Here is a 144,179-nt window from a genome sequence, read left to right as displayed (position 1 = left end):
GGCTGCGTCCACTCCCACACACCTCTGAAAGGCCTGAACACGCCCCTGACAGTGGATTGGCTGTTCGCTGAGTCAGGAACCTGTGCCAAACAGCAACAGTTTGAGATTGGAGGGTACACCAGCCACAGACTTCGGAATTATATCAAGATAGCTGGAAAAACTGTGACAAAAGCAGTCAGTGATATTGCGGGAAAACTGAGGGGTGGAGCTGAGATCACCACAAGAGGAGCTGTGTGTCATGCGGCCTGGTAGGGATGACTTTGATATTATTCTGGTATAAACGGCTGGTGTAGACAAGGCCTGGGTGACCATGAACCTTTCTCTGAGCTCCATCACATCTCAGTCAAAACGCATGGCTCCCGTCGCTTCTCTGTCGTCGCTCTGACATCACTTCCTGAAAACAGGAATTAGGCCCATTCAGTCTGGTAAGAGACAGCTGCAACCAGACTTTTTCTGTTTTTTTTTTTTTTTTTGCGGTGCAGCAAAGGCCAGAAGGGGCGGAAGACACACGAGAGGCAGACGACGTCATGTGAGCTATCAGTGAGAGCCCAGTAACAAGCGTGCAGTAAAATGCTCATCGGATGGAGCTTTCCATCTCTCAGCCTAACCTTCTTCACAAGGTTGTTGTGAAAATAAACTGGGAGAGGGAGAGAGAATTGTGTATGCTGTTTGAGCTCCTTGGAGTAATGGCAAGGTATTAATTCCACAATTTGTATTTCTTTATTTACAGTCAACAGACCAATATAAAACAAGAAGATCCGCCATTATATAAAACAATACAAAGTAGGGATAAAGAAAGAAAAGAGAGTGTTACAAAACCACTAAAGATACTAGATTGTTATTTTTTTTGGTTTTTGAAAAGGAACAGAATTGGGTTATTGGGGCCTAGCATAGTGAAAAAAGGGAGGGATATATAGATAATAAAATTGCTAATCTGTGGATTTAAGCACAATCAGACATCCATAAGAGATCTGGTGCGGATGGCCAAATTCAGGAATTTGGTCACCTGCTCAGTGGTAGATTTACTGGAGCCCTGAAGTAGACTAATCAGAAGTGACTCAGGGGAGCATCCAGGGAAACGTTGCATAATAGGACATAATAGGTCTTTCCTTGCCTGTTGGTAAAAATTGCAATAGAAGAGCACATGCAGAATGGATTCCACCTCGATGTTATTACATGGGCAGTATCTGTTTTTGGATGGAATTTTCTTATATCTGCCCTCCAGCAACTTGGAGGGGAGGACCATTAAATCTTGCTAGTGTGAATGCCTTCCTGTATTTGGGAATGGTTAACCAACCATTCCATCTTTGCAAGAAGGGAACAAGGTATAAATAAAGTCAACAAAAATAATAGTTCTGTCTTTCAGAATCAGTCATTTGGGAGAATGTAGCTAGAAGTAATAAGGGGTCATCCTTGGACACTCAAGTAGATTTTGAAACAGTGAAAAGTGAAAGGACCCACTGGTAAAAGACTTGACAACCATTGCATTAGCTGACTAAAATCTTTTAATTCTAGTGGGGAATCCTGGGCTTGAGAATGAAAACAATCCCACTCTCTTTTTCTCTCCCTTTCAGCTTGTTCTGTTGAAGTTGCTCAAGGCCCCATTAATTTGGCCACATACTGCTTTGGGCTCTGTGCCAATTCTGTGGGTCAATTCATCCAAGGAAGGGATTTGAAAAGGATCTGGGGAAGAGATAGCTCAGAAGGCCTGCCAGAGGGAGAACGGAGGCTTCCCTTCTGCAGTTAGGGGCTGGTACCTGTGTGGGTGTTTGTGTGCGAGTGTTGAGAAAATGCAGATGATTGGCGTACATGGGCATGCATAGCTCTGCAAGAAAGCATGTGTATGTATGAGGGAGCGCAGCATTGTGGGTGGGGGAATAAGAAAGAAGGGACATTTATGTGCATGGTTTGGTGCTGCTGCCCACTGTCAGTACCATCCTGGATCAAAATGGTCCCCTATAGCAAGGATTCCCACCTTTTAACCTGGAAAGTTTTGGACAATTCAGTCATTCATGCTTCAGTGGGGGGAAATGAATAGGGTATCACTTGGCACCATAGAACAATCAAGGGTTCCAATTTGAACATTTGGAGTTGGAAAACCAGTCATTGTAATTAGGTCTTGTAATTAGCAATTATCCTACTTAGCAATTTAAGGTTTCTGAAGAATTTCAAACAAAATAATGTCACGATTTATCTCTGCAAACCAGTTTAGGGCACAATCCTATGCATGTTTAGACAGGGGGAAAAATCCTACAACTCTCACCCCACTTGCTAGCTGGGGGATGTAAGTCTTTTTCTGGCTGGGGATGCTGGGAGTTTTAGGACTTTTTTTCTGCCTAAACATGCATAAGATTGCACCTCTACCTTTATTAGGCTTTTAAAGCACATTTAGCATTGCACTTTGATTTCTCTAATGGCTCCTCCCCAATTTTCTATTATAGCTATTAGCTATGACTATTAAATCAAGCCCAATATATTCTGTGGGTTTGATCCAGATTTATTCACACCCTGGAATCAGTAGGACTTTTGTTGTGACTATTTTAAATCCCATTGGGTAGTTTCCAGCTGGGTTCCGAACAACGCGCAAGAGGAGAATCCAACTGAGTTACCTTTACAAGCGGTTGTGCATTACGCTTGCACAATCCCTTGTGCAACAGGAGGCGTAGCTACTTGCACAACCAGTTGTGTAAGCATAATGGGCAACTGCTTGCACAATGGAAAGATTCAGAGGAGCTCCGCTGGCACTATTTGAGTTAACAGCCCTAAACATATCTTTAAAAAAGAGCTGGCCTGTTGTAACCAGTTAGCCTTGTATAAGAACCCTAACGGGGGAGCAGTGTCTGCTGGGATGTTAATGCTGTGAGCTCCACTGATTCTCAACCTGTGCATATGGGTAAATTATTTATTTATTTATTTATTTATAATATTTATATCCCGCCCTATATCACTAAGATCTCAGGGCAGTGTACAGATAAAAACATACAGTATAAAACAATAAATATACACAGTTAAAAACAAATTAAACCATGATCCAAGTTAAAACAATATATAATTTAAAAGCAATAGATAGTGTTAAAACAGTTAAAACCATGTGCCAGTGAGTTTAACCATCAAAGGCTTTGTTAAAAAGCCATGTTTTTACTTGGCGTCGAAATGAAATCAATGTTGGCACCAATTGGGCCTCCAAGGGGAGGGCATTCCACAGTCGGGGTGCCACCACAGAGAAAGCCCTCTCCCTTGTCCCATCATAACGTATATGTTGCATTGGTGGGATGCGGAGAAGGGCTCCTCCAACAGATCTAAGGTCTCGGGCAGGCATGTATAAGGAGAGGCGCTCTCTCAAGTATCGAGGTCCCAAGCCGTTTATTATTATTATTATTATTATTATTTATTTATATAGCATTTATTTATTTATATATTTATTTATTTATATATTTATATTTATTTAGGGCTTTAAACGTCATTACCAGCACATAGCATAATAAACCATGTGCCACAAAAATGCCTTACAACTACAGGGAGCTGATTCCAAGGAAACCAAACTCTGGGTAAAACACTCATAATTCTGGACTTCTCACTGGTTGGAGAACTGGGGTGCAGATAATGTAACAATACTAATTACAGGGGACACATAACAGGAAAGGGGTGCTTCCTGGAGGCATCTGGTTGAGCACTGTTGGGAATTAGGATGCTAGACTAGATGGGTCTGATCCAGCAGACCTCTTTTCATATTTTTGAAACTGAAGGCTGCACAATTTTGCCTGCACAGAAAACATGGACAAACTCTACTCACAGTTTTCTACCAGTGAAGGACAGAGCTCCTGAAATTTGAACAGACAATCAAAATGGCGAATAGGTGGACATGGCTTATTTCATTTGCTTTAGGCTGCTATCCTATGTCCACATACCTGGGAGTAAGCTCTATTGAAGTGGGTAGATATGGAGAAGATCACAGTGTTAATCAGCTTACAAATGGACAAGCAAGTCTTGCTGATCATTACCAGAGCTTATGGTAATACTTATCAGGAGGGACCCAGAGTGTTCATCAGTGAGGATGGAAAGAGTAGTTCCTTCATTCCAAGTGTCTGTTCAATTATAGAGATGACCTTTGAATGCCCCAAGCAGCAGAGCTGAACGGAAGAGGATGTGAAAAGATTCAGGATTCTGTTTATACAAATGATCAAATTTCAGATCCCACTGGTGGCATGAACCAAGAGGAGAAGGGAAGTAGATGATGCAAGGTATCTTCTCTGATTTCATCTATCCTCAAATGAAAAATAAAAGCACAGCAGCAGTAATCCAGGCTACAAAGTTAACAGCCTTGCTGTAACCGAGTGCACTTGCTGCAAGCAACAACAGAAATAACGGAGCAAGAAACATAAATAGCTCCAAAACAAATCCAGGTATGTGGTAATAGGTATCTAGTATAGTTTGGGTTTGTGCTATGGTTAAATGCTGCGCATTTCTACATAAAAACAACGTTATTGAAACTGACAAAGGCCTATCTACATTGCAGGAAGGCACCTGAAATCCCACCCAGCATCTCACACAGGGTGGGCACTTACTCATCGTCAAACAAGAGGACATGCAAACCCTCCTCCCAAGAGTACGTTGATTTGCATACAATTTGCATTCACCAATTGATGTGTATAGGTGAGCAGGCTACCTCTTGTGTGCCTCTTCCATCTGCTGTCCAGGTGCTGTTGATAGGCAATTTCACATAGGGTGGTTCTTTATTTTTAAACCAGACTTGAACAACACAGCCCTTTCAATGTAATAAAAAATGAAAAATGTGGCTCTGAGTGCCAGCTGCTGTGGGTGGGATGGAGGTGCTCCTGCTTGAGGGATTCCTGCAGGCACCTGGTTGGCCATGGTGGGAACAGAATGCTGGGCTAGAGAGACCTTTGGTCTGATCCACCAGGGAACTTCTTATGTTCTTAAGTAGACAAAGGCCATAGCTAGACAGGAAGATATCCCAGGGAGCACTCCAGGATATCACCCTGTGCATTCACATGACGTACAGGGGATCCCGGGAGCAGGGAGGGATGATCTCTTCCTTTCCCCAGGATCTCGCCCTACCCTCTGAGTCCGCTTTTCCCACGTTCTTGGGCTAATCCCGAGACCGCGGAATGTGTGGCCGGGCATCATGGTTTGTCCCGGCTCCTCGTGGTTACCCTCAGGATCTCTGCGCCCATTGGGGTTGGGGTGGGGAGTGGGACAAATTATTTAAAATTAAAAAAAACTTACCTTTTGCACACAAGCGTTTGTGCGCTCTGCTCCTTTAACCAAAAACAAAAACAAAATGGTGGGCATGACATCCTCTCCCTCCGGGGTCGTCACACGCCACTTATAAACAGAGGGGGAGATCTCACGAAAATATATCGCAAGATCCTCACCCCTCCATCACACTAAACCTGGTAGGTCTAGCTGAGGCCAAAGAGACGGTTAACAACAGGAACTGGTGAAGGGAAGAGAAAACGGACAGAGAGGATAGAGTCATACACATGGGTCTGAAATAAGCAGCCACATTTCTGGCTGTAAGTTTGTAGTTTGAAATAAGTTTATTTTGGAAATATTTTATTCAAAGGAAAGGGGAGATCATGGTGGGAAATAGCCCCAAAGCCTAACACAGGTAATTCGTAGCCTTAGTAAGAATGTAACAACTAACATCTAATTGGGAAAATGCAACAGGTGCATCTTAATAGCAGCATTCAAAATCAAAATGTGTCTCTTCTGGGCCAACAAATGCAACCTTCCCTGCAGTAGCCTTCGCTTGTGATTCTTTATCATTTATCTTTGCCTGTCATCATAACATGGAGAATATTTTTCTTTCCAAATGCTGAAGAATAAGCCACCTTTTTTTTTCCTCGCCAAGCTGAAAAACATCTCTCTCTTAAAAAAAGAAGAAGAAGAATAACAGCATGGCAGTAGACCCAGGACCACAGAAAGATTTGGATTTTTAATGTGTTTAGATCTGTTTTAACAGCTGCTTTATGGTTAACCCAGCCAATGAGGAAATATGAAGGGTTATTTTACTGTTTCATTATTGATGGCTAGATTGCCTATGAATTCCTTTCTTGAAGCAGACTGGTAATGGCAGCGCCTGGGACCACAGTGCAATGCGGACCCTTTCGGCTGCTAAAAAAGAAAGAAAGAAGCACTGCTAAAAATGGTATTGTACTGGGGCTGTTTGTCTCTATGATGAAGTCTTGAGGAAATGGAAATGGCGGACCGCCTTTCCGTTTATGAAACTTCCATCAAATCATTAAAAGGCAACTGGAAATGTTCCCTTTGTCCATGCTGTTGCCTTTTCTGCCTATGAAATGCTCCTGAATCAGGGCTGAAATTCTGAAATCACCATATCCAGTGACATCATTTCCTATGGGGCAGCGTTTCCAGGCAGAGCTACTGGGTGTGCAAACCAGTTTGGGTGAAGATAGTAGGGGGTAAGTTGTCATCCAATCTAGTTGGATGGGACCAATAAATCATAGCAAAGCAGAGGGGGAAAGCCTAAATGGTACGTGTGGGCCAAACTTTATTAAACAATCCGAATTCAGATAAATTCCAGCAAAAAGAATAATTACTGACAACACACTAGTCCTATACTCTTCTAATAAGAAGAATAAACAGCCAGGTCTCATTCACAGCTGGTGCATTGATGGGGAAGACTACCTGTTGAATGTATTGTGGAGGCGTTGCCAGGCGGATGGCGACTCTGATAAGTCCCTGTCCACTTGGGCAGAGGACAGGGGGTGGGTCTGGCATTGGAAACCCTGTGCTTTTGCTGCAGCATCAGGGTTATTTATTTATTTATTTATTTATTTAAAACATTTGTATCCCACCCTATATCATTAAGATCTCAGGGTGGCGTACCGATAAAAGCATACAGTATAAAACAATAAATATACACAGCTAAAAACAAATTAAACCATGCATTACTTGCCGTCGCCCGGCAGCAGCAAAAGTAAGGGATTTGAGCTCATCATGGTGGCAACCCGCCACTGTATAGACAGCCCCCTAGGTGGTGTCTATGGTGAGATTTCTTGCATTTCTATTTCAGTAATCGTTATTATGTCTGAATTTGTACTGATACATACGTTTGCAAATTTTATGCAAATTGCCGTGCCCTTTGGTTTTCTTTTTTGATTCGAAGTGGCCTTCCTACTTCCTTCAGAGCTTTGGCGTGCCTACCAAGAAACCCCTCTTCCTGGTCACAGCTGGATGGACCTCAGGGATAGTTGATGCACTTAAAAGTGCCTCTAAAATGATCTCCGAGGATGATGAGTTTTGCACCGGTCAAGCTGAGCGAGCCAAGTGCTAGCTGATTTGTCTGAATCCCGTTCCACAAATTCTAGAGCAATATCCCTGCTGCTAAACTGTGGAAATGTAGCTTGTGAGAAATGTATTACTTGGATCTAGTTTCTCTGCCTCCCCGCAACCCCGCCACCCCAGTGGGAAATAGAGGTGGTCTTGGGCGTATCTGTGGAATAAACCAACTTGTGATTGTTATTCTTCTCTATGGACAGGGAGTGGGGCCAAAAGCAAAGACAAATGAAATTGCTGCTGACCTTAAAAATCCAGTCCAATGCTTGAATTGAAATCAGAACTGCTCTTCAGGGTCTTATAAGGAACTGGGGTGTGTGTTTTTTCTAATTGCAGTTCTTTTAAAAAAAATTGTGAAAGCACTTTGAGCAAAAGCACTTTAAATGAGTGTTCAAATGGGAACAGGAAAAGGCAAAAAAATAAATTAAAAAAACAAAAACCTTTCATCATTGGCCAAAAAACCATGGGCAGCATCACCCAGACATTTTCCCATTAAGCTGGGATGGGAAATCCTCCCAATATGCCTATTTAGGCTGCATCCAGATGGCAGCTTAAATTAAAAATTGGGGATAGAGGAAGGTATCTCATTAAAGCCATTTTTGGTAGCTTAATGGTTTTAAGGGCAACGGTTTAACCACAATACAGAATTAAACTGTTTTTTTATGGTCATGTCCTGTACCTAGGGGACCTGGGAAACTTTACTTCTCTGATGGAACTTTCAAGGAGGGGGTGGAATCCGGGTGAGAGGGCTCGGGAAGTCAAGGCTTCAGTCTGGTCCCAAAGGTATGTTTGTTAATTAATTAATTAATTATGCATTAAGAACATAAAAAGAGCCCTGCTGGATCAGACCAAGGGTCCATCTAGTCCAGCACTCTGTGCACACAGTGGCCAACCAGCCTTCAGCCAGGGACCAACAAAGCAGGACATGGTGGAAGAGCACCCTCCTACCCATGTTCCTCAGCAACTGGTGCATATAGGCTTACTGACTTGGATACTGGAGGTAGCAATGGCTAGTAGCCATTGATAGCCTTCGCCTCCGGAAATTTATCCAACCCCCTTTTAAAGCCATCGAAATTGGTGGCCATCGCTACATCTTGTGGTAGTGAGTTCCATAGTTGAAGAAGTAATTGTCCAGAATCTGCCACCAATCAGCTTCATGGGATGACCCCGGTTTCTAGTATGATGGGAGAAGGAGAAAAATGTCTCCCTATCCACATTCTCCATACCGTGCATAATATTGTACACCTCTATCATGTCTCCCCTTAGCCTCCTTTTTTCCAAGCTAAACAATCCCAGCTGTTGTAACCTTCCCTCATAGGGGAGATGCTCCAGTGGCTTGTGGGAAAGTGGGACATCATGCAACGCTTGTCATGCGCCCACAGGGCATCCGGTGGTTTCCCCCGCATGCCAGTAGAATCTGGCAAGCGACAGGGGTCTGGCAAGCGGCATGTGAAGCTGGCGGAGGGGAGTTCACCCATCCCTAGCATAACTAGCCTTAAGATCTCTATAGCCTACAGTGTGGTTCCTCCATCCTTCTTCTCTCCTTCCTTCCCTTCTCTATGCTTTCCTCCATTGCTGGAAGAATATGGCTCTCTCCCTCTTGCCTGTGTAAAGGAACAGAAAATGGACTGAACAAACTCCTTTTGAACCCCTACACTGTACCTACATCTTATGTGCAAGAATGTTTGTGAGTAAAGCTGTTTTTCTTGCTTCACTAAAGAAAGGTATGGTCTCTTTTTGGTGTTTTGTATGCCTGCGGGACTGGTAAACGCTCATTCTGTTCGGCCTTTTGTTTTTCTCTGCTAGCTGCCTTTCTAACAGGAGGAAGCAATATGAAATAATCCCATTCAGTCTGAAGTCTGCCCACCCCTGGTCTAGGGAGGCAAGGGGTTGCTAAGTATAGAATCTAGGTTGGGGTGGGCCTTGGCTAATTTTATTTATTTATTTATTTATTTATTTATTTATTTATTTATTTATTACATTTCTATACTGCCCAATAGCCAGGGCTCTCTGGGCAGTTCACAACCATTAAAACCATAAAATACAACATAATAAAACATATTGACCCTGTTCAGATGATATACTAAGCCATGGTGATTAAGCATTTTCAGCTAAGCATTACAGCTTAGCGTGTATTGTGAACCATGACTTAGTATGCCAAGTGAACCATTCCGAACCATGGCGTCTACACAACCACAGTTTAAACATGCTCACTAACCATTTGCTGCAAAAGGATTAGTGACCTAACCATGGTTTAGAGTGTTGTCTGAACAGGCCCAATATAAAACTTTAAAAATGCCATGTAAAATCAAAGTAAAACCCAGCAGCACTTACAGCACAGGGAAAGCCAGGGTGAGAAGGTGTGTTTTCAGGAAGCGTTTGAAAGAGGTCACACTTTCTGCCTCTTGGGGACTATCTTTATGGTGGTGGGTTGCTGCTGCAATGATCCCAAACCCTGTGCTTGCGCTATTGCAGGGTGGTGGAGAAACTCATCTTGACACCACAGGGAAAGCGGGGATTTCCAGCACTGGTCACGTACTCTGTCCTCTGCCTGGGTGATAGCAACCAATCAGGGTTTGCCATCCACCTGGCCATTCGTCCGCTGCGATTCTAGAGTGAGGCTAAGGGGCTGTCTTGACGTCACCCTGCGTGTCCTAGCCTTGCTCTGGAGAAAAACGTTGGGGTAAGTCCCAGATGTTTTTCCTCCACAGCTTTGGTGGAAAGCCCCGGGGTGGGTGGGCGATTGCTGCTGTGTTGTATAATCGACACCACACCACCATGCACTCACCGTGGAGCTTTCTAAGCATTTAGACAACCCCCTGAACTGCACGAGGGAAGGTTTTCCAGAGGGTGGGTGCCGCTACTGAGAAGACCCTTAGCCTAACTTCAAAAGACCTCTGGAAGCACTTCGTTCAGACGTCTGGCAAGATGTGGGTGGGTGAAGAGGAGTGACCCCCACCCACTTTTGCCTCTGGCCCCATCAGCTGTCGGCATTCCCCCACCTCCAATGTGGTCCTCAACATAAAAAGAAGGTTCCCAACTGCTAAAGTCCTGGCAGGATTGCTTTGATGTACAGCACAGAGGAGGATTTCTGCCAGTTCTCTCTTTGACTGTCACCACAGGACTGAGGCTTGGCATCCCTAAATTGGGGCAAAACAAGAGCCAGGAAGGAGGGAAGCAGAGCGCTAAATTTCAGATAAGGGGTTGAACTAAACATCTCGTTATATGGCTATTGGCTTCTAGTAAGTTTGTAGTGCAGCAGATATGTTTGTCCTGGTTGCAAGAACAATAGTCTTCAGCATGCCAAACCAAAAGTCTTGGTACATTAGTAGCATGGAACCTGCCCTTTATGTTTGAGTCTCTGGATCCAAGGCTTGTAATTCCTGGCTTTTTACCATTGGTTTCCCTCCTCCATATTAATATTGGGGGAAATGTATCCAGAGTTCACTGTTTCAAAACTATACTATACACGGCTTTGGAAAGTATTGTTGTGTCAAGTGAAGAGACTGGGTTTTTGCTTAAGCTAAAATAGCTAAAGATGCTCTCTCAATGGGCACCAGTATCTTAAAAAAAAAAAAAAAAGCAGCTTGCTCAAGTGTTGCAGCTTACTAGCTGCAACTCATCCCATCTGCTTGGGTGAGGTGTGGAGAGATACAGTTTGGAGTTGGAGCATTGACAGAGCATCTGCTAATGTATGCTTTTGGAGGGAACTAGCAGTGTTTGAATGCTTGCCTGCTCCTCATGTTTATCTTTTAAAATAGACATATATTACAAAAAGTTTTCAATTTTCCATTTATTTATTTATTTATTTTTTGGAAAAAGGATCAGGCAGCAACTGATCCTAGAGCATCTTGGGGAGCAGCCAAACAATATTCATTGTCTGCAGTTTTAAAAGAGCACCCACAACGCTGCACTTTTAAGACGTCTTTTCATTAAAGGGAAATTGAATTGCTTACCTGGGGTGTTTGTGCTTTTGGCACAATTTTTATGGGCTGCATTACATGGGTAGAGAGGGTGTCGACCACATGGTTTGAATTGAATACTTCCCCTCCATTCAGTTCCATTGAGACAGTGCCATCTAGTGCTTTTTCCAGGATGTTATTACTTTAAAAGTGGTTCTTTGGTCCCATCTGTCCCAACTTTCTCAGTGGCTCTTGAGAAGCTAGGTATTGCAGAAGGAAAATTATATTCCCTTTCTTAATTGCTGAACTGATGGTACGTTATAATTTTAGCCTTTTCATCAGATACTGGAAATTCAGCCATTCTGAATTAAAAGAGCTGCTAATGAGGTATATGGAAAAGCATTACATTTGCTTTCATTTTACTACATCATTTACAAAAATGCCTGATGTAACTAATAACGTAAGAATGAATATTGTAAGCAGAATGCTGCCTATTACTGGAAAAGGGATATTAAAATCTTGATGTGAATAAAAAAAAGTGGTTCTTTGAAGAGTGGAATTTCCAACGGATACCATGGGAGATGTCCTGGTTATTGACAATGTCGGGTAAAATACCAACAAACTTTCACAAGTAGCCAATCACGAGCATGCAGTAAATTGTTTGTTTAGAGGAGCCCTCAGTCCATGCCTAGATGTCAATGGTCCTGGATGGCAAGTTTGCACAAATTAGCAGTTGAGAGTCTGCATCTGTGGTGCATACACAGCTACTTCTCTGAATGCTCTCTTTACAATTGAGTTCCAGAGAGATGCCTGGCACAGATTTTAAACAAGCTCTCTCAAAGAAGTAAGGAGCAAAAGGTTTTTAACCTTGGAGAAAAAGAGACCTGTATGCAACTCACAGACTGACTTTTGTTTGGTTCCTGTGCTCCCTAAACACAGAAGTATTTTTTTCTGATGCAATATTAATTGTTCATTTATTTATTATGTTAATTTAGCATAGACTTGACTGCATTTCCAGTTCTGAACAAAATATTAAAGAAGATTAAACTACTCCAGAAAGACTTCAAGCTGAATATGGTCAGATATTGGCAGCAAAATTAACATTTATTCTGAGCACATTTATTCATGTGCAGTATTCTGAGCACGTTTATTCATGTGCCGTATTGCACATGAGGAGTGGGTCTGTTCTCCCGGGCTGATGATGCAAGACCAGCGCCGGATCCCAGAGATGTTGAGCACCTTGCTGGATATTTTGTCCAGTGAGAACATGGCGCTTAGCCCAAATCTGAACAGACACCCCCCCCTGCCCCCTCCACCTCTGTGCTCTCTAGCCCCAGACCACAAATATCTTTCCCACTCTCAGCTGTAAAGAAGGACGCTTCGGTTTTCGAGCTTAGAGAGATGTGGTCAGCTAAGGCCAGGAAGGATCTGTCATTCAGAAGAAAAGCGAGGCTAGAGTTTCCAGATCTATTTTAATTTCAAATTACTCTTCTTAATATTGATGATTGGGGGGGACAGAAGAAAGCCTTGTATGTTGCTTGCCACGGGAGGGGAACCCCCTCCCCCGTCCCTCTGCTTGATGCTTCCAAACCAGGAACGTGCAGTTTACATTTTTGCCTAGCACAAAGTGTACAACGTTTTGCGAGGCGTATTTCCCTTCGCTTCCCAACAAGATTTTTTGGAATTAATGCACACTCCAGATGAAAGCAGGCGTTTCTCACAAAAAACGGGGCAGCTTTCGTTCTGTTCCGCAAAGCTAGCCTGTAGCACCTTTTTAACACTAGAAACATGTTAAGAGAAGTCGGGGTGGGGAATCACTCCCTTTACGTGCAATCAACTCATCAAATTACCCCTGGAGATGCGCATGGGTGATGCGCTGCATGGATTATGAGGCCTTTTTCTTGCAATTGTAAAATGTGCCAGCGTGGGGGTGGGGAGGGGAGGGGGAGAGCGCCGTTAACCTTTTCTTTGTGTGGTTTCGTTCACCCTCATTGCATTTACATTGGCCTCGAAGAGCTGGGACATTTTGCAGATGGCTTAGGGTCTATAAATTCTTATTGAAACCACAAGGAGCCAAGTACAACAGGTAGTCGTCCAGACTTGTCTTAGATGGATAAACTCCAGCTTGGTGTGTAAATAATATTTCAGGTCCTTTTGAGCACATCAACATCGACTCTGAGCCAGGTATCCTCAAAGTCCCATTCACACTCCTCCACTGTTCTATAATGTACATTGAGTATGCGTGCTCAGAACTTGGGTGGGTTTTGGAGGGTTGCAAAAGTAGCTGCTTTCAGTGAAGAAACCAGGGGAACAACACAGCAGGATGCCCTGAGTCCTGTTTGAATGCTCTGCTTTTGCATAGCTCCCATGGGGCTTAGGCATGAGAGGTTACTGGCTGGGTTGGCAGGATAAGAAGTCAAGACAGGGTTCACTGGTTTCATGCACCTTCTAAGACATATGCTCAAGGCAAGAAATAATCAATCGAAAAAGCATGAAATCAATCCCATTAAGATGTGGTGTAGCAGTTTCTCCCAGTGCTCCCCAACTTGTTGCTCTCCAGATGTACTGCAACTCCCATCATTCCCAGCCTGGAGGGCCCCAGGATGAGGGGAGCTGGGTTAAAGTACAGGTCCAAATCCTCACTTAGCCAAGAAACTCACCCAAGTATTACATGTGTAAACTTCCACTCATGCCACGGAGTTTCTTTTCCCCTCCTGAATGCCCACCATACACATGTATCCCCCACATTTGATCCAGAGGGCAACCCAATCCTCCAGAGGGTCTGTGGGGAGGGGGGGAAGGAGCAGAAATTAATTCATCTCTTCTGTGAGTGGAACAACCCTGGCTGACTTTGGGCCAGTCACTAATAGTGCTCTCAGCCTAACCTATCTCCCACAGTTGTTGTGAGGATAAAATGCAGAAGAGCCCCTGTGTGATGGTTTGAGCTCCTTGGAAGACAGATGGGATATAAATTTAATTTTTAAATGTGTCCAAAATAAGCCATCTTTGGCTCTAATCTCATTGACTCTTAACATCTTATAATAGCAAGGGGAAGCATCTCTAAGATGGCACCAGGCATATTGTTGTACATGTGGTTCCGTGAGGAGGCATCAGTAGTAACTACTTAGCAGCCCTGTCCTATTATCCAATCACAGTGAAGCCAACTATACAGACTTCCCAGATATCTATGGTCCAATGGACCAGCAGTGCAAAATCCCATGCATCTGGAGTATGTGAGAAGGGAAGCACAAACACACACAACACAGCCAAATTAAGGGACTCCCACACACCCACACCAGGAAGTCAACCATGGGGATTTCGCTTGTGGACCAAATTGAGGAGGCATCGTTGATGAAATCCTCCATGCATCTGGTCTATGTTGGATTGGAAGCACAGGAAAAAATACACACACACCCACACAATTCCCTAAATTAGATCCATCTGGATGTAGCCTAAAAAGCACACAATCTGCAGCAATTGTAGATTCAGTGGCAATCTCGAAGGAGGGGATGCCATATCCTTGTGTCCTGGCCGATTTCCAACTTGGGAAAACTATATTCTCTCCTCTTAAATCCCTTCTCCAGTTTTAATTGGACATGGTCTTCTTCTCACCCTGCTGTTGTGATGTGGTATGGGACAGCTGGCATTCTTCAGCCAGACGTATCAGCATTAGGGATATATTTGTCTCCATAAAATTTGTGTGGAGCTTTTTGTTATGTTTGCAAAGTCCTCAGGGGAAAGCCCATGAGATGAAAAGGAGCCATACAAATTAATTCTTTGAGGGTGGGGTTGTCGCTATGCATAATAAAGGCACAGAGATAGTTTTGCATGATATAGTAATATTGTAAACACCAGAGTGAAAAGCATGGAGTTGTGTTTTTTGTTGTTGCTTTCAAATAATGAAAAGTGTGGGGGAGCATGGGAGTGGGGAAGTGTGGCTGCAAAAAATAAAATAAAAAAATACCCAAATAAATTCGACTGCTGCAAGGAGGCCCTATTAATGTTAGCTCACAGATCACATTGAAAGCATTGTATGAGAAGGATCAGATGCAGAACTTAAAAGTTAAGATTGTTGTCATTATAAAATCATTTACGTTGTAATTTTTCAAAGTTGCTGTGCTTATTTTCTGTTGCATGGATCTCATTAAGGCCTGGGAGAGCTCCAAGAGGAGTATGTTGTGTTTCCTTCTGAAAGTGACTCCATTTTCAAGTGTATTTTAAACAGGCATTTTTTCCGGGATGGGGAACAAGTAGCTAAAATTTAGTTGTTTAGGTAAATGACTGCAGTGGATTACGTGACTTCTGGATGTTCTGTGATTTTTATTCAGAGTATTTACTGCTCGCAAAGGAAGCCGTACTATCAATCTGATCTTTGGAGCTGGTGAAGTGGCTTCGGGAGTCTGGTGAGATTCTAACACCAGCACAGGCCCAAGGTGTTTTGCTGCCTGAAGCAAAGGACAAATGCTCACCACCCCACCCCAGAATCTTTGTGTTTAGGTGGCTGTTGAAAGTATCTCTCTATACCAGTCTCCATACTGTTTATCAGCTGAGTTTAATACCTAGCTTAGGGCACAATCCTATGATGTTTAGACAGAAAAAGTGGCTGGGGAATGCTGTTCTATCAAAACATACACAGGTTTGCACTTGAAGTCTATTTGCTTTGTTGTGGTTTTTGCCTTTGTATTTTATGTTAATTGTTATTTTAGGGCACAGTCCTATGGGTTGCCCTCCTGATAGACAGAGGGGTCTGAGTTCGGAGCCTTCCGCCTATCCTATGCCCTACCGAAAAGAGCCAGGCAGAGCCAGGCAAGAGGAGATGGGTGGCAATCACCTCCATTCCTCCCTTTGGAATGCAAAAGACAGCTAGACAGACCTCTGACTTAACTTTTGGTAGGTGAGGAGGGGACTGGGGAGCCTATAGGATACAGGGATCTCTTCCTCTGCGTCTGTAGATCTGTCTGCAAGGATGGAGGAGGTGATCCACAGCTTCCTATGGTACCTCAGATGCTGCCTACGGGCCATAGGATTGCGTTCCCCATTTTGTCCACCATCCTGAAATTTGATAATGAAGGGTGGATAAAAATATGATAAATAATGGCAGGGCTGACTCTGACTAACGCTGGCAGGTGCTAAGTTCTGACTCTTGACTCCACTGCTGTGGCAATTACAGCAGCCAAAGGGGTGTTTGCCCCTTTGTTACAGGGGCATACAGCACACTCGACACTCACAGTCCACTCTGAAGGTTGAGGCTGGTTTTCAAACCATGGTTGCACAGAAGCTTGGGGTTCCTCAGATGCATATCAGGGTCCTTAATGACAAGATCAGTAATGGTGGACTAGCTTCACTGAAATACAGCTTGTCCAAGACTAGCCATCACCCTCTAAAAGATGAAGCTGCAGGTAAGTGGAAGGTATGCTCTAGGGTGGACCCCATTCACACAGAGCAATGCTGAGATTCAACAGTCTTGGCTGAATGGGTGCCATGTAGAGAACTACCCAGAACCTTTGTGACATAAGGACATAAGAAGAGCCATGCTGGATCAGACCATCTAGTCCAGCCTTCTCTTCACACAGTGGCCAATCAGCTGTTGACCAGGAACCCACAAGCAGGACACGAGTTCAACAGCATCCTTCCACCCACGTTCCCCAGGAACTGGTGTACATAGGCTTACCACCTCTGTTCCTGGAGGTAGCACATAGCTATCTGGACCAGTAGCCATTAATAGCCTTCTCCTCCAGGAATTTATCTACCTGCCTTTTAAAGCCACCCAAATTGGTGGCCGTCATTACATTTTGTGATAGCGAATTCCATAGCTTCACTGTGTGAAAGAATACTTCCATTCCTGGCCAATGATCAGGGTTTTTTGGCAGTCATGCTGTAGTGTTCACATTTTTCTGGCTCTCTCACCCATTATTCTCCCCTACTCCCTAACTTTGTTAGAGGGGATAATTCTGTAGCTGGGTGGTAAACTATTCTTTCTTGCCTTTAGCAGAAAAAAGAGCTTTGCTGTTTTCCCAACAGCCTGTGGCATAACTAAATAATGGGTTGGGAGATGTGGGTGAGTCCATAGAAGCCATGCTCCTTGATGTGATCAACCACATTCCCTTCAAGCAATAGTTCTACATTCAAAAAGCAAGGCACCTCCCCCACAAAACTTCCTAAGGACTGAAGACTTCCTTAGAGAGAGAGAGAGAGAGAGAGAGAGAGAGAGAGAGAGAGAGAGAGAGATTCTTCTTTCAGCCTCAGTAATCTATTGGAAAAAGTAGATGTGTGTGTACAAAATGGTTTAACAATAATTTCCTTGCTGTCATGGATACTGTGTCCAATTCTGGGCACCACACTTTAAGAAGGATCAGATAAACGGGAACAATTTTAGAAAATGTCAACAAAGACGATCAGGGGAGTCCTATGAGGAAAGCCTGAAGGAACTGGCTATGTTTAGCCTTAAGATGTGAAGACTGAAGTGAAATATGTTAGCACTTTTCAAGAACTGAAAGGATTTTCATACAGAAGAGGACTGAAACCTGTTCTCTGTCATCCAAGACTTTAGGACAAGTTACAGGAGGGCAGATTGTGGTTGAACATCAGGAAAAGCTTCCTGTCAGACAAAGGTGGCATGCTTTCTGTTGCTGGAGATATTCAAGCAGAGATTGGACAGGCATCTGTCAGGGATGCTTTTAACTCAGCGTGGGATGGAACCCAATGACCAAAATGGCCCCTTCCAATTTTATGATGCTGGGAGCTATCATTCTTTATGAGGGGTGCCAGGGATCTCAAACAGGTCATTCTCAGTACACTCACCAAACTACAATTCCCATAATTCTCTGTGGGAAGCAAGTTGGGCACTGTATGAATGCTAGATTAGATAGGCTTTTGGTTTTATTGAGTGGAACTCTTCTTGAGTTCTTAAAGATAGGCCTCCTGAAATAGTTATGGATCTGTCACACAAAGTTCTTCTGAGAGCAAAAGACCAAGAATATATTCCCCCCCCCACACACAACTGCTTTTCCCAGAAACGCAAAACTTCTTTCTTGTTTACACAAAAGTAAACACTACTACATCCCACAGGAGTTATTTTCTAGTCATTTCCCTTAGGATGTATTCCCTAGTCATTTTCCTTTTTTTCAGCATGCTAAATTAAAACTTTGATAAGTAAATCCAGGATGCCCAGTCAAGATGGACTCATTGGGCCATTGCTGGTGACCTGAGCCCTCAGGAGGGCCCAGTGCCTACCCTGCCACCAAATCAAAATGCCATTTAGGCCCAGCACTCCTCTTCACCCAGGAGACTGGCTCGCTGTGGCTGACTTGCACCATTTTGAATCCCTGACAATTTTCCTAGGCCCGCAAATAGCATCGCTCCAGAGTGATGCTGTGTGGGGCCCCAGAAGCATTGTGGGGAATTAAAATGGCAGGTTCCAGTAGGAGGGCTTGCCAGCTAGACTGATTTTGGTTTTTTGCTGCATCTGCCACCTACAAGGGGAGGGAGGAGAAGGCACTGCAGCCGAGGGGCCTACCCAGGTGCAGGGTACCAAAGCCCTCCCACCCAAACCTGGCGCCAACCCTGAAGAGGGGGATAATTTTCAGCAAAATGCTTCCTTTTATAACATGTCTGAATCTATTTTCCACATACAGAAGTCTTGTCTATTTTACAGCTTCAAAAGAACTCTTAACCTCAGGCCGTCGCTGAGACAGTGGAATGAGTATTAAACTATCAGAGTCATTATATCTTGGCTTCCACCCCTCATCTCTCCAGCAGAAAATTCAGGGCATGAATTATGATGTTCAGTGTTTTTCTTTATTTGAACAGTGGAAAATTGCTCCACATTCACCCTTAGTCAACATTTTGTCATTGCCAATATGCAATATAAACGAGGGCATACATTTATTCCTCTTTGTCCCATTTTTTTGGTGTGTGTTTTTTTTTAAAAAAAACACCCCACACAGACCCATTTAGTGTCATGACTACAGCTGGTGACAACTGATCTGTCAATCATTTCTCTTTTCAATAAGGCTGATTTAGGGGCGAGGAAGGAAAGGCGAAGGCAGGCTCAGAATTTCTGTTCAGTTCATTTTGCTCATCAAGTATGGTGGTGTCAGGCAGGGAAAAACGTAATGGAGGACCCTGGAAGAGGCCAGTGGGAGACTTTCCACATGTCTCTTATTCAAGTGTCAACCTCAATTCAGCTCAGTGGTAATTTATTGGCAGATTAGGTCATACAAGAGTTGCCAACCCATTACCAAGGTCAGAACAAACCAACTGGAAGACTCTTCATGAAACATATGAAAAAGAATTACACTGAATGCCATTGGAATGCATTGGTTTCTTCCAAATGCTGTTCATATTTCCAACCAACTATCTTTGTGTGGTTTACCAGCTATATTCTGTATGTTCACTATTTAAGATTCACAAGAAGCCAAGATTCATTAGAGGAAAGGAGCTTAAACTGGAGTTGAACACTCTTGGTCCAGAGTAGAAAAGCTGTAATATTTTATTGGAAGGTTTTGAATATATATATATATATATATATATATATATATATATATATATTGATGTTGAGTATTGTGTTCATGCCAAAGCTGCAGGGAAAAATACAGCTTACTGGACTATAAAACAAAACTTATTAGTCCAAGGCAGTGATCCTGATCCTGAAGATCCATTCCACCTTGAGTGCTATTTTTGTCGGTAGATAGGTGGGGTACAAATCAATCCAATGAATGAATTAACGAATCAATCAATGCAATACTCCACAGAGAGGGCAGAAGATTGAGAACATGGCCAAAATGAAGTAATTTTCAGAATTGATAATGGCAACTCCCAATCCTGTGAGAGTTGATCCATAATCAAGTCTACCTGCTTGTGTTTTAAATCACAGAACACTTCTCCCTATGTACGCTTACCTAAGACTAAGCTTCACTGAACTCGGTGGTACTTACTTCTGAAGAGAAATGTATAGGATTGCACTGTCTGAGAAGTTTGCATAGTCAAAATAAGAATTCATGGGTGCATATTGCCACAAGGAGGTAGGTGTGTGTGTGCGTATTCATAAAAACACTAAAACATTAAAATGGGGGTGGGAATCAAGTATGGAAAAAGAAAGCAAACCCACAAAATATATTTCAGAAGAAGGAAAACAAAGATCTCACATGAATCAGCAAAATAAAAATCAACAGCAGAGCAGAAATTGGCTTCAAAACCCAGTATGTGTTTAGTTGAACTGAGCTATATTTTTTCCTTGGGGCCTGAAAGCAGACAATGTTGTCTAGCCAAGGCAGGTAGCCCTGGAAAGGGCATTCTATAAAGTTGGCACCACCACTGAAAAGGCCTTGCTCCTTGGGGGACACATTTTATTAATCTGTCTTATTAAGAATGTCGGGATGTATACTAAAACACACACAAAACTATGGCTCAGCCACTTAATGTGCGTACTGAAAATGCTGGTTGTGAAATGACCATTAAACTATTCCAGATGTTTTGAAGTTCAAATCTCATCAGTTCTAGCCAGCATGGGCAATGATCAGGAATGCCGGGAGTTGTAGTCCAAAACATCAAGGGTGGGACCAGGTTGGGGAAGACTGACGTATAACGTAGGAAATAGCTACAGCATCCCTAACATAATTGGCCTCTGACCTCTGCTTAAATATCTCTGGCGAAGAAAGAGCCTACTATCTCCTGAGCCCATTTGTTCCATTGCTGAACAGCTCTCTTACCCTTAAGAAGTTTCTCCTAACGTTTAGCTGAACTCTTCATCTGCTGTATCCAATGACATCTTCACATTTGCATTACTCGCGCTGGAAGTGCAGAAATCAATTTCAGTCGCACAAATGAAAATGCCCATATTCTTCACACAGTTCATTCCTGAACCAGGGGCAGTAGCATCACTATCAATTGTCTATGGGGACTTTCAGACAGGTAAAGAGTAAGTTGCATTTCCTTATTGTATCGCTGCTTCCTGTTTCTTTTCCTCATTTGAAACGAGCTGAATTACATAGGAAGAGAGCAGCGACCATGTGGCCCATACAGTTCAATGGGATGGTGCCCTCTAGTGGGAGATTTATAGTGCAACTTCACCTGCACATGGCAGGAAATCCTGACATATTTCAGAAGAGTCAGGTTTTCTGAGGCTTATTTTTTAATGCTAAAATTAGGAAATGGAGCGGGAGACGCACAGGAGGCTCATGGCGTTGTTAAAATGACCCGCAAACATCCGTGAGTGGCCAGTCACGAGCGAGCTATAAATTGCTTGTTTAAAGAAGCCCTATAAAGAAGCTAAGATGCACTTGGCAACTCTGAAGCATAGGGAGCAGCATCAGTTCTCCTTAGAGGAGATTGATTTACTCCAATTCCCTCCTCGCTGTCTGTTTCTTGATTGCTCCAGCAGCTAGGCTTTGAATCCTGGAATCTATTTATGAATGAAAAACAATGGAATTGTTTCCAGGATACAGCGTAGGAGGCTCTATCTCTTATTTGTTATATTTTGTGACAGTCAAGGTATCTTCCACAGGATAACTTGGGCCACAGCTAGACCTAAGGTTTATCCTGGGATCATCCAGGGTTCGCCCCTGCCTGAGCACTGGATCCCCTGTGTGTCACCTAGATGAACAGGTTTGACCCCTGGACGATCCAGGGATAAACCTTAGGTCTAGCTGTGGCCTGTGTCAGTATTAGGGTTTTGATCTGCTTCTGGCAATGGAGGAATACTAGTCCTAGTACCATTTGAGCCTTTGTCCAGTGATGTGAAAGCAACGTTGCATTAAAAGCATTTTCATGTAGGCTTATAAAATATGCTGTGCATAATTACAGTCTATAATTTGAATGTAAAACCAACACTGGCTAAAAATATATACAGAATTTCTCTTTGGGGCAATTTATTTCACATTACACATATTAACAGGGAATACAGCAGAGGAGAGATACAAAAGGCATATCTAGGGTGGGACATGGAACACCCACAGCTGCATTCTCATGAATCAAATATATATATTTAGGGCTGTCTGCCCTGTGTTATCCCTTGAATTCTCCTCACTTTTAACCCATTTGTGACATATTCAAAATCACAAACTAGTTTTGCTGTGTTAGCTAATCTGGAATAATTGCCACCACATATCCCATGATCTTTCAGTCGCTAGTGGTTATTAAAATCCACACTTCACCTATAGTAGGCACTGAAGGGGAAAATCAACAATTTTACCAATTTGTAATGGCCCTCTTTTGAGAGTACGACAGGAGGGATAAAAGGTGTTAAGAAAAAAAATCACATCAACTGATATGGACTATGGTCACTCAGTTTGCTAACTGTAACTATCAACATTGCCAAAATGAAAGAAGTTTGAGTGTCAAACTTGGATTGGGGAGATCTGGGTTCAAATCTCAACTCTTGAACCTGCTTGCACAGCCTTGGGTCAACCATTATCTTTCAGCCTAACCTAGCTCACATAGTTATTGCAAGAATAAAATGAGATATTAATTTAATTAATTCCCACCCTTCCTTAATATTGACTTGACATTTTATTAGTAAGTTATTGTAGCATTTTTATTGTTAGATTTAAAAGCATGTTGGCTTATTGTTTGTGATACTATTGTGTTTGTTTTTGTATGTTATGATTTGTTGCTTTGAGCTTCCTTTTAGAAGGAAAAGTAAGGTATAAACATTAAATTATTATTATTATTATTATTTATTTATATAGCACCATCAATGTACATGGTGCTGTACAGAGTAAAACAGTAAATAGCAAGACCCTGCCGCATAGGCTTAAAATGAATATGTGAATGCTAACCTCCTAACTCTTTGGATGATGGGTGGGACAATGACTGAAAGACAGAAAGAAGTGGGACTTCAGGCAAAGAGATACAGTGTGGTGTGCCTTTGTTCATTGTTTCAGCCAGCCAGCCACGCTATAGGATACTCCATTCCATTCTACCCCCTACAACGTTTAGTCAACATTCCATGCCCACTGGGCATGCTCAGTCCTCACTGGGCTCTATATAAGTATGTATTTATAATATTTCTTGGCCACCTTTCAGGGCAGAAGCTCTCCCAAGGAAGCATACAACAATAAAACACATAAAACCAATACAATACTAAGAGTGATAACAACTACTACATTAAAAACAGCAATAAGAATGAACCAGCAATAAAGACAGCAACAGCAGCAATCATATCAGGAGTTGACCAGAGTAAAATAATGTTTTCAATGCCTTCTTAAAAGCCCACAATGATGGAGGATGGTGGACTCCTGATGGCAACTCATTTCAAATGTGTGGGGCCACTGCAGAGAAAGCCCTTCCCCATGTAGGCATCCATCTAAATCCCCTCACAGATGGGCAAGTGAGAAGGGTCTCTCTTGCTGATCTTAAAGTGCAGGCAGGATGATATGGGTGAAGGTCCTTCAAGTAATTTGGTCCCAAACCATTAAAGGCTTTAAAGGTCAAAAACAGCACTTCAACTTGGGCTCAGAAACACCCCAGCAACCAGTGCAGGTGAAGTATAGGTGTTATATAATTGGATCACCTTGATTCCACCAACACTCAGGCGGTGGCATTTTGCAACAGCTGAAGTTTCTGAACTGTCTTCAGAACTGTTTTTCGGAACCAGACCCTGTTTAGGATCTCCCCCCCCCCAAAGACTGTTGTTATTGTTGCAGATCTTGGGGTTCCTATTGATCTGTGTGAATGGTGCTGTTGGGCTGCAAAAGGATCCATACTAGGAGAATGCATTCGCTTTTAATACAAAGGATTACTATACAAATGGCCACAGGGGTAGAACCCAAAATTATTTGATTGGAAATTAAGGGATGAGCACCCTCCATCAGCCCTGTTTTCTGCTAAATAGCATTATTATCATTGTCTCTTTCTCACTCATGGCATTTTTTCTAGACGGAGAAGATGGGCATTGCCTGTTTGGTAGGCCCAGTTTCTGAAGGTTTTCTGTATAGTTTTTTGATGTGATGCCGGTGACAGATGTGACTAATGGAATAATAGTAACCTTTTCCTGTTGCCATAGTTGTTTGACTTCCAGTGGTGAATTATACACATTATACCAGTGGTGTATGTGTATATTATTATTATTATTATTATTATTATTATTATTATTATTATTATTATTATTATTATTCCGCCTTTTGCCCAATGCTGGGCTTCAAGGCGGCTTTACGAAATTAACACATATACAGTTAAAACCTATAAATAGAAATATACAAAAGTTAAAAATATAATTAGTTTCAATATTAAAACATTTAAAATACATAATAATTTTAAGAGTCCTAGGCATTGACGGAGGCATAGCTCAATTACTCCTTGAACACATTTCTGAGCCATGGGAGGGGTAGAAATCAGACTTCTTGCTCCGCCTGGCCTTGGTTTGATGTGACAAGATATCACCTCTTATTGATGCCAGATTTCCTCATCCTGGAACTCTCTAGATGAGCTGGACAACAGAATGAAATTTAATAGGGATAAATGCCAAGTTCTACATTTAGGGAAGAGAAACCAAATGCACAGTTACAAGATGGGGGACACTTGGCTCAGCAATACTACAAACGAGAAGGATCTTGGAATTGTTGTAGATCACAAGCTGAATATGAGCCAACAGTGCGATATGGCTGCAAGAAAGGCAAATGCTATTTTGGGCTGCATTAATAGAAGTATAGCTTCCAAATCACGTGAGGTAATGGTTCCTCTCTATTCGGCCCTGGTTAGGCCTCATCTAGAGTATTGTGTCCAGTTCTGGGCTCCACAATTCAAGAAGGACGCAGACAAGCTGGAGCGTGTTCAGAGGAGGGCAACCAGGATGATCAGAGGTCTAGAAACAAAGCCCTATGAAGAGAGACTGAAAGAACTGGGCATGTTTAGCCTGGGGAAGAGAAGATTGAGGGGAGACATGATAGCACTTTTCAAATACTTAAAAGGTTGTCACACAGAGGAGGGCCAGGATCTCTTCTCGATCCTCCCAGAGTGCAGGACACGGAATAACGGGCTCAAGTTAAAGGAAGCCAGATTCCGGCTGGACATCAGGAAAAACTTCCTAACTGTTAGAGCAGTGCGACGGTGGAATCAGTTACCTAGGGAGGTTGTGGGCTCTCCCACACTAGAGGCCTTCAAGAGGCAGCTGGACAACCATCTGTCAGGGATGCTTTAGGGTGGATTCCTGCATTGAGCAGGGGGTTGGACTCGATGGCCTTGTAGGCCAACTCTGCTATTCTATGATTCTATGACTGCAACTCCCATAATTCCCAATGTCCATGGTGGCTGGGAACAATGAGAGTTGGGAAAAGCTGGCTGATGTAATCATCACTTTACTTGGGTAAAGCAGAGCCCATTTGCTGAGATGCCTGCCAGCCTCTTTCACTTGCGGGAAGCTAGCTGTAGCTTATTATTATTATTATTTAAAGAAAGAAAAGAAGTTGGCAGCTGCCAAAGTCTGCCATACACTTGCTCCATTTCCCTGGAAATACATAAAAGCCACAAACAGTCCCTCTTAAACACCAATGAATATATTAAAAAGAGAAAAGTCAGCCGTGCATATCCCTGGAAGAAACACTCTGCTCCTTGTTTGTTGCCTGTACTTTCTCAGATACTGTACTTTCTCAAGGGTCTCTCAAAACAACAATGGGTGCAAAAGGCATGGAAGGGAAGTGGGAAGGAGGAGGGTTGCTTGGAAATCAACATGGACCGTCTCCAAGCCAGAGAACATGCTGCTTGGACGGGATAATGCTCGGCTACGAAGGCCTCCCCACAGACAAGGCCACAATGGTCACTTGCATCAATGCCTATGAGGACCGACTGACATGACCCTGAGGCCACAAACGGCTTGTTTTCAGTTTGGCCCCCAAAGGGCATGCTAGTTGTATGAGTAGCTCCTTGGCAAATGCTGGCAATGTTCAGCCCAGTTTTTAAGTCTTGAAGAGGCATGATTAGGGTGACCAACTGTCAGGATTTCCCCGGATTTGTCCTGGTTTTTGTTCTTTCCATGGTGTCAGGGGGGATTTTCTATAATTTTCAATAATGTCCTGGAATGACACACCTTCCCCTTTAAGGCTGCCATTAGTATGGCAGGGGGGAATGACATGCTTTCTTGAGGCACATCATTCCCCCACCCCAAGCTCCAATTGAGGTCTTAAAGGGGAAAGTGGGTCATTCGTGGACATTATAGAAAAGGCCCCAATTGGAGTGGATGGTGGTGGTACAGAATGAAATCCTTTCCCCTCCTCCACTCCAATCGGGTTCTTTAAGGTGGCGGGGGAATAAAGTACTTTCTGCAGGACTCAGAAAGCTGCTTCCCGCCCCCCCCCCCCCCACACTAGGTGTCCTCTTTTTTGGTTTCCCAAATATGGTCACCCTAGGCATGATCATCTGGGCAGATCATAGCCACAGGGAAAGTGTATGTATCCATGGTGCCCCTCTGGCCAAATTTTATCACTGGGTGCAGAATTAAACTTTTAGTGCACATTGGGGATGCACCAGGCTTCCCAAATGGATGCTGAAATCCTATGCTTGCCTGGTGTGTGTATGTGTGTGTGTGTGTGTGTGTGTATACACTCAGTATATCCCATGGTGTCTGCGCAGTGACGCTGCGTTGGTTACACGACGCAGCCGCTGACTCACAGCCATCGCGGGGCTTTCCCACGAAGCTGCGTATTGGAGAAGTCGAGGTCTTACCACAACCTTTTGCTCTGCTGCAATGTCATCACTGTCTTTTCTCTGACTGTTGGTGGTGACCTCGCTTTGGGATGAGGCTGGGGGAGTTCCAGTGATGGCTTGCAGCCACAGATAGGTCAGGCAGAAGGCAGAGGCAGGCTCACTTCACTGAACAGCTCCTCTAGATAATTATACTTTTATTTTCCTTTGCTCCATTTCCCTCCTTTTTCTTTCCAAATGATCGACCCTTGTTTAAAAGGCTTCTTTAAAGCTCCTGTCAACCGGCAACCGTGACCTTGCTCCCTCCCTATCGCGCTGCTCCAAATCCCCGCTGAAACACCGGGCTCCCTCCTGGCCATGGGGATTTAATGTTCCCACCCTGCAGCTGTGGGGTTTTGAGGGAACGAACATGGCCTGGGACTTACTGCCACAGGCAGCGGAGGCTAGTGGCTCTGATTTTGGTGAGGCGGTGATTCCATTCGGGCTTTTAGTCAGAACCAGCCAGAACTCTAAAGGAGCTATCCAAAGTGCTGGCCCTAACCTCGGACTGTGTTCAGCACCTTGGATAGCTCCTTTAGAATTCTGGGTGGTTGCGACTGAACGGAATCAAAGCCCCACCGTAATCGGGGCCACCAGCCTCCACTGGCCACAGACAGTATATTTTGGGCACCTCTAAAATGTTATAAAGGCTATAAACATTTGCATTATTATATTTTTACTTCGGTGTAAAATCTGGCTCAAGGAGGTTCCCAGTCTGGCCTGTGGAGGGTTGGGCACCCTTCTCTTGGCCTGCAGGCTACCGAGGGTTTGAGGAGGTCGGAAGAGGTATCCCCATGTTATCCCTGATCTGTGAATGGAGATAACAAGGGGATTCACCTGTGTGTTACTCCTCCTCCCAAAGGCGATACCCCCGGGGGAGGAGCAGCGCCCAACTCCACAGCCGCTTGCAGGAATTGTTGCTGCAAGCGCCAGCTGTAACAGGAAGGAGGGAGGTTCAGTCTGCCAGATTGTTCCGGGGTGGCAATCGGCCCCTGGACCAAAAGAGGTTCTCCATTCCTGACCTTCAGCAATTCCCTTCATTCCCCCTAATATTAACTGCCTTGCTCTCTACCCCATTATTCACAAATGGCACCAGCCACCACAGTTGCCATGCAGTTGACTGTACCCACTTCAGTTTGCAAAGGGCTATTACCAGCTACTAACCCTGTTCACATCAAACTTGTTAAAGGAAAAGTTGGAATACTCTTTTCGAATATACTCTCTAGAGGGTAGTTCGAGAGGCACAAATGTTGGCTAGTTTTAAATGCCTCTTGAAAACACACTTGTTCACACAGGCTTTCTCTGACTTGTGATGGTGCTGTAAAGTTTTAAAAGCTTAAATATATTTAGACATTATTTTTATCTTGTTTTTATCTCATTACATTATATTTTATTGTGAATTGTTTAGGGATTTCAGTACATGAAAGTATTATAATAAATAGATTTTTTACAGTAGTTGGAAGTGTTTTTAATGCTGTATTTTAATATTGTGAACTGCTGAGAGATTTTACTATACTCAGTGGTATATAAATGCCACAAATAATCAATCAATTAATAATAAATCAATACATGGGTTGGTTGAAAAGTTGGCAACATTAAGACCATAAAAAGTGCCTTGCTGGATCAGACCAAGGGTCCATCTAGTCCAGCACTCTGTTCACACAGTGGCCAACCAGCCATCTGCCAGGGATGAACAAGCAGGTTATGGTGCAACAGCACTCTCCCACCCATGTTCCCCAGCATTAAACTAGATTTACCTGACGTAGTGGGAGAATTATACAGGCCATCTGCAATGTTTAAATGAATGATTTCTAGGTGGTAGGTAAATGCAAGTTTTAAAATTAAGGGCGATCTATTATGCCATCTCCCTGCCTCATATACAAAATGTTATGAGATGTCCATATGATGTCATCTTCCATTAGGAATCTTCCAGGGGTTTTCCACCACTTCTTCCTTATCATGGAAAATCTCTCAAGAAACAAATAAATCCCGGGGCTCAGAATTCTTTCATTAACTCTAATTAATTTTGCACAAGCAGTCTCCGGAGTTTTACTTTTAAAAACCCCCCGAAGCGGATCTCTCAGATCTGAAATCTGCACCTACCTAACCTACCTCGCTGGGTTGTTGTGGAGGCCAACTGTGCATGTGAGAGAAAGCGAGCGGGAGTTGCTTTAAACTTCCTGGGAGGAAAAGGCAGCATATGCCTGCAATACGTATAAACATGTTTGCCGCCTTTTTACTAAAGCACCCCCTATCGCGGTTTACAATTTGCAAAGGTTGCAAAAGCCTACACGAGGGGAAAAAGCAGAGTTGCCTCAGGGTGGTCCGCCGCGCGCAAGACTCCCTCCCGCACAGACAGATATATCTGGTGAAAAGGTTATTGGCGGTGGTGCATGGGCTCGGTGGTTGAGCGGTGTCACCCCCGTCGGTCCTTTCGCATGTGGGTTTTTGTGTGTGTGGGTGTGTGTAAAAACTTTATTCCAGAAAGGGTAATATCCGTACGCGTGGGGTGGGGGAAATTTGATGCGGGCGTCGATCCGCGAGCGCGGGAGGTGTGGGAAAGCCGCGCGGAGGAGTCTCCACCTCTTCTGGCAAGTGAACCTGCGAGCTGCCAAGCTCCATTAAAGCTACCGACAGACAGTCGCCTGCTCCTAAGGAACACGCCGTGCATTTGCAGCAGCAGCAGCAAGCAAAGCAACGGCTCGGAGCAAGCGCTGCAAAACAACCCACCCAGCCCGCGCCGTCGGGGCCTTCTTCGCCAGCCAGGGGATTCCCTCCCCAGTCCTGACCTTTCCTTGGGAGCAGCAGCAGCACGTGGATCCCGGGTCGGTTCCCTGCAGAGGCAAAGCGCCCTGAGTGTAACCGGTTCCTGATTCTCCCCCTCCTTTTTTTTTTTTTTTTTTGGCAAGTTGTGCTGTTTTCTGGGGATCGTTTGCAAAGCTGTCCGCGCAAGGCTTGGATTTTTTTTTTTTTTGCAATGCTTCGATTCTGGTGGCTCGTTGGGCTCTTCGTAGGTAAGAGTCACGCAAGGGTTTTAGTTTCTTGGGGGGTGGGGGAGGGCGTAGGGACCTGTTTTGTAACACAGCAAAATCTGCATTTCGGATTCCTGACTGCTCTACGCTGTGTATTCTGGAAGGCGCCCGAGATGTATAATTTATTAGGGCCACGGGCTTCTTTCTGTAAAGTGATCTGGGAGGATCTTGTTCGAGTAGATCGGGCTGCTTGTCTGTTAGCCCGGCAGAAACGTTGCGGGTTTGTTCAATAGGAGTTGGTCGGATTCACACGTGTGAGGTTAAAGTTGGGTTGCAGTTGAGAACTTCTACCACCACCACCCTTTCCCGCACCACACGCTAGGGTCCCAGTCCGGATCGGCTTCCTGTGTCTACTCGAGAGGAAAAATGGAAAAAGAAAAAAGGCGTAGTTGCCCTTAATAGGTAGAGATCGGGATAGGCGGTCACGATAATTAGACGGCTCCGAGGAGTCCACTTAACATGGCAGAGTTAGACCTTAACTACCCTGATGGACCCGCTGCCAAAATTATTAATAGCGCAATCCTGTCCATACTCCGTGCATTTTTACTCCGGTTTAAGTATGTATAGGATTGCAGCCAAAGGACACTAACCTGGGAGGAAGTTCCACTGAAATCATTTGGATTTAAGTCTGAGCAGACATGTGTAGGAATACTTTGCAATCCCTCTACCCTGCTTTCAATGCGTGCTTACAACAGAAAGGCAGAGAATCCAGCCTCATGTTATCGATTGTGAATGCCCTGCAATTAGAAATGCGCAGTTACTCCAGTCCAGATTAATTTGGAATACATTATTGTGATCCGGTGGCTGGGAAGATGATGGTATATGCTGCTTTTTATACGGTCAGAATTTGGGGAAGCTGGATTCTTCTGTCCACAAATACTAATTTTGAAATAGTGATAAATCTCTGGGCTCGCCATATATACACACTTGCTTGGTGGCATTAAATAATCCAGTTTCAGTAATCCTTGCAGTTTAAGTAATCTTGAACCTCTACCAGTAGTAACTGCAGGAAAAGAAGTGAGAAATGCAGTCTTTCACTACCCAGATTCTGAAGAGGGCAAGGTGGTAAAAAGGTATTAATGGATAACTCATTTGCATTAAGTGGTCTTTCTAGTACAGTGGGAAACCAAAGGTCCTTCCAGCCCAGGCTTTGATTGTGCAATCGCCCTGCCTCCTCCACTGAATTCCCTGGGGTAGCCCGGTGGGTCCAGACAGTGCTGTCTTCCACTTATAATCCTCCTATGTTTTTCCACTGCTTGTCTTTTACCACAAAAAATCCATTAAGGAAGGAGAGGTAGATTGGCTGCACAATGCCTTTTGATTCGTAAGTAGCCCTAGAAACCGTCAGTCCAGCTGGAGGCACCCCAGGAAACCACCAAGATGGAAGTGTAATCAATCCCGAATAAAAAGGGTTAATTTTGTGTATGTGTTTTTAGGAATGGATCTTCTTTTGGGGAATACCTAAAACTTCCCCATCTCCTATCTGCTTTGTCATCGAGAGAACATTGTTCCATCCCCTTAATGCTCGATGCACCTTTGCAGCATTACACCATTAGGAAGGTGGGACGCCATCTCCTAAATGGCATGTTGTGCAGAATTTAATAAATCGTGTCTCTTGTGTAGGATGAACCATCTGGGCTCCTATCTCTAATGCAGGATGGATGGGGAGGATCCCTAGGGGTTGTGCACAGTCATTCAAGCCCCCTCCTCCTCCGCCCATCTTCCACTTCCCCAAAGCCCCATGCAGATGTGCTGTCTAGGTCTCTCATGCCTTGCTTGTTGGTGGAGGCTAAATGCAGTTACTTGAGGAAAAGGTCCTGCCACACACTATTGGTATTTCTTTCCCATGTTTTCGGGACCGGCAGGAGGTTCTGTGGTGAAGCTTTGATGAGTCGTGGCTCAGTATTAAACCCGGATGGTTTCCCTGTGCCTACCCAGTGCATCTGGGACAAATTCCAGAAGAGTGGCCACATTAGCCTATTGTAGTTAACACAACAAAGGGTCCTGTGGCAACATAAATGCTAACCAATATATTATGACATGGTGTTTGCAAGAAAGATCCTCATCACCAGACATGAGTCTCAGCAGATCTTTTTCCTAGCCCCCCCAAAATCAACTTTTTCTTTTGCTCTTCGGATTCCCCCCACCCACCCCTCTTTGGAGTCCCGAGCTGGGGATCACTCAGTTTGCAGGTATTTTGCTGTAACAAAAGGGTCATATTCACACAGCTCACATGTGCATGTGTGAGGGATCTGCTTCTATTTGCTGTGGCAGGAAACTTGCTCTGAGGAGCCAAGCACCAATCTCCAACAGCTAATAAAAGATCACAGTTAATAATGAGGAAGAGTCGGCTTTAGTCAAGCACCTGAACTTAGTGCTGATGTCTAATGAGGAGAAGGCTTTTTCTTGGCTTTGCTGGATTTCCCCCCATCACTTTCCGATATTGGCTATGTTTAACCAGCAGGACAGTCATCTTAATAAATGGGACATTTTCCTGTCCTTTGGAAGGATTCTTTACTTTTCTCATTTGCAACATTTTCTAGAGCAATTTGCAGCTACGACCCTGTTCAGATAACACACTAAACCATGCTGCTTAACCACAAAATGGTTAATGGAATGCATTGACCTTAATGCATTCCATCAATCATTTTGTGGTTAAGCAGCATAGTTTAGCATGTTGTCTGAACCAGGCCATTGTCGTGTTTGATTATAAGAGCGATTAGAGTGTTGGATTGGGATTCAGGAGATCTGAATTCCAGTCTTCACTTGATCATGAAGCAGACTGGGTGAATCTCAGCCTAATCATAGGGTTGTTGTGAGGATAAAATGGGGACGAGGAGGATTATATCGGTGGCCTTGGGTTCCCTGGAGGAAAAAAAGGTGGGATATAAACGTTAAAATAAATAAATATTTCAATAGCATTGTTATAGCATTTATAAAACACTTGTAGACATGTAAAGTGAAGTAATCCTTATATGCAAATAGTGGGCACTTACTCTCTTTTGTATATATTAAAGGGAATGTTCAACTATTGATGGCTGGTGACATTCACATGTGAATACAATCCCAGGCAAGCTATGTGAACATCTGAAAAGTCATCTAAAGGTGACTGGCATCCACTTACACAATCTGGGAAAATGAGGAAATATATTTCTGGGTACTTACAGAATTTGTTGGGGTTGTTGGCATTCATATCTTGAAAGCTGGCATTCACCCATGTTGTACATTTTAACAGTGACATGTTATGTAAGTGCAATTTGTAACTAAAAAGGAATGGCAGGCGAAAGATAAAATTAAGTCCAAAATGGAATGGGGGAGAGAATGTGAGGAAGAGTTTTGCTAAGGGCTTAGTTCTCACAAATAGCAGATGAGGTGGTAAGCTTGTATTTTATTTATTTAACATGATTTCTAGACTGCTTATCATAAAACAAGGCCTAAGTGATGTACAATAATAAAAGGACAATAAAACCGTAAGAACAGCATACTATATCTAAAAATATAATAAAATCCAAACTCAAGAACTGGGAGAAGACAGAGTAAACAAGTGCATCTTCAGAAGCTGTCTAAAACACACAACAGAAGATGCCTCCTGTATCACTGCAGTGAAGGCATTCCAAAGTACAGGCTGCTACAATAAATAAAAAAAAGCTCACTTCTGGGTCACTGCTGCCATAAATCGTTAACTAGCCATGGAACCATGAGCCAAGGTCTCCCCAGGTGACCTTAATGCCCTTATGGGTCTTTCAGGTAACCTGGTCCAGAGTTATTCAGTTCCCGCAACATCAGCGAAATATGCTCTCGATAAAGTGTGCCACTTACCAACTTTGGCAGTGTTCTGCACCAGCAGCAGCTTTGGGGAAGGACATTCAGTGTGATAGAGCACGTGCTTTGCATGCAAAGGGTCCCAGTTTCGATCCCCGGCTTCTCCAGGTAGGGCTAGGAAAGAATCCTGCCTGAGAACCTGGAGAGCTGCTACCAGTCAGTGTCAACAATCTGCGGTGTTGGAGTTGGGAAAGTAATGCCTGCCCAGCCACTGCGGGTATCCAAATGCTGCAGCTGTCAAATTGTGATTTATCTCTCTCTCTTGGTGGGATGTTACAAGATAAAAGTTGTCTTTGCCAACTTTGTTGTTCTAAAAAAGGGAGCAAGATCAATGGGCTTATTAATTTCATCCATTCATTTATTGCATTTATATCTCACCTTTTTCCATCCAAGGAATCCAAGGTGGCAGACATATCTCTTCTTCTCTCCATTTTAGCCTCACAACAACAACCCTGTGAGGGTGGTTGGGCTGAGAGTCTGCGATGGGCCCAAAGTCATCCAGCGAGCTTCCATGGCTGAGTGGGGACTAAAACCTGGGTCTTCCCAGTGCAACATTTTAGCCACTAAGCCACACTGGCTTATGATGTTATAATGGGCTAGATCTATTAAATAATAATATAATATAATAATAATAATGAGATGGAAGTGCAAGTATTCTAAAAAAATATGTAAACACTGTGTGGGATTCTGTAATAAGATTCCTGTTAATAAGAATTTTGCAAATGTATATTCTGGTAGCTGCTCTTCAAAATTTGACTGGAAACCTCAGATGCTGCTCCTAAAATACTTCTTTTCCAGGAAATACAATGTTGAAATGTGTCAAAGGACCCAAACAGACATTATTTTAAACCTATATCTAGCAGCTGTGGATGGTGTCCAATTTTAGTCCTATGTACAGGAGACCCATTGAAACGAATAAGACTTATGTGATTCATGATTAACAAGTATCATTCATACTACCCTATGTCTTTTTTTTTCTGGAGTTGGCACAGGGACCCCAATCAAGACTGGGACATAAGCATGTGTATGTGTCTAGGGGTGTTTAAGATATGGATCGAACCCCCTGCACCTACTCTAGAGTATTTTTTTAAAAAAAGACATAGCTGTTAGATACAGTAATGTCTATTTTGGCCCTCTGTTGTCAGATGAAGAATTCTGTATAGTTTGAAAGCTTGCATATTCCTGCCTGAATAGAAATTAGTGCTATAAAAGGTTTTCTCATACTTTTTAAATAAATAAAAAAACTCTGATCAATAAAGGTACAGCTGTTATAATCAAGCAGCTTGTGGGGGGAAAGGAAATAAAATGCAATTGTTTATTGGCGCCGGTAAGTTAGTAGCTGCTCTGCTTAATGGGGACTGAAAAATGGGGTGCCTTCTGAACTACCCAGGGTAGGTGTCCCAGTGGATGGGGGCTACTGAGAAGTCCCATTTTTGAGATATGTGGAAGCTTCTCTTGGTTGTGGAATGGTCAACAAGGCCTCCTCTGAAGATCTTAACGATCAGCTGGCTAAAATTTTCAGGGAAAGGCGGTTTGCTAGCTATACATTTGGGGGCCTTGAACTCCAACACTGATAGCGAAACTGTTCATGGGCAAGGATATAAGGTTGGGGAGAGAACCTGAATCCTTTTCAGGGGTTCATTCCCCCTATTGAAAGAATGCATGTGGGAGGTGCAGGCTGTTGTTGTTGCTGTTGTTGTTGTTATTATTATTATTAACTGTTATTTATTACATTTCTATATTACCCCATAGCCAACGCTCTATGGGCAGTTTATAATTAAAATTCATTATAAAATACATTCTACTAAGTGTAAAACCACTTACATTTAAAAATATAAACAGAGAGTACGTACAGAGACAACACATACCTAAGAATAATCAACCATTAGACAGTATATCTAAAAACAATCAACCATTAGACAAATTCACCAGGACCTGATTAAAACTCATTGGATGCTGCTGAATGCCTGAGAGAAAAGGGCAGTTATAACCTGGCACTGAAAAGACAACAGTGTTAGTGGTAGGTGGGCCTCATCGAGGATAATTAGGGGGGCCACTACTGGGTAGGCCCTCTCCCTTGTTGACGTCTTCTGAGTTTCCCTCGGATGAGGTACCTGGAGGAAGGCCTTAGGTGCTGAATGTAGCTATGGAGGGTTTTGAAAGTAAGGCTGTGTTTGTGCTGAATCCTTCAGCGGATAATAAGAGCTGGGAACCAACCAAATGATTTTTTTTTTAATTTTATTTATTTATTACTGCATTTATATCCTACCTTTTTTCCTCCAAGGAACCCAAGGTGTACATAATCCTTCTCCTCTCCATTTTATCCTCACAACAACCCTGTGAGGTAGGCTGGGCTGAGAGTCTGTAACTGGCCCAAAGTCACCCAGCGGGTTTCCATGGCTGAATGGGGACTAGAACTCAGGATCTCCTGACTCCCACTACCAAAATTTTAGTCAAAGGTAAGGGGGTGTTACCATCTGAGAAACCTGGAGGGCCATCCAGTTCAGTACTTCTGTTCTAGACTTACTAATGGTGCTCCATGAAAAGTGATGGTTTTGTATACCTAAGGTTGGAGCTACACATGATGAGGAAAAGCTGGAGTGCTTTGCTGCCCTGTGGTTCCATTGTAAGGCTACTGCAATGGAAAACTGGTGAATGTAGGATCCTTAACTCTTCCCTTGCCATATTTAGTTCTTTGTACCTCTTCTTTGGTCTGAAACTGGAAATAAGCCCAGCTGGGAGGATGGGTGTGGTGGCGGTTGTGGGGAACATAAATTGGTGGGAATTGGCTCTTGTCTTCCACCCATCTGTTCTCTGGGTTCGGGATCATGTATTTGCCAAACTCACATGCACTTCTGCCTTTGTTCTCTGGGATTGATGCCACAACAGCTGTCAACACTGAACATGTTTAAGAGATGTGGTGTTCGCATCACTTGCAATTCTTGGGTTGATGAAATATTTGCATTTTTACTTAAAACACTTTAAAAACAACAACCCATTAAATGTAACTGGGAAGGTAGCACCCGGGAACTAATAAGGTTTGGGAGTGCAGGCAGAAGGCTTCCTTTACGTGCCCACTTCTCAAGGTGATGTTTAAAAGGTCACTGACTGTATTCAATGAGAAATGTGTGTGGACACAAGATCAAAGGCAGAGTGACACTAACCCAAAATGCATTCACCCAACGGGATGGCTGGTGGCTGAACTTCATTGCCTCACACCTCATTTTGAGCTTTAGATTCTTATTGGAAAGTTTCAACAAAAACATTATGCGAGAGTGGCAATGCATGGATAAGCGAAGTTGCCATTCTTCCCTGCCTGTGCATATGCTAACACCACAAAGAACAAGGCTCCATTCCCAGGGCCCCCATGCTCCCAGAAAGCCTAATCGGAGGGCTTCTTCAATGTGTAAAATTTACATTTTCCATCTTGGTTGATTTTTTTTATCCTCTTTATGTATGGCTGTGATGAAGCAGTCGTCAGAATGCCATTCCACACTTTTTCCTTCTAGTTTTCCATAACTCTAGACTCAAGGTTTTTTTTTCCTGGCTGTGCCCTCTTGGTAGGCTACTTAATTTTTTCCTCTTCCCTCCCAATTTCTTTTTCCTTATGTGTTGTGACCTTTTAGATTATAAATCTGTTCGCAAGAACTGTCTCTCTCTCCCCCCCCCCCCCCCGCTGATTGAGTGTAAGCTGCTCCGGGAGCCTTCCCCCCTTTTTGTGTGTGTGCTGATAGCAGGATAAGGGAAAGGAAAGGAACCTCTCGTTCAAGCACTGAGTCATTACTGACTCTTGGAGGGACGCCAGCTTTCGTTGACGTTTTCTTGGCAGGCCTTATAGCGGGGTGGTTTGCCGTTGCCTTCCCCGGCCGTTATTACCTTTCCCCCAGCTAACTGGGTACTCATTTCACCGACTTCGGGAGGATGGAAGGCTGAGTGGACCCGGGCCGGCTGCCTGAAACCAGCTTCTGCTGGGATCGAACTCAGGCCATGGGGAGAGTTTCAGCTGCAGAAACTGCTGCTTTACCACTCTGCGCCACACGAGGCTCAGCAGGATAAACATCCTTTAAATAAATAATAAGTAATTATAGAAGTAGAAAACAGGTTTAAACCAGATTCCAGGAAGATGAAGAAAAGGCTGCAGCCTTGTCCAACCTGGTACCCTCTGGATGTTTTGTACTATACTGTAGCCATCACAGCCAATGGTCAGGGGTGATGGGGGTCACCCCTGGCCATTGGGGTGGTCATGTGGAGGGCACCATCTTGGCCAAAGCTACATCATCTAAGGAGTGGGAGGAGAACCTGCCTCCACTGGGGTGGCACAGTGACTGCCTTTGATGGTGCTTTTTATGACCTAGGCAAAGTACTGGTCAGGTGCTATGTGCACCAGTTGCTGGGGAATGTGGGTGGGAGGGTGCTAATGCACTCGTGTCCTGTTTGTGGGCTCCTAGTCAACAGCTGGTTGTCCACTGTGTAAACAGAATGCTGGACTAGATGGATCCTTGGTCTGATCCAGCATGACTGCTCTTATGTTCTTAGATCATGGGGCTGACATGAGTAGACAAACTCTTTGTTTGCCACTGGTAGGACTGGTGTTAGATTTTGTCAGTTGTATCTCAAGTGCAGTAACTTATAGTATGAAACGGCCTGGCTCTAATTGAATTGTACTTATAGGAACAAAGTTGCATTTTCAGCAAAACTTGAGCCTGATCACCTTTAATAATAAAAAAGTGTGGTAGAGTCCTCTCAGGAATATACCACATCAGACTGCACTTGGGCAAATTGCATTTCCAAATGTTACTCCCCCCCCCTTAAAAAAATTCTCTGCATGTAGAAAACTGACTCGTTCTAGTCTAAACCTTTCTTCTGATGACCTAGTTTCCTGCAAGCAGGGAACAGTATCATGGTTGAGCAGAGTATCCAAAATTGTTATTTCCCACTTGCAGTCTGAACTGGTACAGTCCCAGTTAGACTTCTATCTGTGTGTGTTCACTGAACATGATAAAAAACCCAAAGTAATAAAAGATGACACAGGTACAGTTTATTTGTGCCAGCTTACCCTGTTGCTGGCTGAATATGATCAGCCAGCTCTCAGTGATTATAGAGTACTGCTGTTCAGTGTGCCAGCCAGCTAGCTATGCCCTTTTTCAGGATACACCATTCCGTTCCTCTTCTGTCCCGTCCTCCCAAAAGTCACCATGCTCAGTTCTCATTGGGCTGGTTTTTTTAAGGGGTGGTGGGGTTGCTTCCCTAAGGTTTTTTAAAATTTTCTCTCCCCCCCCCCCCCCCAGTTTGCTGATACATTTTTCTTGGGCATGGATGGTGCCATTCTGGTTACATAAGGATCGACACTTGGAGAATGAGTTCACTATTAGTACATATAATAGGGGCTATATTATGAATGGAATTCATCAACTCCATGTAATCCAAACCTGCTTCCAAACTTTGTTCTGCCAGATGTAGCCTCCCTTAGAATAGGGTTTCAGCATTGATTTTCTTCCTAGCAATTTTTGGTTTTTGAAAATCTCCTTACTCATCAATTTGTGCTTCTGGAGAAAATACAAAAACCACAATATATTTGCATCCCCACCAATCTATTTTATCTGAATCCTGTTTTTAACTGCATCCCTATACTTTGTACTATCCATAAGCTATCATTACAGTAAAGAACAAACAGCTTCAGAGCACAGGATCAAAAAGGAGTACATTAATCATTGATATTTTTCTCCATATGAAATATTTTGCTTAAAATACAGAATATATGAATTAAAAAAGAGAGGCGTCCACATTAAACATGACCAGCAGCTGGAAAGTATGTATATTGCTTATTCAATATGATTTGTTTGTTCAGCATTGTTTCATTAAACTCTTCCCTTCACGAAATAATTATGCACAACGGTTAATCTTAGCCCAAGTTTGACCAAATTGTTTTCAGACTAAAAACTATAAGCGTCAAGCAGCCAGTATGGATTTCTTCATGTTAAGACAGTCTGGATTGCATCAAAAAAATACATTGGAATTTCAATACTTTAATGAAAGGGTAGGTAGAATTTTGACCATGTTGCTGATGACATTTCCAAGAAATAGTGGTTACTTGCTGAGCGAGGGACGAAAAAAACTGGCGGTAGTTGGTGTTCAGAGAAATGAGACTTGTTATTACTATTATGTAGGGTGTGTGTGTGTGTGTGTGTGTGTATAGCTTTTCCATCCATCATAATGGAAATACAGTACAACTCCGTCATTCTTTACCAGACTCCCTTAAGAGACTTGAAATTTGTCAATGATAGATGGGTATTTGGATTTCAAGGAGACATAGTACTGATTTATGTATTCAGCTGAAACAGAAGTTAATGACTTGAGATTAGCAGTGCCGGATTTCAAAATCAGAGGTCCCCTTCGGTGGATCTCGTGCCTACCTTCAGGATCAGGACACCCAAAGGGGCTGTGAGTTAGGATGACCATATAAAAAGGAGGACAGGGCTCCTGTATCTTTGACAGTTGCATAGAAAGGGGAATTTCAGTATATATGGAGAATCTGGTGAAATTTCCTCTTCATCACAGCAGTTAAAGCTGCAGGAGCTATACTAGAGTGACCAGATTTAAAAGAGAGCAGGGCATCTGCAGCTTTAACCGTTGTGACGAAGAGGAAATTTCACCAGGTTCCCCATATATACAAATGACACCGAAATTTCCTTTTCAATACAACTGTTAAAGATACAGGAGCCCTGTCCTCCTTTTCATATGGTCACCCTATGTGAGTAAGAAAAAAACAGGAGTACCTGTGCAGGTTTCACAAGGCAAGGTGGTGAAGTTAAAGCAGCATTTCTCACCATGGTGCCCTCCTGGTGTTTTGGACTTCCAACTCCTATCAACCCCAGACAGCATGGACAACGGTCAGGAGGGAACCAAGTTGGGGAAGGCGCATAAGAGCCTGTGGTGGCACAGAGCCTCTGACATCATCAGCCTGCGCCAACTACACTGAAAGCCAAACTACTTGTTATGATAATCATGTAGCTGAGGACTAGCTGCTTATTTAGGGTGACCATATGAAAAGGACGACAGGGCTCCTGTATCTTTAACAGTTGCATAGAAAAGGGAATTTCAACGGGTGTCTTTTGTATATATGGAGAACCTGGTGAAATTCCCTCTTCATCACAACAGTTAAAGTGACCAGATTTAAAAGAGGGCAGGGCACCTGCAGCTTTAACTGTTGTGATGAAGAGGGAATTTCACCAGGTTCCCCATATATACAAATGACACCTGCTGAAATTCCCTTTTCAATGCAACTGTTAAAGATACAGGAGCCCTGTCCTCCTTTTCATATGGTCACCCTAGCTTATTTAATCTACCTTAATTTGAATCGGTACCACTGCACAACGGATGGGGAGATTAAATCACCTTCCCTCACCATTTCCACACACCCCTGAAATTCTCCCGCACCCCGGGTTGTTTTAAAAGTATCTACTGGTGACTTACACTAAAGGCAAAGCCAGCCCTCAGACACATGCTGCACAATTAGCGTAACGTAGTTTGGCTCATAGTCTCTCCATGGACATAGCATGACAACACTTGCACTGTGCAATCTGCTCAGATGCCCTGTCAGCAGTGCCTGCATATTGCCCGTGCATGGCTGCCACGGGGATTTGTAGTAGCAGTATTTCTGAGCAAACTATGTCCCTTTAAAACTGGACATGTTTATTTCAGCTGGTTATAAAGACAGTCCACTAGCATGAAGTCCTCACTTGGTGTACTGATTCTGACATCTATATTTTGCCATTAAAACCCCACCCGAAATGCTCATCTGAAGTCATACATAACAGGGGCTGGTTGAGATCATGTTCAGCTGCCAAGGCGTGCCCAAAACAGCTTCTTGGGATTTACCCACAGTTATAAAATTTTAAGCTGGAAGCAGCAGGAGTTGAAATCTTTTGCCACGACAAAAGGCTTTTCTGCACTTCTCGGGGGTGGTGGGGAAGAGAGGAGAAACCAGTGGTGTTTAATAAGGATGTGTGTGTTGCATTCATGGAAAGGGCCGTGGATCCCTGGGAAAATCAAGAGAGTGACCAAGTTTGCATGGTCACAGAGGGGGAAATGGTGGCTCATTTCACCTGCTGCGTGTGCTGGGGGGATTTGCAAAATCTCTCTTGCCAACATAGCTTGCTGTGAACTCGGCAAGGGTGGCTTGTTATCGTGGTTAACAAGTCACCCAGAAACTATGGCTAGTTTAGAGTTTTGTGGTAGCTTGTTAATCATGGCAACAAGCAAGCTGCACCAAAGAGGGTAATTATGGGGCAGTATATAAATGCAATAAATAAATAAGGCAGACCCCCCTGTCATCCAGTAGCACACATGACACGGGAATTAAGCAACCATGGCTTATTTTTCTCTCTGTGATTGTGCGAAAAGCTATCTGTTTCTAAAAGGTGAAGGGCCTGGTAAGGTTCAAGCCTGCTTGGGAAACTTGCTCTCTGTTCTTTTCCATTTTATGGTTACTTGCGGACATGGCACGTCTTCAGAGGGACCCTGATCATACCAAGCTTAGGAACCTGGATGCCTGACAGTTCAACATTGGACTGCAACTCAAAATATAATTCCCAGCCAGCATGGCCATTGGTTATGTATAAGGCAGCCTCTTACGCCCCTAATACTATGATATTGACCCACATACATGTGTTTATGTGTTTGAGAACTGAAGCCATGTGAGCAGGGAACTCAAACAGGGTGATACTTGTGGGTTTCGCACAGATGGCTGATTGACCACAGTATGAACAGAATGCTGGACTAGATAGATCCTTTGTCTGATCCAACATGGCTCTTCCTACTTTCTTAGGACTAATGGCCAGAGTCCTTCCCGCCTGATTGTTCTACTTCCTCCCTCCAGGGTAAAAATGGCATTGGAAGGATTCACGTGACCATGTCTGCCCATATAACTGTGGCAGTCACGCACACATACATACACTACAACCATATGAGATCTACTATGGGAAAGTAGCTCCCACAGCATAGTGAATGAAAAGGGACCTAGTGCCTCTCTCTTGAGGAACTGAGCACCAGGTTTAAGCCTGGTGAACCTTCATAAACCCTGGGCAAAGTGGTTAATAAACCACTTCTTGGAGAGCCAGAAACCATGCTTAAACATTCTTCTTCCCCCCACACCTTTCCATTTTTAGAACTAAGCCTAAGAACATACAGCTGAAACAATTGCCTCACTGTTTATTCCTGCCTTCCCTTTCCTCCCCCTGTGCTGAATTTTAGATTGCAAGCTCCATGGGGCAGAGAACTCCCCTCTTGTACTCCGTAATGCACCATGTACATTGATGGTGCCGTATAAATATATCCATTTATCCTTTGTCTTCTGCTAAAACTTTTAGGGTTAGAAACAATTGATACAGCATATTTATGGGGAATGGGAAGAGGTGGAATCCATGCAGGGCTTTTTTTATGTGGCACCAGAGCTTACTGGGGGAATGAGGTGGGTTTCTGGCTCTTCTTTTGTGGACAGTTTCACAAATCAGACTTTACAGCAGCTCTTGCTTCTGTTGGGTTGCAATGTAAATGTAAACCCTATGCTAGCCACAATGTTCATTTGCATTACAAATGTGTCTCTTCCACGTTAACAATGAGCTGGTATTCCCATAAATAGCTTAGGCTGCATGAAAATGTTCGAGGCCCAAGGGCCTAAGAAAACCCTTTTGTTTGATGTCTGTTATTTATTTTTTTTAATTTAAATTTGTGAATGTAGCTGAAGGGGCAGTAATGAGGAAACAGACATTTTAAAATCGAAGTGATAGACTCTAGCAAGCAATGTGGTGGATGCCCTTCAAACTATTGCTGTGAACAGATGCAGTTTTTAAAGATGTTCTGCCAATTACCATGGAGAAACGAGCCTCATGCATTCCTTGGATGGTCACCTCTGTCCTCCTGAGATGTCCTAGAATTGGAACGTACCTTTAGAGATCATCTAGTCCACCCCCTGTCCAATGCAGGACGCAGTTGGAGCATCCCTGCACAGCGGTTGTCCAATTCTGTTTAACTACTTGCAGCAGAGAAGAATCCTGCTCCTCTCGAGCACTCTGTTCTTCTTGCTGTGAGGACACTTCTAATGTTTAGCTGAAATCTGCAATTTCCATCCATTGGTTGTAGCCCTGACCTCTGGAACAACAGAAAACAATCATGCCCATCTTCTGCATGAGAGACCTTCAGATATTTGAAGACTATCATATCTCCCTTTAATCTTCTCTTCTCCAAGCTAAACATACCTAGCTCTTTCCATTTTTCCTTGTGGGATTTGGTTTCCAGACCACTCACCATCCTGGTTGCTATTTTCTAGACATGTTCCACTTTGTCATGCTGATACGTGGTGCTGAGAACTGGATGCAGGACTGCAAATGTGTCGTGACTCACCCAGAATAGAGCGAAACGGATACTTCCTGTGACCTGGACACTATGCTGCAAGTCTGTCCTTAAGTGGGGCCACAGCTAGACCTAAGGTTTATCCTGGGATCATCCAGGGTTCACCCCTGCCTGAGCACTGGATCCCCTGTGTGTCACCTAGATGAACAGGTTTGACCCCTGGACGATCCAGGGATAAACCTTAGGTCTAGCTATGGCCTGATTTTCTGAACTTGTCCCAGGTTGAACACAAATCCCATCATGGGAGGAGACTGAAGCAAAATAAGAGTTTAGTTCTGCCTTCTCTCCATCATCAGTTCACAGTTCGCCAACATACTTCTTTCTTGATCATCTTCTTGCTAATAATATAGCAATAGAATCCTTTTCGTTGTTTTAACATTGCTTACAAGTCTCAGCTCATTCTCAGCCTGAGCCTTCCTGTCTCCATCCTTACATGTTTGACTGACAATGTTGTATTCCTCCTTTGTTATATGTCCCTCCTTCTGTCTCCTATCCCTATCCCTTCTGAGAGAGCTCCTTGTGCAGCCACATTGGCTTCTTTAAACACCCCATTTTCCTTTCTCATGGGAATAATTTGTGGTCATGCCTTTTGTATTTCCATCTTCAGGACTTCCCATCCCCCTGGGACTCTTTTCTTTCAGTATTTCAAGCCATGGATAAAGATGTGAAGGCCTGGAAAAAAAACTGGAAAAATTCGGGGGGGGGGGGAACCCTCCCCCCCTGTTTTCCCCCAAAGCCTTTTTTGTTTTTTTCCTGAAAAATTGGAAAAAATGAAGAAAAATGGATTATGGGATGTTTTATTTTAGCATGATGAATAAAATGTTTAAGACAAAGTGTTCAGATATTTACTTCTCCAAATGATTTCTAAAAACTATGTAGAGTATCAGATTATTACAATTTCTGTACATGGAGGACAAGCAAGTCCTAGGTTGCAAACTGAGACTACAACTCTCAAATGCAAGAGCAAGATGCATTTCTGCCTCTAGGGGGCACTGCCACTGAAGCAGAGACTGAAACTAATAGTGATAACTATAGGTCAGAAAATGAGTCTGATTAAATTCCATGCATATCCATTGAATCTTGGTCCCCACTTTTTCTCATTTCTTTTTATGGGAATGGGTGCTTTATGTCCACTTGACACTGTGGAGGACTAACGGAGACATACATAATTTTCTTTGTTACTAATGTTGGTGGTTTCCTCTGTTGATGTTGTTGTTTAATTATTTTTTGCCTGCTCCTCATAAACTGGCAAAACCAAAGAAGTTCCTTACAGTTCAGGTGTTCCTAGCTTGTAGCTCTTTTGTTACCAAAAAGTTTTTTTTTTTAAAGTAAATTCAGATTGTAATAATTGTTTGAATACACTGTACTTTTAATATACCAAATGTAATAATTTTATGCCAAACCAACTTGGACATAATTACATTTTATTATTATTATTATTATTATTATTATTATTATTATTATTATTTATTTATATAGCACCATCAAATTTTATGTTCCTAAAGTAACAAAGTGACTTTCAATCTGTAAAAAGTGCTAATATTGATTTATTTCAATTTTTCACACAAAAAAACCCCGTTTCCCCCCAAAAAAACCCTGGAATTCCCGCCCCCCATGGCTTCAAAATTTCCAGAAATTTTACATCTCTGGCCATAGCATGCTATCCATTTTTTTCCTGAGCTTTTTGAAATCAATCCAAGATGTGTGTTCAACAACACCCAGTTTTGGCAATCGTTGCTATTACGAATTACGAGATGACATGGCCGCTTTTCCCAGAAGTGCCTATCACTTTCACTTCACCAACCAGTTCTAGGGTCAAGATTACATCCTGGATGGCAGATCCCCTTTTCCTGCCAACTTCCATCCCTTGCAGCAGGGAGTCTCCAACCACTACGTGCCTGCTCCTCCTTGGGTTGGGGGTTAAATTCCTCCTATCTATGCAGGCCTGAGTATCTTTGTGTTTTGTGGAGCTCAGTGTGATGCCTCATCTGCAGGTGGCCCACTATTGTGTATTTTCAGTAGCATATCCTGATTGTTCTGGTCCTGTACATCTCATTCTTCCAGTCCCCACCTCTTGCTCTTTGTTTTCTTCCTCGGGTTCTTGTTTTGTTAGAAGGGCTTCTTGCCTCTTATCTAAAAACCTTTTCCCCTTACAGAAGCCATTTCCCCTTCTTTTCCAGCACAGCTACTAGCTTTCACTTGGTGTAAGTGTAGTTTGGGCTTCCCTCAGCCAGCAAGGCAAACATGCTTCATACCTTGTATGAAGCATGGTGGCTTCAATGTCAATGGGGCGGTCAATCCTCTTCGGGCTTCAGTCAGAACACTAAAGGAGCTATCCAAGGTTCTAACTGAAACCTGGAGCAGATTCACCGCCCCACTGACATCAGAGCCATCAGCCTCCAGTCGGTGCAATCCTATGCTTAATTAGACAGAAAAAAATCCTACAACTCCCTGTCTCTCTCCAGCTAGCCATGCTGGCTGGGGCATGCTGGGAATTGGACTTTTTTTTCTTTTATAAACAAACATAGGATTGCATCCTTAAAAATATAATTTCAAATAAATAAATAAATCCACCTGTCCAGCAGAAAGCAACGAGTGGTAATTCATTTTAAGCATGCATAATTCACCAACTTTCTTAGAGGAGAACTCTTGAAGTTTATAAGACCTGCACTGACAGAGAAGGCCTTCTCTATCTCAGAGAGGCACACAGGGTCAACTCTTGTTCCCACTGCCAGGCCTTCACTAAGAAGGCCAGAAGGGACAGAGATCTGAAACCATACAATTCAATGGTCGACGAAAGTTCTTAAGAACATAAGGGCCATGATGGATCAGATCAAGGGTCCATCTAGTTGGTCCCATTATTATTATTATTATTATTATTTATTTATATAGCACCATCAATGTACATGGTGCTGTACAGATAACACAGTACATAGCAAGACCCTAGTGGTCAACCAGTTGTCGACCAGGGACCCACAAGCAGGACACAAGTGCAACAGTACCTTCCCACCTATATTCCCCAACAACTGGTGTATATAGCTTACTGCCTTTGATACAAGAGGTAGCACATAGCCATCACGACTAGTAGCCATTGATAGCCTTCTCCTTCAGGAATTTATCCATAAGGAATTTATCTCTTTCTTCAGTATCCATGAAATGTTGATGTGGAACTCTGGCAAGCTTGCTGTAGGCATTTATTTATTCTCAGTGCCATTTTTCCTTAATATGCAGTGGACATATTTTTATGTTTCTAAATCCAGCTTGGCCTTCCCCGCCACCCCTTCAATTAGGCCACCTGGATAAGACAAATGAAAAATCCAAACGACAGCCTGCATTTGTGGTGAGGAAGTCCTAAACTTTGTTATAATTTGAAGGAGCACAAGCTCTGTTATTAGATTATGCAGAGGGCAGGTTGAACGTCAGCTTTAATTTGAGCGTCTGTCGGCGGCATTCAAGGGAACTGGAATGCATCAAATGTTGGCCCGTGCTGGCAGGCAAAACAGTAGGCTGAAATTTCAAACTATCTAGAAACCACACCCTAACAAACACTCCCCCCATACCCCATACATTGAAACAATGCCAATTCTATACTTTGACTGAACAAGAACCCCCCCCCCGCCCCCCCAGCCAGTTTTGAGTCAAAGTTAAACATGTCGCCCTTTCTCCTTTATTTTGGTTCATGTCATTGGTGCTGTGGCATGCATCACTTTAATTGCCTGCCAAGCGTATGTTTTTCCTTTTGAGGTGCCTTCTGCCATGACAGCATCTAATGCACTTTGACTTTGCAAAATGCACTTTCCGTACAGAAAAAGTCACTCTTTTCATATTCCCTCGCTACTCTCTGGACACTCTTGAGATACATTAAGGCAATTTGAAAGCTGTTGGTAGAATCATTCTCTCTGACAACATAAAAGCAAGTTTCTAGTCCTTGTTCTTGGAAACATGATCATGGCAGTATAATGATGGAAAGACTGGAATAAGTAAGACATTCACCGCTTACACGTTTTTTACTTACTTAATCATCTGCCATATATCCAATATTAATCAATTAAATCAAATTTGGTTATTACCAAAGCAAGTCGCTTATTGCCAAATTTTGCCTCTTTTGAAGTACTGAAGACAGTATGAGCACTTACAATTTAATAAACAAAGATTATCATTTTCACTGCACATTAAAAACACAGAATCAAAAGGACCTCAAAAGATAAGAATATCCTTAATTTCTTCTTTGTAGTCTCTGCGACTCACACATATGGCTTATGAGCCTAGGCAGAACAGTCATTCGGAACATTCTAGAGCTAAACAGAGCTTTTAGGCAGGAGCCCCAACCATAGGGTGACCATATGAAAAGGAGGACAGGGCTCCTGTATTTTTAACAGTTGTATTGAAAAGGGAATTTCTGCAGGTGTCATTTGTATATATGGAGAACCTGGTGAAATTTCCTCTTCATCACAACAGTTAAAGCTGCAGGTGCCCTGCTCTCTTTTAAAATGGTCACTCTAGTATAGCTCCTGCAGCTTTAACTGTTGTGATGAAGAGGAAATTTCACCAGGTCCTCCATATATGCAAATGACACCTGCTGAAATTCCCTTTTCAATACAACTGTTAAAGATACAGGAGCCCTGTCCTCCTTTTCATATGGTCACCCTACCCAACCACCTCCTCTGTGCATGCTCTGGATGTGGCTCCCCACACCAACTAGCAGCATTTGGAACGTACTCTTGCCTTGTAGCTAATAAGCATAAAAAAATCATTCTGTCTCCTCCTGGGACGTTGAACAGAGCCTACCTGCCGCCCGCCTGCCTGCCTGCCTTCCTTTCTATTTTCTTTGAGTTTTTCTCTTTTCCTGCTCCTTAGAGGCGCATGGCCCCCAAAGCTTTCTCCAAAAAGTATATCTGCTGTGGCAGGAAGATACCATTGCCTGATAGGCATTCTAGCTGCCTTCTCTTCTCAGAGAGGCACACAGGGTCAACTCCTGTGCCCATGCCAGACCTTCACTAAGCAGGCCAGAAGCAACAGATTGACACACCTTCACACTATATTGTGGAACAAGAACTCAAAGCTGCAGACAAGCCTCGGTCTCCATCTCCGGCTCTTTCTCACCTTCTTCCAATGCGCAATATCATAGAAAGGACATCAGGGCGACCGTACCTTTCAGTATCGACAGCTTCAGGCCTTCCCTTGGACCCACAGTTTGGACCGACCCTATAGTGTCTCTGAATGCCATTTTCTGGGGAACATGAGTGATGATATTGTGCTATAAGTGCGGTGCAGCTCCCAGTGGAGGAGCTTATAATTCAATGGTAGAGTGTATGCAGAAAGGGCCAGGTTCACTTCCTGGCACCTTCAGTTAAAAGGACCAGATGATGGGAGGCTGCCTATCAGTCAGGGTAGACCAGTGGTGGGCTGAAAGATCTTATCAACCTGCCTAGTCACTGAAGTCATTAATGGGCATGCTCTGGTGGTTCCACATGGACCTATGGTCTGGCTGGAGTCCACTAGGAAAAGAGCCTTCAATGTGGCGTCCCCTTTTCTTTGGAATTCCCTGCCAGGCAAGTGCTATCACTGTGCTGCTTCTGGCACCTGCTGAAAACAGCTTTTTTAACAGGAAGAATTCCTCAACTGACCAGCCACCATTTTTATTGGTATTCTGTTTAAACTGAAGAATTTTAATACGCTCTTTTAATATTTTTATCTTTTCATTGTTTTGTTCCTATGTTTACCGCTCCAGAATCTATTTTAGATATGGAGTGGTATATAAATATTGTAAATAAATAAATCTCCAGTGGATTGGGAGTTCAACTCTCACCATGCCTTACTATTTGGCCATGCTGGCAGAAGCTTCTGGGAGTTGTAAGACCAAAACATCTGGCCATCTACTTTCTGTTACCCTAGGAGTAGATAATACTGGGCTCGATACACAAATAATCTGACCTGGTATAAGACCATTTCATAACTTCCACTTATTGCAGTTTGACCTCTGTTAGAATCGTGAAGGTGATACACATGGATATGCCTCAGCAAGACATTTGAGGCACCATAGTCTGAGAAAGCAACCTCTCTGGAAATCACTTTAAAGTCCCAGTGATCTCAGTGGAAAAGAGTTAAACAAAATGATCCGTGGGAATTAGTCACAACAAAATATGTAAATAAAAAGCTGTGTCCCATCATGATGGCCTGTAGCACTCGGTTCGTACCTGCTGAGGCAGGTTTATTCCCTGTTGTACATTTTATATGTTTGCACATTCCTCTCTGAATTTTACCAGCGGGATATAATTCTCTCAAGACCTTTCTCTGTTGTCGGACGGAACTGATATGCAGGATAGCCCTCCTGCTCTTCAGACAACGTACTGCTTTTCGTAATTCCGTTTTGCTGAAACAGCCGCTGTTTCTCTCCCCTATAAAAATTCTCACTCATGCATGATCGTACCCTTTGAATATTTATCGGTTTCTATCATTTCTTTACCACATGCTTGTCAGACAGACAGCCTGGAGCTGCTTTTATCTTACCTCATAACAAAAACCTCTCCCCACCCCTCAAATAACTCCTCTTGCTGTGCCTTTAACTTCTGCCAGTACCTTTGTTTTTTGTCGCTCAGGGTAAAGCTCCTATTTATTTTAGTATTATGTGGTTGGTGGTCTTTATTTGCTTCTGGGATCGGTATTGCTTTATTCAGACATTGGAAATACTTCGGACAATCTGATTAATATCTGCACTCCTCAGAAAGCTCCGGAGAAGGAGAGGGGAAAAGTGCTTATGTCTTGCTGTTGTAAGAGACCACAATGGCCACTAATAAAGCGCTTCCATTGCCAGAATGACATATGTCTTCTATAGGCCTGGAAGGATACATATAATTTAACTTCAAAACAGGCTGTTTTGCTTCCTTTTGAAGCTCCATTTCTTTTCAATGAGGCTGTGATCTTGGGGGCGTCATTTGGTAGAGGGGGGCAGTTAACCATCTGGCTCCAGCTATCAATTTTTAGATCCCATGGAGTTCTTCCTCATGAGAACACCAGTCTCTCTGACCAACTCACTGTTTCTTTGCGTTGAGAGTTTGCTGTTCCAAATAACAAAATGGGCCAAAGCCCTCACTATGTATGCCAAAAGCATAACTCTCTTTGCTTGAAAAGGTGACCGCGTGGATAATTAGACTGGACGTTTTTATGTGGCTGGGGGGGGGGAGGGGGTAGTGTAGCCACAACCAATGTTCATACGATATATTTGTTTTTGCAATTTAATCTTGAATATATCCAAGAGTGGACCTTTTAACCATGTTGTGAAACCACTGGTACGGTTAGATAATTTCAGATTGGATTTAATGGTCATCTGCCCCACCCCCTCCTCTGTAGAACGTTATGGTCTGGTTCACACGATCAGGGTGGCGGGCGAGCAGGAATAAGCCACAGTGTGTGTTCTCCTTTCCACCCATTAAAATGTGAAGTGCTTTCACAATCTTATTTATTACAGGGTACTTACACTGAACTTAACAGAACTTCTTTCGAGAAAGGACTGATTCACACATTAAAGTACTTTTTATTCTCTACCACAGTACCACCACTTTTATTGAGCAGGACAGGGGGAGCCAGGCAGTTGCAGTAACATCTGGACAAGTTTAACTCCTGCATTAGGGCCACTTTCATCTTCTATATATGTTGTGTATTTCTATATGATGCTGTTTTTATCATATTTTACCTTCGTATCTTGTGAACTTCCTTGAAGTCTTTTGGGAAAGGCAAGGTAAACGTGTTTTAAATAATCAAATATCAACATATACTCTAGCGAGTTTTCTACCTGCACTGTAGTTCTTCCTGAGTACAGAAGATTGGCAGTGCAATCCTATATGTATCTACTCAGGAGTAAGCTCCAATGAGTTGAATAGGATTTATTCCTAGGTGGATGTGTAGCAAGTCTCATTAAACTCCATGGAGCTTACTTCTGAGTAGACATGTATAGGATTGCTCTGTAACAGGGACCACGAGATTGCAGCCTACATAACCTGCTGCATTTGTTAAACCTGCATAACGCTCTGTGTGTGAACATGCAACCCTTTTGTAATGAGTTGCCATTGTTCTGTTGTTTCTTACTCCACTGCCAGACATGTTGCCCAAGTCAGAGCTTAACATTGAAAGCAATGCCCACTTCCCTCATACAATTTGGGGTTGTTTTTCTCTCCACAGAGATTGCAGTCAATTTTTTTAAATAGGGTGACCATATGAAAAGGAGGACAGGGCTCCTGTATCTTTAACAGTTGCATAGAAAAGGGAATTTCAGCAGGTGGAATTTGTATGCATGCAGCACCTGGTGAAATCCCGTCTTCATCACAACAGTTAAAGCTGCAGGAGCTATACTAGAGTTACCAGATTTAAAAGAGGGCAGGGCACCTGCAGCTTTTACTATTGTGATGAAGAGGAAATTTCACCAGGTGTCCCATATATACAAACAACACCTGCTGAAATTCCCTTTTCTATGCAACTGTTAAAGATACAGGAGCCCTGTCCTCCTTTTCATATGGTCACCCTATTTTTAAATCCATCTTTAGAACACACAATAAATGCTCTACTTGACATACATATTGTTACTGGTTCCCCTACTACCACAATATGACTGCTTAAGAATATTCTCTGTATATTTTCATCACACCAGAAGTCAAACACTTCACCACGCTTGTCTGCTGCGGGCCAACCGCCCCGGCCATCCTGCGGAATGTGGACTGATAAAAGCACAATATTGTTAGCTGAATAAATAAGCATTGCCTCTGCCAGCAACCAGAGTAGTTGTACTTAACTACAGACCATCTTTCTTGGTGGTTTGTGGGTTATTTTAGGATCAAACTACATGGGGTGTGTGTGTGTGTGTGTGTGTGTGTGTGTGTGTGTAACAAAAGCCTGATAGCTGCATTTCCACAAGGAAAAGTAGCTTTCAAAGGGGGCAATTTAGAACAGGGAGGCTATGGTTTAACCCTTTCTCTGCTTGCTGCATCTCCACTCCAAATAGAATCTGTCTTTCTCTCCACAATTTTGCAAACTCATGTTTTATTGGGGTGCTTTATTTACTGCTTTTAAATTATATATTGTTTTAACTTGGATCATGGTTTAATTTGTTTTTTACTGTACATATTTATTGTTTTATACTGTATGTTTTGATCTGTACGCTGCTCTGAGATCTTAATGATATAGGGCGGGATATAAATGTTTTAAATAAATAAATATGTATGTATGTATTCATAAAATCATTTATATACTGCCTTTCAGTCCCCATAAGGACTCCCAGTGTGGTTCCAAACAATAAAACAAAACGTTGATACAATAAAAATAAGAATAGTTAAAACTACTATAAAAACAAACTAAATTAAAAAAGCTAGTCAAGTTAAAACCTGTATAAAATCATGCAAAGTTAAAAAAAAAATTGATTGCCTGTTTAAAAGCATCAGAGAAGGAGCCAGTTGAACCTCTTTTGGGAAGCAGTTCCACAATCAGGGTGCTGTCACCGAGAAGGCCCTATCTGTCTAGCTCCTTCCTATCTCTCCTCTCTGATCTCACACTATTGCCCCGCTCGTGCTCTTCGCTCCTCTGATGCCATGTTTCTCGCCTGCCCAAGGGTCTCTACTTCCCTTGCTCGGCTTCGTCCATTTTCTTCTGCTGCCCCTTATGCCTGGAACGCTCTTCCAGAACATTTGAGAACTACAAGTTCAACCGCAGCTTTTAAAGCTCAGCTAAAAACTTTTCTTTTTCTTAAAGCTTTTAAAACTTGATTTTGTTCTGACTTTATACTGTTAGTTTTACCCTACCCTGTGCCTGTTTACCCTACCCTGTGCCTGTTTGCTCTCTCTTCCCCTCTTTATTGTTTTATTATGGTTTTATTAGAATGTAAGCCTATGCGGCAAGGTCTCGCTATTTACTGTTTTACTCTGTACAGCACCATGTACATTGATGGTGCTATATAAATAAATAAATAAATAATAATAATAATAATGTTACTACTATCTGCATCTCCTTTGGCAGTGGAACACAGAGCAGGTCCTCCAGAGATGACCATAATTGATGGGGAGGAGGCAATCTTTCAAATAACCTGGTCCCAAAACATTTAGGGCCTGAAAGGTAATAACCAGCACACACCCCTTGAATCGAGCCCAGAAACACTAGGGACAAACTATTGCCTGAACACCTTGCTTGTGACCAACAGCATGTGACAGAATGGTGGCCTTTGTTCTGATCCAGAAGAAGCCAATTCTTGTGCTATACACAAGTGCACAGTCAGTTCTCTATATTTGCCCCTCCAGTCCCCTGAAAATGCTACAGAAAGAGTCAAGAGCCCCTGCTGAGCTGTGGTGTGTGTGTGTGTAAAAGAGAGACCCCCCCCCAAAAAAATCAGGATGAAGAATTCCTTCCTCTTGTGGAAGGCAGATCCTAGATCCAACCTTGTTTCTGAAAGTGATTATTTCTTGATTTAAAATCCCATTTTATAGACTTGTGTTTTGCTTCATTGCTTTAGGAATAACTCACAAGAGATGGTGCATTTTATTGAAACCTTTAGTTAATATTTGAAAAGGTACGGTAGAGAAAAACACCATACTTTGTAACCTGTTCATGGGTATGTTTGGGGTGTTTGGTTGCAGTTTATGTTTTGTGTGCTTACGAAGCTATCTGGAACTCTATGGTTATAGATAGGAATCTCAGGAAAGGCAAGAGTTGGCTCCAGCAAGAACAGAAAGGAAGAATTCTACAGAAGCTCACAGTTTAAAGAGCTTTTAACGTAGGAGACACAATTAGGACCTTATTCATTCACCTCTCGCATTTCCCATTCGCCATATTCATTTTTTTTCCTTTTGGCTTCTTAACAGAGCAGTGCTCTACATTGCCTGGTTCTATTGAATTCAATGAGGTTACTTCCAGAAGTATAGGATTGATCCTAAATCACATTGATGTAGTCCTTACCTGACATTTTTGCCCTTTATTTCATCGGAATGTGCCCTCATGTGGTGAAATCTGGAAGTCTACCTGGATTTCTAGTATAGCAATTCTGAAGTTCTTAACACCAAACTACTATCTTTTCCGAACAGGGACTTCTGGGGAGAATTCTTGGACAAAGCACTGGATTTTCCCGAGGATTCTTCATAGCCTGGGAAGAAACAGTCTAGGGGAATTCCTCTAATGTGACATTTCCCTTGTCTGTCAGTTATCCCTCCTCCCCGATCCTTTGAAAGGAGGGTGGAAACTAAACCTAACTAAAGCTCTCCCTAAGTTGCCAGTTTGCTGAAATGAAAGTTTTTGAGCATGCTTGGAGCCTCCAAATCTGAGAACTCTTAGGCCGTAGCTAGACCTAAGGTTTATCCCAGGATCATCCTGGGTTCGTTCCTGCCTGAGCGCTGGATGCCCTGTGTGGCACTTAGATGAACAGGTTTGACCCCAGGACAATCCTGGGATAAACCTTAGGTCTAGCTACGGCCTTAGATTTAAAAAAAAAAAAAAAAAAAAAAAAGAATATAAGAAGAGCCATACTGAAGAAGTCTAAAGGCCTATCTAGTTCAGCATTCTGTTTACACAGTGGCCAACCAGTAAGCTGGTCCCTTTCACATTGCCAAAAAGAAATTTGCATATTTTTTTCGTATGCTAATGTCTGCAAATTCAGAAGGGATTGATATAATTTAAATAGAAATATGATACGTTTCACCCTTGTGGGGAAGCCGGTGACCAGGTGACTTCAACCTTCAGTCCATGTGCTAATAGTCGATGGGCAACTTCCAAGCCTATGGGTTCTCAAATCTTTAATTCAACCGGATTTGGACTGGACAGGCCTTCAAATAGGGGACCACCCTCTGTCAACAACCTCTTTTACGCTGCCACTGCTCTCTTTTTAAAGAGGGAGCTATAAACTTTTTTGTGTGAGAGTGTGTGTGTATATCACAAACCTATAGCAACAAGTAAGACCGAGCATGGCATGGTTTAAAATGACAAAGCCAAATTTAAAACTTTACTTATAAGGAAAAAGATATATTAATACAACAACAGGTTAAAATTAATATACCTCCCTCCACCTCCCAGCGAAATCTAACCACCACCCTAAATCTGTACTCCAAATTCACTAATCCTACCCCTCTAAAAGCCAGTCCTATCACTAAGAAAAACCCAGTCAATCAGATGACGCCATTCAAACATTCTAACTCCCCCCTTCCTCCCACTTACCATTGCGTGGAATAAGGATTAGAGGACTGTCCTCTGTGAAGTAGGACACTTGGCCACCCTAGCTGCCCCTGGGAAGCTATTCTTTCTGGTAAATGTGACAGGAGGAATACAAAGGTAACCTTTCCCAGAAGTCTCAAGGCAGGCCCCAAGCAGGCCCAGAAGCCTCCATTCCCGAGTGAAGAAAAGTGTAAAAGATCCCATAGCTTACAGCTGAGAACTGTCATTTCATTAATTCCTCCTAGCCAATGAGTCAGCAGGAGTTAAAAAAAATAAAATTAAAAAGTCTTGGAGTTCATGTTGGTGAAGAAGGAATAGCTTAGAAGAAACCCTTGGCTATAGCCTCGTCACCTCTTTGGCTTGTTAAGTTTGGGAAAAGATGGGAGGAGAGAAATTGGAAGATGATATTGTATGAGTTGGACCGTGGTATTGTACCATTGCAGGCCAAGGTGAAATTTGGAGAACAGTTGGGTTGAGCTCTTAATGGCACAGCAATTTTCTGAGCTTGGAGGAGTTTCTTTCCAACGTTCCATTTCCGTTTTTCTCCATCCCTAGTTGCAGTCACTGTGAAATGTATCGCTTAACCTCCCCCTCAGCTGCTTCTTGGCCCTTTTTGCCTCCAGTTAGGATTGCCAGGTTACGAAAATCCAGTTTGGGGGGGGGGGGGAACTAATGAACATAATTCTCCTTCTATGTGATAATTATTGACCCCAAAACACTTTGCTCCCTGGCCTTCCAGTCAGAAGCCCTTTCCTGACCCTTCCTTCAACACTCATTAGCTCCTCTTTCATCAATACTTGGTCTCCTCCACAATTTTCTCAAGCCTTTGTCTCTTCCACCTATCCTTTCCTTATCTTTCTCCTTCGCAGTCCATTCCTGCAACCACTTTGCCTCTGGGCTCCCTGCCCCTTTTTCCTACTGCTTCAGTCTCAGTCCTTGGCCTGCCCCACAAATCTACCTCTGACCCTGTGGCCCGTCTTGAAGTTTTAATCCCAGCCAAACTGACACCCCTTCCCTCCCAAAGAAGCTGGCTTGCAGACATTCTGGGAGCTTTGTTCTCTGACTAGTTGGAATGTTCATTGAACATTCTCAACCACCTCAGCCAATCAGTCTTGGAAGCTTCACTGCCATAAATGCAGTGCAATGGAAGTAAAAGCATATTAGTGGTTATGCTCTTTTTTATTCTTTGCCAAGTCTTATCTCTGATTCAAAAAGAAGAAAAAAAGCCTCTTTCCTATTTTTAATATGTCAAAACGCAGTGAGTTATCTTACCAAAGTGTCTGTGATGTAAAACAATGCAGACTTGGTGCATCTGCCAAGAAGACATAATAAGGATTCAATCAAAGCGCATTGCCACACGTTGGCTCAAATATGTTAGCATGCACACACACTTGGGCGCTAAGCCATCATCAGTAGACATCTGGAATAACTGCATTGATTCGAGTATGTTTATACTGATGTAAACAGTAAGTGATTCTGGTCCATTAACGCTGCACATTCAGCGCTATTTTACTCATAAGTAAAAGGATGCATTTGTTTAGGTTTGTAGCCTCTTTTGGGCCAGTAACAGCACCCAACATGCCCAGGCAGCTGCTGGGCCCCCAGTGCTCCAGCAGGGCTCACAACTAATACCTTTGGGGCCCTTGCATGGGAGTCCAGCAGCCAAGAGCCACACAAGAATATTAATTCCCACAATGCCCCTGGGAAATTAAAATGGTGTCCTCTAGTGGAGTCTGCCTTCTAAATTCCCCACAATGCCCTGGAGTGGTACATCGGGGCCATAGTGGATATTTTGAATGGTGGGTGGCTTGCAGTTGCTCACTGGAGATCCCAGTGCTGCTGCCCACTACCAGCAGCATGTAAGCCCACCCAGGGTGGGGGGGACATCAGTGCCAGAGGAGGCTCGCCAGAGGGCATTTGCCAAGAGCCCCTTGCCAGTCACTCCTGTGGGGAAAAATAAATGTCTGCATGGGAACACAGTTGTGGTAAGGCGAAACTTTCTCTGACCTATCAGATGGGGAGGAATACAATCAGATATTCTACAGAGTGGTGCAGTCTCTTTCGTCCAAGGCTCCTTACAATATTTAGGCCTCCCTCCCCACACTTTTTTTTAGAAGTCAGAAGGGTAGAATGACCATGGTTATCTGGAAGGAGGAAATTTTACTTTTGAGACTTGAACCATCAGAGGTCAAGAGAGCCTGCCCACTTATAGCATGATGGCAAGATTACAGAGGTAAGAAAAAGCTACAGTGACATAAGAGTGCCAGAAGAGCCCTGTGGGATTAGGCCAAAGGACCCTCTGGGGTAGCACCCCATTGCTACAGTGGCTACCCAGAGACCTCTGGGAAGCCACAAGCAGGACAAGAGGGCAATAACTTTCCCCTGCTTCTGCTCCCCAGTGATATGCAGAGACTGCTTCTGCTCTAGGTGGCCACTTACAAATCGCCAAAGAAGAAGTCAACAGAGGATATAGATCTGCACAAGATTTGCATATGCTAATTTATATGTATATATGCAAAGACAAAAAAAAATACAATTTAAATAGAAATATAGTACTTCTCATCATAGTGACCTCCGTGTCTGCCTGTTTAGTCGTCTGTCCAGTTGCTAATTCCAGATAGGCAACTGTTGATGGGTTCTTTAAACTAGAATTGGACAGGACAGCCTTTCAAATAGCGGACTGTTCTCTATAAAAGAGGACATGTGGCCACTCTGCATCTTATCCTGGAGGTAATACATAGCCGTCATGGACTAGTAGCCCTTAATAGCCTCATCTTCCATTAATAAGTCGTAAGTAGCCATTACTAATCTTATCCTGGGAGTTGTATGCCTTTTTTCTGTGTAAACATGCATAGGATTGTGCCCCAACCTCCTTTAAAGCCGTGTAGATTGGTGGCCATTGCCACATCCTGGAAGTGATTGCACGCGTTCAGTTGGAAACAGGAAATGACAATCAAAATTCCATTTAGCACGATTCCCGAGAAGCAGGTGGTATTTGGCAGAGGGAATTCCCTGGAAGCGCGGGGGGACTTCAAGGATACAGTCATCGATATTTCCATTTTATACATGGGAGAATTGAAGCTTGGAGAGAATGCCTTGTACACTGTGGCTGGGAATGTCTGTTGCTGGGAAATCCGTCCCTCATTTGGCTCGATGGAGTTCTGTGATGTGTCCAATTTGCTTTGCATTTGTGGACCTTGAGCGTTTCCCTTGAATTCCATGAACTACTTGCATTTTGTGTGTGTGGTGAGCCGTAATTTGCGCAAATAGAAATTCGTGCAAATTGTGACTGAAATGTGCCTAATTTATTTATTTATTTATTTATTACATTTTTATACCGCCCAATATTGTGGCCGAAATTCACGCAGAGTACACACATTTGTACAAAATTCAGCTGTAATTTGCGCAAGTTAAAAAAACACCATGGAAAATCTCAGAAATGACCTGACTCGCTGCAGACCAAGTCGGGGTGGGGGTAGGGCAAACCAATGGAAACTTGTCAAGCTCCATCCCCAAACAGATTCCTACGACACCCCCCCCCCTCGCTGTGGCCCAGACCACCCTGAAAAATTCATGATTGAAGGGAAATGTGAATATCAGTCTCCTGGCCCAAGCCTATTATTGTCCATTTCGCTGCATTGCTTCTGAGAATTTTAGAAAATAAAACAGAGCAAGGGGGTTTAGTTCCGATGACTAAAGACATGAGTCAGAGGTCTGCAGAAATGTTCAGGAAAAAAGGTAGTTGGAGAAAGGTGTTGGAGATCAGAGTTGTGTTTCTTCCACTGGTAAGCTCTCGTTGACTTCAGATCACGTTTTTAAAGGAGTGATATTAAAAACCCAGTTAAAGGCTTGATTTGGCTACATATTCTCCCATTGCCTAAGCCAATAACATCCGCTGCTACGGGAAATGAGGTAAGTGACAAGATTACTGTCCTTGTAAAAGGGCAACAGGAAAGCTTTAATGTTCCCATGTTGCAATTTCCCCGCATTGGCTGTTACTCCTCAGCAGTAAATTGTGGAGGCAGAGAAGAATTATTTTGAGGCAGAGCTAGTGGGGGCTAGAGATGGGGTACGCTAGAGTTTTTTAAAACCAAAATTGATTGCTTATTGGATGTGTTTTTAATTGGTGCTTGTGTGTGCATGGAGCTTTGAATAGTTCTGTTCTGTCTGATGAAGAGACCTGTGTAACTCATAAAGCTTTATCCATTAAAATGCTTGTTGTATCCATAGGGCTAAGGGGTCAGAAACCTAAAAAGGACTGAGCATGCTCTGTGAGCCCCAGGAGAGGAAAACTGGCCTGTTTGTGCTCCTTACAGCTTACAGTGGCCTCCCCAAACCTGGTGCCCTCCAGATATTTTAGATTACAATTCCCATCAACCCTGGGGAAGGCTGGGTTATAGTATCCCAGAGGAGAGCACTTTGAACAGGAGCATTCCTGTTAGGACCTAACAGCGGGCGAGCAAACACTGCAACATTTTGTTGCAGCTTCTACTTGTATACATGTAAATAGATGCACATCTCAAAAATAGAATAGTACTTTTCTGAAAGAGATCCAGTTCGTGTGCCAACAGAGCAGTGTAAAAGAAGCATTTTAGGGCTAGTTGGGGGTATTTAAATTTGGAGTTTGGGGTCTTTTGAATCTTCATATGCTTCCGTTTCCTCTGTTGCCCATTTGGGTTCTTCCTGCACAGCCCCGCCTTGGGATCTTCACATGCCTCCCTTGTCCTCTTGCGTGATCTACCCAGGATTATTCAAATAGAAATGTTTAGCCAATGGGTAGTGAAGCAGCGACAGATCTGTGATCTTAAATTGGAGCCAAAGTCAATTTTGTTTTCTTAAGGCTCTTCTGGATTTACCTTTGCTGATCATTACAAAACTGTGACCTGTAAATCATAGAATAGCAGAGTTGGAAGGGGCCTACAAGGCCATCGAGTCCAACCCCCTGCTCAATGCAGGAATCCACCCTAAAGCTAGGTTGTTGAAAGTGAAGGCTCGCAGATTTAATTTAGAGCCTCTTCGCTAGACATTCAAAAAGAAAAGAAAAACGGAGCGGCTGAGTGTAGTGCAGCATATAAGAGTGTTTGGTTTTGTCTAAAAGACTTATTTCCCGCCTTTCCACTTGCTAAGTCTTCAATTCAGCTTACATACGAAGAGGTCTCCCTGAAGTGCAAATCAGACCTGAAACACACATCACGCAGCTGCTGCCCAACTAAAGTAATCTCAGTCAATTAATTTATGTAATTACGTTTGTGTATGAGTGCAAACACAGGGCCAGAAGTAACAAAAGCATGCATCCTTTGTTTTTAGATGATCTGCGCATGTGTTATAGTAAGTGCCATTTTAGAAGAGGCATTCCCTCGCCTGTGCCACTTGCAGTTTTGTAAATATGATTAAATTGGGAACGGTTTTTTTAGCATTTCCTTGAAAACATTAAAACATTGCTAGTCCTAGAATCTGTTGCAGGCAGGTTATTTTTGTTTACCTTCCTGGTTCCTTTTGTAAAATGAGCATAACAGTGAAATGCATAACAAGTTTTCCTTTACTTCTGCCAAGACAAAGACCATAAACTTGTAAAGTACTTCAAGCCATATGACCAGCTAGACGATGGATACCTCTTTGCAAATGCTAGAATGAATCCGCTGCTTTTTATTATCTCAACCGCTGTGCTGTAGAGCCTCTACAGCTGTGCTCTAAAAACACCTGATTTCTCTCTAAAGCTTACACATCTGGACAGAAGCTATGGGATGTCCCCATATCTCCAGGAGATCAGCTTGGCTCAGGAAAACTTCGATGGGAGCCACAGTGCCAATACCAATTGCGCCACCTTCAGGACGGCGCTAGAATTTCAGCTCTTCTACCACCCAGGTTGGAAGGACATTGGATTTCAACCGGGTAAGGAGGTTGTAGCTGTACGAAAGGGGTCATGACATTTCCATTATGAACTGTTATTTAATTGTCGTTTTGATTAATAGTTGGGGAATGTTTCTTTCTTGGGTTGCTCGTTCCAGTCCGAAAGCCCAGTGAATGCAATTTCCAGTGGTTGAAAAATATACAAGCTCCACATTGCTTCTCTGATTTTGGCAATTGTACTTTGCCCAAAATTTCTAAAGGTATCATCCCAGACACTTAGGTATAGTTCTGGGTTAGAAGATGGTCATTTGCAAACTTTTCTTCTATTCACATTGCATGAGATTCATGGTGACCCGTCCTGTTGTCACCTCTTCTTGTTTCTCTTTGCAGAATCCCTAAAGCTTTACTTACAGAAGCAAGTCTATAGGAGCCCTCACTTTGAATCCGAAAATGTTGATCAGATTATGATTATTCAGGATTAGCGCTTACAACTGGGTCTGAGCTGTGTCACATTAGACATCCACATCATTGGATGCTCCTCCCTACTGAAAAATAACAATAAATTCCTTCACATAGAAAATCAGCCTTACAGGGTGAAAGTTAGGTTAGGGAAAGTTGCTCTATGTGCATACAGTCACATTTTATTGTCTAGGTAGCTCATCAAGCACCAGAACTTAATAATTCTAGCCCAGGCCTGCATAGCTTACTTATTTATTACAGTCCACCATTTATTAAATACATTGTCTGGTTGTTGTATAGTTGAGTGTAAGCTGCGTTGGCCAATAATAGCTAAATGCAAGAGAAAAATGGGACATGTCCCACCTCTTCCCCAAATGGTATTAAATTTCAGCAAGGCACGTGAACAACAAAAGTTAAAATGATAACTCTAAAGATCTAATGCTACACTAAACCCAATTAATTTATTTCGATCAAATTTATTTTATTTATTGCATTTATATCCCGCCTTTTTTCCTCCAAGGAACCCAAGGTGGTGTACATAATCCACCTCATCTCCATTTTATCCTCACAACAACAACCCTGTGAGGTGGGTTGGACTGAGAGTGTGTGACTGGCCCAAAGCCACCCAGTGGGTTTCCAAGGCTGAGTGGGGACTAGAACCCAGATCTCCTGACTCCCAGTCCAACACTTTAGCCACTACACCACACTGGCTTTGGTTCAGCACTTTGGTTCCAACGCTGTGCGCCAGCAATGTGGCACAGTGGTTAGAGTGTCTGAATAGGACTGAGGAGATCAAGGTTCAAATCCCGACTCAGCCATGTAGCTTACTGGATGACCTTGATGCAGACACTTTTTCTCTCTCACCTAACATGCCTCTCAGGATTGTTGTGCGGATAAAATGAGGCGGACTGGGGTTGGGAAGAATTATGCATGGCTAGTGAGAGCCAGTGTAGTGTAGTGGTTTGAGTGTTGGATTGGGAGTAGGGAGATCCGGTTTCTAGTCCCCACTCGGCCATGGAAGCTCACTGGGTGACTTTGGGCCAGTCACAGACTCTCAGCCCAACCTACCTCACAGGGTTGTTGTTGTGAGGATAAAATGAGAAGGATCAAGTATGCCGCCTTGGCTTCCTTGGAGGAAAAAATGTGAGATATAAATGTAATAAATAAATAAAGGCATCCTAAACTCCTTAGAGGAAGAGGGTCAGAGAAATGTATATTAAACCAATCAATATTGCATCCTTACTCCAAAAAGTTTAGGTTAGCTTAGCTCACATGAGGTTAGTTCATTTTTCAAGCTTCCAACAAACCTATGTGACCTAAAGGCCACAAAAATGGCGTACACAAGTAAGCAGGGATTGGATCTTAAGGCTACAACCCTACAACTGCTTACTTGGGAGTAAGTACTCCTTGAACTCAGTAGGACTTACTTCTGAGGAGACACATAGAGCAGGTGTGGGCAGGAGGTGGATCTGAGTCTTTTTTGACTGATTTGCTAGGGTGACCATATAGAAAGGAGGACAGGGCTCCTGTATCTTTAACAGTTGTATAGAAGAGGGAATTTCAGCAGGTGTCATTTGTATATAAGGAGAACCTGGTGAAATTCCCTCTTCATCACAACAGTTAAAGTGCAGGAGCTATACTAGAGTGACCAGATACAAAAGAGGGCAGGGGTCCTGCAGCTTTAACTATTGTGATGCAGAGGGAATTTCACCAGGTGCTGCATGTGTACAAATGGCACCTGCTGAAATTCCCTTTTCAATACAACTGTTAAAGGTACAGGAACCCTGTTCTCCTTTTCATATGGTCACCCTAGATTTTCAGTAGATTGGCAAGGATTTCTGACTCCTATTTATTTAATTACAGCAGCCCCCATCCTCTAAATTAGACTGCCGAAGCAAAGAAAGCTTGATAATGAGAGGATTTTTATCTGGAAGGCCTGAATTCCATTCAGTTCTGTTACTGAAAACAAATTGCTGGGCTCAGAATGCTTTAATTCGAAGTGTCAGCCTTTTATACCAGGTTCTGGTTGGTGGATCTTAAGAGTTCCAATAAAAGCCAAAATTTATCCCGCAGGCCTGTTGGATGCCCACCGTTGATGTACACGGTTCCACCCTGCCTTTCCGTTAACATTGAGAATTAAAGGAATTCAAATGTTTAGATGAAACTAATTAGATCAAATTAGGTACAGCTCTGCCTCATTTATTTAATCACAGAATTGGAAAGCTTTACTCAGTAGACGGATGCTTTTTTGCTCTAGCTGCAAACAGACATTCTACTTGCCAGTAAGAAAAAATGCATAGAATGTAGTAGAGATTCAGCAGTCGCCACAGCTCTCCTTCCCCGACGCTATTTTTTAATTTCTTTTGCAAAATAGAAAATATTTGTAACATGACCATCTTTCCTTCCAGTCTGCCACGTATTTCAACCATTTTTTGGCATGATCCAATTCCCCAGTCATAGCAGGCCATTCCTATTTTGAGTCAAAGCTGTCTGTTTTGACCATATGCCAAAGTTTTCCCCCCCAACCATTTGATTTTGAGTCTCAAACTTTCTCCTAATAACCAAGAAATATTTGATAGAAGTTCCTGTCCTCTTTAAGTTGCTCTTCTCATGCACTCAGCGACATAGTAGTGTTGGCACAAATAAAATTGATATTGGGTAAGATCCAGGATCAGACTTCCTCAAGTAGATGGGCTCGGCTCCTGGAAGGTCCTTACACCCAGTTTTGGGTTACCTCTCCCCCACCTCGCCCCATTTAACAACGTAACCTGACTACTGGGACTATTTGCATGACACAACAGCCCACCATGGGTTATTTAACCCATGGTGAGGCTGCAAGGCATGTGCGGCCACCATTTTGAATATGCTTGGGAGTTGTCATGTTCTGTGAACCGGGCAAAGGTGGGTTATATGAGGTTAAACAACCCTTGCATAACCTATGGTCTGTTTTACAGTTGTTTAACCCATGCTCGCTGAGCTTGTGTGACATGACAAGACCTAAGCATGGGGCTGCATATTCACTGTGGTGTGCATGGATGCCGTGACTCATATCCTATAATGAGCCGCAGTGTGTCATCCAAATCCAGGCTCTGTAGCATTTTCTACAGTGGAGTGTAGGAGCTGCTGTGGGTAGCAGGGGGAGGGGAAGTTGACTTCTGTCAGTGCAATTCATCCAGGGTAAATCTGGATCCAGCCCATTGCTAAGTGCCATGGTTGTAAGAAAAACTTCCCTCATCTTCAGGTGTGAGGTTCGACCAGGACCCGAATTCCTTACCCGGTCATATATGTTCTATGCCAACCGCCTCTTCAAAGCCTATCAGTTCTACTACCGCGACCCTTCCTGCCAGGACCCCACCTACTCCCTGGTCATCAAAGGCAAAATCAGGCTCCGCCAAGCATCCTGGATCACCCGGGGTGCGACGGAAGCAGATTACCACCTTCACAAAGTTGGCATCGTCTTCCACAGCCAGAGGGCCATGCGGGAAACGGTTGTCCGCATCAACCAGACTTCAGGAGGCCACTGCCGCGAGTTCTTGCCAGCTGGGCGGACTTGGGCTCCTGGTGCTCTGTACGAGCTTCTGAGTGCCAAAGCTGAACAGGATTGTACCCCAGGCCTTGGCTTTGCCATGCACGAACTTAGCCTTGTACGAGTGGAAAAGTTCCACCAGCCGATGCTCCTCCAGCAAAACCAGGGGAGCAGGGAGGTGGAGGAGCTGTATCTCGGGGACATCCACACTGAGTGGTCAGAAAGACTCCATTATCGGCCGACGGGATATCAACGCCCCCTACAGAATGCAATGGTAAGAGTACCGCTTTATATGGGCTTGTGGTTCATTTACAGCAGCTTGATGAAAACTGCTGCCAGTTAAGAGAGCATTTGGACCAGAAAGCACCAGGTTAGAATCCTTGCTCTGTCACAAATTACAAGAAGGCGGGGGTCAGACATCATGGGTTAATAAGGTACACACAGTAGCTTATTTTTGGAAAAGTCCTTGATCCCCTGCCACACAAACAGGCTAATAAGCTACTGTCAGTTGCTTTTTAAGTTACTGTGTCTAAAGCACTGGATGTTTGTAGTTGGGAGACACCTGAACAAACACCAGAACCCTATGTGACTACTCACCAAAGAGCAAAAATCCCAAGTGAACTAAAAAGGGGGTGCTGGCTATAAAACCTTGAAGCTTTGCAGAATTGGGACCAAATTTCATACATAGCCTCCCTTACTGGGAAGGCACTTGAACCTTGGGGGGAAAAGCAATAATAAGCAAAATCAGCCAAAAACGTGCATTTCCCCCATAGCTTAAAGTGCACAATTGTGCTGGTCCAAATTTGCAGAAATTTGAAATTGCACAGTTGCAAATTTGTGCAAATTCTCATTTGCCTGAACTCGCACCTGCACAATTGTGCACTTTAGGCTATAGAGGAAATGCATTATTATTGTTTGCTGTTTCTGCTTATTTTCCAAAGGTTTATTTGTGCCACCCCCTATTTGGTGCACCTGGGATTTTCTCTCCTTTGGGTGAAATTGCACAGGATTTTGAAGGTGGATCAGCTGCCTCCCAACTAGGGGAGGTTTCCTATTAAGTGTGGTACTGATCCTGCAAACCTTTAAAGGTTTATAGAGCGGCAGCAGCTATATGATACTGTTTTGCTGTGCGATTCTCTGGGTGAGCAAATTAACCCACGATGCCCAACAGATGACAGTAATTTAACCCACAGTAATTTAAATAACCCCTATTACAGACAGGGAGTTATCAGAATGGGTTATTTCGGGCAAATAATCCATTTTGGGTTAAAAAATTCCCAACCTATGCAGAACCCACAATGAGATAAATAATTCACTATAGGTTATTTAACCCATTGTGGGTTATCGTGTCGTCTGAATCCAGTCACACTGATCTACCCACTCAGAATAACAATATCTTTCCGCCCTTGGGGCTCTGTTACTTTGGAATGCAGTAAGCAGTTTCATTTCTGATTGAGCCTAGTTTTCTAGATAGAGAGAAGTGAAACAGGCACTCTGCTATCTGCAGTCTGAAGTGGTACAGTCCTGACAAGGCAGCATCACATGATTATTATGAATTGGTAAAAAAGAAAGGGAAATTAATTCTAGCTGAAGGATGATTGCATTTTGAAGCCAGAAACCTATTTGGATTCCAGGGGGGAAGAGGTGTGTACGATGCAAGCGCTTTCTGCCAAGGCGCTGTACAGATGCATCCTAACACAGTTAACTTGTAGAGTCAGATGAAAGACAGAAAAGTAGGCCAGGAGCAGTTTTATAGATGGGCCTTTCTTCCATTGGATGGGGGCAGAATTTCCCCCCAACCTAAAACGTTGCTGTTAGACAGAATGGGCTGGAAGCAAAACCCATTTGGTAAGTCTCTCTTTCCAAAAGAAAATATTATTGGTGTATAAGTCATAGAATCATAGAATAGCAGAGTTGGAAGGGGCCTACAAGGCCATCGAGTCCAACCCCCTGCTCAATGCAGGAATCCACCCTAAAGCATCCCTGACAGATGGTTGTCCAGCTGCCTCTTGAAGGCCTCTACTGTGGGAGAGCCCACAACCTCCCTAGGTAACTGATTCCATTTTCGTACTGCTCTAACAATCAGGAAGTTTTTCCTGATGTCCAGCCGGAATCTGGCTTCCTTTAACTTGAGCCCGTTATTCCATGTCTGCCCACTCCAGCAAGCTGCGTACAAGTGTGCCGGCAGAGTGATGTTCCATCGGAGTATAGCAGAAAAGTTTGGTGTAACTAAACCGTAACAACAAAAATACATCTGAAGTGGGAAACGGCCACGGTTATTACCTTATAGCCTCTATTCTTGTGGGTCCTTCTGAAGTTCATAGATACATAAAAAGAGGAGCAGGGAGGAAAATCCAATAAACCATTATCCCTCAGCAGAATGCTATTACCAGAGGAAATAGCCCTGAATGTAATTATCGGCAGCAGGCCTGGGATATACAGAAACCCAACTTCCAGTGCAGCCGAAATGTGATTATGCAGCTGGCCTCGGTTTCTTTTTCGCTTTTTGTCAGGAGCTTGGTTTCTTTCACAGAGTGTGTTTTTATCAAAATCATAACTAATCAATTTAGAACTGTGATTGAACTGCTAGATAGGACTACTAACCGTCGTAGAAAAATGCTCATGACCGTTACCAGATGGGGAGCAGAATGGAATGGGGTGTGGGGAGGGGGGAGAAAAACTAGGTTCCCCTCCCCATCAATACAATAATGCAATAACTGGGATTCTAGAAAGGAAACGAAAGAATACCAAAAAAAAACACCTTCTGAGGAATATGCTCGGATTGGCATTAAAGCCTGAGTTATCTTAGGCCAAAACTGTATATGTATGAGCTAAACCAGATGGTAAACATGAATGCTTTCTAAAATTAATTTAAAACCAAGCTGAGGTGTGCTGAAATACAGTGACTTCACTACAACACTGCAATTAATCAGCTAACAGTTCTACGTGGCTTGTTACCAGTGGATGATGTCACCGCCTGGGGAGAATTAGGCGCTGTCATTTGGATCCTTTGAAAGAGCTTCATTTAGGTGAGAGAAATGTTTGGCGATGAGGAGTTGCCACCATCCTAGGGTGACCATATGGAAAGGAGGACAGGGCTCCTGTATCTTTAACAGAAAGAGGAATTTCAGCAGGTGTCATTTGAATGCATGCAGCACCTGGCAAAATTCCCTCTTCATCACCACAGTTAAAGCTGCAGGAGCTATACTAGAGTGACCAGATACAAAAGAGGGTGGGGGTCCTGTAGCTTTAACTGTTGTGATGAAGAGGGAATTTCACCAGGTGCTGCATGCATACAAATGACACCTGCTGAGATTCCCTTTTCAATACAGCTGTTAAAGATACAGGAGCCCTGTCCTCCTTTCCATATGGTTACCCTACACCAACCTCTGGGGAAGGGCCATAGCTCAGAGGTAGAGCACATCCTTTTGCCTGCAAAAGGCTGCAGGTTCAAATCCTGGCAGCTCCAGGTAAGGCTGGTTTGGAGTTGCGTTCTGGTTCTGCCAAGTTATCAATCAGGTTCTTTTGGTTATCAAGATGAAACAAGCCACTTGTGCAAAAAGATGGCAGTTTATTGATGGAAAATGGATTCAGAATATATACATGCAAAGGAAGTTAGCACCTCCTTCCAGCTAATCAAGCTTTCATAGCTGTGTGTCTGTCAGGGCCCCCATGATAGATGGAAGCCGTCCCTTTGCGCCAAAGCAGTTCTTCCTGAAATGAGGCCAAAGCATGACGTTTGCGTGTTGGATCTTCGAGGCTTCTCTGCTCAGGAGCTGACAGGCTGCATCCCTCCCCCCTCTCAGAAGAAGCAGGGGGGCTCCCGCTTGCAGGATCTCAAAGCATCTCAGCTCTTAGGGCATGGGTATTGAGAGGAATGCTTATCTGAGTATGAACCTGTTCAGTTATTAGGAGCAGCAGGAGAGGCCCTTTTGAAGACACCCTTAGGGTGACCCCTATGGAAAGGAGGACAGGGCTCCTCTGTCTTTAACAGTTGCGTTGAAAGGGGAATTTCAGCAGGTGTCATTTGTATGCCTGCAGCTCCAGGTGAAATTCCCTCTTCATCACTATAGTTTAAGATACAGGAGTCCTGCCCTCTTTTGTATTTGGTCACACTAGTATAGCTCCTGCAGCTTTAACTGTTGTGATGAAGAGGGAATTTCACCAGGTGCTGCAGGCATACAAATGACACCTGTTGAAATTCCCCTTTCAGTGCAACTGTTAAAGATACAGGAGCCCTGTCCACCTTTTCATATAGTCACCCTAATTCAGTACATAGCCTATAGTACCCCATTTCATACATTTCTAATGCTCCCCAGTGGCATCGTTAGGGCTGGACCCCGGGGTGCAGGCTCGGGCCCTGCCATTTGGGATGGGTCCTCAAACCATCCCAAATGGTCCCAGTGCCTCCTCCTGCCACTTCACTGCTAACGAAAAGTCCTTCCGTGCAATGTTGCCCTCCTTGGCTGCCCCCCCCCAGGGCATCCCACCCACCCCCAAAGCACCTTGCCTGAGCCCCCCTCAAACCTGGCCACATCTCTGGCAGCCAACAGAAATGCAGCAAAACTATAGCCTGGAGGTGAGTCATTAAAGTCAGTTCGGCTACTCCACAGCCAGCGATTAGCAGTAGAGGTTTTTTTCTCCACTGCTATTCCATCCCCCACACAAATAAAACCTCTTCTGTACAAAATAACCGCTTTGATTTCCCCCAAATCTGTATCTGTTTTAAGGAGAAACCGCTCCTGGGAAATTATCTCTTATTATTAAAGTATTTCCTGCTTTAAAAGAATGTACATATTTCAGCAACTGCTGGGGATATCTAGCTAGAATGCGCTGTATACCATCAGCACTCCTTGGAGTGACAGTTGCGGTAAGGAGAGTCGAAAATGGATGAATTACTGCAGACTTCAGCGTACATGTAAATTGCTTGCCGTACTGCTAACTACAGAGTTATTTAAATCTTATTCCCATGCAAACACTGCTGGAGTCACTCAAAATCAACCATATGTAACAGCTCTGGCTTATGAAAACAGATACAGTTCACTGTAAATTGTATGTGGCCCATTTGTATAATTAGTGCAGGAATAACTTTTTTTTAACGCTGACCAGAAACCTTTTAGGCGACTTATTTAAATACGTGATCAGTTACATTCCCCCTGTGTGTGTCAGATGAAAACATGTGCATTTCTTTCACATCAAGTGAAACTAGCTCCTCACAGTGGGGTAGAGAGGAAATTACTTTTATAGGGTGGCTTCCACATATCATGAAGCAGACTTCAAAAGTTCCATCTCCCTGCCCACTGGAAGACATACGTTTAACAAAGCCCTATGAGGAGAGGCTGAAAGAACTGGGCATGTTTAGTCTGGAGAAGAGAAGATTGAGGGGAGACATGATAGCACTCTTCAAATACTTGAAAAGTTGTCACACAGAGGAGGGCCAGGATCTCTTCTCGATCCCCCCAGAGTGACAGACCTGGAATAATGGGCTCGAGTTACAGGAAGCCCGATTCCGGCTGGAAATCAGGAAAAACTTCCCAACTGTTAGAGCAGTACGGCAATGGAACCAATTACCTAGGGAGGTCATGGGCTCCCCCACCCTAGAGGCCTTGAAGAGGCAGCTGGGCAGCCATCTGTCAGGGATACTTTAAGGTAGATTCCTACAATGAGTAGGGGGTTGGATTCGATAGCCTTGTAGGGCCCTTCCACTATTCTATGATTCTATGTTTTAGATACCACAAATCTCTCCCCCCCCCCCCAATCGACTCACACCCATTTAACTTCCAACTACTGAAACTTTCAGAATTTCACGTAAAAGTGGCAGGAACATATCTTCGGGCAGAAGATTGGAACAGTGCGGCATTTTGGTCAAAGGAAGCACAAGGCCTGTAGCATGTAGTCCATTGCATCATCTTGAATCCCAAGAGCCTCAGCTAGCTTTCTTTTTAGCAAGTTTCTACACATCATGGTTTGCTTCTGGGGTGTGAGAAATCAAATCTTAAAAGTGTTATGTGTACTATAGAAAGCAGGCTGATAGATAGAACTGGGCATGTTTATCTCTTTGTGGATGTTTTCCCCCGTATTTCCCCCCTACTATTATGGAAGATAGCTCCTTTCTTCAGCAACATGCTCCTCATTGCAGAACGTGGCTTCTCTTGATGAAAAATACGGTGCTTAGTAAATGTGTAATGAAAGCGTTGCTGAGCATGTGCCTTCTTCCTTCCAACAGCATCACATCCACCCTTGCCCTGCCTGTGGGATTATTTACAGAGCTGATGAACATCACCCACCCATATTGCCAGTCAGGCCTGAGCTCCCCATGCGGCTAAGCGGCCGCTGGGTCAGCTCTCGGTGCGAGGTCCGCCCGGCGGTGCTTTTCCTCACGAGGTACTTCACCTTCCACGGCAACAACCGCAGCTGGGAAGGCTACTACCACCACTACTCCGACCCTCTCTGCGAACAGCCCACCTTCACCGTGTACGCCTCGGGTCACTACACGCAGGGGGCCCCGTCCCTCATCGTGAGGGGAGGCACTGAGCTGGTCTTCAAGGTGACTCACGCTCGTGTGACCGCCATGGATCAGGCGACGGTGGCGATGCTAAACTCCTCTGACTTTGGAAGCTGCGGGGAGGCCGCCTCTTGGAGGGTCGGGCAGGAACTGGACGTGACCCACACAAACGGCTGCGCGGCTCTGGGGATCAGGCTCCCCCATACGGAGTACGAACTCTTCAGAATCGAAGGGGACGCCAAAGACCGCAGCCTGCTCTTCATCGGCGAAAGACCGACGGACGGGTCAAGCCCCAGCACTCCCAGCAAGAGGCCCACTTCATACCAGTCTGCTCTCATCCAGTGTGGGATGCCCTCAGGAGCCTCGGCCAGACACCTCCAGCCCAGTTACCTGGGAAGATTAGGAGATGACATTAACAGCGGAGCACTGAAAACGCTGCCTCGGGTGTCTGTGCTAGCGTGTCTCATTGTACAGCTTCTCAGATGGGACTAAAACGGAGAATCCAGACAGCCTTAGCGTGAAGACAGTCGTGTATCCACACCAAAATGAGCCCATTTTGGAAACAGTCTTGTTTTATACCATACAAATACGTACACTATCTTTTCTTGATGGGCAAAGCCCTCACATACGTGCCTAAGTGTGGACAGGTACACTCGAATTGCTGTTTTTTTTTGTTTCTGAGGTAAAAGTCATCAGGTGGCTTAAATTGTACTTAACACACACAACAGTCACTCTGGAATGAGTCTTACAGAAATAGATTGTTGTTTACAATATGTAACTAACAACTGTTTTTTTTAAAAAAAAGAAATGTTGGAATTAGAGAGCTTGGGAATCTACCTTCCATAGAATATGCCCCATGGGTGGAAATATACACGTATATTAAAATCCTTATCCTATGGCCGGGGTGGGGGGCTGAGGCAGGCAGCAGGGAAACAGAGTGTTAGAGCAGATGGTTTACTCCAGTAAGCTGGAGATCAGTGTGGCTTTGTAGACTGAACACACAATGCCCCCTACCACTCAAAACCTTGTTGAGTTGTTCATTTGACCAGCCCTTGGTGATTTTAAGGATTTTAAGAACACGGATGTTTAAAATAAAAGTAGTCCTCAGCACGAGGCCTAGAAAGGCGACAGCCGAGAAAGAAAAAGCGAGCGAACTGAAGATAACCATTTTAAAAATTCGTCATGGTTTAAGCCAGGCAGTGGAAGCTCCGTGGGCTGTGTTGACAGGCCACTGAGACTCATACCACATTTGTTGTTTACCCAGAACAAACAAAACTGCGGGATTGTCAAGCAGGCCACAGTTCATGGATGAAGGCCACAAATTGCACAGGCTTCAATGTTAGCCTTGTATGCATATGAAATCTAAGGACTAACAGCACATTGGTGTATATGTATTGCTTGCAGGGATCTTTGGCTTTTTAATTTATTTTAAAATGAGAACTGCAGTTCGTTTGGAGGGGAGGTTTAAGCTTTCTGTCCATATTATGATCTCACAACCATCCCCCTCATGCTCTAAATAAGTAGGGAAAAGTTCCCATTGGCATCAATGGGACCTTTTTTCTCTCTCTTTCAATTGCTAGCCATACATGGGATTTGGGGAATTCTAGGGCAGGATAAAAGACTTAAACTTCCCTTTCCCTTGTGCTGCTGGTCTGATAAAAAGTTGGGAGGACAAGCATGCTTAGAACGGATAGTGCTGCAAGTTAAAATATGTGCTTTGGTCCTGATTCATCCCACACTTGATCACTCTAGTACCTGTGAGGGAAAGAAGGCCTCTATTGGTAAACAAATAAAATGATCAGAAGGGCACTTGTTTAAAGCATCCTCCAGCCATCTCCCACTGCACCATCAACCCCCCCCCCCCACACACACCATTATGAGTTTTCTGGCATCATTCGTCTTTCTTAACCAGTCAACAAAGCGACATTCAATTGAGTTAACTCTGAAATACACAGCTTCTGGCAACAGGCAGAAAGCTCCAGTGATTTCACAGTGTCTGATCAAAATGTCAATTTAGCAGCTATTCTTTGGAGCTGTAGAATTCCAGTATAAGTAGCAGCACTCGCGCCTTGTATGATGTGCAACTCCTTATTGCAGAAAAGGATAAAAATCACATCAGGAAATTTAAGTCTGTACCCTGATCATCTAAAATAACTCAGGATAACGTATGTGGGATAGTATGCTATAAAAGCCACAGTCTCCTTTTTCGCCATAAAGGAAGGCAGTTTCCTACATTATTGAGATCGCCTTGGAAAGTCTAGTCCTCTCTAAACTGCTCAAAAGTGTTATTTTTTTTAATAAGCAGCTATGCAATTCCCACAATTTACATGGTATATTTACAAGATTGCGGCTAATATGTAGATAAATTGATGGGCTTTTTTTAATAGACATACCAGGGGGCAACAGGTTCAGATGTAATGCTTATGTTAATGTACAATTTTTAAATGCAGATTGTATTTCAGCATGCTATTTTTTACACAGGAAAGTTTTTTTTAAAGTCATGTACATAAAACAGCTGCTCATCTTCTAAAAATGGCTACTTTTTTTATAGACACTGGCATAATTACAAAAACTACCTCCATTCTTTCCTTTTGCTGGTCAGTGATGGGGCAGGATTTTAAATTTCTGCATCATCCAACACTCATTTGTCTGGCATTTGGGACCAGTGGTGTACTGGGGCCAGGGAAGCTGCACCGGCTTGGTTTTATTAGCAGGGATGCCAACATCTGTGATGCTCTTAGATTTCCCTGTTCCTCTGATCTTAGCTGTAGTCCTCAGAGTAGCTGGCACGAATTTTCCTAGTGGCAATGTATTGTTCTTTGTTGCAATGCAAAGAATTCTGTGGGTGTCTTGGGGCTCAGCTACACCAAGCAGGATATTCCACTATGAAAGTGGTATATAAAGGCAGGAGCCACACTACTACTTTATAGCGGTATTTAAGTGCCCTGACAACTGTTGGGGCCCATTGACCGTTTTCATACCACTTTCATAGTGTTATATCCTGCTTGGTGTAGATGTGTCATGGGCCCCAACAGTTGTCAGTGCACTTCAGTACAACTATAAAGCAGTTGGCTCCTGCCTTTTATATTCCACTTTCATAGTGGAATATATCCTGCTTGGTGTAGATGGGCCCTATGTCTTGAATGGGCAGTTAGGAGTTCAGCCTGCTCACGGTGAGAACTGCTAGAACTGGTTTCTGGGTATGAAACGATACAACTGCCTGAACGGCATCGTGGCTGCGGAGACTGTCATGATGAGCGCCTGCACTTCACATTTTTCTATGACACCAGTGCATGTTTTAGTATGGCTAGAAAAGCTCCTGTTCAAGTAATTGAAGTCAAATACAGAAGATTCCAGCTTTGATCCTTACCATCTTCTACTGAAAATATCTCAAGTAGCAGGGCTGGTAAAGAAGAGTAAAAGTTTTAGACAAGAGTTCAAGAATTGCCCTGGAAAATAAACTTGTGCAGGTTTGATTGGAGTTTTAGACTGAGGGTGGAGAGAGCTGAACATGGTGAAGCATTTTTCCAGACTGTACCTATCTCCCAGCATGGGAAGGTTCAGGACAGGTTCACATGGCATAGCCACATGGCATTTATTTTGGAGATGAAACACAAACAATCTAGACTTCTCTGCCATGTAGTCAACAAGCATGGTTGCAGAACCAGCATGGCTTTCTGCTATTGCTGCTGGAGTGTTTGGGGAGTTCCGTTTTTCTTGGCTCTATTTCCTGAGCTTCAGGTTCTGATCCAACCGTTCAGACTACTTCCACGTGGTCATGTACTTGCTCCTTTAAAATTTAGACCCTAGAGGATCTCATCCCAATGTCTATAAGGATTAAAACAATTTGGTACCATGTGTGTTCAGTCTGTAAACAGACTCCAGGTGCATGTAATGAGTTCTTGCTATTTATTCTCCCTAAAATAAATGCACACGTTCTTTTTAGCTTCTTCAATTTTCGTTTCTGAAATAAATAAATGGCACAGCAGCTTGAAGCATAAACCAGTCCTTGGGGTAGGCAATCCTACTTAGGAAAATAAAATCCAAAGAACAGAATACTCATTAAATAGAAAATGCTATAAACACCCTCTTATAAGTCTTGGTGTTATGAAACAGAGCAACCTATTCCAGAGAGAACTATAAAAATCTTGGTGGTTTTTTTAAAAAAATGTAGAAGTAGGATTTAACTAAAAAATAAAGGTGGCAAGGGTGAAGGGAACCAAATATAGTTTTCATTTAATTTTGGAAATCATTTTCATTAAGAAACCTGGCCATATTAAAATGGGGCGGGGGAGAGTAGAAATCAAATGATTTAACTCTCATGTTAGTTCAATAGGAAAAAAGAACACTGACCCCAAATCATGAATAAAAATTCAAAATTAAAGGGAAAGAGATTGGAGGCCTATAGGACGTCTTCCAATTCCTAGGGTCTGGAGACCGCAAATATGTAGTTACATATACGTAATTTCTATATTTGCAGTAAGATTGTGTGACCGCTTCAGGATTGCAGCCTATACGATTTATTAAGGCAGGGGGTAAGGAGAACGTAGATCAGGATCTACCTGTGGAGCCCTGGGTGACTTTTGGTAGATCAGCAAGGGGTTCTGACTCCCAGTTCGCAACAATAATGTTACCTCCTCCCCACCCCCACCCTCCAAAACAAAACAAATTAGGCTGCTGAAATGAAACCCAACAGTGGATTTTAGTGTGAGAGAACTAAATACAGGCCTGGCAGTAGGAGCAAAAAGGCATCCTATTCCTTAAAGTCCATGATCTGCTACCCCACAATTTTGCACTTGATTATGATTGCTGGATCTGGGGGCTTCAAGTGAAAAACAGATAATCCTGCAAGCTTGAAGTCTGTCTACCCAATTTAGGGTAATAGTCCTTGCTTCTAAAGGAAATTCACCAGTGGAATTTCGATATTAGCCTGTGTAGATATCTACCTCCAAATACAGAAGGGGGAGGGGGAGAAACACAGCAGAAAAGTTCCAAAATCTGTATTGGTGTAATACGTTTATTAGTTTGGTTTCCACCATTCTGCACCTGCAGCCACACAGCTGCCGTTTAAAGGTTAGAAGTGTGCTATGGGCAGCACCTTTCTGTGGGGTTCATCCCAGACCCTTGTTCATGCCCCAAGGCCTCATGCAGTGGGATGGGCTTATTAATGTTTAAATGGCAAAATGGATTGCATAGTGAACCCCCAAGAGAGGAGATGGGGACCGAAGGGTGCAGGTGGCAGCTAAACCTGTCTGATCTGTGCAGCAGAGGGAAGCTTAGGTGGCAGTATCCCAGTTACTCAAGAGTTCCATTTTTAAGGATGAGCAGGCCGCTTATCTGAACATGTATCTTCTTCAAAAAGGCAACACTCTCAAGTAACTACATCTCATGGGTTAGAGCACGGGTGGGCAACACACAGCCCACGGCTATTTCTGTGGTTCTGCACTCCACCGTGTTTCTCCAGCAGCTGCTATATAGGGAAGGCGGCACGTAAGGAACGCACGAATTGCCTTGAACCAGAATCACACACCCAGATGTTCAAATTCTCCTTGGAAATGAGATACACACTCCTGTGTGTCTTGTTTCCCTGGTAAATAGCAGCAGCAAATTCAGGGTGGGTGCAGTCCTCCCCGACGTCCAGAAATTGCCCACTTGGGACTTGAGAATAAAATAAAGCTAGGATTATTAATCAACTAGGTAACTTAATGTCTTATTAATCACAATTCCCTTTTACAGAGCTGCAGCACAAACCAGAGGTAATCAAAACACAGAGAAAACTCATTAATTTGGGGGTAGATTTATTTGATTTTTTTTTAAAGATGCTACATAGTCAAACAGGATTGGTCTTTTTTTTTTTACAGCATAGAACTATTTCCTACTAATTTTTTCCCCTACATAGACTTATTTTATATACAAAAACAGTTTCCTGACCGCTGTTTCCCCCAATGTTTAGATGATCGAAACTGAGAATTATGTGGTGCCCAAAGCATTAGGAGGCAGAAGAATCCATCACCACTACAGCAATAAAAAGAAAAATTTAGTTCTATCCACCAGCTTTGAACAGGTGCCTTTTCCTTTTCTTTTTAAATCATTGATAGCAATAGTCAAATTTCCATGACAATAAAAGAAAACATGAGATGAAATACATTAAATAAGTTAAATATGCATTAAGAGTTTAACTCAGCTACATGAACCAACAGCAATGGTCCCCTTTTAGAACAAGGCACACCCCCTCCTTCCATGCAACCGGACGCACGTGACGACTGTCCAGCGATACCTTTCAATCTTGCAGTGGGGGCTGCATTCAGTTCCTTTAAGCTTTTTGCTGCTTAATTATCCTGACATCAATTAAGCTAAAGCCAATGTGAGGCACCCTGATGCTGTGTGCCTGAATCTACCCCTCCCACACACAGGATAACTAGGTTGCCTAGAACAGGGGGCTCCACCCATAAGTTCTTTCATGCAGGTGTCCCTGGAATCTTGCCTCTTTTTCAGCGTGGGTTGCAGTCCAAGTGACACCGCCTCTCTCGATGCAATTATTATTCAAAAGTCACCACTAAGCAGCTAATGGGCGAAGAGGGAGCTTCTCCCTCTCTAGCTGTTGAGAGGAGAGACAGAGAACACACCACAGGCTGAACTAAGCTGTGCTACACTAATGCGCACACAAAACAAACCTCCCATTTCCCCCCCCTCAAGTCCAGAAGACTGAATCCCTGATTGCCTTTTATCTGGTTCAGGACAGAAACCTGATCTGCAAAAGCTTCATAAGAAGGTAATGGCTAAAGAGGGAAAATGAGGTTATGCAAGAGACAACATGCGCGTGCACACACACACACTCACACACACTCAATGCCGCGTACGCCTAAGCCTGTGAGAGTTTGCTGTGGGTGCAACTGCTGAGAGTTTGCTGTGGGTGCAAGTGTCACTGGAGGACATGACCAATTGGGGGTGGGAAAAAAGATGTGTTGGGTAAGAAGGCAGAAACGCATGGTCCCCATTAACACATTGCCATCCAGACTGGAACACATAGGGACAGAAGGAAGCTATCTGACTGGACTGAGAGCAAAAGGGGAGGGTTAGGGTGTTCTACACAACGGCCCGATGCAATGCTCCTCTCCTACAAAGCTTGGCGAAATGAGAATCACCCCCCAGTTCAACTTGGAGCACTTTGGTGCAACGTACTGACTGACACGAGCTAGGAAGTGGGCTCCCTGTGTTTCCAAACCACCACGGGCAACTAGATTCCCCTCACCACATACTAGGTGCAGCAAAAAAGCATGCAGAGGACCTCCCCAGTCCTAGCACAGCCCCAAAATGCCAAAAGGTTTTAGCTACTCCCTTGCAAGAAACACTGTCCGTTCAGTAGCCCTGGTGCTGCTGCTGGCTCCCTTCTGGTGGCTCCAAATCCTTTTACCTTTGCTCTCGGAGTTCTGATCTACCACAGCCCCACCGTCAGGGGTGCACAGCCCCTGCAGGTGACACAGGGGCTAAAGAGGCAGGGTCATGCTTCTATAATTCAGAGTGAAGTCAACTGCAGCTTGGGGAGTTACACTGCTGAGATTCTGAGACCCGAGTCGCACCCACTTGACAGAACTGTTAAATTTATGGGAAGGAATGGTGGGTTAGTATATTTTACAGAAAACCCCCGCTCTAGCCTGCCCAAGATAACTTCTAAATAACCAGAAGGGTCAGCTCCTTCAATGGAGGAAGGGTTTTTCCACCCCCCACCAAAGGAAAGAAGTCCATTAATAGGTACTAAGGTCCAAGAAAAGTTTAAAGATACTTTTTTTAAAACAATGCACCATTTTAGTGTTACATACATGATTTCTTCCTCATTGCTCACAAACAAGGTAATTTCTCTCTCCTCCTGCTTACTCCTCATACATTTTAAACTTTCTAGAAGATTATGTTATGTTAATGTTATATTTGTGCAGGGGTAAAAATTTAAAAGGCAAGACCTGTGAGATGTCATACATTTTTTTTAAACATTTGTTATGAATAAATTTAATCCAATGATATGGCAGATCCGTCAATCCAATTTACAATCCTCGGCATGCTGCCTCTACAAGGCTATTTTCCCTATAATTACGCCAACAATAAAGAACAAAACGACCAGTGCGAGTAGTCTGGTGCTGAGACCCTCCTCCTTCGCAATCCCTGCTGAAGCAAAAGTTGGGTGGTTTGTCTGGGGTGCCTTTCTCATCCGCAGTCCATCTTCTTCCTGCAACAAGGAGAATTTGGAGTTAAAAACTTCGTTGGGGCTGGTATGGAGGCCTCACCAATCTGGAGCGAGATCACGCACCCTCTTCTCACACGGAAGCTCCTACAACTGTGCTTACACTGCAGTTGGACAAAACTAGGGGTAGTATCCAATGTTAGCCCTGTTGCTTCATCATCGTTTGAAACTTAACATGGCAAAGACTGAATTGCTTGTTTTTCCTCCTAAACCTTCTCCTCATCTCTCATTCTCTCTTACTGTCAATAATGTTACACTTACTCCGGTCAAGGAAGCTCGTAGTCTTGGCTTTATATTTGATTCCTCGCTCTCCTTTATTCCTCATATTGAGGCAGTAGCTAAATCCTGTCGTTTTTTCCTGTATAATATTGCCAGGATTCGATCATTTTTGTCTGTCTCTTCTACCAAGACGCTCATTCACGCACTGGTTATTTCTCGGTTGGACTACTGCAACCTTCTTCTCACTGGCCTTCCTTCTTCTCACATCAGTCCGTTGGTCTCTGTCCACCACTCTGCCGCTAAGATCATCTTCTTGGCTCGCCGCTCTGACCATGTTACTCCACTTCTGAAATCTCTTCATCAGCTTCCAATTCACTTCAGAATCCAATATAAACTTCTCCTGTTGACCTACAAAGCTTTTCACTGTCTAGCTCCTTCCTATCTCTCCTCTCTCATCTCACACTATTGCCCCGCTCGTGCTCTTTGCTCCTCTGATGTCATGTTTCTCGCCTGCCCAAGGGTCTCTACTTCCCTTGCTCGGCTTCGTCCATTTTCTTCTGCTGCCCCTTATGCCTGGAACGCTCTTCCAGAACATTTGAGAACTACAAGTTCAATCGCAGCTTTTAAAGCTCAGCTAAAAACTTTTCTTTTTCCTAAAGCTTTTAAAACTTGATTTTGTTCTGACTTTTTACTGCCTGTTTGGTGCATTCTCTTCCCCTCCTTATTGCTTTATTATGATTTTATTAGAATGTAAGCCTATGCGGCAGGGTCTTGCTATTTATTGTTTTACTCTGTACAGAACCATGTACATTAATGGTGCTATATAAATAAATAATAATAATAATACACCAAGCAGGATATATGAACATGGTATGAAAGCAGCATATTAAAGGCAGGAGCCACACTACTGCTTTATAGCGGAACTGAAGTGCATTGACAACTGTTGGGGCCCATGACACATCTACACCAAGCAGGATGTAACACTATGAAAGTGGTATGTGTCAATGGCCCCCAACACTTGTCAGTGCACTACAATACTGCTATAAAGCAGTAGTGTGGCTCCTGCCTTTTATATACCACCTTCATAGTGCAATGTCCTGCTTGGTATAGATGAACCCTTAGAGTACACTCACTGAAATTTAATTCAATAAAATTTAATCTACAGACTAACATTGGGTATTATCCATAGGTTCTTGTGAAACCCAATACCTACAAACAGATTTTTCTACCTGAATTTCATATGCTTGGCTGAGCAGGAACTCCAGTCAGCTCTAACTTTCGTTAGTACCGATTTAACACATAACTACAAGTATGCCTTGCAGAAGGAATTATCTGGGTATGGAATTGAAACAGCCTTGGTGGATGACCAACACTGGGAGCTAGACAAGAGGAGTATGTCCTTCAGTTTCATTTCATTTCATTTATTATATTTCTGTACCACCCAATAGTGAAGGTCTCTGGGTAGGTCACAAAAACGTCCTTGTTGATTCTGGTAGACCTCTCAGTGGTATTTGATACCAAGGATCCTATCTTTCTGTGATTCTTGGGCACTTTGGGACTCCGAAACTGTCTTGTGGTGGTTTCTGTTCTATTTGGTGAGGTAGGTTGGGCTGAGATTCTGTGACTGGCCCAAAGTCACCCAGTGGGTTTCCATGGCTGAGTGGGGACTAGAACCCGGATCTCCTGATTCCCAGTCCATCTTAGCCACTACACCACACTGGCTCTCAGGTGAGTCTCCCTGGGAAGAGTATTCTGAAATCAGGGGCTCACAACTGGAAAGGCCCTCTAACTCAGGGGTGTGGTACCTCTTTCAGCCCAAGGGCTAAATTCCATTTCGAGGAAGCCCTCGGGGGCTGCATTCCAGTGGTGGGCGGGGCTAAAGGCAAAACGGGTCAGGGCCCCAAATCCCAGCCTATTTTAGCTTATAGCTCTCACTGCCAGTCACTACATCTTAGGAGAGGCATTTCAACCTTTTAGGTTGTTGGGAAGAGAAGCACAAAAGTTGGGAAACTATCGAATGATCAGTATTCGAGGGAAAGGAGGTAGGGGGCAGGGAAAGGTACCGTGGCTATCTGAGGAACTCCAGGGGGAATTATTTGGCCCACGAGTGGTCTGGATGTGGCCCCTGGGCCTGAGGTTCTGCGCCCTTGCTCAAACAAGTCAACACTCATCTCACCTCCAAATAGTGGGGGTACCAAAAGAAAGGCCTCTGAGGAAGACCTTAATATTTGAGTTGCTTCATGTGGCAAAGGGCTTCGTAGACACACTTTCATGAACCATTCCAACACACAAAACATGAATTAAATCCAGTCTAAAAACATATCTACATCAGAAAGTTAGGAACATATCTCGATATCTATCTATCTATCTACACACAAACTTACCTTAAATTGTTTATTCTCCTCTCGTAACCTCTGAACTTCTAACTGAAGCCTCTTACATTCTTCCATTACTTTCTTAACTTCAGTGTCATCCAAAGAAGAACTTAACGATTTTGACATTACGGAAGATTCTGTCTTTGTTGCAGCTGTGGATATAATTTTATTTATTTCTACATCATGCTGTTGAGAGAAGAAGAAAAGAGGAGAATGTTTAAGTTACGGAAATTTAAAATCTGCCATCCCCACTGTATTTACATCACTCAGGGCAGCTCACTGTAATTTAAAAGTGCTATACTTCTTTTTATAGTGCTATAATAAAGACAGTAAAAAGAAGACCAACAGAGTAAGTAAAACAGCCTTAAGAAGAGGCCACCGTTGAAATTCTACGTGGGATAAAAGTGTCTTAGCGAGGCAGCAGAAGCATTGAGAGGTGTCCAAATTAACCTCTTGAGGCAGGGAATTATGCAGTTTATAGACAGGGCCAATGAGAAGGCTTTCCCCTGAATCCTAGCAAGTCATGCCACACTGAAAGCCAGGATTTCCAGCCTTTCTATTTTTCACAGCCACCCCAACCATATATGTTGGACTACAACTCTGATAAACTTCAGCTAGCATGGGACAATGGGAGTTGTAGTCCAACACCTAAGGGGGACACCAGGGTTGGGGCTGTCCCTGTGTTCACTTAGATATAGGCACACATTTTAAAGAGTAAACAATTGCACACACATAGAGTACAAAAGAGTAGCTGCTGGGATTAAGGAGATCAAAAGGACCTGAGCACCATGCATACCAGTGCAGTGAATCAGGTAGCAAAGCAACAAGAGTTCAGTAACTTTTCAAATTGTTTGCAGCTATGAAAGGCCTGTCCCTGAAATCTTTTGTAACCCAGAACACCTTGCTTCCCCCCATATACCCCCTTGCAGGAGTGATGGGGAAATAACCAGCAGGGCGCACAACAAGGGCAGTCCTTGATCTTGGCGATACAGGAAGGGAGTCAACTTCAAGCATGCTGTGAATCACCCAAGTGTTGGGGAACACTAAGCTAAGGCCTAAGTACTTGGCTGAAACTCCAGGGGCAGCGCTGTCTTGGAATCCGATTCTAGTATTAGCACGGGACAATGTAATAACCGCTCCTGCGTTAAAAGGGCAGGAAGGAACACCAAGGGAGGAACCATTCTTTTAGTCCAATTTAAAGACGTACAGCCAGTACTCTCTAAACATACCCACCCTTTGTGAGAACTCCTCCTCTGTAATATCTCTGGAGGTGTCCCACACACCCTTCCTCTGGAACGTTCCATCTTTTGTCCTCAAAACCGAGTCACAACATGCTATGCCATTGTTAATGGCTAAGATGAAGAGGCTGCTATTACTTGCTGCAAGTCTCTTATCATTGCAATGTTCAGGGATAAAAAACAAAACAAACAAACCCTGGAATATATGGGTTGTGTTATTCCAATACGTTCCATCTTTTGCAGCCATGATGGGGAATGTGCTGCCCTGCAGAAGTTGTTGGAATTCCCATCATCACTCACTACTGACTATGCTGGATATGCATGATGGGAATTGCAGTCCAACATCTGCAGGGCCACATATTCCCCACCCATGTTTTACATGGATGCCTCTCCTTTCTTAAGCACAGTTCTTATTCATGGGACAGAACTTTTTATTTTTGCAGTTTTGAAACATTTGAAGGATTTATGTTTCCAAAAATATGCCCTTTTCCCTTCCACCTCCAAACAAAACTAATCCTGTATAATAAAGTTAATTAAAAAAAAATCCAAATCCAGCAAAATGAAAAAAGTATTAGTGTTCGTAGTGTCCTATAATAACAAGCTAATGTTAAGCACCTGCATATATACAGATATATATAAAGTTATGCATAATAGCAAAGGTGCCCTTTCTTTTCTTAACAGCATTCCTCAACAAGCTACAGATAGACATTTGGACAACTTATAGTTAACTTCAGAGTCCAAGGTTTTATTCATAAGGAGCAGCTGTTCTACAAAGCACATAAAAATACAATTGCACTCACGGGTTTATCATTTTCTGCTGGCAGCTCGAAGACACATCTAAGTTTTGAATCCATGAGTTCTTCTGGTTTTGCTTCTTTCCACTAAAAACACGCAGAATTGAAAGGAGAACGATTAGCCAATGCCCCAAATATCTTCTAGAAGAAAGGTAACACCTTCCTATTTCAAAGGATGCTGAATCATTTTGGCTTGGCATATATACTTCTTTTTATTTAGGTTTCACACAGACGGTTGTTTTGTCTGTCTGAAAAGGACACTTATTTGCCTGATCCTTTGAGACAAAAAGGGCTGAACTATACATTTGAGTCTTGAGTCATAGCATTCTGGAAAGCCTGCGAAAAAGTTTAAGAAGAGGCAAGAACAGGCTTCAATGAATCTGCTCACCATGGCGAGTGTGGCAAGCAGCCAGCGACCAGCCTTACTCCCTACTTTGAAGCTGCAGAAGTGAGATGGGATCTGGGAGGTTGTGCAGTGGTCCTTGACATCTCCCCAACTCCAAGGTTGAGAGGGAGGCTGGGGGTTGTTTGACTGCTGCATGGCCAAAACACCTCAACAGCCTTGGCTACGTAGTGCCAAAGCAAGAAAAAGGGTGGGGTGAGTGGAAGAGGACCATTGGATACTGCTCATGGCAAGCAGTGGCACCTATCAACACTTGCTCCCAGCTGGTCCTTCTCTTTAGAAACGCCAGTGGAGGCAGAGGGCAGCTTGTCTTGACAGCATGGGCAGTGTGCTTCTTGCAGCAACTATTCTTGGCCTGGCCAGCAAGCCTAGTGAAATACTGTAGACCCCTGACCAAGAATAGTACCTATTTGCAAACAGTTAGGATTGTAGCAGCACGGTCATGCACTGCACCCAATCTCATGGCCAGACACTGTAGGGCTAATTGCACTGGTTAGCTCTGTTTATGTAATGTTTTGTTTCACATAAGGTGGATTATGCCGACGAGAAAAAATGCAGTGGGACTGCTATTAGCCAAGCCAACAAGTTCCTCCAAATGCTTAGCTGTGGGTTGCGTGCAATGTGCCCCGGCAGCTATTCAGACACTGTAAACAGCAGGGCTGGTTGTATCCAGCAGAGACTAAACATTTTACAAATGCGAACCACTGGCACTAAACACCATCCTTCGGTAGCAGCATGAACACATCTTCTAGACAGTAAGTATACAATTAAGAATAAGTATCACAGACTGTTTCAGCTCTTAACAGTGCACAGGTGGACTATTAGGACAGTGGCAGCAGTCTTCTAGATCAACCTTCCTCAACCTAGCATCCTTCGGATAGGTTGGACCATAACTCCCATCATCCCCAGCCACAAAGGCCCTCAGGCATGTTGGTTACAGTCAGTGGGAGTTGTAGTTCAACCTATCTGGAGGGTGCCAAGAAAGCTGATCTAGATTCAAGTGACTTCTTCAAAAAATCTACTCAATTCTAAGAGTATTCAACCTGTAGATTAGTTCATCATAAACAACATTCATTCAAAGTTCATTGTCAAGGCCATCAATCTTGATAAGTAAGAATAAAATACCTTTCACAATAGGGTCAAACAGGCATGTTATTATATAACTGATCCACATGATTGGTACTACTACCACTTAAGAGACCTCATCGCTGGACAAGATTAATCTCAATTTACAGTGCCAACAACTCACTAGTAATAGGTACAAAATCCATAGGTGCTATCTACATCTAAATTTGGATATGGGTATTTCCAAAGCGACTCAGTCAACACTAGCCTTCCTCTGCAGAGGAGGATGCATACCCACATTATGCTGTAAGAGTTTTCTAGAAGTAGGAGTAATGTTGTGTTGTGCAAACCCAGATGGGTTCAATATTATAACTGCATATACTTGTGGGTAGTTCATTCTCCTACTAAGAACTAAAAAAAGATGTTCACAACAGTCCATTTGCCTATCTTGTTTCATAAGGTAGCTAAGCAACCATACATCTTTCCAACAGAAGATAGACCTCTATGAACATTGAGAAGTTTGCAGTCTTGCCAAGAGTTCTATTCCAAAGGTATCAGGATTGTCTAGTCTAATTTTCTGGGAATTCCCTCGACCCCTCTACTTTATTTTCTCTGTCCTGCCCTATTATACTGAGCACTTTAGGCAATTAACTACTCTTCAAAAAAGGCTTGCTGAAATATTAGGCATATAGAAAAGTGCATCACCTTGGTAAACATTTTTTAAAATACTCACTACTGCTTCCATGTCTGAAGTATCAGGGGGTGCGAACATCGACTGAACCATAAACTTGTGTTTACTTTTCTCATTAGGGTCATAATCAAAAGGTTGTAGCATCACTGAAAAGAGAAAGCATTGCTACATTAGAATACCAGCATTTGGACCATAGACACATCTACAAATGCTTTCCGGCAGCATTAATAATTGTGAAGAGGCAAGAAACACCAAGCTAGACCAGGTGAAATCCTGGGGTGATACCCGGGATTGTCCCTGTGTGTCCACATGACCGCACAGGGGATCCTGGGATCAGGGAGGGATGATCCGTTACTTGCCCCGGGATCTTGCCCTCCCCTTTGGCCCCGGTTTTTCCGCAGTCCAGGGCTGAGCCTGAGACCCCGGAACGTGGCCGGGTGCCGCGGGTTGACCTGGCTCCTCGCGAGGAGCCGCTCATGGGGCACAGCGCTGCACCCATCGGGGGTAGGGTGGGGGGAGCAGGGAAAATAATTTAAATTTAAAAAACCACTTACCTTTAACGCACGAGTGTTCGTGCGCTGCTGCCCTTTTAATAAATTAAAAAATGGCGGGCACGACGCCTCTCCTTCTGGGGTTGTTGTGCCTCATGTGTAAACAAAAGAGGGATCTCGAGTTAAACACAACGCGAGATCTTCCCTCCTCTGTCGCGGGCTATCAGGTAGGTCTAGCTAAGGCCCAAGTCATTTGTTGGGAGACCTCATTTGGACTTGGCAAATTAAGTCTTTGAGCTTTCCATTCCCATAAAACTCAATAGCTATGACAACTTGTGAAACACACTGATGACTGCTGAATGGGAGAAGAACATGCATTTCAAAACACAGTTATGTCTTGTATGTATTTCTTGGAGGAATTTGAGTAAACAGCACCTAATGTGACATGTGCATACTCCAAAATATGACGGTGAAAGCAAGATAAGTTTTTCTCTGGCAAGCTTAGAATACTTGTGAGGTTCTATGCCAAAGAGGTTGTTTGACTGGATCCCAATGATATTCCCTAGAACTATCCCACATTAGTAATTATGCTAGTATCACAAGCCAGCTCAGAATGTTGCACCACTGCAACAAGGGTAAATTGATGCTTTTGCACTAAGAGGTGCACTATGTGTATACAATGGGGAAAATGTAAGATAGTATGGCCACAGCTAGACCTAAGGTTTATCCCGGGATCATCCAGGGTTCACCCCTGCCTGAGCACTGGATCCCCTGTGTGTCACTTAGATGAACAGGTTTGACCCCTGGACGATCCAGGGATAAACCTTAGGTCTAGCTGTGGTCTATGACCTCTTTTAAGTGCAGACAAATGAAAACCAAAGCTTTTCCTTTAAAATGTTTACTTATTTAGTTGTAATATTTATATACCGCCTTTCCACAAATGTCATTAAGGTAATGCATAACAATTCAAATAAAAATACACAAAAAGAAATAAAATACTGTTAAAACACTGAAACCACTAGTCACTCTTTAATACAGAGAGGTTTGTCTTAACTTCTTTCAGAAATGCTGAGAGCATGGAGACCAATCATAGCTCTGAAGGGAGGGCATTCCACATTTTGGAAGGAACGCAAGAGATCGCTCTTTCATGTGTTTCTGACAAATGGCCTCTGCAATGTGGGTGGGTCTTTCCTGTCATGAGGATGTGGGGAAAAAACCCCAAAGGTACTAAAAACTGCTGATACACCAATAAATTTTAGCAACCCAAAGAACTGTGCATGATATGCTGACAACAACAGATCTATTTCAACATAGTTCAACTCTCCTGGAGGAGAAGGCTATCAATGGCTACTAGCCCTGATGGTTGTGTGCTATCTCCAGTATTCGAGACAATAAGCCTGTGTGCACCAGTTGCTGGGGAACATGGGGGTGAGGCTGCTGTTGCACCATGTCCTGCTTTGTTGGCCCCTGGTTGACAGCTGGTTGGCCACTGTGTGAACAGAGTGCTGGACTAGACGGACCCTCGGTCTGATCCAGCATCAGGGCTCCTCTTATGTTCTCTTCCACTGAGTTTGTGGGGGCAGTTTTGCTATAGTTACTTATTGGTTCTATTTCACATTGAGACGTATTTGTATTTCAGTGACATATATGCATTCTTTCATATATGCATACTTGCTAGGTAGAATCATCTGAAAAACGTTCATTACAACTTTGAAACTGCCAAGCTTGCAGTTTCATTCACTGTTAAGTAAAGAACTTATGAAATGGAAAATTTTCCATGGAAAAACAAAGCACTGGAAAAATGCCCATCCCACTTCACTGCTGCAATTGAAATCAGTTTCTTACAATTTGCACTGTCTGCATCTCAGCTGGTTTATTCATTTACTTACTCATAAAAATTAGTTTAAATACTTATTTCCAGTTATAAGTTTTCACAGAAGACTGTATCTGATGGCATTACTGCTTGTATATCTTAGGTGCCCAGTAAAATTCTCTGCCTTCTCCCCAAACATCCAGAGAGTCTTGTCAGAGTCAAACTTTAAATGCCTGAAAGTTTTCGTGTTATTTTTCTTAGGGCCCAGCCAGTGTAAAATGTTTTACGGAAGATACAGCTGTCAACAAAGTCATTCCTTTACTGCCTGCACAGTCCATTCCCACAATCCCAGACACTTCGTAAGCTACTGCTGAGGAAATCCTACATTGCTAATATCCAAAGTGGTAAAAGAAAAGACTTTAAAGTCTGCAAATTTAGTAACTGGCACTGTTTTCTATAGCAGCATACCATTGTGTTATGTGAAAATAATGTGCACTAATGCTGTTATAGCTGGCAGGGGTTGGGGGGGGAGTGGGGGAGACACAGACAAAGCTGTGAAGAAAATAAAGGTAGTCTTGTGCTACTATGTGAAGGAAGCACACACAGGGAGAGACGAAAGTGTTGCTAGTAGCAACAGGCTACTTTCTAGCATAGCAAAGGTAACTCCGGGGAAGTTAATTTCTTCAGCTGAAAATGTTTAAAGGACGCAGGACAATCAATCTGTTCAAAGTTAGAAAAGAGGAACAAAACAAAAATATAACTTTAAGAAAGATTGGCAAAAATATATTGAGCAGGGGGTTGGACTCGATGGCCTTGAAGGCCCCTTCCAACTCTGCTATTCTATGATTCTATAATATAGAATATATGAAGAAAGAAATGAACAGAACAACTCGGACAGAGGCCTATAGGACGCTCTGGGACTCCTGAAAAGAAGTAATGTTAGAAAATTACTATAAATAAAATAAAATAAAGGAAGAGATAAACAGAAATGATATAACATCCCAGAAAAAGAAATGGGACAATCTAGGCGAAACGTACCAGGCTGGGGGGAGGGAACGGGATAAAAGGAATAAAAGATGAAACCTGAATGGGAAGTAATTATGCTTATAACTTTGGGTTATAAGCATACAAGACTTTTATAAAGTTTTATAACCTTATAAAAAGGTTACTGTATAATGAACATTTTTTTAAAAAAAATTTTTTTTTAAAGAAAAAGGATGTTGCAAGAAGATGTTTGACTAAGCCCTGCCAAAAACAAACAAAAAATGTTTTCAAAACTATGCAATACTCTATTGTCAAGAAATACACCACAGGTCGCCGTGTTCTGCCCGCTTCCTGCAGAGCAGATAAAGAATCGTAGAGTTGGAAGGGGCCTAAAAGGCCATCAAGTCCAATCCCCATCTCAATGCCAGCTCTCTTATTAGTCCTTACATTATTATTATTATTATTAATAATAATAATAATAATAATTTATATAGTGCCATCAATTTTCATGGTGCTGTACAGAACAATATAAAACAAAATACAAAACACCCTGCCATATGGCTTACATTCTAAAATCACAGTAACAAACAGGGAGGGGAAAGGCCAACCAGCATGGGGGAAAATAAAACAAATAATAAAAACTAGTATTGTCACACTACAGGTTATAAGCTTTTGAGAAAAGAAATGTTTTCAAATAAGATTTAAAAACTGAGATCGACGTCGCGGTTTGCAGATGTGCTGGAAGAGAATTCCAGGCACAGGGGGCAGCGAGCAAAAACGGGCGAAGACGAGCGAGAGAAGTAGAAACTCTTGGGCGAGTAAGAGACACAGTGTTATTAGAGCGAAGGGTGCGAGCAGGACAGTAAGGTGACATAAGAGACGAGAGATAGGGAGGAGCCAGACCATGAAAAGCTTTAAAAGTCAAAAGGAGAAGCTTGTATTGAATTCTGCAGGAGGTAGGGAGCCAGTGAAGGGATTTTAGAAGCGGGGTGATGTGATTAAAACGACGAGCCAAAAAAATAATCTTAGCCGCAGAATGATGAATGGAAACCAATGGGGAAAGATGAGAAGAAGGAAGACCAGTCAACAGGAGATTACAATAGTCCAAGCGGGAAATAACCAAGGCGTGAATGAGAGTCTTGGCGCAAGAGACCGATAAGAACGGGCGAATTCTAGAGATGTTATATAAGAAGAAATGACAAGACTTAGCTACAGCCTCAAAATGGGAAGAAAAAGAAAGTGAAGAGTTAAAAATAAAACCAAGACTATGAGCTTCCTCAACAGGATAGAGTATAACATTATTAACAGTGATATAAAATGGGAGAAGAGGAGAGGGTTTAGGAGGGAAAACTAACAGTTCTGGTTTTGCCATGTTTAGTTTCAGGCGACGCCGAAGCATCCAGGCTGAGACATCGGTGAAACAGGCCGAGATACGATCCTGAACACCAGAAGACAAATCAGGAGATGAAAGGCATAGTTGGGTATCATCGGCATACAGATGGTATTGAAGACCATGAGAATGAATAAGATTATCCAAAGATAATGTATAAAGAGAAAACAACGGAATCTCATGTAAATTAAGTAGCAAAAGGCTACAAACAGACAAATTTGGGATGCTCATTGAACTTCTGCTCCAATCACTTTGGATTGTCAGAACACAGTTTCTCTGTGTATTGGCAAAATTCAAGAGATGCCCACAGCATAGGAAAGGGAATAAAGGGAGGCCTGATGGGGCCTGGACAAGGAGGAAGAACTGGGAAGCAGAAAGGCACTGAGCAGGCTGAGACTGGGCATCATTGGGGCAAGGCAGCCCCAGCTTTAAAGAATAAGGCATTCATTTCCACCCATCTGCAGAAACTTCATATAAAACATAGGGAACTGCCTTATACTGAGACACATGATTGGTCCGTTTGCATCAGTATCATCAACACTGATTGGCAGCGGCTCTCTAGAATCTTGGGGGAAGATACCCATCTTTCCCATCACTACTACCTGATCTTTTAAACTGGAGATGCTGGGGATTGAACCAAGGACCTCCCTTCATTGTGGTGTAGCGGCTAAAGTGTTGAACTGGGAGTTGGGAGATCCGAGTTCTAGTCCCCACTCGGCCATGGAAACCCACTGGGTGACTTTGGGCCAGTCACACACTCTCAGCCCAACCCACCTCACAGGGTTGTTGTTGTGAGGAGAAAATGGAGAGGAGGAGGAGGATTATGTACGCCGCCTTGGGTTCCTTGGAGGAAAAAAGGCGGGATATAAATGCAACAACAACAACAATAACAACAATCCTCATTTGGAAAGGATGAACTGTGCCTCACAGGTTCTGTGCTTCTACGGGGTATCCCAAAGCGGATATCTGCACTTGCATGCTCCATGAGGCACCAGCTCCTGTAGGAGGTGGCCAAGACTGCATCACACAATCTGAAAGTTGCACTCCAGTATCCTTGGCAATGGCGGCAATGACCCTGGGATGCAACTCCAGGTGTTCAGACAAGGAAGTGTCTTCTTTTAAAATACAAAGAAAAAGAAGATAGGAACAGGAAGAATAATCAAAGAACAAAAAAGTAACCTCAGCATGCAAGGACCAATTCCCGATGAGGCACCAGTAAAGACGGTCAAAAAAATAAATGAGGGAGAGGTGGAACCACTGGGACATGCACAGTAGGGTGGTGGGAGGCTTCCCACCAAAAAGATCCTCAGCGTAGAGCCCATATGTGTGATGCACAGAGACCACGAAGAAGAACGATTCTCCCCAGCTGCCTGGCAGAGTAGATAGGGCTGGGGGGCGGGGCATGGTTTTCTTGCCCATTTCTTAGTCAGATTACGAAATATCAAGGCAACTTCCTGTGGGCCACTGAGAGACAAAGGAGGTGGTGTCACAACTGCAGGAACAGCGTGATTTCCACAGAAACAGGTGGATTTAAACGACAAGTTATTCATGTGCCACCCTTCACTTTAACACACACACACACACACACACACACACACGGATGCCTAACCATTCCTCAAAAGTGAAAAACAAATTCAAATGACTAGCACTCATAAAATTAAAACACCAACAAGAATACAAACAGCCAAGGCAACAGATCTAGTAAAACCCATAACCAGACCGGCTGAATGCTGAAGTTTAAGTGCCAGCCTTGGACCAATTCCACAATCACCAGCAAATACAAGATGCAAAAAGCCTTCTTTGAAGCAAGGATAAGATACAAATGTGTTAATCCAGGAAGATCTCCATACAAATATTTACTGAAGCCCAGTTTGGGTAGTTTACTCCATGAATGAACTGCTCTTACAGTTAGAATCCTAACCTAAATCTTATTTTACATACTAACAGTGAACTCATTCTCTCAGGGCATGTCTAGACCTCCTGGCATTCCAGGAGGGAGGGGGGAGGATCTCACGGTATTCTGCTCGCGAGATCCTCCCCCTCAGTCCACACACAGCAAATGACGTCCCAGGAGGAAGGAGGACGTTGCGCCTGGCATTTTTTTTTAATGAAGATGAGCGCACTAGTGCTCCATCGAAAAGGTTGGTGTCCTTTTTTTAAAAAAAGATCCCGCTCCCCCCCGATGGACATGGACCTCCTGAAGAGCTCTGTGCCCAATGCCTGGTTCCTCGCGTTTACTCGCAAGGAGCTGGGACAAAGCCGGGATGGCCGCCCACACATCTTGGGATGATCCTGAGACCGCAGGAAAAGTCGGGATTAAAGCCGTCCCGGTTATCCTGGGGAAAGGGAGGATCATCCCTCCTTGCCCCCGGGATGCCCTGTCCATCATGTAGACACACAGGGATGAACCCGGGACCATCCCTGGGATAACGACTAGTCTAGACATGCCCCCTGTATGGACGGTAGTCAAAACGGCACCATCCACAAACAAGTGTGAGGGATGAGCAGGCATGGAAATCCCAAGGTTTGCATTAGTACCCCCCCCATCCCCCCCAAAAAAAAACTGTAGAAAAACCCTAAGCCCAATGAGGAGCGATTATGCTCAGTGAACAAAGAATGCTGACTATTGGGGGGCTCATGGAATGTAGCATCCTAGAAGCCGGCATGCCTGGATCCCACTTCCCTTCTCCCCTTTTAAAGAATTTGCAAATTGTCCACATATCGAATATGTTCTTTGCATCTTCTTCCAGTTTTTCCAAATCCCTTCAACCTTTTGTCCTGACAGGGAAGCCCTTGATAAATTCGCTGCAAACGAAGCAATTGCGGTCATTTCCCCGTCGCACACATTTTTGTCAAATGCTTCCGTGCTGTCAAGACCCCACCCTTCCTTGCTGCTGCATCAGGGGGAACATGAGAGGAGACAATTATAGCAAGAGAAAGGGGGAAAGGGCTGAGTTAAGCAATTCTGTGACAAATCACAAGAAGAGGCAGGGATGTGCTGACAATGCTATAAAGCACACACCAGCAACTGCTTAAGGAACTGATGCGTGTGCATGCAATGGACTTCAAGGAAAGAAATGTTCTCTTTTGTGTTTCAGGAAGGACAGCTTCGCTGGGATTAGAAAATGGAGCTAACAGCGAGCTGCATTTTCAGCCTATCATCTGAATTTATTGTATAATTTCTGGTGCTTCAGAATCACAGCAAAGCTGAAGAGCCTGGGACAGCATGACCATTCAACGTTAGTTCCCATATAGCAGCCTTCCCAGCTACCAGATGTTTTGCCCAAGCTGGCATAGCCAATGATAGTGGGAAATGCAGTCCAAAACACATTGTGGGTATTAGGCAAGGGAAGAATGACAGAGGTGTATACTAGGGGGTTAGCCACATAAACAAGAACCACACACAGATCCAGATGTTACTTACCCTATGAATTATGGTTGAAGGCCAAAGTTAACATTCTCCTATTCACGCATAGTAAAACTATGCATGATTGTTTTCCCTACTCTCCTGCAAGCACACGTGGTCCCAATTTGGACCAGGATCACGGTGTTTCAGGAGAGGAATGTTTAAGCTTCCCAACTACCTGTTTTCATCCCAAAATTCTACCCACCCCTTTGGGGGAGGGGAGGGAGGTCAAAAAGAAAGAAAACCCTCTCCATTGATTTTCGGGTGCAGGTAACCCTGCAAGGCTTAACCTGCAATTAATGGTTACATGAGCAACGATGCTAACTGTGGTTAGGCCTGGCCTGGGTTCATATTTTAACCCAGGATCTGAAGCCACTGACCCTGTTTAGATGACACACTAAGCCATGGTGGTTAAGCATTTTGAGCTAAAGTTATGACTTAGTGTGAACCACTCCTAACCATGGTGGCTACATAACAATAGCTTAAACATGCTCACTAACCATTGGCTGTAAAAGGGTTATTGGCTTAACCATGGCTTCGTGTGTTGTCTGAACAGGCCCATTAACTATTAGATGGCCTCTTTCTCTTTTTCCACAGAAACTGGTATCCTCAAAATAGTTGCTGTAAATTAAGACTCTCACTGAACATTCATCCCTAGATCTGATCACTTAATAAAAATAGGACACTTCCAAGAGTCAGACTTTACTATTTTCTGTAGGGAAATATGAAACCTCTCTCTGTATGTTGTGACATAATCTCCAAGGCTACTGACAGCTTTGCTTGTTCCATTTCTATCCTAAGTCCATGCGATGAGGGAATGTAGAGAGGCATCCTTGGTAGCTGCTCCAGTTATGAAATTCCCTCCCCTTGATGTCTCGCCAAAGTCCCAACTACTTCCTAGAGTGCTCTTAAAAAAAAAAATCTTTCAGGCTGGTTCCTAGTGACCGTGATCCAGCTGAAAGAAGGGTGAGGACAGTAGTTGGAACTTTTAAGTACTTGGTATTCAGAGGAGCTTTTATTTAGATACTTTATCATTCCAAGTTTATTTTATGGTCTTAACTACAAGGCCTTGGGGGCTGGTGCAGGATAAAAGTAAACAAGTATTAATTAAGGCATGCTTTATAGAAAGCTGTGCAAGAAATTAAGACCAAATGCTACATGCTCATGAAGAGGTCAGAAATAAGCTGATTAAAGATACAGCACATGTGGGGAAAATATGGAGCTTATGAACCAGAATTAAACTGCTCGTGCTATCTTTGAATGGCACAGCAGCCCGTCGGTCAGTTGAAACTGTGGCCTAATCTACACCAAACAGAATATTGCACTATGAAAGCGGTATGAAAGTGGTATATAAAAGGCATGAGCCACACCAAGCAGGGTATAGTGGTATGAAAGCGGTATATGGTATGTGTCAATGGGGCCCAACAGTTGTCAGTGCACTTCAATTCCGGTATAAAGCAGTAGTGTGGCTCCTGCCTTTTATATACCACTTCCATACCACTTTTATAGTGCAATACCCTGCTTGGTGTAGATGAGGCCTGAATTGATTAGCATTCCATCCCCTCGCTTTAGCTCTGTAAATGGTCTCTTAAGTGCATAAGCAACAGATTCAGTAAGTTGACAGATGACACAACATTTTGATAAACGCAAAGGACATGAGCATTTGCAGGACACAGACAAATTTTGGTTCCAGAGACACCCATCCCTACACCAGTTCACTTCGTGGCAAAATTAAGAGTTTCCATTTGAAACTTCCTCTCAGCATTTTAACAGTTTATAAATTTAATTTTAACTTTGCTGTTTTAAATTTGTATTTCTGCATTGCTGCTGATTTTATCCTGGTTGTGCTTTTATATTGTATTTTATATCATGTTTTTATACTGCTTGTTTTATACTTTGAATGGTTTTAATTTTTGCGAACCGGCCAGTGAGGTTCAGCTATTGGGCGGTATAAAAATGCAATAAATAAATAAATACATAAAATAAACTCATTAAGCAAAGGTTGAATTGTAGTGTTGGAGGCCCTTAATCTTCCTCACTTTTCTCCATGTGCAACTGAGAGACCAGTTCAGGAACATGAAAAAGCAGTTGTAGTACTTTAAAAGTCTCTCGGTGAGGAGGGGGTAAGTCAAAAAAACTTTCCCCCATAAAATCAGTGCCCAAGACAACTTGATTAGGTAAGAAATACTGTTTTTCAAGTATGTACCGCAGCACTACCAGGTGACACAGGACATAACATTATTTATATTCTCCATAATCCAGTCCATTCCCCCTTCAGGTCCAGGGTCTTGGGAGAGAGTAGGGTCTTCTCTGATTTGCACTGCGATTGAGAGAAAGTAAGAAACAGCAGTGTTTCCAGCTGGTTTTTCAAACCACACCATAAATGGTTGCTCTAACGGAGGCCCTGCTTGTCAGAGGGCCATGAGACTTACCCCCAGGAAGCAAATTATGGATGCATGTACTGGGACAGAGCCTTTTGGAATGGGGCTAGAGACATCACACTCAATTCCTGGGAGAGGTTTTCTAACACAAACTGGGTTATATTTGCCATGAGGGTTTCCAACGCAGTCGTCAGCCAGGTTAAACAAACTTTCAGAGGAACTCTTCTAATTTAATACAGGAACATTGAACGCGGCTTGATAATAGCCATCATATATTGCCATCTAATGCCTTCTGATACGGGTGCATTTCCCAGTAGAGAAGGAGCACACCTGGTTTTATTGGATTCAAGTTTATAAGCTGGATACTTTATAGCATTTAGGTTTACACACAGGATATTTATGGTTCGCGAGATTTACAATTCCACAGAAAAATTGAATAAATTCTTCGCAGCACACAGTAATACCCAAACCTGGAGTGAGAGACTCTGAAGCCATATTCTTTTTCAACCCAGAGCATGTCTACACTGGCTGATATCCCGGGGATCGACCCGGAATCGTCCCTGTGCGCCCACTTAATGCATGGGGGATCCCGGGAGCAAGGAGGGAAGATCCCTGCATTTCCCCCGGATATCACCATACCCTTTTTTCGTGGCTTTTCCCAAGGTCCTGGGATGATCCCAAGGAGCGCGGGTGGTGTGGCCAGCCGTCCCGGCTTCTTACCTCTTCCCTGCGAGTAGCGAGGGTCATCTGAAGGAAGGGGCTGGGACGGGCAGAGTCCAGGGCCATTGGGGGTGGGGTGGGGAGCAGGGCTTTCTTTCTTTTTTTAACACTTACTTTTTTACTAGAGCGCAGGTGCACTCCAGCTCCTGTATTCTTTTTAAAAAAAATGGCAGGTGGACATCCTCCTTCCTCCCTGTACGTCGTGTGCTGCATGTGAACGCAGGGAGAGGATCACGTGATCAGCATATCGCGGGATCCTTCCTCCCGGAACGCTGGGAGGTGTAGTCATGCCCCCAGACTCAGGCCTAATCTAAACCAAGCAGGATATTGTATTATGAAAGCAGTATGAAAGTGGTATATAAAAGGCAGGAGCTGCACCAAGCAGGATATAGTACTATGAAGACGGAATATGTGTCCATGGACCCCAATGGTTGTCAGTGCACTTGAATACCGCTATAAAGCAGTAGTGTGGCTCCTGCCTTTGATGTAACGCTTTCATAGTGCAATATCCTGCTTGGTGTAGATTAGACCTCAGATGCATTTGCTTGGATGAAATATGAGCAGAAAAAATGAAGCCATATTCTTTTTCAACCCAGATCGACCCGGAATCGTCCCTGTGCACCCACTTAATGGTGCGCCCATGTAATGTACAAAGCTAGCTACTCAGCTAGCTTTGTATATTACATAATGGGGATCCAGTTGTAAAGTCTTTGAACACTACTGAATTAGTAGCAGTTCTGATACATATTAAAGCATGTGTACTTGAACAGTGTATCTTTAAAAAAGCCATCATTAAAGCAGGCGTTAGATAAACTGATTTAATATTATTTCCTTCTATCCTATTAAGCATTTGAAGTCTGCACATTAGCACTGACAGAAGTGCTACAAGGTCATAGTATTTGCTATTTTACAAGTTAAGCTGCCCTTGAAATCAACTGAAACTGATTAAGAGTTGAAACACGTCTGTATTGACACACTAACAGCACAATCCAGCCAAAATTAAGCACATATAAATCCTCTGAAATCACTGGGGTGGATAACACATTTGCTTTCACCCACTCCAACTGCTTATATGTAATGGTATGCTGCTATTTTAAAACTGCTACTAAAATTCATCACGATGATCTGTATTTAGCTTTTTTAAAAAATGGACCTCAGTTTCTTACAGATTTGACTTCATTATGTGTCAGAGTTTCAAAGAGCTATGTTTCAGTTTCATACAACTAAGCTACTACAAAAACTGAATACTTCCATTTATCTTAGCCTACATAAATTTGACTTCTCCCCCAACTCCAACAAAAAAGCAGCAACAAATTAAGTTAGGAAAACAATTAGGTGTTTTCAAATAACACAGGAGTAAACTGACTAGCATCAGTGGTATTGTCTGACAGAGGGCATTGTCTACACCACAAGGGTGTAGGGGAAGGATCGCAGACTTACCGGCTTCCGCAATCCTCCCTGGGTGTCTTGGTGGCTGTACGACATCCAGGAAGGACGTTGCAGCCGCCATTTAAAACAACAATAACAGCGAGAGAAGCGCACTCGTGCTCCACCACAAAAAGTAAGAAAAACAAAATCCAGACCCCACTCTCCACCCCCGATGGGCACGGACTGCTACCGTGCGACTCTGTGCCCATTTCAAGTTCCCTGCTACTTGCGGGGAGGATGGGATGACCCGGGAGCAGCGGCCACATGGCTGCGCTCTGAGGGATAGTCCCGGAACCGTAGAAAAGTCAGGTTTTCTGCGGTTCCTGATATCCCGGGGTAAGTCCTTGCTCGTCTCAGGTTGCCCCCGGGATCCCCTGTGCATCATATGGGCACACAGGGACGATCCAAGGACTACCCCAGAATATAGACATGGTGTAGACAAGCCCAAAGAGGAACTCTTTACTTCCCAAAAGGTATTCAGATAGTACATGACTTATGCAACGGTGTAAGTTCTACTTCTACACACAATGGTGGTTTGGGAATGTGGCTGCCCTGCCCACTCCACCTAAACCCATTGCATACTGAGGGTTAACCCTCAGAATCTGGAGACAGGGTTGAACCCTTAAGTGGCATTTTGCAAGCATAAAGCTACCAGTCCAGGATCAGCTGGAGGCTTTGCTTCTCCTTGCATGTTCTACATAGTTTGAACCAAACATTAAATTATTAAATATTTCAAATAAAAGTGACTGGGGAGAGGCAATACCAGAGTTGTTTTATGATACTTGATGCCCTTTCTTGGAACACACTATTCAATCCACTCTGATCACAGCTCCACCTAAGAACTATGGGAGGACTTGTAGTTCAGAGGCAGAGCATGTGTCCTCCACACTGAAGGTCCCAGGTTCAATCCCTACCATCTACCATCTCCAGTCAACAGCATCAAGAAGGGGGTGTTTAAAAAAGACCTTTGACTGAAACCCTGGACAGCCACTACCAGTAAGAGCAGTGATACTGGCTGCAACGTATTTATTAACTCGACAATTACTTTTTATAATTATGATCCTTTGGTAACCACTGTCATTACGCAAACTCAAATAGTGCTAGCAGAACTCCACTAAATATTTGCTTGCACAAACATAACTATTTGGATTCTTCTCTTACAAATAGCTCAGAACCAAGTTTCCGCTAGCACAACGCCATTTGCACGAATGGAATGACATAGTTGGATACTACACATAATACCTTATTGTTTTCAACTTTTTAAGTTTTATTCCTTATTGATTTCCATATAGCATTGTCATTTGTTCTGAAATAATTTCATTTCTTTTGAAAAATGAGACAAACCAGGTATAATATAGTTTGTCAAAAAGTTCCACTGTATATTTATTTAATCTAACATCTGTTTCTTCTCTATTTAATTTCCTACTATATTTGGAACCAATGGTGTTTAGGAATATGAAGTAAAAGACACACAAAGACACACAACCACTTGGGCTTGTTAAGAACATTGGAATAACTTACCAGAGACATTAATTGACGTTCCTGCGTCTATAATCCCACTGTTGGGCCTTACGCAGTACCTGCGTGGCGCTGTAGTCTTCACTTTGAAACAGACATTTCTGTCTGTAGGGTTGCCAAGTTTCAGATTCGTAGTGACAACGTCTGTGAAGGGGCCTGTGAAATAGAATAAGGGCAACTTCAGGATATTTTCAATCCATTCAAACAGCATCTTAGCTCTCCTACCCACAGAGATGTATGCAACTACCCCAATACGCAGAGAGGCTTGAACAGGTTAGGATGACATCCTAGGATTCTTCATCATCCTGCTCTTCTGCCAATGACTGAGGGCAGTGTATAACCTCATCAACCTCAGCCAGCATGGTCAATGGCCATGGTTGGATTCTTTCTCTGGTCTCTCCCGGATTATGTTTTATTGCACTGTTCTGGTTTGTAGATGCAATTGTGTTGTAGGCATCTAGTATTGTCTACCCAGTTCTTTAACTGCTGGCATGTGTTGTTTTTACAAATATTTGCTCTTTTATCACTGTATTGGTTTTTACTACATGGGATTTTATCGCTGTAAGGCTCCTGCTCTGAAAGGCGGCCTAGAAATATTTTTTTTAAAAATAACCAAATTGTTGAGGAAGAGACATAAAAGACATACTGGATCAGACCATCTAGTCCAGCACTCTGCTCACATGGGTTCCTGGTCGACAGCTTGTGGCCAACAAGCTGTCGACCAGGAACCCATAAGCAGAACATGGCCTCCCACCCATGTTCCCCAGCAACTAGTTTACATAGGCTTACTGTCTTTGATACTGGAGATAGCACATAGTCATCAGGGCTAGCAGCCATTGATAGCCTTCTCCTCCAGGAACTTATCCAACCCCCTTTTAAAGCCTTCCAAATTGGTGGCCATCACTACATCTTGTGGTAGTTAATTCCATAGTTTAACTATGCGCTGTATGAAGAAGTACTTCCTCTTATTTGTCTTTAATCTCCCACCAATCAGCTTCACGGGATAACCCCGAGGTCTAGTTTCTCTACCCCACAGTCTGAAGTAGGTCTCAAGAAATCTGTACCATGTTTGTTTCCTAAACAAGTAGATCAACTCTTGGGTGCATATGATTGCACCAGTCAAAGTTGGCTCTACAGTGGGAAAAATAGCTTTAGGGCCATTTCAGGGAGGCAGATGACATTGCTATTTCAAGTAGTTACCAACATCCCATTCCTACCATGTTCTGTTATGGTGCTGGTGTAAAGAAACACATGAAAATATAATAGTCAAAGAGTTGCCATATTTACATCAAACATGTACCAACATGATAGCCAAGGAACATGGCGGTTATGACAGAAAGCCACAAGCTACTAGAAGCAGCAGATAATGTATTTGGCAAATGAAAGGGGAAAGCTGGTATGCTACAGCCTACTTGGAAGAATTCAGCAAGCCTGCTGTGACCCACAGATCACCAATTGAGAAGTATACATTTGTGGACAGGTGACTTTTCCCTGGCTCTGTCCCGCGCAGCCCACATTTCATGCCACTGAAAAGATTTGAGTTACAAGGAATTTGGCAGCATTGCCAGGGCTGTCAACACATTCTTCTCCTATGAGCATGCTGGGTAAGTCACATCGCATACAATATTCATAGAAAATCACAGCTTGCAATTCAAGGTGGTACTATCATTGTTCCCACCTACTGAATGCTCATTGGTGCAGCAGCTCCAATAGTAGACCAGATTATAGTCCAGCAAGACTCAACCAATTGCCAAGTGTCTGGTTTCCATTCACGCCATTTTTAAGGACAATTCTAAACACAGGGCAGCAACAAGGCTTGCTATGGAACCTACACCCAGCAGGGAACTGCAAATAATCACAGCTTCTTGACAAATGTAACTGATAGGAAATAAATGTTTACAAACACCTCCTTATTACACTCACACATTACATTCTCAGAACATAGAACTAAACATCTTAATGTACATCAAAAAGGTTCATGTGTGAAGTGCCCTAAGCGATTGCTCTTGCAGGAGCAGCAAGGATGAAACAGCTTAAATAGCTTCACTTAGCAATAGCAGGGATGCTTTTTCTAAATAGTTCCCCCACAAAAGTAGAAACATAGGAAGCTGCCTGACTCAGACCATGGATCTATCTAGCCCAGTATTGCTGACAGTGACTGGCAACCATGGCTCTGCAAGGTTTCAGGCAGGAATTTTTCCAGCGCCACCTGATGATGTTTGGGATTGAACCCAGGAACTTCTGCATGCAAAGCATGTGCCCTACTAGTGAGCTATGTCCCCTCCCACTGTAAAGTAAAGAAGGGTAGAATGTGTCAATTCAAAAGGGCTCAAAGCACATCACAGGCACTATGTGGTCTACACTGGAGCAGAACGAAGTGGTACGTCACATTTTTAAGAGCTTCCTTGCACAGAACAACTCCCCAATACAAGTAAAATAGCATGGCAAAGAGTGGACTTGCTAGAAGCTCTCCTGCTGAGATGCTAGCCCAGTGGTGTTCAAACTGTGTTTCAGCAACCCTAGAAACATAAGAACAAACTAAGGGTCTATCAAGTCCAGCATTCTGTTCACCGAATGGCCAACCAGCTGTCCATGGGAAACCCGCATGAATGCAACAGAACATAAGAACTGCCATGCTGGATCAGGCCAAGGGTCCATCTAGTCCAGCACTCTGTTCACACAGTGGCCAATTAGTCATCAGCCAGGGATGAACAAGAAGGACATGGTGCAACAACACCCTCCTACCCATGTTCCCCAGCAACTGGTGCCTCAAATTCTGGACTTACTGCCAGTATTTACTGCCTCAACTTACTGCCTCAAATACTGGAGGTAGCACAGAAGTATCAGGACTAGTAGCCATTGATAGACTTTGCCTCCAGGAATTTATACAACCCCCTTTTAAAGCCATCCAAATTGGTGGCCATCACTACATCTTGTGGTAGTAAGTTCTATAATTTAACTATGTGCTGTGTGAAGAAGTATTTCCTTTTATTTGTCCTGGATCTCCCACCAATCAGCTTCATGGGATGACCCAGGTTCTAGTATTTTGAGAGAGGGAGAAAAATGCCTCCCTGTCCACATTCTCCATACCATGCATAATTTTGTACACCTCTATCATGTCTCCTCTTAGCCTCCTTTTTTCTAAGCTAAACAATCCCAGTTGATGTAACCTTCCCTCATAGGGGAGATGCTCCAGCCCCTAAATCATTTTAGTCGCCCTTTTCTGCACTTTTTCCAGCTCTATAATATGTTTTTTTAGGTGTGGTGACCAGAACTGTACACAGTATTCTAAGTGTGGTCACATCATAGATTTGTATAAAGGCAGTATGATATTGTTCATTTTATTCTCAATTCCTTTTTTTATAATGCCTAACATGGAGTTTGCCTTCTTTACAGCGGCCGCACACTGGGTGGACATTTCCAGCGAGCTGTCCACCACAATCCCAAGAGCTCCTTCTTGCTCAGTCACCGCTAGCTCAGATGCCATTAGGTTATACTTGAAGTTGGGTTTTTTGCCCCAACATGCATCACCTTACACTTGCTTACATTGAACCGCATCTCCTATTTGGATGGCCACTCTCCCAGCTTGGAGAGATCCCTTTATGTTTTAACAACCTTAAATAATTTGGTGTCATCGGCAAACATGGCCAAAAGTTTTCCAGCTCATATTCCCCAGCAACTGTGTATTTATGTATTGCTGAAGGTAGCATGTAGCCATCAGGACTAGTAGCCATTGATAGCCTTCCCCTCCAGGAATTTGTCTAACCCCATTTGATGGCCATCCAAATTGGTGGCCATCACTACATCTTATGGAAGTGAGTTCCACACTTTAAGTATGCACTGTATGAAGAAGTACTTCCTTTCATCTGTCCTGAATCTCCCCCCAATTAGCTTCATGGGATGACCCTGGGTTCTAGAATTGTAAGAGGAAGGAAAATGACTCCCTGTCCACCTTCTTCACACCATGCATAATTCTGTACATCTCTAATATGTCTCCCCTTATTCACCTGTTTTCTAAGCTCAACAGTCCCAGACATTATAACATTTCCACATAAGAGAGTTGCTAATTCTAGTTGCCATTTTCTGCACTTTTCCAAACTCTACAATAGCCTTTCTCAGGTTTGGTGACCAGAACTGCGCACAGTATTCCATGCAAGCTTATGAGGAACATTTAATAAGAAAACGAAAATAGCGGGCAACCTGTACTGAATAGCTACCTATCACTGCCACTCTTGCAGCTGCAAGGAAGAATTGGGTGCATTCTAGGTCAGGCGTCTGACTATACAAGTTCGGGGTCTAGAACATGCCCCAGAATTCTCAGTAATGTGCTTGGATTCCAAGGCAGACACTGAGGTGTTCGACAGCAATTAAACTGAGTACACGGCTTGGGACCACAATACCTGACGGAACGCCTCTCCTGACATGAATCTACCCGTACACTGCTAAGGTCCTCCTCCGAGTGCCTACTCCGAGGGAAGCTCGGAGAATGGCAACAAGGGAGAGGGCCCTTTCAGTGGTGGCCCCTCAATTATGGAATGACCTCCCCAATGAGGCTCGCCTGGCACCAACTTTGTTATCTTTTCGGCACCAGGTCAAGACTTTTCTCTTCTCCCAGGTATTTAACAGCATTTAACAACATATGCTAAGGTTTTTTTAAAATAGACCCCAGAACTGTTGTTGTTTAAATGGATACTGTTGTTTTATACTATTGTTTTTATATTTTTGATGTTTTTAAGTTTTGTAGTTTTTTAATGTTCACTGTTTTTAACTTTTGTAAACCGCCCAGAGAACTTCGGCTATGGGGAGGCATATAAATTTAATAGATTATTATTATTATTATTATTAATAATAATAATAATAATAATAATAATAATATTTCTAAAGCCTAATGTAGCCTAAATGACAACTCGTTTTCAAGGAGGAGGTATCAACAGACCCTAACCCTAACCCCAAGGTTTACAAGAGTACAAAAGAAAAATCTTTATAAAAAAAACCCTAATGGGGGGTATCTTGAAAGATAAGCCTACTAAGTACAAGCACATGCTCTGTGCGCACATAAAGCTGGTGGACTGTTCAAGGGTGGAAATGGAAAACCAGAGAGGAGGGGGGAATGGAATTAACTGAACCTGAACAGAAGCACCCCACACCGCAAAATGTGTTGTGACTTTTGAACTCATAGCTTCCTGGTTCCCTGCTAATGTTCTTTACTATGTAAGACCATCACTTTGTTACATTTGTGTTATGCTCCAACAAATGCTTTCCCGTAGTGTTAGGCATATTAAGTTTCCAACTTTAAATAGAAGAGTATGCAAGGCCTTGTTAGCACCAGTTATAAATAGCTCCTTAGCAAAGGATATTATAACCCAGCTTGCAGAATCTAAAGTTTCTAAATGGGAAGTTGCTATTATGGGCAGAAATGAAAGGTCAGGAGTTAATGACTTCTCTGGTCAATACCTGAACTAAGCCAAGGGGGCTAAAATTTCAGATGAGGGTTCTGACTTCTGAGTAATTTTTTTTTTTACATATCCCCTTCTTTTCCAGAATTAATTTTACATATTTTTTCTTAAAAGTTGCTTGTTTAGAAGAATCCACAGGATTTATACCATACCACAATATCTTAAATAAGGTAATTTAACATAATAAAATAATTACTCAACGCAGTTCTTTATCCTACCGTTCTAGAATTTTGAACAGAGGTGACCACGAAAAAGTGTTTTAAGAAGTCACAGCACATTTGCTAAATGCGCATAAAATTATGTTTATAGCTAGAAGTGCTTTATGCGAATGGTTAATGATTTCCCTAGGAAAGAAAAAATAAGAATTCCTTCCCCCCCTCCCCCATTGAAAAGGTTCAAAGGTTTATGGCAAGAGGTTTATAAAATTATGAATATGGAGAAAGCTGGTATGCATCCCTCTTGAAAGTGCTTTGTAGCAAAATCAGAACAAAAGAATGTATTTCATGCAATGATTAAAGGCTCAATCCTATGCATATTTAGACAGAAAAGAGGTCCCTGGCTGGAGCATGCTGGGAATTGTAGGACTTTTTTCTGTCTAAACCTGCATAGGACTAGACCCGAATTGACTTATAAAAGTCAGTACCCCAAGATGAGGCAGTATTCGGCAGTTTAGATGTCCTTAAAAAAAAACCTGGACAGATTCCGGTACATAGGTCTATCACCAATTAGTCAAGGACCCTATCATGTGAACCATGACTTAGCGTGTCGTGTGAACCATTCCTAACCATGGTGGCTACATAACCACGGTTTAAACACACTCACTAATCCTTTGCTGCAAAAGGGTTAGCGGCCTAACCACAGTTTAGCATGTTGTCTGAACAGGCCCAAGATAACTAAATATTTAGAGCAGGGGAGGAAATCTCCAAGGACTGAGTCCAATTTCAGAGAAGCTCTTGGGTGGTACTGAAGGCAATGGGGGCAGCATACCGTAGCTTAAAGCTCTTACTGCCAGTAAGCCTAAGGAGAGGCATTTCAACCTTTCAGAAGGGGTAAAACCCCACAAATAAAGACTGTTGTTTGGGAAGAAGGGGCTGGGGGAATAGGATACGGCCACCTTGGAAGACCTAGAGGGTAGGATTGAGACCCCAGGATGGCCAGATTTGACCCCTAGGCCTGAGGTTGCCCACCCCTGCTTTAGAGAGAGTATCTCCAAATCATGCATGGTGAACCTCTTTTAACCTTTTATGGCTCAGGGCCAGGTTATCTGAAAGACTGTATTCTCCCATATGAGCATGCTCGTGCCCTGAGATCTTCAGGGGAGGCCTTTCTCTCGGTCCCTCCATCATCACAGGCATACCTGGTGGGAACGCAGGGGATGGCCTTCTTGGTGGCTGCTTCAAGGCTTTGGAACTCCTTTCCCAGGGATGCCTGACAGGCTCTCTCTTTGCTATGTTTTCGGAAGCAGGCAAAACCATTTTTGTTCAAGCGGGCCTTTGGGAATACTCTGGATCTGTGTTAATGCGTTGGATTATTTTATTGTTGTCTTTAAATTTTTAAAAAATGTTTTAATATTAAGTTGTTTTAATTCTATTTAAACTTTTGCATATTTCTATTTATATTTTTTAATTGTATATTTTTTAAATTTTGTAAAGCCACCTTGCATCCCGGTATTGGGGAATGGCGGGATATAAATACAATAATAGTAACAGCAACAACCCAAGGGATGCATTCCCTTGTGGGCAATGTTTGGAAGCTGCTTGTCAACAGTGGGCATGGCCAAAGCCAAAGGTGGGTGGGGCCAAAGACCCACCCACCCACTTCATTCACACACAACCATACATACATGCATCCCACCCACCCCACTGACACAACTCATTGGGTTTCTGTGCTGCATGGGCTTAGATGGGCTTAGATGATGCAGACAAAGGAATGATGCTTTCTTCATGCCTTACTTGTGACCTTCCCAGAAGCATCTGGAAAACAGAACACAGCACTAGATCATATTTTAGTCTCCCCCAGCAAGGCAGGTCTTTTACTTGGAGAACTCTCATTAGGCAAGGCTAGATACATCAATCATACACAAAGCAGTCCACATGTAGCTTAACACAGAGCTCCACTGCGCCACGACCAGCAACCTTATTCTTTGCCATCATGATGGACAGAGGTTTATAGATTCTGAAACCATGATTCTCGGAGCTTTAACAGGATGTACTGGATATAGTTACTGGAAGCTAGTTTTCACAGTCTGCACTGTAAATGCAGTCAAGCTATCATCCAAAGTAACGAACGTTAAAATTTACAAGGCAGTGGAGTGACCTCTCCTCTAGATACACATGTAAACAATACTAAAAAAAGGAATGTTAGCTTTTTTCCAAGAGAAAATTGTGATTCTATATATCCTTATCTCAAGACCTAAATAATTCTAGATACTGCATTTCAAAGAAAGCATTTGTCTCATTACCCACACCTGAGTTGGGAAAAAGCTATTAATACTTCAGATGGGTGGGTGCATGTGCATAAGAGAAGAAAAAAGAGAGAATTTAAAAGCTTCTTACACAAGAGTCTAGAAGTGTGGTTTAAGGGCAAGGCAAAGCTGCTTGAAGAGAACATAACGAACCAAAACTTAGTACAAGAAGTTAGGAATGTTGAGAATATAGAGCAGCCAGCATTCAGCTCGCCTGTGGCCACGGCAGCAAAGAGATTAAAGGTCAGAAAATATAGTTCTCATATACACCTTATTATACTCTTTTGCGGATTTTTAAAGAGCTACAGTCAAGAAACTGAGGAATAACAACCCCAAAATAAAGACTGCTGCACTATTTCCAAAATATGCCGCAGTCCATTTTGTATTTAATATACCAGTGGCACATTATACCAGTTTAGCGTATCACTTTGTGCAGTAGCATTATAGAACTGCATAAAATGGTTTATTTAAAACATGTACAAAAGAAACTAGGGCAAAAAAAGCATTATGTCTATGTAAGAAGTTCAAAAAAGAGCCACAACTTTCACCCAGATCTAGATTTTAAATCAGAGCAATTTTTATGCACGTATTTGTTGTTCTTAGAAGAGGATCCCGTCTGGAGGAGTTCAGAACTTAATCCCAATTTCAAATTTACACTCATTTGCAACCCTGCCACGAATGCCATGTTTTGGTAGAAATGCAGGGAACAAATCTAATAAATAAATAGGCTTGGAAAAGGCACTCTCTTCTCAGCATCCCTTCTCATATATTTAATATTGAGCAGGGGGTTGGACTCAATGGCCTTATAGGCTGCTTCCAGCTCAACTATTCTATGATATGATTCTATGAACTCCTTGGGATTTGGGTGCATTCAAAAGTATAACCTACAACTTGAAATAAGTAATACAGTTCAGAATTCTACTACGTCCATTTACTAATTTGTTCTGTAGAACAGCTCCACTAGTATTTCCCATGGTTCAAACATGTTTTTTCAATGGCTTAACCACCAAAACAAACCCTAAAATAAAACAAGTTTACACCTCTCTAGTTTAATCCCTGGCTACACTAAAACCATCCATCTACCAGTGTCCCACAGATCAGTGTGTAGTCTACAGAGAAAACATGCACCTCAAACAATGGCCCCAGGTAACTCAAGCGAGCAAGTCAAGTTTCACACTAAGGCACGGAAAACAGGCAACTTCCATCTAAAGCAGTCTTGAAAGCAAGTCCGTTAAAAGCTAGTGATCCAAAGTCCATGCTGCTGCACAAGATTCCTCAAGTGTTCACTTGTGGAACTAATTATAGGTTTTGTGTTATTTATTTTATTTTATTACATTTATATACAGCCCCATAGCTGAAGCACCCTGGGCGGTTTACAGAAGTTATTTGAGAAACTGTTAACATATGAAGGAACATAAGAAGAGAAATGCTGGATCAGACAAAGGGTCCATCTAGTCCAGCATTCTGTTCACAGAATGGCAACCCATCTGTGCAGGGAAATGCACAAACAGGATATGAGTGCAAAAGCACCGTCCTACCCATGTTCCCCAGCAACAGGTATACAGAGGCACACTGCCTCTGATACTTAAGGCAACATATAGCTATCAGGACTAGTAGCCACTGACAGCTTTATCATCCATGAATTTGTCCAAACCTCTTTTAAAGCCATCCAAAGTGGCGGCCAACATTACATCTTGTGGAAGGTGAGCTACAATATGTGTGAACTTAGATTCCTGCAACCTAGAACACAAGCCAGAGGAAAAGCCCAACAGACCTGGCCAATGTGAACTGCAGAATAACGCCGTAAAAGCATAGGGTTCTGTGGCAGATTGGTCAGTGTGAAAAGTTGCCTCCTAAGTTTAGAAACTGCTGCTATGGAGAACATCTACTGACAGAAGCGCTCTCTCTCTCACTCACTTCTAGCAACAGGAAGCTTTGTGGTAGGCACAGCACGTTTTTAAAAACCAAATGTAGTTTATGTCCTTTAAAAACAAAAGAGTAAGCTAAGATTCCAGCTGAGACAGAGAGTGGGCTGGTTGTTCTAGGGTTAACCCTCAAATAACACACAACACCTGGGTTTGCATGACACAACAAGCAGCTTGCATATTTAAAATGGCTGCTGGCGTGAGTCATAGGGCTTTGCTAGACCTACCTTAAAATCCACGACAGAGGAGGGGAGAGCCCACGATGCAACTATTGCGGGCTGTCGCCCTTGTCTAGATGTCAGATGCGGCGGGCTAAAGGAACGACCCATTGCGTCCGCCATTTTTTAAAATTTTTTTAAAGGGCTGGCTGCGCAGGAGCGTACAAACGGCTAAAGGTAAGTTTTTTAAAAATTAATTTGATTTCCCTGCTCCCCCCACCCTGCCCCCAATGGGTGCAGCACTACTGGGAAGTGCTGCGCCCCGTGCGTGGCTTCTCCCAGATACATGCGAGTAATTGTGTGGAGCCAGAAAAAGCGGCGGAATGGGCTACACACTCGTGGTCTCGGGCTCAGCCCGAGACCACAGGAAAAATTGGGCTAGAAGGAGTAGGCTATATCCCGGGGCCAGGGAGGGTTGATCCCTCCCTGAGCCCGGGATCCCTTGTGCATCATCTGGACGCACAGGGGCGACCCCGGTTATCAGACTGGGATATAGCCTGATCTAGCAATGGCCTACTAATTAACCCATGGTAGCTTATTGGGACATGCGAACTGAAACAGTTTCTATCACTGAGAATGAAACTCAAGTTTCATTCAGAACTCTGCTATTATTCTAGACAACCTGCTTCATTACTGATTTATCTTGTTGTAGACCTTAAGTTTTCCCAAGAACACTTGTGCACATGGGGAAGCCTCTTTGACCCTGTTCAGACAACACACTAAGCCATGGGAGTTAAGCATTTTGAGATAAACATCATGGCTTTGCATGCTGTGTGAACCACTTCTAACCATGGTGGCTACATAAACATGGTTTAAATATGTTCACTAATCATGAAAAAGGCTACAAAAAGTTTAGCGGCCTAACCATGGCCTAGCTTGTTGTCTGAACAGGCCAGCTGACTCTTCCAGGTAGCAACAACTCTCCATGCATGTCAGAAGTCCCATTCTATGAGAAGAGTGCAAGCCATGCATCTTTTTGGACTGAATCCTTAGTAATGTTTTTCTTGCTTCTATTTAATAGAGCCCATGGGGGGTTTCATATGACTATCAATCTAGACAACATTGGCTTTTCTCCAGTCTTTAAACAGAAACCCCCGCTAAAAGGGCAACACTTAAACATATTCATAGCAAGGCTCTTGCTAAAAACAGCGTTTCTAAAGCTTTACATGACAAGTTTTAGTCATCATCTTGTATCTCTGGAGACATTTGCAGTTAAGCAAGGATCAGCAATTTTTTAACTTAAGAATGTTAAGGAATGATAAACCAGAAGAATATGCAAAATGTGTTCCTTTCTGAAGTTTTGTTGGAAAATGGCCCTTCGAAATATGAAATGCCAGGTATACAATTTTTCCTTAACCTTGTTTACATGATACCTGGACTGGTACAGCCACTTCTTGCCATTCAGGGCAACATGTTGACCTTTTGCTTATGTGGCTTATGTGGTAGCATGACAAGAACACCATGGAGTTGCCAGTCCAGATAACACATGAACAAAGTCTGCTGGAACATATGGTCCAGCATCCACCCTATGAGTCATGTAGCTACACTATGAGAAAAATAGTCAACCAACATTCAATTCGCTGCAAGGCCCAAAGGCCACCGGCGGTTCCCAATCACCTCAAGTGCAGCTCTCTACTTCTCTCTCTCTCTTCTTGCAGTAGCTGCTCACTCTCAGCAGGGGCTCTTTAGTTTTGCCTCATTGTTTTCTTGAGCAGTGGGCTGGCTGCTGTGATCTGGGCTACAGATGGAGGCTTTTGGGGTGGGGAGTCAGGAGACCTGCCAATCAGCAGCTGTAAGGTGGCAGGGCAATCAGCCAATTAGCTGTGGGGTGGGGCAGAGCCAAAGAGCATCGTGATTGGCTAGCTACAGTGGTGTACTGCACAGGCACTGGAGGGGAAATTGGACATCCAGGTGGACGAGCAAGAGCAATGTGGAACCACACTGGGAGAGTTTTGCAGCACTGAGCAGAGCACTCTCAGCGATGGGAAGAAGATCCATTCCATACCACGAACTAAGTGAGTCTCCTGGAATTTGCCTACCTGGTGTCTGACTGATGAGGCTCCGCTTGGACAACCTGGGGGGATGGGGAAGCCTGAAAAGGACTCCAGTCAAGTCCGGTGCATGGGATTGTTGCTTGACTGGGAAAGTGGAAGAGGAGTGGCACCCCACATCCCAGGTAAAGCCCTCAAGTGGCCTCAGTAGCTGGAGCTACAGGGTCTCTAGCTTGAAAAACGCTGATCGCCACTGAGTTAGAACATAGGAATTGTGTGACAAAGGCTTTTTTTTTTTTTTTTTTTTAAAAAACCCACTAAGGGTGAGTCATAATGGAAGAGTGGAAAAGAGGGGGACGAGAGAATTATTTCCAGTCAACAAGGAAGTAAAGAAATGGAATCATCATTAAAAACATAAGTCACAATTTCTACATTAAAACAGGAGAGGGGGAAAAACAAAAACAAAAATCAGCATAATTAAAAGGTACAGATGCCAAATTGAAAATTTTGTGCATTGTTCTATAGCTAGTTCACTCTGGATGGATTAATCCTGTTCCACCCAAGTCTGTTTGCTACTGTCTCTGCTTCGTAAGAAGCTACTCACTTACTTCTGCCCTGTTCCCTACTAAGACTCCTCCTGGGATGAACACAATGGAAATACCAAGAGTTTTTTTTTCTATGTTCCAAGAAGAAAACAAATTTTGCCAGCTCACAGGACTGCTAACTGTTTGAGCTAAGTTTTAAAGACTTATAAGTGGCAGAAACAAACTTTCATGGCAAAGTGTTACATGCAAATCAAAATGGCATTCTACCATCTTCATTTTTCCTGTAAGAGTTACTACCTGACCCATTTTGCCTATTATCAGTCTTTGGAAGCAGCAGAGAGATGAGTGATCTTCAACTATAAACCACACACAAAAATAACTAGTATATACAATTCCCAAAGCTTCTGCTGCTTGCTTAGGACTTAAGTTTCAAACCATCATCTGTTTTGTTTTATAAACAGGATTAACTTCTTAAGAACTGGATTCCCCCAGTGGGTTGCTCCATTTATGCACAGAAAACACTACAGTTTCCTTAGAAGTGGAACTGTTTTTATTCCTTAGAACTGGAGCAGAATTCGGCGCGATACTCATTTGTGAAGCGGTAGAAATGTCTGATCAACTGTTTATTGCATAAAGCCCTGCTTGGAGGCAAAGTGGAGAAAGAACGTATTTTTAGTTCAGCCAAAAATTTTAACAGCATTTACAGGAAAGGAGCTGACATGTAAAAACAGATTGCAGAACAATGAAAGGGTACAAGTTGGAAGACATAATGTTTTAATTTCCAGCATCATTCACCCAAATTTTTGACAACCAACACTTGTTCTGTAAGGCAGTGCTTAGCTGTAACCAGAAAGAGTGGAGCTCAGTGTTTCTAAGAGAAAGACCTCTGGACAATGCTAATGGCAAATGTATGAGGGCCAAAACAGATATTACCTTAAATCCATATCTGGCAGCCATACCCTTTTTTCATTTTTATTCTAGAGTTGTTACAGGGGCACCCAATCAGGATCTTAAAAGTCCCCCTGCTTAACAAGCTAGGGTCCCAGTTGGGGCCCCTGTGTAGCTTACAATCACAGAAACTAAAATTTAATTTTATTAAAACATTTGCAAAACAAATACATTAAAAGCAGTTAAAAACACAGCAATAAGAGAATAAAAACAGAACCAACCCAATAGACCAGCTTACATACCAAAGGCCTCCTTGAATTAAAATGTCTTTGCTTCCTGGCAAAGGGGACAGTGGAGGGAGCCAATCTAACCTCCACTGGCGGGAAGTTCCACAGCTTGGGAGCATCCACCAATGGAGGACCTCTTGTGCACTGCCACCAAATGTGCTTCTGAAGGTGGCTGTACTGAAAGAAGGGCCTCTCCTAAAGATCTTAAAACCTGGCTTGTGTGAGAGGAAGTGGTCTTTCAGACAGCCTGGCCCCAAGCCACATAGGGCTTTATAGGTCACATAAGAAGGAGGGTCTTCTCTGCTGTGGCACCCCGGCTGTGGAATGAGCTCCCTAAGGAGGTTCACTTGGCATCTACACTATATTCTTTTAGACACCAGGTGAAGACCTTTTTATTCTCTCAGCATTTTAACAATCTATAAATGTGATTTTAACTTTGCTGTTTTAAATTTGTATTTCTGCACTGTTGCTGATTTTGTCCTGGTTGCGCTTTTATATTGTATTTCATATCATGTTTTTATACTGTTTGTTTTATACTTTGAATAGTTTAAAATTTGTGACAGAAAAGAGAGTAAAACTCTGGTGTTCAGTGAAGTAAATAAATGGTTTTAATACTTTTCTTTAAAAAATAATCCAACGATTAAAACAATAGTAAAAATCGTGTACTGGGAGCTCATTTATTTACTCTTTTCAGTACCAGTGTTTTTTCCCCTCTTTCTACTCCTTTAATTTTTGTGAACTGCCCAGGGAGCTTCAGCTATTGGGTGGTATAAAAATGCAATAAATAAATAAATAAAAAATAACCAGCATTTTGAATTGTGCCCAAAAACAGAATGGTAGCCAGTAAAACCCTTTTAACAGGACAGTCATTTATTTATTTATTTAAACATATATATCCCGCCCTATATCACAAGGATCTCAGGGCGGGATACAGATAAAGTCATGTGCTACCCATTCCCAATCAATAATCTCGCTGCAGCATTCTGGACTATGGTTTAGTTATATCCAAGCCATGTCACCAAAGAATGGAAGATGGTAATAATGTCTTCCCAGGATCCCATCTATGTGCCAGACTACTTAAAAGATGAGCTGAGTACGAAGGCCAGCCAACATTTGTGTTTCCCTGGCAATGAAAACAATGCTGAAAACAGGGATGGGAAACCCATTGGGAGTCCAACTCCCATCAGCTTTAGCCAGCATGGCCAATGGTCAGGGATGGTGGGACAGGTATGTCCAGGAACATCTGAAGAGCTGTGGGTTCCAGATCCCTAGCTTAAAATGATGGATGCTCCTTTCTTTCTTTCTTGGAACCAAACACAGCTTTCCCTTAAATCTACAAAATCTGCTGTTGTATCTGTGAAAATCACATGCAAATGAAGAACATAGAAAAGAACTTACAAGGTATGGGGGAAGAGAGTGAGCAGAGACCACAGGGACAGTTGCAGGCATGTACTGTACTATAAGAAGAAAATATCATTGTCCTGAACAATGCCTAACAGTTCTGGTGGTGCTCACAACTTTATCTGACACAAGCGCTCAAAGACAGCCCTGTGTGCTGAGGCAGGGAGAGCAAAGAAAGGGGGTTTCTGTTGTACTGCTAGCTACTCTCACTGCTTATTAGCTGTTCCCAGCACAAAGCAGAAATGGCAAAGTGAATGAGCAATTCAAACAGGAAGGCTGACCATCTTGGGCAGAAAATAGGAAGGGTTGTTTTGATCCCTACAAATATCTTCAAGAAATGCACACCACCGAAGGAAGAAAATATGCAAACTCCCTTGTTACTTGAATTCTGGCAAATTTAAAATAGGAGCGTAGCAGTTGATGTAAGCTGCATGTTTGATATAGGCATGAACAGAATAGTTGTAACAACTACAGCAAAATTACAGGATAGATCCAAATAGATGCACACATACACCTACCTACCCTAGCTTTTCAAGATTCCTCTAAGGCAAGGATGGGGAACGTATGGCCCTCCAGTTGTTGTTGGACCACAACTCCCATTATCCCTGAGCATTGGCTATGCTGGTTAGGGATCATGGCAGTTGCATTTGAGGGTTCTTCATATTTTATTGCTGACACAACAGCATTCAATAGATGGCTCAGTGATTCTTAAATCACTTTATGGAATGGGAGGCACAGGCAACATACCTTTAGGGTACTCCTGGACATGAGAAAGTGAAACGATCCCGCAAAACGATTGTCCAGCAGCATACAAAACAGTATGCCAGAGGTTTTCTGTTAATTGCAGCCAATAAAAGTTTAGATAACTCTACTGCATAGTCACTAATTCCTACTTCTAGCAATGGGACAAGAAGACCTTTTTGGTAGATTGCAACCTAGTATTTGGAAAACATTGTCCCTTAAGTGTATGCTATTACCTTTGCGCTAGTGGTAAGAATTCTTGCATCAGCACTGGTGAGATGTACAGTAATGGGGACACTGTGCATTAAGATACTTCTTCCTCTAGAACCAACTTCATTGACTAAGCATGCCGTTAGACAGAGTGGAAGACAGATGGCAGCCAGTGGTCCACAACCTGGTTTGTGGTGTACACCCAAAAGTCTCCATGCGGCTGGGATTCCTGCAATGATGGATCTTGGCCTAATCTAGGAAGTAGTTTTTCTTTAGCTTAAATGCATACTTAGGATCACTCACCATGGACTTTTTAAAAATGTATATGCCCTTTTTGTTCCAAAGGGACCCAAGTTGCCTAACAATGAAATTAAAACAATGAAGAACCTTGTAGCACCTTAAGTACTAACAAATTTATTATGACAAAAGTCTGCATCATCAGATGCATGAAATTTTATCCTTAGTTCCGTGTGTATGTATCTTTACACACACACACACACACACACACAGAGAGAGAGAGAGAGAGAGAGAGAGAGAGAGAGAGAGAGAGAATCATAAACATTGAGGTCAGAGGCAACTTAAATGCAAAAAGGACAGACAGTGTTAATTCCTTTAACAGTGGCCATTCACAAAACAGTTGGGCGATAACAGATCCTGGCATCCGTAAGCTGATAAACACATGTAGAATGATAAAAAAAACCTTTGTCCCTATTCAAGCCACATGAGATAGAGTTGCACCTGCTGGTGAACTGTAGCTCAACTGTTTCACATTGAAATCTGCCTATGGACTTAGCTAGACCTAAGGATTATCCCAGGCAAATGGAGGGGTCATCCCTGCCTGCTCCCAGGATCCCCTGTGTGGCATTTGGATGCACAAGGATGATCCTGGGACAATCCTGGGATATAGGCCTGGTCTAGCCATGGCCTTTGATGATGCTTTGTTTGAGAATGACCTCCTTAAGGTCAGTGGATGTCTTTGGAGGGGGAAGTGTTCCTGCACTGTTTTTTGAATATTGTTTTTGCTGCAACAAACAGACAGCTACCCACTGGAAATTGTTACAATGAACCAAACCTGAAATGAATTGAGTCTCCACTGTTAGGAAATCAAGGATGTACCATTATTTTTTAAATTTCACACACGTTGTTGGACCAGGGAGATTCGAGCATTATATAGAGAAGCCTGACTTCAGTCCTACATAAAAGGATATAATTGAAACTGCATATGCTCTGCATGTTCACAAACATCCCAATGAACTCCATCCCAATGAAACAATGAAACTCCATCCCAATGAAACAAAATCTCCATCAACAGAAAGCCCAATTCTGTAACCTTAACAAATTAGGCAAATTTGTATATATTTAACAGAAGCAGAACACATGTATTTAGAGTCAATGAGGTATTACTTAAGAGCACTCAAACCCTGCCCCTGCTTGCTACAAATGCTGTTTCAGCACACTTTATGCTAAAAAGACATCACTAGGGGTTACCTACACTTTCAAGCGTATCCATAGTAACCATGAGAACTAGACACAATTGCACAGCCAGTGGAAATGCAGAATTCAGAGACTTGGGGATGCCACTCTACGGAGATATTTTGGGAAGCTAGAGTGTTAAAACCAATCATGTTGAGGAATAATAGGCTGTGTTCAGACAACACGATAGTCAATGGTGGGGTAATTATCAACTCGACAGTTGTTTATCTAGTGGGTACTCCCCACTTAACATGATACTTCAATTCTAAGACGCACTTTTCCCCCCATATAAACATCTCTAAAAACGGGGTGCGTCTTAGAATCGCGGGTGTGTCTTAGGGTTGTTTTTTCTGTTGGTGGTACTGAAATTAGTGTGTGTCTTACAATTGATGGCGTCTTACAATCGAAGAAATATGGTAATAATCAACTGTGGTGAGGGTTAGGATCCGAGCGGAGTTGAATCACTCATCCCTCGCACCCTATCCCTGCTCAGTCCTCCCGCTAGTATCCCATCAGCCATTGCTGCCGAAAATCTATCCTGCCAGCTGGACTAGAGCGGTAGCTACCGCTTTGACCGCTCTTGCCTTGTGACTCTGTGACTGATGAAATCATAGAATAGTAGAGTTGGAAGGGGCCTATAAGGCCATCGAGTCCAACCCCCTGCTCAATGCAGGAATCCACCTTAAAGCATACCTGACAGGTGGTTGTCCAGCTAACGCTGGCCAAGGAAATAACCAACAGTACCCTCTACACAACACGATAACCAATGGTGGTTCAAATAGCTAACTCTGCACAGTGTTGGTTATTTGCAGAGATGTAAAATTTCCAGAAATTTTGAAGTTATGGGAAAAAACCCGCTTTTTTTTCATTTTTTTTGGAAAAAAATAAATTTTGCTAAAAATTGGGGGGGGGGGGGAAAGCAATATTAGCACTTTTTACAGATTGAAATTCACTTTGTTACCTCAGGACCATAAAATGCAATTATACAAGTTGGTTTGGCATAAAATCATCACATTTGGTATATTAAAAGTACAGTGTATTCAGTCAATTATTACAAATTGTATTTACTTTTTAAATTTTTTACTTTTTTGTTGTGGCAACAAATGGAGCTACAAGCTCCTGAGGTGTAAGGCACACCTGAACTGTAAGGAACCTCTTTAGTTTTGCCAATTTATTAGGAGAAGGCAAAAACAATTTTTTTAAAAACACACCAGAAGAAACCATCAACATTAGTAACAATGAAAATTATTTATGTCTTAAACATTTTATTCATTATGCTATAATAAAACATTAGATAATCCATTTTTTCTTCACAACCCCCCCCCCCCCCATTTTTCAGAAAAAAACAAGGACGGCTTCGGGGGGGGGGGAACAGGGTTTCCCCCCCAAACTTTCCCAGGTTTTTGTTTTGAGGGCCTTCATAACTCTGATTATTTGCTTTGGTTATTTCGGCCAAAGAACCAACCATCGGTTAAAAAACTCTCACCACACAACACGATAACCCATGGTGGTTAAATAACCAACTATTGACTATTTAAACCACCACATAGATGCACGTGTAATTGCGGGAAGGTGACACTATTGCTGCCGTACCCCAGGGCAAGAAGCTCAAGCACACCCAAAAGCAGAGAGAAGCCTGCTTTTATTTTAGTTTTAAAAAGGAACTCCTAACTACCAAGTGCAAGACCAAATGCCAGGTCTTTTTATTAATTTTTATTAATGATTTGGATGAGGAAGTGCAGGGAATGCTTATCAAATTTGCAGATGACACAAAAGACAGAAACAAATTTCAAAGTGATCTTGATAGGCTGGAGTGCTGGGCTGAAAACAACAGAATGAAATTTAATAGGGATAAATGCTAAGTTCTACATCTAGGAAAGAGAAACCAAATGCAATTACAAGATGGGGGATATTTGGCTCAGCAATACTACGAACGAGAAGGATCTTGGAATTGTTGTAGATCACAAGCGGAATATGAGCCAACAGTGCGATATGGCTGCAAGAAAGGCAAATGCTATTTTGGGATGCATTAATAGAAGTATAGCTTCCAAATCACGTGAGGTACTGGTTCCTCTCTATTCAGCCCTGGTTAGGCCTCATCTAGAGTATTGCATCCAGTTCTGGGCTCCACAATTCAAGAAGGATGCAGACAAGCTGGAGCGTGTTCAGAGGAGGGCAACCAGGATGATCAGGGGTCTGGAAACAAAGCCCTATGAAAAGAGACTGAAAGAACTGGGCATGTTTAGCCTGGAGAAGAGAAGATTGAGGGGAGACATGATAGCACTCTTCAAATACTTAAAAGGTTGTCACACAGAGGAGGGCCAGGATCTCTTCCCGATCCTCCCAGTGTGCAGGACACAGAATAACAGGCTCAAGTTAGGAAGCCAGATTCCGTCTGGACATCAGGAAAAACTTCCTGACTGTTAGAGCAGTACGACAATGGAACCAGTTACCTAGGGAGGTTGTGGGCTCTCCCACACTAGAAGCTTTCAAGAGGCAGCTGGACAAGCATCTGTCAGGGATGCTTTAGGGTGGATTCCTGCATTGAGCAGGGGGTTGGACTCGATGGCCTTGTATGCCCCTTCCAACTCTGTTATTCTATGATTCTATGATACTCTGCCTCCAGAAAACTTTCCGACCTTGGGGAGGGGAATTGGACAGTTGTAGGGCTGCCCCAAAAGCTTCTCTTTATATACCTCTGAGTGGGAAAAAGAAGAGGACTCTAAAAGGAATACGTAGTAAAAGATGTTTCCATAGTAAAGCCCTCTTTGAAAAGCATTTAGAATGTTGATATAAAAGTCTACTGAGTTCAGAAAGCTGGCACACTCAGTTTTTAGGCCCTGCAGAAAATGAAAATTATGAAGAATTCTTTTACAATATTGAAAATTCAGTCTCTCCCCAACTCCCTTCCAGAATAAAACTAATCCTTAACCAGGAACACATTGTTAATGGGTGAAGGGCCAACAACTCTGCAGTAATTGTTTCCAAGAAGTTTAAACTGAGTCTTGATGATGGCAGCAGCATCAGGATCCTTCAGCAAATTCTTGTTACGCAAAACACATGTGCTCAACCAAGATGCTCCAGGGCACACAGAGGCTTCAAGTAAACTCACAGAACAGCTGCCCCTTTCCCTTCACCGTACTTTTTCTCGTCGCATGCATGGCACACCGTCCAATATTGATTGCCAAATGAATAGCCCCTGCCTTATTGATATCATCGACTTATTGCCTGAATCCAGACTTTGATGCCTTGATAGCCGTCTTCCCAGAGGTTTTGGACTGCAACTCCCATCAGCCACCACCAGCATGGTCAATGGCCATGGATGATGGAGCTGTAGTCTTAAACTGTGCAAGAACAGCTACCAAGCAAAGAGAGACAAGCACAATGCTCTCCCCACCTGCATTTCCTGCACTGGATCAAGGAAAGCTAGCAGAGTTGGATGTGCGTGTGCCAGTTTGTCCCTGTGTGTCAAACTGGAGGTTTGAGGAACCAGTGGTGTCAACAGAGGTGGGTACCAGGCCCAAGCAGCACTGCGGAACCAGAGACTCCCAAGCCTGACATGCCAGGAAACCTGGATCAATAACTGAGCCTAGCTCTAGCACTGGGACACCACACCCTAGTGGCTGCAATATGTGGCCTGCCTTCCTGCACTGAGCCTCACGGAGGACTTCTGCTTCAGACCAGAACGTGACACAAACAATCCCTTCCTCCAATGTTGTATCTCGGAGATGGTGGGGATCACTGTGCAACTGCTCGGACAATCCCCATCAATCTCTTCAGCTTCAAAATTTGGAGATAGGCTGGCCTCTTGTCACACTCAATGGACATTTGGGGATTTTGAGCATTTCTAGTTAGCAATGGAACAGCTGATTTCTAATTAGCAATGGAAGTTAGTGAGAGAAGGAACTGCAGCTTCTCCTAACCCATCACATGCAATGCACCGTCATAACTAATGAGCATTTGAGCGAGCAATTAATGTCTAAAGATTTCTGGTACTTCCTACCCAGAGTCTTTGCAATAGATGGTTAGGAAATGGACCGCACTCATTGGCAATTTCACCCGAAGATGGAGACACAAAGTAGATGGGGATCTACGGGTAGATTGATGGTTTTCCGCAGACATCCCATTGTTTAAGAGCAGCAACAAAAATATGTCTCCCTCCTCCAGCCCCACCCATTAGGTTGTTAAAATCCATGATCTGTAGTAACTCAGACATAGATCTGTACATGAAGCTCTTCCAGATTAATGACTCTTGGAATACAGTAACAGACTCTGCTTCCTGATCCACGATTCTACACCTGGCTTCATTCCTAGAGACTATTTTGCACCTGGCTTTGGTTAGTGGACCGTGAGATGCTAGTAAAAAACAAACTAGATTCCAAAAGCTTGATGTCCGCCCAGGCCTGATGTAGGGACACAGCCACAAACATAATTACCTAGGGAGGTGGTGGGCTTTCCCACACTAGAGGCATACAAGAGGCAGCTGGACAACCATCTGTCAGGGATGCTTTAAGGTGGATTCCTCCATCGAGCAGGGGGTCTGACTCGATGGCCTTATAGGCCCCTTCCAAATCTGCTATTCTATGATTCTATAATTTATTAAACAGCATTAGTCACTAAAGCTGACATATATCAATGATTGATTTTCCCTCCCCACACTACACAGATACACCATATACATGTGTTACGTCTGCAGGTGGGTAACCTCTGAACCTATGGTTCTCAGCAGAAGCAAAAGCATCCCTGTGTTTGTGTAACATTACAAAAAGCAAACTAGAATTAGGTAAGTTGATTAGCATCCAAGCAAAGTGGCAATCAGCTCTTGACTTGGTGCAGCGTTGTCACCAAGTGGTGTAGATGCTTCATTTGATAGCTCTACACACTGTTTCTTCAATTATTTTCAGAAAAAAGAAGAAAAAACCAAACAAGAGTCTTTCTGATTCGAACTGACTTAGGGATGCTCAAAGCCCCAATGATATGTGGGCATTGCTTCAACCACACAAATGGAAAGTTGTCGGTAAGTCCTCCCAATACATTTGCATAACACAGTGCTTCATCTTCATCATGAGAAAGTCTCTAGCTGTACTCCAGCTTGGGAAGAATATAGCTTTCCTGTAAAAGTCCACTTTGAACATGTCATGGCAAAAAAAGAAAAAAATGTAGTCCTTAGAGACAGACAAGTTATGCAACTTCAATTTTGGCCCCAAACCCCCAGCAACATGTCATGCATGAGTAAAACATTAACACTGATGATGCTTAACAGCTGAAAAGCAAGTGCTCAAATGAACTGAGTAGTCTAAATGCACATCCTGAATATTTACGCTAAGAGCATGTTCAGGTGATACTTCACCTTTGGGATTTCACCCAAGGAGAGTTCAAGAGCAAGCCTCAGGTTTGCATCACAGGGAGAAGTGAGCCAGCAAATGGGATCTCCCTGAATGCAAGAGATATGACGTAGACTCTCCCTAAAGAGAATCCCAGACTATCACCTTCCCTGGCCCTAAGTCTCATGTAAAAGTTGTAGTACAAGTCAGAATGTAGGCTGTATTTTCATTACAGAAATACACATGATTAGACATGTCCCTCCCTCCAACGTAGCACTAACTCTCAGCACTGAACCAACTGCCCAGCTTTATTTTGTAGTGTGCTTTTCCACAATCCACGGCAAGCAGCACAAGTTAATCACATCGTAGGTACAAGTGTTAGATCACCAACACCTACTAAAACGGCACCACTACACATAGAGCATTGTGGCTATGATCAAACTACACAGCAGCCTTTGCTGACAACAATCCCTGCATTAAAAAAAAAATCAATAAGCTGGCTATTCATGAATAGAAAGCTTTTTTAAAAAAATGTTTCTGCTGATAACATGTCTGGATAATTATGAATACAGAATTACACAAAGCAACATACCATGACTGCAGTACAAGGAACATTCAATAGAATCAATTTCAGAAAGAACTAAAGACGGTGCAAACATATTTGATAAAATGACTAGTCTTGTTCCATCTGCATCTCATTACAAGGCTCTGCAAGTGAGAATCACTGAGTGGTTTAACAACATATTCCCATCACTTAATGAATATATGTTTTGTTTAAACCTGGGTTCAAACTCCAGGTTGCTCATCCCCAACAACCCATTGTTATGGGTTCGGACATCACAATAAACAACCCTGAGCAGGCAAGCAGGAACCAACATGCTCTCTTGCTTCTACTGCATTTTCAACAACCCATGTTTTGTTAACCATGGGTTGATGATGATGTGCAAACCGGGTCAGTAATACTTTGCCCCAGTTGCTGAAGGTCATCTCCCTTCTTTTCTCCTTCTCGTATGTGTGCCTGCAGCAGCATGGCACTGGACTTAACCCCAGGTACACAACACTTTGAAGGATTGCACACAAGTAGTATAAGAGGTAAGAATTACATTCTGTATGCAATACATATACTGCGGTCCTTTTCACATTTACTCACAAGTAAAGTGCCACTGAGTTCAATGGGATTTATTCCCTAGTACGTGTGCTTAATAGCATCAAGGTTTGACATATGGCATTAATGGAAAGTTCACACATAGTTCATCATGAGCTTAGAACTGGGCCTTCAGAGATGCCTATGATTTTGAAGAATTCAAAGAATACAGCCAAAGGAAAACAAGCTTCCTTTGTTGAGAATTTATATTTAAGTGACCTGCTTTGTTAAATTGTGCCTGTTTTCTTGCAGATATATACTAGATTATGCAATATTGATCATCTGACCTTCTTCAGAGCACTACATGTAAAATGAAGAGTCTCTCGTTTAAGAGAAGGCAGGCTTGTTGTAATAAAAGGGCTTGGCATAATGGAGAATGGTAGCTCTTATTTTAACCAAGTTTTCTAACATCTTTGAAATCCAGGGACTACATAGTTGCATACATTTTTTAAGACAAACTGGAGCTGGCTGTTCTGATTTTATATTCTTTATGTTTTACTAGACTGATTCTTTAACTTGTTTAAGTTAATCTTCCTTCTACCATTGTTATTAAAATATATCATATCAATAATTGCAGTGAAACTCCATGAAGATTAAGTTCCCAAATAGAACTGCTGTAAGGGTTTTTATTGAAGAGAGCTATTTTAACAGGTAATGTTACACCGTATTTTGGGATCTTAACAATAGGAATGCTGAAGAGTCAGAATTGAGGAGACAGATGTCCAAAGAATATTGTCTTTTTCCATAAAGGCACTGGCACAACCCAGTAGCTTTCTGGAACAAAGCCTACATATGTGAACTTATAATAATCACATATTCTTCTCCTTTTGTCCCTGCTTCCATTTCTGGCCCCTTCCTCTGTTATCTCCTTTAAGTCAATTTTTAATTCCTGGGACAAGGAGCCATGCTTCCCTTCTTTACAAAATACCATGCAAATAAATAGTGTTATAATAAGAATTAAATTGCAAATACACAGTATGATTTCCTTAAACAAGGAAACGGTACCACTTCAGCTTGCAGGTGCAGATTTAAATGTCTTCCTATCAAAAAATTCAATGCAGACAGATATATAGCATCTCAGGGAGAATGTGCTGGTGTGGACTTTTGGGAACTGAAGTCCAAAAAAATCTGGAGATCTCCCTTCTGCCCACCCCTGCTCTAAGATACCCTAGTTTTCCAGATGCAGGGAGGGAGTATTCCAACATGCAGTCCCTCACCTGCTGCCTGGTATAATCCAGTAAAGTCTTCACCACTTGCTGTTCCTGATGGTATAAAATGACAGAGATGAGGAATAGTTTACCCATTTGTCCTCAGTACAGGACCAACTACAGCAGTTTCCCAAATCATCCTCCCTGTTAGCAACTTTTGACACTTGGGGTTAAAACCTCACTCTGTTTTATGATGAATGATTCTGCTTAAAATGTAACACTCAAGTCTTTGACTCCTCTTCCTGCAGCCAGGGAAGTTGTCATTCATCATGTGGACTTTGCGAAATTGACAAGCGTAACTGCATGGAGGTGGACAGAGTCTAGCTCACCTTCCTGGGTAAGCAGCAGACACTTTTAGACTGAACTCGTTGTTTCAATTCTCCTCTCAGTGACAAGTGATAGCTTGGAACCAACACTGCTGAGCCTCAAGCCATTTCTGAAACATCATCTTTGATTTGGAAAAGAAAAAAAAAAGGGGGGGGGGGATAGTTGGCAAGATAAAAGTCCCAGGTTGGATGTTAGGAGACTTTTTTTGCCTCCATTGCTTTTTAAAGACATTCAGCTATACAGAGAACTGTAATTTTCCTGTACTGGAGAAGGTGAGACAGAACACACAGCGAGGTTAACTCGGCATTCAAAACAGGTATTTGTATTCTGCATGTATTGCTTTTGTGAAATGGGAACCACCAGAGTAGACTCTAATGAATAAGTTTCTCAGGCCATTTCTACACCTGCCTTTCCCCCCAGGATCGTCCTGGGATCATCCCTGTGCATACAAATGATACACAGGGGATCCCTGGAGCAGGCAGGGATGATCCCTCCATTTGCCTAGGATAATCCTTAGGTGTAGAAAGGGCCTCAGTGTGGGAGAAAATAGATCCTGTTATGAGCCCAGTGCACCAGAATGTCTCTCATGCAAGCTATTTAGTACAACATCCTAGAGGCTCAAGGTATTAAACGAAGAAAAAAAACTTATCTAAAACTATACAAAACTATCTCAATGTGATGCATTTTGCCAGCAAGTGATGGCAGACCCATTTGGATTATTATTATTGTACATGGTGCTGTACAGAGTAAAACAATAAATAGCTATCACTTTTAGGAAATGTTCACACATGACTATATTGTGCAGGGCTCTCAACCCACCAGTCATGTCATCACAGGGCATGTGTATACTTTCATACATCTGATTCAAAGGTTTTTTTTCCCCACAGTAAAAAAGGAAGGCATCTTATGTGACTGTCAATTAGCTACCGAGCCACATACAAGTTTATGGTACTGCCATATAAAGCCCTAAACAACTTGGGACCAGAATATCAAGCAGACTGCCTTCCCTTATACATATTGAGGCGAACGTTAAGATCAGCAGACAAGGCCATGCTGGTCATCCCAAAATGAATGGAATGTTGCCATGAAGTAGCCAGACGGCTGGCCTTCTCTACAGCGGGACACGCTGTATGGAAAAACCCAGAATTTTTTTTATATATATACTTTTTATTATTTTTTTAAACACATACAGTAATCACACTACTTCAACTCCATATCCCACAATAATAAAATTTTAAAAACTTAATAAAATAATATAATAATATCTCGTGCACCCCCCCCACCCCGGGACCATTATTCTCCTTTCCAAAATTGTAACGTATCCTGCGATGGCATCTCCCTTTTCGACTACGCTTTAAACCTATTTGTGCTCTGAAAAGAAAATGTGCTAAATATAGCTTTACCACAGATCTATGTTTATTGCCTCTCCAATTCCATTGGAGTGTTTTGTCTACAGGCATAAGAAGAGGATCAAGTGCAGCTGTAATATCTGCACTTCAGAATTAGAAGTCAAGCAAGGCTCAATCCTGCCTGGTTCTCGATTTATCCTTCTCCAATCTCTATTGTATGCATGGATTAACTTCTGATGCTAACTTCGGACAGCATAATGCTTACTCCTCCAGTGCAGTAGAAAGGCATTTCCCTTCCAATTTTAATGGAAAGGAGAGAAGAGAAACAGGACAGTTTCTCCAATGGCAGCTCAGTAATACTAACATAAATAGGCAAATACAATAAACAAACACAACCTTTTCACACTTTCAAGTCAAACGCTAAGCACAAAGAAACTTTGGGTGTTGGAAGGAAGGAATCGAGGGTGTTTCCAGATGAGCCATTTATTGTGCCATCGCCCCGCCTCAAGCGCAAAATGTTATGAGGAATCTAGATGAAGATGTCTTCCTTGTGTGTTTTCCACGAGTTCTTCCACCTTTTTCCTTACCGAATGGGGAAAAAAATCTGTTGCAAGAAAGACAGAACAGCAGCACAATGCTTTTCGACTGGGAGTTCTAGTAGTTTACATCATTAACAGCGGAAGCCTGCTTGTCACGCATGCATGAAGGGGCTTTTTCCTGTGTTACCCCTAAACTATAGAATGAAATCCTTCAAAATCTACAATTGCCACCCGCCCACCCACTCTCTTGGCCTTTAGGAAGAGTGCAAAGTTTCATCTGTTCAATTTAGACTTTAAAAATCTGTGGTTTTCATAGCTTAACTGTTTTCAATGTAAGCTTTGGCTTTCTTGTAAACTGCTTTATCTGGCTATGAAATAAAGCTGCAAGTTCCAATATAGAACATTAGTTATTGAGCAGCTTAGAAATGCAATAAATAAATACATAGGGAAAGAGCATTCTGGAATAGCCAAATATCTCTTCACTTTTCTAGGTGGGTTGTAGCCTAGAGAACCTGGAACTGCTATAGAGTACATTAGTCTTCAGTGCTCTGCTTGAAGTACATTGCATATTAATCAAAGACAAGACAGAACTTAGATTTGCTTTTATTCTCTTAGCACTGCCAAAGTAATGAGGCTATCCACAACATATACATCTCCTACAACCCAGAGAGAGAAAGAGAGAGTATTTTGGAGGCTCATTTCCACAATCAGAACTCAATTCTCAAGGACTGGGTTCAGGCAAGATGCTAACTCATGGTGGTTTAAATAACATACCATGGGTTATTGTGTTGTGTGGAAGGAGGTGTTTTGTTTTGTTTTTAACAAGAGTGGTCAAAGCAGTGGCTGGTGCCCTAGTCCAGCTGCCAGGAAATTTTTTCGGAAGCAATGGCTACTGGGATACTAGTGGGAGGACTGAGGAGGGAGAAAGGGTGCAGGATGAGTGAGTCAACTCATACACTGATCCTAATCCACACCACGATTATGATCATGTTGTGTGGGAGTACCCCCTAGAAAAGCAACTGACGAAATTTTATTACCCAACTGTTGACTATCGTGAGGTAGCCACCACTGTAGCCTGCCAAAGACGAGAACTCCTACCTACTCCCACCCACCACAGACAACCTTGGGCTGTACCAACTTTGCAACCGTTTCCAGAAAGAGCTATTAGCAGACAAACATTTTAATAGCCCGCCCACATGTACCAATGGTTGCATACCAGTTTGTGGTAAATTAGCAGCTTTTAAGAAAGCCAGTTTTCCAACTTAAAAACATACACAAGCAAACCTGACTGATCACCCACAGACAATTATTCTTTGCCACAGGTAAGAATGCAAATGTATATTAGCAAATGTGTAACATGTAAGGTTGCCACATTCTTTATTTACTCTCTTCTTTTAGACACAGCCTGACATTGAAATTGAACACATGACACGTCCCCCCTCATTTTACCTCCATGTCAGGATAGCCTAACCTGCCTAATCTTTTGCATGCAAGGCTGTTAGAAGCATAGGACATGGGCCAGTAAAAAAGAAGAAGTTGGCAACCCTATTCACAGGTTACTGTACTTCTATATGAAACTATCATAGAAAGTCATCCTGTTGACGCAACTGCTTGTCTTGAGGACAAACCCAGAGCTTCTAACCTTGCCAAAGGTTGTTTCACTGACTTCAACTTCTAACATAAGCTACAATCTCAAGTGAGTTCAAGAGCTGTTTCTACTCTGCTATATTTTCTTCTCTCTGCATGCAAAATAGACATAAGCACAGAGGTTCAGCAATAGCTATAGTAGCACTTAAATAACATCTTACAGCACAGAACCAGTGTGGTGTAGTGACTAGAGTGTTGGACTGGGAGTCGGGAGATCGGGGTTCTAGTCCCAACTTGGCAATGAAGTTCACTGGGTGACTTTGGGCCAGTCACTGACTCTCAGCCAAACCTACCTCACAGGGTTGTTGCTGTGAGGATAAAATGGAGAGGAAGAGAAGGTTTATGTATATGCTGCCTTGAGTTCCTTAAAGAGGAAAAAAGGCAGGATATAAATGTAATAAATAAATCCCTGTGCTTCCCAAGACAGATTTTGAAAGCGCAACTCCTGCCCTTAAAGCTCCAGAAGAAACATTAAAAGGTGACATGCTCTTCATGGTTTTTAATTTTTGTGAACCGCCCAGAGAGCTTCAGCTATTGGGCAGTATAAAAATGTAATAAATAAATAAATAAATAAATAAATAAATAAAAAACAGAGCTAGGGATGGCTTTGAGACCAGTAGGAACTGGACTTACACAGAGTCAGAGCATTGATCCATCTAGTTTAGAGCTGTCTGCACTAACTAGCATTGGCCCTCCAGCATTTCAGACAGAGAACTTTCACAGCCCAACTTGAGATGCAAGGAATTGAACGCTGGACCTTCTGCATGGTCAGCATCCGCTCTAACACTAAACCACAGCCTGAGATTTTCCAGAGAGGAGTTCCTCCATAGCTCCCTGGGATTATGAATCATCTTCTGTTCTGATAATAAGGCAGGAATCATCAAAGGGTGCTGGTCACCCAGGATTTAGCGATGACACCCAAGGAACTTGAACCACTGGATAAAAGCTCTCATTCCTTTGATCCCTAGACGATTAAACTGAATGTGTATATGAAAATTTAACCAAATGTACATGGCATAATTTGCATAATTATGTTCATGGATGGACTTGAAAGATTTGGCATTCCTGGTCAGAAACTGAATTGGGCACTTTTGCTTGTAGCTAACTAGTAGTTTTTATTTCTACTCTAGAAATAGCAGCTTATTTCTAATTGGTGAGCACATCCTATGTATTATGGAGGCATATTAGGATTTATTCATTTAGTGTTTATGCAACCCAAAATCCTTCAACAAAATGGTTAGAAAAATGTAGAAAGCTCTGAATGTAATTAAAGTCACATTCCTTATTCACAGCCTAGCTTCAGTTGATATATCACATATCTGCATCTGTAACAGTCACAATCCATAATTCTCTTTAGAGTAAACAATAGGACTACTCTAGAGTTATATGGGTTGAAAAATGCAGCCAGACTTATATCTGTTTTGAGGACAGAGGCATTGTATACTTCTGAATTACTCTTCTTAGCTTTACCCTTACTACTTTACATGCTGCCCTTCTATAGTTACATAGGACAAATAGGGCAAATCTCTTATGTAAAAGGATGGACACAAATTAGACATTTGAAATCACAACAGAGAAAGAATGGGAAAATATCCTGGGAAATTCCATTTCTGATGCCAAGGTCACTACACTCAGTCAAAACAAGAAACGCTTAAGCAGTGGATACAGCATAGGCCTGGAGTTTATTTGCTGGTTCCAATCAATTTCATCAGGCCTTAATAGCGAGTTAGGATGGTTGTCTCTCTAGACATAGTAATAATCCCACATGTACTTCCATGCAAATTCAGCCCCCAACAAGAGCAGCTGGGTGTGCCTAGACCTATCTATGGGCTTGAGGGCCCCTAGTGACCAAATCTTGTTTACTTCAATTGACTGACTCATGAGTCATGTATGGATAACATCTCCAATTTCAGTATGTGTTCGTTTATTTTTAATTTTATCTTGCACCAACGGTTCCCCCACATGTACATGCTAGTGTGTGTGTGTGTGTGTAGACCCCACATTTGATGAAGGCTGCTCCAATGTGGACCAAAAAACCATCCCTGTTTTCAAACGCTTCTCACTCTGCCCTTGTCAATTTCAACCTTTGTTTACCAGTGTTACTCTTCATGACTGCAGCCTCACATTTATCCACATTTTTATAAATGAACTGCAGCATTTAAAGAGAAAACTCTTTTCCTATAAGTAGAGCAAGGCTGCTATCCTAAGTATATGTATGAAGCAGTTAGACAAAACAACCAGCCTTCTCTCCAAGTACATGCTTTATGGCCCAATCTTATGCGTGTTTACTCAGAAGTGCACGCTGTTAAATTCAATTGGACTTACAAATAACTGTGCAGCCTTGGTATTTGAACTAAACTTTGCTAGTAGAGTGCAAGCAGAAACATTTCTGAACCACACATTATAAATAAGCCTGCAGGTTGCTACGGTCTAATCTCATAATATTACATTACTGGCAACCCTGTTCATCACAGCATCAGTTATTTCCTTAGCATTTGATTTCTAAGATCTAAGCCATAAAATCAGTTGAATGTGTTAAAGGACTCTCTCTTTAGATACAATTCTAAAGAGGGGGGTACCTTAAAACACACCAAAAACAGGGAAACAAAAACAAAAAAGAAAATAAGACAAGGCTTGATAGAGATATATAAAATTAAGCATGGTATGAACAGGAAGAGGTTTTTCTCCATTTCTCATACTTGAACCCAGGGTCATCCAATGAAGCTTGAATGGTCAAAGATTCAGGACAGATAAAAGGAAGTATTTCACACAGAGCATAGTTAAACTATGGAATTCACTAAAACAAGATGTAGTGATGGCCACCGACTTAGATAGCTTTAAAAAGGGGTTAGACAAATTCCTGAAGGACTATGTCCTATTCAGAGGCACTATGCCTCTCAACACCAATTTGCTGGGGAACATGAGCCCCTCCTACTTATGGGCTTCCCATTGGGGCACCTGCTCAGCCACTGTGGGAACGGAATTGCTGGGCTAGAGAGGATCCTTTGATCCTGCACGGCTCTTCTTATGTTCTTCTTTTTTTAAAGAGTTGACAGTATATTGTTACACACTGGGCCAAAGGTCCCAGAATTTATTGCAACACAAACTGAAACCCCATTCCACATGTTCTAGGCTGCCAGGCACCACATGATCTACATATGCAAATCCTGACTGTTTTCAGACAGGTAAGAGATTGTGTTGCAGCAAGGAATAAGACAAACATGACTCAAACCTGATCAGATAAAAATGCAGATAGACAGCCTTTCAACTAAGCCAATTTTGTTCCTCTCCTTGGACCACCAACAATTTATCAAGGCAATCCTATGGAGACTTACATGGGAGTAAGCTTCATTCACTGGACACAATGAGTGGCATCCAAAGTCAGTCTAACTTAAGCACAGTTCGTTTCAACGGGTCAAATTCAAAGTAGGACTAATATTGGAAACAAACCAGCAGGTCTTCTGAGTAAATATGCTTAGGATGGCACTGCAAACCGAAATATGTACTGAATTGATTACTGATGCAAGAGACACCACATCAAAACATAAAATCCAATAGGTGTCCCCTTACCAATTTGCATCTCTTATTTGCAGCATTTTGAGTGTTTGTCAATCTTAAGCATGCTTACTTGGAAAAGAATGTTACAAAAGTAAATTAGACTCATTTCTAAGTAAACATAATGGGCATCGGGTAGATCAATTCAGCACAGTGCTAGTTACAATACAGTTGTGACAAGGTTAAGTATCATTTGTTGTTGCAGGGTGTGAGTTTTTAATCTTTAATATGCATAGCAATGTGGAAATCGAACTCTTACCTAGGAGTAAGCCCCATTGGCTTACTCCACCAACACGATTGTGCAACACCGTAATCACGTTTGCTAGTTCGTTTTCCCTCCTTAAAATAGCGACATCCTAAATTTTACAGGGTCATCTCCAGCGTTCTGCAAACACAGACCAGCCTCTCTTACATGGCACCCTAAATGGGGGCTTCGGAGGAGAGCCACCCCCCCTCAGGTTAAGAATGAGAAACGCCCGAATCCTGCATGGAGATCCAACAAGCTAAATGCCCCCCCCCCCCCCAAATCCCGGCGCAGTCGAAGCAAGGGGCCCTCAATTCGTCCAGCCTCCGAAAGGTTTTGCCGGGAAAGGTTTCTTTTGCCTCCTCACCACCGCATCAGAGCAGAAGGCCCGAAAAGGCCCGAGCAAGAAAAAAAGAAGACACAAATGCAAAGAGAGGAAAAACCCTCCGCCTTCTTTATCCAGTGGAGACAGCACAGTCCGGGTTCCTTTCCCATTCCCGACACCCGAGCAAGCGTAGATTGCGCAGCAGAACGGAGAGGGGAGAAGGAACACGCTGCTGTTACTGCCGCCGCCTCTACAACGAAGGACATTTTAGCCAGCCAGCTAACCGCGGCGGCGGCGGCTGCCCAACCCCGGCGGCCCCCGGAAAATGGCTGCCGCTGGAGCCGAGCCCTTTTTGGCAAAGCGGCTGCAGCAGAGCGCGCCACTCGCCCCACACACCGGCTCCTTCTTTTAAAGAGGTGGAAAGGAAACCGGGGCGAGAGAGAGTTGCGCGGCGGCTGCCCCCTTCCCCTCCTCATTACCTTTGAATTTGAGCTCGTGCTGCGGTTCCAGATTCAGGACCTGCTCGGTTTTCGCCATGTTTCTCTCCTGCTGCTGCTCCTCCTCAGCAGCGGTTGAGGCACCAGGCAGGGTTGGAGAGAGAGAGGAGCAAAAAACGGGGAAGGTAATATCGGTATATAATCTCCACACACGCGCGCCACACACACACTTCGTGAACGCGCCCGGGGACTGGTTTGCTCAAGCTGCTTTTTGAGAGGAGCTTCACAAAATAAATGCGGAGGGTGGAGACGGGAGGGTGGCGGCGCTAGGGCGAAAGAAGGTGCGGGTGAGAGTCACTAGTCCCCACCGGAGGCTGTTGCACGGCCAGGGAATAAGCCGGCGCGCACTCAGTACGCACACTCGCTCGCATACGCTGCCCACCCTCGCAAGGAGGCGGGGAGGACGATGCAGCAAGGAGGCGGGGAGGGAAGGGGAGCGAGCAGGCGGGCGGGCAAAAGTGAAGCTGCAAGCTGACGTCTCCAGCCGGCACGGGAGGGGCAGCGAGCCCCGCCTCCCGCTCGTGAGGGGGAGGAAAGTGCGCGCGTAATGCTAGGCAGGGCTTGGCGAAACGGAGCGCCTCCAGGGCGCACGCGCCGCTCAGGGCAAAGTTGGCGCGCACCAGAAGGCGCGCCTGCAAAAGTAGCACGCGCGCACCAAAGAGAGAGGGAAAGGGTCGTGCCAAGCGTTGTATGGCAGCGCTGCAGTGCTGTCCTCGCCGGCTGCATTGAGTGGGAAGTCAAGGGGTAGGTAGGTGGCTCGCTGGAAGTTCGAGGAAGCAAACAGTACAGGCTTTGGTTTCTGAAACGGAAGAGTTATTGATATTAGCCGTGGTGGGTGTCTATCAAGAACAGGGTCTTTTCCGCTGTGGCACCCGGGGTTTGGAATGAGTTTCCCAGAAAGGCTCACCTGGTGCCTACATTGTGCTCTTTCTGGCGCCAAGTGAAGACCTTTTTTTTTATTTTCCCAGGCATTTTAGTCGTTTAGTTCTGTTGTGTTAACGCTGTGATTGCATTTCGAATCTCTGCATTGCTGCTAGGTTTTATTCTGGTTTGTACTTTTATATTGTGGTTTTAAACGTTCAAATTTTAAATTGCCTTTTTATGCTGTATTTTTAGGTATTAGGCAATACAGAAATGTAATAAATAAATAAATATTGTCATGCAGGCACTCATAGTGACAGTCTTCCATAGTCACACCCCTAAGGAGATTCCAAATATGCAGGTGACTGGGTTGATCCATATCAACCATCAAACCAGTCCAAGCAGTTTATAATTCCACTAGGAACAAGTCTTTTGTAAAGTGAATGGATCCAAATTGCATTACAACAAGGGATGGGTCACAACAATATATTGTTGTTGGGAGGAAAAACATCTATTTTCCCTCCAGCTACTGTGAGGGTTGCAGCTAAGCTCAGAGGGAACAGGGAAGCCTAAGGGGTTGTAGCTGGCGTCATCCTTTAATAATTACAAAAAGATCCAGACACTCCAACCCTGCAAGCCTTTGATTCTGATGCAACACTGAGTCCTGGAGCACCCACCTACCTGTTTGGAAATCGACTAGCAAGACTTAGGGGTTTGACCCTCAATTCTAAGGCCTTTTAGGGTCCAGTCCTGTGCACATTATTTCGACAGAAAAATGTCCTACACCTCCCAACGTTCCTTATCAAACATGGCTGGCTGGTGAATGCTAGGAGTCATAAGACTTCTTTCTGTTTAAATATGCATGGGATTGCACCCTTAGCCCTTCTGCGGACCTCCAAGTAAAGGAGTAAAATCTCAAGGCTGGACATAGATTGGGTGCTCATTGGGTGTTCAGTGTAAGCCTATCTGACCACAGGGGTGGGTGACATGTGGCCCTACAACTCCCATCAACCCTAGTCACCATAGGCAATAGTGAGGGACTATGGGAGTTGTAGGCCAAAGCATCTGGAGGACCACAGGCTGCCCACCCCTGCTCTACAACACATCTGGGAGTAAATCCTTTTGAATTAAATGGGTCTTCTGAATCGAGATGGATAGGATTGCCCTGTAAGGTTGCAATCCTAAATGCACCAGCCTGGGAGCCAAATCTGGTCCTCACTTCCCCAGATATCCATGAACCCTTCCCCTGACCTCCCCGGCTTTCTTGGGACCACTGATCATTTGTGATTTCCTGGCTTTTGGACAATCCCCCTGTGGCGTTACACCCCACAAGTCAATTCCAAATGTATGTCTGCAGTTTGTAAGTCTGTGGTTTGTAGAATGTTGTCCTGAGTGGGCGGAGTTAGAATGTCTTGGGATGGGGGAGGAGTGATGTATAAGGGAATGACTGAGGGGATTGAGAAGAACTTTTTGGGGGGGACTTGTTAGGTACTCTTAGAGTCTTTAGTGCTCTCTGTGTTTAGGGTACTTAAGTTCTGGGAAATTTGAGGGTCAGTGTAGTGAGTGGTGTCTTTAGAGTGTGGTGTCACGTAGTGGATGTATATTAATCAATACTGAGAATAAAGAAAGTTCAAGAGTGATTGTGTGAGAAAAAGGAAAGCGCGTATGTGAATGAGTGAAAGGATTGTATGAAAGGTTTCAAAAAGTTTTTTAAATGTTGTTTTTTGAAACAAAGCTTGTGAACTTTTAAAAATAAATTTTGATTGTTTGTTTTAAAACTACCACAAAAATCCCACGTGTCTGTTTGGCATTATCATCTTAAGTTTACACATTTAACACCCACTCTGACAATCATTCACCTAAGCAGATGTAACTCACAGCGCATTATTATATATATTAAAATCCTTCTCCATTTTAAACCCCTTTCTCCACATAGTTTGGAGGAAGGTGGTTTTTATTCCTTGCCTCAGGCGTATCAAGCGGTGGTGCTTGGCTTGAGCAGGGAGTAGCCTCGGCCGGGTCTGGTGTTCAGAGCCTGTGTCATGGCACACACACCCCTTCTAAAAGGTTGAAATGCTTCTCCTAGGGCTTTAGTTACTGGCAGCAAGAGCTTTAAGCTATGCTCTTTGTGCTTTAGCCCCACCCCTTACCTTTGGCCCCGCCCACCACTGGAATGTGGCCCTCTGAAATTGAATTCGGCTTTCTGGCTGAAAGAGTTTCCCCACTCCCAGCACTGGAGAGTAAGCCCCATTGAACACAGTGAGACTTACTTTCTTCTGAACAATTATGTATAGGATTGCACTTAATAATAATAATAATAACCACAACATAATATATGTGGGTTTTTTTACCCGTCTCTCCCTTTGGATCAAGGGGGAACAACATTAGTACAACAATACAGTATAAATCAAATATATAAAATTCATTAAACGAGCATATAAAACCAATACAATAGTAAAATAACAATCAAGACATCTTAAAATTCTTGGTTTCAAATTCATCTGAATAGGCCTGCTGGAAGAGGCTGGTCTTTATAGCTGTCTTAAACATGGAGATAGAGTTAAGTTGATGAATCTCCTCCGGCAGGCCATTCTGGGGGCGACAGAAGAAAAGCTCCTCGGGGTAACAGTGGTCAGCCTAGTTTTGGCTGACTGAAGTAAGTTCTCCCCAGAGGACCTGAATATGCAGGGCGAATTGTACAGGAGAAGGCGATTCTGGAAGTAACCTGGACCAAAACTATGTAGGGCTTTAAAGGTAATGACCAACACTTTGCCCGGAAACTAATCGGCAGCCAGTAGAGTGATTTTAATGTTGGGATAATATGCTTACCCCTATAAGGCCATCGAGTCCAACCCCAGGAATCCACCTTAAAGCATTCCTGACAGAAGGCTGTCCAGCTGCATCTTGAAGGCATCTAGTGTGGGAGAGCCCACAACCTCCCTAGGTCATCCGTTTCATTGTCATACTGCTCTAACAGTCAGGAAGCTTTTCCTGATGTCCAGATGGAATCTGGCTTCCTGTAACCTGAGCCCGTTATTCCATGTCCTGCACACTGGGATGATTGAGAGGAGATTCTGGCCTTCCTCTGTGTGACAATCTTTCATTATAGAATGCTATAATGTCTCCCATCAGTCTTCTCCAGACTAAACAGCCTAGTTCTTTCCTCATAGGGCTTTGTTTCCAGACCCCTGATCATCCTCATTGCCCTCCTCTGAACACGCTCCAGCTTGTGTGGATCCCTTATTATTCGTTTCTTTTCCTTCTGTTACACCCCTTTTATTGCCTACCCCACTCTCCAAATTTATTTATGTAAAACATTTCTTGGCTGCCTTTCAAGGCAGAAGCCCTCACAAGGCAGCTTAAAATAAAATACATAAACACCATTTAAAATATTAAAAGCAATAAAAACATAAACACAATAAAATAGCAGTTAAAAATAATAAAAGCCAACAATAAAACCAGCAACAACAATGGCAATCGTAGCAATAACTGCTCCTATCACAAGAAGGTCAGGTACAATAATATGTTTTCACGGCCTTCATAAAAGCCTGCAAGGATGGTGCATGGTGGACCGCCGATGGGAATTTGTTCCAAAGGTGTGGGGCCCACTGCAAAGAAGGACCAATTCAGATTGTAAGCTCCTTGGGGCAGAGGCCTGTCTTTCTTTGGTTATGTTACTTTGTAAGATTCTCTAAAACCAACAACATCATGGTAATGATAAAAACAACAACGATGTATCTCTCTTAAAAATTGTTCACATATCCCTCCTCCCAAAAACCCTTTGGAGTAATGGTTTTTGATTGGTAGACCCTTTTGTGAACTGTAACCTTAAAGCATAGTATAGGAAATGAAATAGAAAATACCATTTACAACGAGGCACCATGCCCCTATTCTATTTAGCAGCAAAATAATATATTTTCTTCATTCCTGCTCATGGCAGCTTTATCACACCCATTTATTTCCCTGCCAGGTTTGCAGAGGAGTGGTTGCAAAAGCAAATTCTTTAGAATGATTTGGGCTTCCTTGTGTTATGTGATAAGTGATTGCTATTGTGGTTAATTACAGCGTTCCTCATCATTTCCTCTAATAGCAAACTCAGGAATTTGAGTGCCTATCAATTTGGAAGCAAACCCAGGTCACCAAAAGAAACAAGGCAGTGGTTTCTATGTTGTCAGGGGACTGCCTAGGTTCACAAAAGCATATAAGTTTGGAAATTAAAAGAAAAAGACATTTTAAAAAAACATAACAACCCATCCTAGAACAGCCTTACAAGAACTCGTGATCTTTTAGACTTACACATTTTTGGTGGCAGTTGAGCCCATAGATGGGGGAGGGGGAGTCTCATTTTATCCTCCTGACCCGGAGAAAGGGGAGACTAGCTTAGGGTCAGCTAGGAAGACTCGCAGCGAAGCAGGAAGTCCAAACACGAGCCTCCCCCTCCTCCACTTAGTATTATTTTCCCCTTTACTTCTTCCCATAAGCTTGGCCCACCTCATTGTAGCTAGTATGGCCATTAGAGGAACACCCACCATTACAAGATGGGTTAATGCATTGGAAATTCTCTGGGATCTCCTCAGAGGGACAGAACATGTCTCCACGCAACGCAACCCCAATGGAACATGGTACACTCGGAGTGGGGAGAAAACTGTTTCCTCCCCGTCCCCCACTACACTATTCAAGTTGAGTAATGATAGAACTGCTTTGTGAGGAAAGGAGTCTAAGGCCCTTCAGCCGCCCTCCACACAAGCCTTCATAATAAGCATAAGCTGAAGGCATATAAGGCGCCAGGTTTGGAAACGGGAAGCCAGAGAAAGAGACATGCAAGGGTCAGCATAACCCTGGATCGTTCTGATCCATCCCTCATCCTTACTCCGTTTTAAGCATCACCAGCCTCTGACCAAAGCTAAGAGAAGAAGCTAGTATGCTCAGCATCGGGGCCGTACAACATTTGATACATTACAGATAAGGATCGCAACCACACTGGGAGCCCAGCATACGCACATGTTACCTCAAAACAGCCAAGCTTCAGCTTGAAGCTAGGTACAGTTACCTGCAAGCCCCATAAAGTTCAATATGACTTTTGTCTCGTTCTAGCACTTATGGAACACTTTTTGTGAGTAGAGCAATTTATCTATTTCTATACCGCCCAATAATTTATCTGAAGCTTTCTGGGCTGTTCATAATTTATGATTTGCACCCAGCATCAAGTACCCTGTGAGGCCAGGAGTTCAAGTTTTCTCACAAGTGAAAACCAAGCTATTGCAGCAGCCTTCCTGAGCAAGGTACTCTTGAAATATGTGGACTATAGCTCCCATCATCCAACCAGCATGGCCTATGTTGTGAATGATGGGAGTTGTCATCTAAGACCAGCTGATACAATAGGGTCATTGCCGCCTCCTTCCCAAAGCTGCTGCCCTCCAAAGGCATGAGACTACGACTCCCATCATGCCCAGCTCAAAATGCAAAACCATTAGGCCCGTACATCTGAACTTAGTGGACAGGTGGTAAAGAAGGCCAGAACAGCAGCCATTCACACCAGTAGCAAGTGTGTTGGCTCCTCTCCAGTCTGTAATGGGAGGAATCCATTGCCTTCTCCCAGGCATTTAACAACAAGAGCTGAGTTTGTTTGTTTTTAACGGACCCCAGAATAGCTGTTTTTATAAGGATATTGTTGTTTTTATGCTTTTTATGTTCTTAAACTTTGTATATTTGTTTTTAATGTTTAATGTTTTTAACTTTTGTAAACCACCCAGAGAGCAATGGGGTGGTATATAAATGCAATAAATAAATAAATAAGCAGCCATACCCAGTCTTGGGTCACCAGATGTTGTTGGATTACAGTTCCCATCATCACCCCCAGCCAGCCTACCACTGGACTGGGGTGATGGGAATGGTTGCCCAATAACATCTGGGACACAGTGTTGGGAAGCTATTCGTATGCGTCTATTAATTTAGTCTATGGATGAGAACAGTTGAGACATGGGCCACGTTCAGATGCCACAGTCAACAGTGGGGTTAATAGTCCACTCACAGTTGTTTATTTTGTGATTACTTCCCACACGATCAGAGATATAACCAACTGAGCTGGTTAGAAGCAATTGTGAGTGGATTATTAATCCACCCTGCGTTGACTAACTTATCCTCCGCCCTCCTTCCTCCTCTCAGTCGTCCTGCTTGTATCCCATCATCCCTTGCATATAGTCTCCGCCGCCACTTTGACCATTCTTGCCTAGTGACTCTGTTGCTAACAAAAATAAGCAATGGTGCCCTCCACATGTCACGATAACCAACGGTGGATTAAATAACCCACGCTGTACATTGTTGGTTATTAATGTGAGTTATTTCAGCAAAATAACCCACCATGGGTTAAAAAAAATCCCGCCACACAACACGATGATTTACAGTGGATTAAATAGCCCACTGTGGATTATTTAACCCATTGTGGGTTATCAGGTCGTCCAAACCCAGTCATGGAGTGGTAGGGTGACAATTGAGAAGAAAAAAAATGCAGGGCAGCAGGGAGTGTTGGAACTGGCTTGCTCAAATCCATGACAGCTCATAGTAAATACCTTGGATGATTAGAGTTGGGGTTATGCATGTTGTGACCTTAGGAAAAGCCACACATACACCTATTATAAACTTCAATAATCTGGAAAAATAAATAAATACAGCAGCACTGCCTGAGGCCATAGCTAGATGGGGCGAAATCCCGGGGTGATCCCCGGGATCGTCCCTGTGCGTCCACATGACGCACAGGGGATCCCGGGATCAAGGAGGGATGAACCCTCCCTTGCCCCGGGATCGCACCCTACCCTTTAGGCCCAGTTTTTCAGTTTGACCTGCGCATGGGGTGCAGAGCTCCTCAGAAGCACTGCGCCCATCGGGGGTGAGGTGGGTTGAGCAGGGAAAGTAATTATTTTTTAAAAAAAAGCCTTACCTTTTGCGCACGAGCGTTCATGTGCTGCTGCCTCTTTAAGAAAATTTTTAAAATGGCGGCCACGATGCCTCTCCGTCTGAGATCTTCGCGCGCCGCATGTAAACAGAGGGAGATCTTGAGATCTTCACCCCTCTGTCGTGGACTAACAGGTCAGTCTAGCTAAGGCCTATGGTTTCCCACACTGGCACTATCACAAATAAAAGAATCCCTTCCTTACCTCTGAACCCATGATCTCATAAAAGAAGGACTTCCCTTGCTAGACCCAGGCTTTCCATAGGTAGCAATAGCAAAGGAAACCCCAGGCTTTCCATAGGTGACAATAGGAGGGGAAATCTCAGGTTTTCCATAGCTAGCAATAGCAAGGGAATCCCTTCCTTTTATCTGACCTCTCATCAGGGATAAGGAAAGGATTCCATTGTTAGTGGTAGCAGTGGCATGGGAAACTGAGGCAATGCCACTGCAATTTTTGGGGTGGTGGCAGATGCAAGGGGATCTAGCCAGAAATAGTTTAGTAGGCTGCCTGTCACTTGTGTTTTGCACGCTTGTTATAAAGAGATGTTTCAGTAGAAGAAGAAAGGGGGAAAACACCTCTTCCCTCTTTCATTCTCCACAATGCTGTCTCTTCTCCGTGCCTTGCTATATAGCTATAAAACATTGAGGTTGAGGCTGGCAGCTCTCCAGGGCTTTATAGTATAGCCAAGAATACCTCGGTAGGGGGAGGCTTTTATTTAGTTAAAAAAAACCACACTGTTCTTTTGTGAAATAGTGCTATTTTGCTCTAAAAGAC

General features: G+C 43.1%; 2 protein-coding genes across 2 annotated transcripts; one reads left to right on the top strand and one right to left on the bottom strand.

Moving 5' to 3' along the window:
• The first annotated feature begins 29,806 nt into the window (after positions 1 to 29,806).
• On the top strand, positions 29,807 to 74,178 carry APCDD1L (APC down-regulated 1 like). The gene is made up of 4 exons (XM_063146637.1): positions 29,807 to 29,914; positions 62,062 to 62,236; positions 65,895 to 66,453; positions 72,406 to 74,178. The coding sequence occupies exons 1-4, from the start codon at positions 29,878 to 29,880 to the stop codon at positions 73,174 to 73,176; spliced, it is 1,542 nt and encodes a 513-aa protein (XP_063002707.1). The 5' UTR covers positions 29,807 to 29,877; the 3' UTR covers positions 73,177 to 74,178.
• Positions 74,179 to 78,465: 4,287 nt separating this feature from the next.
• On the bottom strand, positions 78,466 to 135,954 carry VAPB (VAMP associated protein B and C). Its single transcript, XM_063146761.1, has 6 exons — positions 135,577 to 135,954; positions 101,840 to 101,992; positions 87,748 to 87,851; positions 85,553 to 85,633; positions 83,524 to 83,700; positions 78,466 to 80,905 (listed from the first exon to the last, which is right to left on the bottom strand). The coding sequence occupies exons 1-6, from the start codon at positions 135,632 to 135,634 to the stop codon at positions 80,747 to 80,749; spliced, it is 732 nt and encodes a 243-aa protein (XP_063002831.1). The 5' UTR covers positions 135,635 to 135,954; the 3' UTR covers positions 78,466 to 80,746.
• Positions 135,955 to 144,179: the final 8,225 nt, after the last annotated feature.

This window comes from Elgaria multicarinata, chromosome 1 (assembly GCF_023053635.1).
Source record: "Elgaria multicarinata webbii isolate HBS135686 ecotype San Diego chromosome 1, rElgMul1.1.pri, whole genome shotgun sequence".
Taxonomy (NCBI): Eukaryota; Metazoa; Chordata; class Lepidosauria; order Squamata; family Anguidae; genus Elgaria; species Elgaria multicarinata.
Note: the sequence above shows the minus strand (reverse complement) of the source record. Positions and strands in the feature narration are given on the sequence as shown.

What these genes read in the sequence shown, in the direction of transcription:
- APCDD1L (XM_063146637.1), top strand. Translation starts at nt 29,878, where the DNA reads ATGCTTCGATTCTGGTGGCTCGTTGGGCTCTTCGTAG. An exon ending in GGACATTGGATTTCAACCGG is followed by an intron (nt 62,237 to 65,894) that starts GTAAGGAGGTTG and finishes CCTCATCTTCAG; the next exon opens with GTGTGAGGTTCGACCAGGAC. An exon ending in GCCCCCTACAGAATGCAATG is followed by an intron (nt 66,454 to 72,405) that starts GTAAGAGTACCG and finishes TCCTTCCAACAG; the next exon opens with CATCACATCCACCCTTGCCC.
- VAPB (XM_063146761.1), bottom strand. Translation starts at nt 135,634, where the DNA reads ATGGCGAAAACCGAGCAGGTCCTGAATCTGGAACCGCAGCACGAGCTC. An exon ending in GCACGAGCTCAAATTCAAAG is followed by an intron (nt 101,993 to 135,576) that starts GTAATGAGGAGG and finishes TCTATTTCACAG; the next exon opens with GCCCCTTCACAGACGTTGTC. An exon ending in CAGCAGAAAATGATAAACCC is followed by an intron (nt 83,701 to 85,552) that starts GTGAGTGCAATT and finishes TTCTCTCAACAG; the next exon opens with CATGATGTAGAAATAAATAA.